At 55.4% G+C, this 107,474-nt stretch overlaps 22 protein-coding genes across 22 annotated transcripts; 11 read left to right on the top strand and 11 right to left on the bottom strand.

Annotated features, from left to right (window-relative positions):
• Window positions 1-7,934: 7,934 nt before the first annotated feature.
• Window positions 7,935-10,645, bottom strand: COL26b_011907 (uncharacterized protein; the record flags this gene model as incomplete). Its single annotated transcript, XM_053184560.1, has 2 exons — window positions 7,935-9,565; window positions 9,625-10,645. 2 exons carry the CDS (start codon window positions 10,643-10,645, stop codon window positions 7,935-7,937), a joined length of 2,652 nt encoding a protein of 883 aa, XP_053031516.1.
• A 1,411-nt stretch (window positions 10,646-12,056) lies between these two features.
• Window positions 12,057-13,578, top strand: COL26b_011906 (uncharacterized protein; the record flags this gene model as incomplete). The annotated part of the gene is made up of 3 exons (XM_053184559.1): window positions 12,057-12,252; window positions 12,332-13,391; window positions 13,449-13,578. The coding sequence occupies 3 exons, from the start codon at window positions 12,057-12,059 to the stop codon at window positions 13,576-13,578; spliced, it is 1,386 nt and encodes a 461-aa protein (XP_053031515.1).
• A 3,126-nt stretch (window positions 13,579-16,704) lies between these two features.
• COL26b_011905 (uncharacterized protein) lies at window positions 16,705-18,801 on the top strand (the record flags this gene model as incomplete). The annotated part of the gene is made up of 1 exon (XM_053184558.1): window positions 16,705-18,801. One exon carries the CDS (start codon window positions 16,705-16,707, stop codon window positions 18,799-18,801), a length of 2,097 nt encoding a protein of 698 aa, XP_053031514.1.
• A 3,837-nt stretch (window positions 18,802-22,638) lies between these two features.
• Window positions 22,639-24,098, bottom strand: COL26b_011904 (uncharacterized protein; the record flags this gene model as incomplete). The annotated part of the gene is made up of 2 exons (XM_053184557.1): window positions 22,639-22,931; window positions 22,982-24,098. The coding sequence occupies 2 exons, from the start codon at window positions 24,096-24,098 to the stop codon at window positions 22,639-22,641; spliced, it is 1,410 nt and encodes a 469-aa protein (XP_053031513.1).
• A 5,003-nt stretch (window positions 24,099-29,101) lies between these two features.
• COL26b_011903 (uncharacterized protein) lies at window positions 29,102-30,131 on the bottom strand (the record flags this gene model as incomplete). The annotated part of the gene is made up of 2 exons (XM_053184556.1): window positions 29,102-29,903; window positions 29,971-30,131. The coding sequence occupies 2 exons, from the start codon at window positions 30,129-30,131 to the stop codon at window positions 29,102-29,104; spliced, it is 963 nt and encodes a 320-aa protein (XP_053031512.1).
• Window positions 30,132-30,564: 433 nt separating this feature from the next.
• COL26b_011902 (uncharacterized protein) lies at window positions 30,565-32,387 on the bottom strand (the record flags this gene model as incomplete). Its single annotated transcript, XM_053184555.1, has 4 exons — window positions 30,565-31,651; window positions 31,706-31,776; window positions 31,848-31,959; window positions 32,194-32,387. The coding sequence occupies 4 exons, from the start codon at window positions 32,385-32,387 to the stop codon at window positions 30,565-30,567; spliced, it is 1,464 nt and encodes a 487-aa protein (XP_053031511.1).
• Window positions 32,388-35,356: 2,969 nt separating this feature from the next.
• Window positions 35,357-35,696, bottom strand: COL26b_011901 (uncharacterized protein; the record flags this gene model as incomplete). The annotated part of the gene is made up of 2 exons (XM_053184554.1): window positions 35,357-35,415; window positions 35,474-35,696. 2 exons carry the CDS (start codon window positions 35,694-35,696, stop codon window positions 35,357-35,359), a joined length of 282 nt encoding a protein of 93 aa, XP_053031510.1.
• Window positions 35,697-38,379: 2,683 nt separating this feature from the next.
• On the bottom strand, window positions 38,380-38,990 carry COL26b_011900 (uncharacterized protein; the record flags this gene model as incomplete). Its single annotated transcript, XM_053184553.1, has 2 exons — window positions 38,380-38,404; window positions 38,539-38,990. 2 exons carry the CDS (start codon window positions 38,988-38,990, stop codon window positions 38,380-38,382), a joined length of 477 nt encoding a protein of 158 aa, XP_053031509.1.
• Window positions 38,991-39,794: 804 nt separating this feature from the next.
• Window positions 39,795-40,445, bottom strand: COL26b_011899 (uncharacterized protein; the record flags this gene model as incomplete). Its single annotated transcript, XM_053184552.1, has 3 exons — window positions 39,795-39,808; window positions 39,885-40,178; window positions 40,241-40,445. 3 exons carry the CDS (start codon window positions 40,443-40,445, stop codon window positions 39,795-39,797), a joined length of 513 nt encoding a protein of 170 aa, XP_053031508.1.
• Window positions 40,446-41,640: 1,195 nt separating this feature from the next.
• Window positions 41,641-42,200, top strand: COL26b_011898 (uncharacterized protein; the record flags this gene model as incomplete). Its single annotated transcript, XM_053184551.1, has 2 exons — window positions 41,641-41,689; window positions 41,743-42,200. 2 exons carry the CDS (start codon window positions 41,641-41,643, stop codon window positions 42,198-42,200), a joined length of 507 nt encoding a protein of 168 aa, XP_053031507.1.
• Window positions 42,201-42,227: 27 nt separating this feature from the next.
• Window positions 42,228-43,397, bottom strand: COL26b_011897 (uncharacterized protein; the record flags this gene model as incomplete). The annotated part of the gene is made up of 2 exons (XM_053184550.1): window positions 42,228-43,073; window positions 43,320-43,397. The coding sequence occupies 2 exons, from the start codon at window positions 43,395-43,397 to the stop codon at window positions 42,228-42,230; spliced, it is 924 nt and encodes a 307-aa protein (XP_053031506.1).
• An 888-nt stretch (window positions 43,398-44,285) lies between these two features.
• Window positions 44,286-45,802, top strand: COL26b_011896 (uncharacterized protein; the record flags this gene model as incomplete). Its single annotated transcript, XM_053184549.1, has 4 exons — window positions 44,286-44,381; window positions 44,434-44,890; window positions 44,952-45,490; window positions 45,566-45,802. The coding sequence occupies 4 exons, from the start codon at window positions 44,286-44,288 to the stop codon at window positions 45,800-45,802; spliced, it is 1,329 nt and encodes a 442-aa protein (XP_053031505.1).
• A 4,232-nt stretch (window positions 45,803-50,034) lies between these two features.
• COL26b_011895 (uncharacterized protein) lies at window positions 50,035-51,584 on the top strand (the record flags this gene model as incomplete). The annotated part of the gene is made up of 3 exons (XM_053184548.1): window positions 50,035-50,300; window positions 50,363-50,791; window positions 50,861-51,584. 3 exons carry the CDS (start codon window positions 50,035-50,037, stop codon window positions 51,582-51,584), a joined length of 1,419 nt encoding a protein of 472 aa, XP_053031504.1.
• A 7,372-nt stretch (window positions 51,585-58,956) lies between these two features.
• Window positions 58,957-59,985, bottom strand: COL26b_011894 (uncharacterized protein; the record flags this gene model as incomplete). The annotated part of the gene is made up of 1 exon (XM_053184547.1): window positions 58,957-59,985. One exon carries the CDS (start codon window positions 59,983-59,985, stop codon window positions 58,957-58,959), a length of 1,029 nt encoding a protein of 342 aa, XP_053031503.1.
• Window positions 59,986-60,538: 553 nt separating this feature from the next.
• Window positions 60,539-60,978, bottom strand: COL26b_011893 (uncharacterized protein; the record flags this gene model as incomplete). The annotated part of the gene is made up of 4 exons (XM_053184546.1): window positions 60,539-60,585; window positions 60,639-60,702; window positions 60,754-60,785; window positions 60,837-60,978. 4 exons carry the CDS (start codon window positions 60,976-60,978, stop codon window positions 60,539-60,541), a joined length of 285 nt encoding a protein of 94 aa, XP_053031502.1.
• Window positions 60,979-62,209: 1,231 nt separating this feature from the next.
• COL26b_011892 (uncharacterized protein) lies at window positions 62,210-63,278 on the top strand (the record flags this gene model as incomplete). The annotated part of the gene is made up of 2 exons (XM_053184545.1): window positions 62,210-63,171; window positions 63,224-63,278. 2 exons carry the CDS (start codon window positions 62,210-62,212, stop codon window positions 63,276-63,278), a joined length of 1,017 nt encoding a protein of 338 aa, XP_053031501.1.
• A 915-nt stretch (window positions 63,279-64,193) lies between these two features.
• RPS2 (40S ribosomal protein) lies at window positions 64,194-65,341 on the top strand (the record flags this gene model as incomplete). Its single annotated transcript, XM_053184544.1, has 3 exons — window positions 64,194-64,457; window positions 64,734-64,991; window positions 65,084-65,341. 3 exons carry the CDS (start codon window positions 64,194-64,196, stop codon window positions 65,339-65,341), a joined length of 780 nt encoding a protein of 259 aa, XP_053031500.1.
• Window positions 65,342-66,374: 1,033 nt separating this feature from the next.
• On the bottom strand, window positions 66,375-70,682 carry COL26b_011890 (uncharacterized protein; the record flags this gene model as incomplete). Its single annotated transcript, XM_053184543.1, has 5 exons — window positions 66,375-66,446; window positions 66,520-67,480; window positions 67,530-69,631; window positions 69,709-70,595; window positions 70,664-70,682. The coding sequence occupies 5 exons, from the start codon at window positions 70,680-70,682 to the stop codon at window positions 66,375-66,377; spliced, it is 4,041 nt and encodes a 1,346-aa protein (XP_053031499.1).
• Window positions 70,683-71,593: 911 nt separating this feature from the next.
• Window positions 71,594-73,576, top strand: COL26b_011889 (uncharacterized protein; the record flags this gene model as incomplete). The annotated part of the gene is made up of 1 exon (XM_053184542.1): window positions 71,594-73,576. The coding sequence occupies one exon, from the start codon at window positions 71,594-71,596 to the stop codon at window positions 73,574-73,576; it is 1,983 nt and encodes a 660-aa protein (XP_053031498.1).
• Window positions 73,577-74,128: 552 nt separating this feature from the next.
• Window positions 74,129-75,549, top strand: COL26b_011888 (uncharacterized protein; the record flags this gene model as incomplete). Its single annotated transcript, XM_053184541.1, has 2 exons — window positions 74,129-74,194; window positions 74,257-75,549. The coding sequence occupies 2 exons, from the start codon at window positions 74,129-74,131 to the stop codon at window positions 75,547-75,549; spliced, it is 1,359 nt and encodes a 452-aa protein (XP_053031497.1).
• Window positions 75,550-76,884: 1,335 nt separating this feature from the next.
• Window positions 76,885-79,269, top strand: COL26b_011887 (uncharacterized protein; the record flags this gene model as incomplete). Its single annotated transcript, XM_053184540.1, has 5 exons — window positions 76,885-76,970; window positions 77,117-77,183; window positions 77,238-77,869; window positions 77,931-78,220; window positions 78,284-79,269. The coding sequence occupies 5 exons, from the start codon at window positions 76,885-76,887 to the stop codon at window positions 79,267-79,269; spliced, it is 2,061 nt and encodes a 686-aa protein (XP_053031496.1).
• A 25,252-nt stretch (window positions 79,270-104,521) lies between these two features.
• On the top strand, window positions 104,522-105,785 carry COL26b_011886 (uncharacterized protein; the record flags this gene model as incomplete). Its single annotated transcript, XM_053184539.1, has 2 exons — window positions 104,522-104,728; window positions 104,781-105,785. The coding sequence occupies 2 exons, from the start codon at window positions 104,522-104,524 to the stop codon at window positions 105,783-105,785; spliced, it is 1,212 nt and encodes a 403-aa protein (XP_053031495.1).
• Between the last annotated feature and the right edge of the window lie 1,689 nt (window positions 105,786-107,474).

Genomic DNA, 107,474 nt, shown 5'->3' with positions numbered 1-107,474 from the left:
GGGGGGGCCGGACGGAGTCGTGGACATGGGGGAAGGACGACGACGACACTGAAAGCCTCGACGGGAGAGATGGTGGACGGGGGGGAGGGGGGTGGGAGGGCCAGCGGGAGGAGTGCGAAGCGTAAGGTCGCATACGCACGCTGCTCTCTGGCTGGCTCCTCATGGGCGGTTTACGCGTAAGCTGTGTGGCACTGGCCAATGACAGACGCCAGACTGCTGGTGAGTGGGGTCCGCTCAATCCGCCCCGGCACGTACCACGACCCGAGTGCCCCCCCAAGTAGAGGCAAGCGTGCCGGGGAAGGAGGTATCTGCGTACAGGTACTTGCCCCCAGCACCCGTGCCTTCCCTGCAACTTTTGGAGGTGCCCGTAGGGAAGGAGCAGCGCCTTCCATTCTGACTGAGGAGACGACTGCCTGCCAACTCGAGATGTGGTGGACAGCGGGCAACGACACAGAGTCAGACACACGCAGCAGAAAGAAAGCCCACGATCTGCCTCCCGAGGTGGTGAATATCCAGACAGAAGACAGCCAAATTGGACAGGGTCATGAAGAGCAACCCACAGTCGACAATCCACCGTCCACCACAGCCCGCAGTCCACTTCTCGCAGGGCTGGCTGGTGATGCCGGGCATCAGAGTGTACTGCGTAGTACATACGAGGTTCAGTTCGCAGGCATGTATTCCATCCCATCCCATCCCATCCCGAGCAAACCAACCGACGGACGGCTTACGGATGCGCCAAGTGACGAATGCTCTTATCGATAAATCCCGTCGCCTCCCACTTACCAGACGCGCCAGGCCGAGAAGAGACGTTTGGAGGGGCCCCAGGTAATGAGGCAGTCCTTTTTTCTTGCGCAGCCGCCCACAGGAGCAACGCAATCTTGGCAGAGCCCAGGCAACGGCAACGCAATCCTCCCGGTGACGAGGCCGGGACGGACACTACCTTACGGATACACTCTGAGGTGTTTCTGCTCCAGTGCTCCTCCTGCTGAGCTGATGGTATTGTCGCCGACTCGCCGCCGCTGGAGGAGATCCGCGCAACGCAGACGCAAGACGCAGGCAGCATGTGCGTGCGGATGCTGAATCGAAATGAGATTGCGACTCTGTCTTCCCCATACAAGACGAATCACTTGCGAGACCGAACGAGGCTGAGAATTGCGACGACGATGGCAATATCGATTTTGGCCTTGGCATCGTGTCTTTGTCGTGATACATGATCAGCTGTTCTGTTCCAGGAACGGGTTGTGGGCAGTTTGATGAGGACGCATTCTCATGATGAGCAGCAGCAGCAGCAGTGCCAGCAACAAACATCACCAACACCAGCAAACAAGCACCATCACCAACAACACCAGCACCACCAAACATCTTCAACACTGTACCTACTGTGTGTTCAGTGCACCCACGCCATATGGGAGCAACAGCATGTACCGGTACCTCGACCATGTACCTAATTAAAGGCGCTGTCACTGGCCAGAGCAAGATCCCCCTCCTCCCCTCACACACTTTTCCCGCTGGAGTCGCCGTGTGTATGGAAAATAAGGGCGATGACGAGGCGTGGCTGAGGCCTATTTCGTCTATTTCCAGCGGCAGCCCAGGCCACCTGCAGCGGTTTTAGCCTTTTGGATTGGCTCCATCCGTCCCAGATCTGTGGCTCAGCTGGCCCTGGCGCCTCACCTCAGCCCTCACCCGTCCTCCCTCCCTGGTCTACCGCAGTACTGCTTGAGGTACCTAGTCACAGAGTGTCGTCCCGTACGAACTGAGCGCGGGAGACGGTGTTGGTGTGCTGGGTGCTGGGCGTGCTGGGTGTGCTGGGGGAGCTTCCCATCCATTCTGTAACTGGGTCGAGAACCTTGGGGAGGGAAGAGGCCTACGGATAAGCCCAGCTCCGGCACCAGGCGCCTGCCGGCCGTGACCGATTACGACAGCACCGGCTGCCACTGTCCGTTTTGCAGTGCAGCAGTTGTCATGCAGCAGCAGCAGCAGCAGCAGCAGCAGCAGCTCCTTCCTGCTGCTGTTGACGTTGCTGCTGCCGCACCTCTTGGCATTGGATTGCTCTTACCTCCTGCTCCTGCTCTGGCTGTCTTTGTTTCGCACCTGCCCTTTCCCATCTTTTGCATTTGTGGCAACATCAAGCGAGGCAGAAACAGAAACAGCAGCAGCGACGGACACCTGACACTAACAATTTCTCTCTACGCAGTACGTACGGTACTACCTACCAGAGGTAGACAGACGATGGGTTTTTTCCATTTCCACTCTAGCCTCCCTCCTGAGGCTCGCCTAGGCTCCTTTTCGCCGCTGCACATCATTGCCGTTTATCCCAGCATTACTGTCCGCAATCTGCGCAAATACGCAACCACAACCATCCCAACCGCGGTGCCCACGGCACCGTTGTCCGCTCCGCCAACGAGCCCCATCAGATCAAGCCACAGCTGGCTTTCCCGCTGTGCCTCTTGTGCCTCTTTCGCACCCTCACGGACCACACGGCCTCTTGAGATCGTCGAGTGTCAGCAGCTATGCGTACGGCGACGGTACCTATCGCTAGAACGGATGCTTGTGGCCAGCACGACATCGCAAGCGCAAGCGCCCACGAGGATCGCCGTGTGAGACCAACCGCTCATCAAACTAGCAGCCACTCCAGATCCCCTCCAAAAACGGTCCAAAATGCTTCTCTTAGCATTCCGTGATAAGGGACGTTTTGCTCCTTCCGCCCCCTTAGTGGCTGTCGCTGCGACTGCATCTCTTCCAATACCACCACTACCACACCACCTCGCTTTTTTCGCGTCTCGTCGGCCTTTGGACCCCTAAAACTCTGTCCCTGGTCTAACAACTCCTGCGCAATCTTGGGACTCTCTGCTGCCCTGCATTCGCCTGTGGCTAGTGTCCTCCGGAAACCGCCAGGCCGCCAGCTCCGGCACCGCGGCCACACAGCAGAGGACATCCAAGGAGAGACACGACGACGACGACTCAATTCAGTCCCTCCCACCAAAACTTACGTGACCACATCCCATTGTACAAAAAAAGCTTACACGTAGTGCGACACCTCTATTTCACACTCTCTTTTGCTTGCGCCATCTCCCATTGGCCATCCGTTCTCATCGGCAAAGGCGCGGCAGGGGCTTGACGGCCATCTGCACTCAACTTCAGTCAGGTACACACTCAAAAACGAGTCAAAGTACTCAGGTACTCCCAGTCTTCGAAACCCCCCGGACTCAAGGTCCTGCCTCTTTCGCCTCCCACTCAGCCTCGTTTTCCCCTTCCCGGTCCTGGTCTCTTCCGGTCCGCCCACGCTCATCCAACAGTTCCATTTTAGCTGCACTCGTTTCCCCGATCCCCGCATCGCGCGCTGCGATAATCGCCAGATACCCTTGGCCACTCGACTGCCAGTTCGTCAAAGTCGCGGCTGGCGAGGCACAGTCCGCGAAAGTTGGCCCAGCTGGCAGCTTGGTAGCCTCATCCGCCAAAGCTTGAGACTGTCCCCGGCCCATCCATGGGACAAACTGGCACTCAGTAATAATGTTCGAATACAACACACACCGACAAGCACCTCTGGAGCTTCTTCTGCGGGCCATTTCTTCCCGAAATCTTCTAGCGGTCGCCCTGAACCATGAGTGATAAGCTCTCCAATCCAAAGAGATCCTCACCCGATCGAGGTCTGATCGCACGTCAAGCCTTGTGTTACGTTACGTGGACTTGCGTCAACGGTGGGCTCGTCAAATCGTTCTCGCAAAGTCAAATGCCCGTCGCGTCTGCCCTTACTTACACTGCTCTGATGCCTGAGTCTGCGCACTCTCAACCTCAGGCTCGCGGCTGTACGCCAGTCGGAGTGATTGGGTTTGATGAGATGAACCGAGCAGTTGGTTTTTCTCAGACGGTCTCTGACGAGGGCAATAATCCTCCGGCACCATGATGACGAGTCAGCGGCCGAAAACTAGAGCACGAGTCCAAGTCGGCTCAAGAGGGCCTGGCCGCGCGCCGTAGCCACTGGCGCTATCAACCGCCATTCTAACACAATCTGGCCGCCGTCAACCCATCACCAGTTGTTGGCAATCTTACAACTCGACATGTTGAATCCATCACGAACGACAAGGGTCTCTCTTGCAGGCCGGTTCCTGGCGATTTGAGATCTCAATACAGTTCCTGGGACTCTTCTCCAGGACTCCCCACAGCCTGGAACAGAGGCCCTGATCGACGACCACGATGCTTTTCGCGGGCGACCCAAATTGGGTGCAGGCTGGATGTGTCAACACCCCTGGTGTGGGCCTTAGCGGCTCAGTGACGCGTCATCCACCTTGTCTCACGTCGGTTCTCCCAATGGTGGCTTGCGTGTTGTTCCAAACCCGTTGCCACCCCACTTCAGACCGCACTCCTTCTCGTCTCGAACTGCCACAAAGGCGTAGCGAGCGACTTGTCGAATCTCCATTCTCGCCTTATTCACGAATTAGAGAGCAAAGGTGTTGCTTGATTGGCCAGGGGCCAGAAATGCCCAAGCTTCCCGCTGCTCAGAAACCTCTCATTCCATCAGTCCACGTCGGCTGTCGGCAGACTTGCCAAGGGGCCCTGCATCGAACCGGCCAATAGTGCCTCTCCCACCTCCCGTCTGCAGAGGGCGGCATCTTCGACTTCCAATTGTGTTGAAAGGAACAATAGCAGGATGCAGTTGGTGACGAGGGCTGTATGGTGGAAACGAAACAGCAGAGTGGTGGGAACGACAAGTGAGGGTTGGTGTTGGGTGGTCTGAAGGTGGCCCACGATGGGACGAACGACCCAAAACCACCTCACTCCCGTCCACCATGGTCCCCCAACCCTACGGAGATGCAGGCATTGCATGGAAAGACACCTAGTCCGTCCAGGTCGGCATAGCCCGATTGATCCAGGTACAGATTGCGCTCTCTTTCACTTCCCTGGGAATCACGAGCCGGACTCCGAGTTACGCGAACTTCTAAATGAGAAGGACGTCAATTTCTGTCCGTCGCCTGGATGCGGTCTTGTCGCGAGTGCCAAGACGCCGACTCATGTCCATAAAGACGTGTCGTCTATCCAGAACCTCAGGATGTCAGCCAGATTGGACTCCGCCCCGGGCTGCGTATTCTATTGACTTCTTGGCCCCCATTTCGCCCCTTCTTCTCATCTGTGAAACCGGGAGGTCACGATTCAAACATCGAGATGACGAACGCTCATCCCAACTTCTCCTTCCGTTCTTTGTTTTCACGATGTTGTCACAAACCGCCCACAAAGGAGTACCCGCCCCCAAGTTTCCGGGCTCGCTTTGGTGTTGGATGGTACGGTAACCGCGCTGGCGTCTCACAGCCTTTCGGTCTGCCACCAGTCACGGGATCATGTCTAGCGACATTGCCCATTCTACCTACCGAGGGGGAAAAAGGAAACGGCGAAACCTTGCGGCCGTCGATCTCGTTGTCCTCGGCCCCAGCCTATCGGGGCTGGCTTGCGTGGTCTTACCCGGCCGGTTCGTTTGTCGTCGGTTTGTGTGCGAAGGAGGACGGAAGGGAGGGGGGTGCTCCAGAGAAAGCCCGAGGCGGGACGCGCGTACCCTAGACCCTTCCCTTCCTATCCATCCTTGCCGATCAGACATTGGACCACAGCGAGAGAGACACAACAGTCTGCTAGTCGTTGACTACCTTGCTCTATCCGTGTTAGCCTCGTCGATACCCGCTCCCGGCGGTCTTTTCTTCGCTTCGCTCGTTGGCGAGAATGTTAAGGTATCGGTTCACAAGGGAAGATGGTCTTTCGAGGACAAGCCAGCATGGCAACATGGGCAAAAGACTTGACTCCCTGCCCATGTCCCTGGCTCCCCTTCGTCTGGTTCTTCAGATATCTGGTCTTCTCAAAGCGTGACTAAGCTGGTCATCTTCTTTGAACGGATACATCCCGGTGGGAGGACGCGGCGGTGCCGGTGCCTCGGACTCGCTACGTACTAAGTACAGGCAGACGTACGGGTTGAGTACGACCCCCACACTGGCCGCGACGCCAAGCGGATATTTGATTCCGTTTTCTGAGTACGCTCGTCCGTATAGTGAAAGACTGATCGTCGGATTATGGATTTCACCGCGTAGACGGCAGCATGGGCACCTGACTCTCTACCCGTCTGTCGTCTGTATCCAACGGCGTGAACTTTTTGAGATGACGGATGACGCAGCAACAGAGACCGGAATCGTGGGGGAGGGGGAAAGCGGATTTTGTTTCCTCGCTACGGACGGCAATGACGATGTTCAGACCAATGTATCGAGATCCCGGCACAACACGGGGTTCCCGGGCGTTGCAAGCCTTGTTTAACTCAAGCTGTCAGAGTGTCGAATGTGGATGACAAGGTGCCGGGAAGAGGAAGCTTGTCAACATCGACAAGGACGCGGCGTCAAGGTTGGAGAAAGGCGAGGTTGAAGCTTAAACTCGTAAGCTCCCCTTGATAGTCCGTATGGATTGCGCCGCCTCCGGGGCCCATGGCCTACGTGTTGGTCCTTGGCCGGAGCCAGACATGGGATGATTATCTTTTCGACTGCCCACGCTCATCACAGTGAACACGAGTCTCGCCATCTACGGCGGGATCTCGTGCCGATTTTAGCGGGATGGACACACCGAGGCAGGCGCCGTACGCGCGAGCAGCTTGTCAGCCTGGCTCTTTTCCCGCGGCCAATGCCTGGAGACGACTTGTCATCGAGCTTCGCCCGGGGGAGATGGGGACAAGCCCGGGTGATGGGGGTTTACGCAGGACTTGGCCTCCTCCCCCTCTGTCCCATCTGTTTGTGGACGCCGGGACGGCGAGACAAGCTTTTGCTCTCGTTGCGTTCGCCGCGGGGCGGTCAGGCTTAGGCGAGCGTCACTGGTGTCTTACGGAAGGGTTTGTGCAGTAGGTTCGTGGCCAACGTTGGATTCCGAATCAGACATCTCTCCCACTTGGAGTTTTGTCGTCCGTCTGCGCCCATCTTCCGGACGGGAAACGGCACGCATCTCACGAGAACTTCGCACTCGGTCTCAGCGGCCTGAACACGAGGAGACGGACAATCTTGTTGAGAATGTTTCAAAATAAGGGAACTTTTCTCTAATGCCATTACCCTGATATCTATGAGAACGACTAACAGACGCACATGAGATCATACGGGGGGGTTGGTCGGGCCACCCACACAGCAAGCAGGCTGATGGAGCCAAGCACACAAATCCTTCTGGCCCTGCACCCCTTTCACCGCCAAGACCGCAAGACTACGCGGCCTCCTTTTAGGATTTTCCATGCCTCGTACTCTGTACCTCTTTTTCTCTTACATCTCCCACTCTTTTTCTTTTCTTGCATATTTACTCCCAAAGTGAGGAAAAACTCCCTTGTCCATGATGACTAACCAATTTTGACGACATTTGTAGCTGTGTGTCTCTCGGTCTACAGAAGGATATTGGTAGACACCGTATGATACAGCAACGAGACGAACTAGATACGTAAAAGTAAACGAAGAAACATGAGTAATTGTAACGGTGACCCTTTATCTTTCCCTCCTGTTTTCCTATGCCTGATTTTCCTTTCTTTTCTTTTTCACGTTCGCCCATTGGCGGTGAGGAGAGAGGCATAGCCCAGCCCATCGAGGCGGGTGTGTGAGAGATAGACAAACACGCACCAAAGGAGGAGGACAGGGTAGCGCCGAAGTTGACCGAGATTTTGTGTGGGCTTCGATCTGGCCATTCATCCTGCGCGACTGACCTGACCTGACCTGCCTTGCTGCGTCTACAGCCTTGGGGGCTCGTCCTCGTTCGGCAACCCGAACTAAGGCCCCCCGCTCTCCCTCCATCCTCTCCCTCCTCCTCGGAGGTCCTGTCTTCCCAGCTGTGCCTATGACGCTGCCCGGGAAATGAGCGCCCCGCTGAGATGCGTGCCCCCGAGGGGGGGTTTGGTTGGTTGGCCAGAGGGGCAGGGCAGAGCGTGTTAGCCACAAACTCCCTCACCTCTCCCATTCGTCGGCGCCAAAGTACCTCTCGGGCAGGTCCACCTCCCACAGCGGCCGCTCGACGAGGACGGCCTCGAGCGCCGCGGCGCCGGTGCCGGAGAGCGGCGCTATGCCCAGGATCGGACGGTACTTGTACGTGTGCCACCAGCGGGTCTTGCCGGCGCCATCCTCGGCCTGGGTCTCCTCCTGCCGGCCGCGGAGCGTGGCGAGGCCGGACTCGGGCTCTTCCGAGTCAGAACCCGCGGCGGCAGCGTCGTCGGCGGAGTCCGCGTCGGAGTCGACGTCCATCGCGTCCGCGGGGGCGCGGGACTCGATGTCGTCTTGCCACTCCTTGGTGCCCTTGGCCGCGACGAAGCGGTCGACCTGCGCGGGGACGATGGCGCCGATGGACATTTTGGAGCCGGCGCCGGAGTCGGGGCCCTTGCGCTTGCGCTTGGTGCCCGCGGCGTGCGCGTGGACGACGACGGCGGTGTCCGGGTCGGCGACGGCGACGGGGGCGGAGAGGTCCTGGGAGAGGTCGAGCATGAAGAGGAAGTTGATGCCGTAGATCCAGACGCGCGGGCCCTGCCAAAGGGCGCCCTTGGCGAGGTCGCGGGTCTCGCGGATGGTCGCGGGCAGGCGCGAGACGGGGTTGCGGCGCGACCAGGCGTTGAGAGAGCCGGCGGCCGGGTTGAAGATGAGGATGTGCCAGGCGGTTGTGACGGCGGCGAGGGTGTACTCTGGGGTGTTGCTGGCGGTGGTTGTGAGGTCTGGAGAGAAGGAGAGGACGACGGGGGTGGCGGGGAGTTTGGGGAGGAGGGAGGCGGTTGGGTTGCGGATCCAGCGCTCCGTGGCGTCGGCGGAGGCGGCCTCGTCGGAGTCGCTGTCGGAGGCGGAATCTTCCTCGTCGTCTTCAGCGCGGGGGGACGGGGTGCCGAAGACCCAGGTATCGATGTAGCCGGCCAGGTCGGCGGCAGCGAGCATGCGGCTGTCGGGGGAGAAGGCGAGGTGCGCGACGGTCCTCTCGTAGCTGCCGAGGCCGCCGTGGGACTGGTGCTTGGGGACGTTGCGGCGGAGGCGGGCGACGGCGCGGGGCTTCTCGATGGCCACGGCGCCGGAGTCGGCGTCGCGGGTTATGCGCGCGACGAGGACCTTGGAGCCGTCCTGGACTGCGGCGAGCCAGGCGCCGTCCGGGGAGAGGATGACCTTGCTGGCGCCGTTGGAGGCGAAGGAGGCCGGGACGGGGATGGTGGAGACGGCGACGTCGGAGGGCTTGGTGGGGTTGCCGTCGTGGCGGAGGTGGAAGGCCTTGAGGGCGGTCGGGGTGGCGACGGCGCAGAGGGAGCCGTCGGGGGTGATGGCGGCGGAGGAGATGGAGGAGTCGCCGTTGACGAGGATGGTTTTGAGGAGCTTGCGGTTGGCGTCAAGGTCCTTGTCCTTGTCGGCGGGGGCGACGCCGTCGCCGAAGAGGCCGTCGAAGGAGTTTTGGAGCTTCCAGACCTCGACCTGGTTGTCCCACCAGTTGATGAGCAGGCGGGCGTCGGGCGCACTGGCGAGGGGGGGCGTCTGGGGGAGGTGGGGGAGGGTTCTGTGGTTCTCGCGGCCGAGTTCCTTGAGCGGGAGGACGACGGGGGAGGCGTCAGGGCCTTTGGGGGTTTAGTTAGTAATTTTGGTTGAGATGTATGATGGGAATGTGGAAGCTTACCTCCTGTGACGACGATGCTCACGCTCCTGCTCTCAAACGAGGCCATGGCCTTGACGTCGTGCTCGTGGTATTTCCTGCTCCAGACCTTGCCCCATCTGGCGCCGTTGCCGGAGGTCTTCTTGTAGAGTACGGTGCGGCGGTCCATGCCGCCGCTCATGATGGCGGAGCCGTCGGCGCTGGTGGCCAGGCTGAGGGCGTCCTGGCGGTGGCCCTGGATGCGCTGCGCCTGGGTGTACGTCTTGCCGTCCCAGATGCAGACCTGGCCAGCCGAATCAGCCGACACGATGTCGCCCGAGGGCAGCGTCTTGACGCTCCAGACGATGATGTCGGCGCGCTCCCTGGCGCCGGCGTCCTTGCGGTCCTTCTCGGGGCCGATGGTCATCTTGCTGAGGCAGGAGCCGCGCTTGATGTCGTAGACGCGGAGGGTGGAGTCGGAGCAGCCGACGACGAAGGTGTGGCGCGACTGGAAGGCGATGCTGACCATCTGGACCTTCTTGGTGGGGGACTTGACGAGGATGCGCTGGAAGCGCAGCTCGCCGTCCTCGACGGAGTAGAGGGCGAGGACGCCGTCGATGGTGCCGGCGACGAGGCGGGTGACGGGGTCGGAGGGCGAGGCCGGGGGCTGGGCGGCGAGGCACCAGATGTCGCCGTGCTGGCCGGAGGCGTGGCGCAGGGGCCGGCCGGTCTCGAGGTTCCATTCGGTGACGGCGGAGGTGTAGCCGATGCTGAAGAGGCGCGCGCGGCCTGGGATGGTGGCAGCGCCCGGGGCGGAGGGGGTGTCGTCGGGGTCGGTCACCCAGACGAGGCCGTCGACGGAGCGGTCGGCGCCGGAGCGGAGGACGGTCTCCTGGAGCCAGGCGCCGTTCAGGGGGTTCCAGATCTCGATGTCGCCATTCGCGCGGCCGACGGCGAGGCGGGAGAGGGCGGAGTGCTGCTTCGTGCGGGCGGAGGGGTGGGAGAAGGCGAGGGCGTTGATGGCGGAGGGAGGGTAGGCGATGAAGCGGCAGCGGTGGAGGTCCATCGTGGTGTGTGGTTTGGCCTCCGGGCCGGGGCGACGAGAATGAAAGAGGGTATCAATTGAGCTCGATCGAGGCGATGGGTTGCCCGTAGAGAGTGAGGCAGCGGTTCGTCGTCGTCGTGGGGGGTTGTGAGGCTGGCGATGTTTTTTCGGGTTCGCAGCTCTGCCTCGTCGCTGGTCTGGGGAAAAAAGAAATAAAAAAAATTACGGCTGCCAAAATTTTGTCGGCGTTCGGAGCGACGAAAAATAATTAAGGTGTGGTCTGTGCACAGGGTGCCCCTCCACCCCGCCGGCGGGAGGCCATCTGAGAGGATGAGACCGTGAGAGGGCCAAGTAAGGCCAAGCAGGGACTTGGCTGATTCTCTCTGTACCTTGGTGATTGCGTGCATGGCTGCGGCTGTTCTTCGTTCAAACGGACGCTGTTTTAGTGGTGGGCTCCGTCGGGTGTTTCTGTTTGTTGGTTTAAGTCTTATCAGCAACGGGACTGAGCATGGTAGCATACGGCGCATAGTGTTCTCTCTATTTGCAAACACAAAAGGTGACAGTGCCGCGCGTCATTGGGCTTCCACCAGTTGACGGTTGCCAATTGGACCCCTTCTGCAGCGGCCACCAACTTAGGTCATTATGTAAGTTACCTTGGTTCTGGATGCGAGCTGCGGGCTGACTGTGTCAATGACTGGAATGCAGGTGGTGGAAAGCGTCGAACTTGTCATTGAATGCGGCCATCTCCGCGATTTGAATGATCAGTTGTCATAATGCAGAAGTACCTCTTTGTTTTATCTCTCTTCACAGACTTGCCTCACCGAAACTGTAGACTCTCAAGGTAAGTGGTAAAGAAAGGTTTACTGAAAGCATTCAAAACAATGAGCTTCAGAATTACATCAGCGTGTCTCCATACCTTACAACTCTCAAAACCAACCACAAAAAAAAGGGCGATTCATGCCCCCGTCCGCCCCTCATTCCGCTGTCTGAATCTCAACTGCGACACCTAAAAGTCGCATTGAAACTTCACAACCCCTGCCAACCCGCCCGCCGCCTTATCAATCAGCAAGCTTAGCTAGGGATAACTGCCTTGGCTAGCTTCTCTCGCGGTTGCAGCTTTCCCAGCTCAGGCTTGCCGAGTCCCGCCGATTCGTCATCCTCTCCCGCCAAACCAAACACTGAACCGTCGGTGCAGCGTGTGCTACCCCTCCCCCTCTTCACCACCCCTCCACCCTCCACCCCCTCCGAGCTTTGTCACGATCGCGCGCCGCTCGTCACACCCGGAGTCCGACCTCGCCTGCAGATTCTTCTCCGATTGCACAGCGCGTAGACTCCAACTTTTTCCCTCGTCGCATCTCCTCTGCGACGACGAATTGACCAACGATAATTCTGCACGCCAAACCCGCGCCACGTCTGTGAACAACCAGCGACCATGGATTTCAACAGCTCCTCGCCCTTCCCCGAGGGCGTCATATCCTTCCTGGATACCGACCTGTACAAGCTGACGATGCAATGCGCCGTCTTCAAGTACTTCAGAGACGTTCCCGTCACCTACGCCTTCACAAACCGCACACCCGAGAAGAAGCTGTCGAGAACCGCCTTCAACTGGCTGCAGGAGCAAATCCGAAGTGAGTAACCCCTCGCTCCCCCCCCCCCTCCTTCATGATGCGCGATTCAACATTTGACTCACCATACGCGCAACACCAGAACTCGGCAACATCTCCCTCTCGGACGAAGAGTACCGCTTCCTCAAGACCCACTGCACCTACCTGACCGACGAGTACGTCAACTTCCTCAAGGAGTTCCGCCTGCACCCGAGCAAGCAGGCCATCGCGACCTTCCACCCCGTCGGCGAGGACACCGGCGCCGACTCCGACATTGGCGACCTGCACGTCGAGATCAAGGGCGCGTGGCTCGAGACGATCCTCTACGAGATCCCCCTGCTGGCCCTCACCTCCGAGGCCTACTTCCGCTTCATGGACACCGACTGGAGCTACGAGGGCCAGGAGGAGCAGGCCTTCGACAAGGGCATGCGCCTGCTCGAGGCCGGCTGCACCTTTTCCGAGTTTGGCACCCGCCGCCGCCGCGACTACCACACCCAGGCCCTCGTCTTCCGCGGCCTCGTCAAGGCGAGCAAGGAGGGCGAGAAGAAGGGCTTGCCGGGCAAGCTGACGGGCACGAGCAACGTCCACCTGGCGATGCGCTTCGGCATCCCGCCCGTCGGCACCGTCGCGCACGAGTGGTTCATGGGCATCGCCGCCATCCACGACGACTACCGCGCCGCGACGGAGCTGGCGCTGCGCTACTGGGTCGGGTGCTTCGGCGGCAAGCTTGGCATCGCGCTTACGGACACGTTCGGCACGCAGGAGTTCCTGCGCTCCTTCAGCCAGCCGGTGCACGCGCTGGACGGGGAGGACGACAGCCAGTTCAAGAAGGCGGACGGCACGCTGCAGACGTACGCGGAGCTGTTCCAGGGCGTCAGGCAGGACTCGGGCGACCCGGCGGACTACGTCAAGATGCTGCGGCAGTACTACGACAGCCAGGGCATCACGGAGAAGAAGATGATGGTGTTTTCCGACTCGTTGGACATTGACAAGTGTCTGCAGTATAAGGCCATTTCCGAGGCGGCGGGCTTCACGCCGACGTTTGGCGTGGGCACGTTCCTTACTAATGACTTTAAGCACCTCAAGACGGGCACCAAGTCTGTGCCGTTGAATATTGTGATTAAGCTGAGCTCTGCGAATGGGAAGCCGGCCATCAAGATTAGGTAAGTATCCCCGGGAAGGAGGGTGGGAGTTGCGGTTGGTGCTAATGAGTCTCGCAGTGATAACATCGGAAAGAACACCGGCGACAAGGACACCGTGCAAAAGGTCAAGAGCCAGATTGGCTACGTCGAGAAGGACTGGCAGGGCGGCGACGAGACGCAGAGATGGGGCAAGGAAGAGAAGGCATAGACGTCGCGGAAGGTGCTGTTTTCTTTTCGGGGGTAGAGCGCGTCTGGCGACAGATCTGGGGAAGCCGAGACAGACATCGAAAGATGAGAGAGAGACCGCGCTGGAGAGACTTTATCAAGACTATGGGAGGCATCCAATGTTGGCATTGGCGAAGCATCGATTATAACGACAGTTCGGATAGACGGTGAGAATTCTAAGAAATTTTGGACAAGGCATCGGTTGAGTATGAATTGTTACTCAATGAGTGTCGATAATCGTGCTGCCTTATACGATTCCAAGGCTGGTATGAATTCTGTGAGTGACCTTAAATTTCATCATCTACAGAGCCGGCTGAAGAGATACAGTTATTAGCAGGCGGCGGGGATGAGGGCTTGCAACACCACGCAGTCATAGACTTCATTCCGGCGGTTCGAGTCAATAAACAGGGCAACATCAAACGAGGCATTACTGCTGCTGACGAATGCAAAGAATGGGAAGTGTGCGGAGGAATTGCTTCCCCAGTAGCCATTTGGATGACATCAAGCAGGTGCAAATGCACGCTTACCTACCTCCTGCTTCACAGCATTAGGTACAGCCTCCGTCTCCTTCCCTTGGTTGCAATACCTCCTTCCCTCCCCCAACCATCCCAGGAAAGAGAGCAGCGGCCCCTTCCCATCATGTCACGGACAGCTCCCCTGACTCTATGACGCCTTCCTGGAATCGTTCTTACCTCCCTTGATGGGAAGCTACCAGGTTCGATCATGGCAGAGTATATCATCCATCTGCCTCTCCATCCCCCAACGTCTCCTCTTCTTCTCCCACCAACATCACCACACGACCTCCTCATCCCACTCTCGCTACAATTTTGGCTCGTTTTCTTGGAACCCGGTTTTGGAACCTTCATTCCCACTGGCAGTCCTCATCAGAACAAATCTCGTCATTTCACTCATTCCATTCGTGCTTTAATAGCCCCAATAGCCCATCATGTGGCCCACCTGTCCTTCGGGACCAACGCCTCGACAGAGGCAGACGACAGTCGTCATCAGTCTGGTCGTCCTGGCCCTCCTCACAGCCTTTGCCGTTACCCAGGCAGTCCAGCCAATTCTGGAGGAAGACCACTCCAACCTTGTCGCCAAAAGCAATCCAGATCTTGAACGCAGACAATTCTTCGGCATCGACTCCCTGCCAGGCAGCATCTTTCGTCCATCTGCTCCAGCTCCCAACCAAGACCAGTCAGCCATCACCACTCCTCTTCCTGCAGTTGGCAACAATCAACCACAAGGCCCTTTCGGTGCTCTTGGTGGCGTCGTGGACGGCGCTTTGAGCCATATCACAAGCCACGCTGGTGGGATCATCGCAACCCTGACTGCTAGGCGCGCAGGAGGCGGTGCAGCTACCGCAGCTTCAACAGTCAACATTGGCGATGTTGTTGGCACCTTCATCGATGGAACACCAGTCCAGAGTCTGGTGAATGCAGCTGCCAGCGTTGGCGGCAGTGTAGCTTCAGTCGTGCCGTCAATTCTGTCGGGCGTTACAGGAGCATCTAATCCTGCCGCACCCTCAACTGGTGGTCAACTGCCAGTCCCCATTCCTGGCGTAACCGAGGCTGTTGGCAATGGCAATCTTCCCACCATTATGGCCACGCTTACACAACCGGTCGGTGCCGCGACATCTCTCCTGAACAACCCACCTACCTCGCTGCCATCGGCTGTCGCTGCTGTGACAGATTCTGGGAACATCATGACTTCTATGGTCCCTGTCGGCAGCTCCGATCCCCTCACCAACCCCGTCATCCCGGATTTAAGCAGCAACTTAGGTGCGGCCACAGTCATCCTACCTGAGTCTTCGACACTTCCTACGGGTCTCGGTGGGCTCAATGCGCCACAGCTTCCTGACGACTCAACCGCGTTATCAAGTGTTTTAGCTTCCGTCTCTGAAGCTGTCAGCGAGGCCACCACTGCGATCCCAATTGTGGGAGATGCTCCAAGCCCGGTCACTACTCTGGGAGATGCAACAGAGTCCGAGCTGTGCACTGTCGTCAACATCGCCAAGGGTATTCCAACATTTCTTGCCGTCCCTTGCTCTGCTGTTCCTTCGAGGTCGTCAAGAGTTCCTGCGTCGGACGCGACACCGGCAAGTGGAAGTGCTGTTGTTTCATCCACATCAGTCCCGTCTGCGCCACCTGCCTCTCAGCCAGCGAATGGAAACACAGGCAGTGCTTCTCCGTCATCTCCAGCTGTCGGAGCTACCTCTCAAGGTTCCTCAATGACAGCAAGTGCTGCTGGCGGACAACAATCATCTGCTGCACCGTCTGCTGCCTCGTCTGCTGCCCCATCTGCTGCCCCATCTGCTGCTCCGTCTTCCGGTGGTCAGTCCTCACCCATCTCTCCATCAGCTGGCAATGGCCAGTCTTCGCCGGCTTCTCCGTCCTCTGCCGGAGGTGGAAGTCCTGTACCCACGGCATCAGCATCTCGACCTGAGACTTCAAGCCCGAACAACGGCCAACCGCAGAACACCGATCGAGGAGGTCAATTACCCGCACCATCGGGCAGTCCGGCGACACCGCCTGCACCTGGTAAGTTGTCATCACGCGGAGGTGACTAACGAAGCTAACATGATTTCCTAGCCAATTCTGCTTCTGCGAACCCTGGCCAGTCGGATGGAGCTGCTCCTGCTCCTGCTCCTGCGTCTCCTTCAGCACCTGCAGCGAGCCCTTCAATCACCGCCACCCCAGAAACTTCGCCAGCCGCTTCACAAGCCCCTTCGCAAGCCCCTTCGCAGGCTCCTGCTGGAACGCCAGGTGGAGGCAACAAATCTGGAGCATCTCCAACAAGTCAATCCGGCGGCATCTTTTCTGTTGAAGAACCAGAAGCCCCTGCACCATCGGGAAACGTTCCGCCATCCACCCCGGTCATCCCCATTTCCGACTGCCCTGCAGTGGTTCAATGTCCAGCATGCCCAGCGTCTCCCTCCAAGCCACCCTCTGGTTCTTGTCCCTGTCCGGGAAGGGGATATTCATGCTCGGAATGCCTCGACGGCTGGTTCTGCCCCCCTCAGGAGACGCCAATGGTACCTGCTCCGTGCGGGATGGGCTGGCCTTGTTATCACTGCAAAGGTGGCTGGTACTGTGCCCCTTCGGACGTAGGCATGGGATCTGGAGGCGCCAACGGGCCGGCCAATGTAGTCATCACCACCGTGACTGCTTTCGTTCTTCCTGGACCTACCGCAACTCCCGGAGATGGCGGCAACGGTTCTGGCAACGGCTCCAACAATGGTAGCGGCAACGGAGATGGCAATGGGAATGGGAACGGCAACGGCAACGGTTCTGGAAGCGGTGCCGGTAACGGTTCCAATGGCGATGGGGCTTCATCAACTTCCTGCTCCACGGCAAAAGATTCTCAGCAGACGGACACCTCTGGAAATGGAGATGGCAACAGTAGCCCAGCAAGCAACCCCAATGATGGCTCTGCCAACGGCAATGGAAGTCCCAATAATGGCGACCCAGGCAACGGGAAGCCTCCCGGCGACGGTTCCGGCAACGGCAATGGCGCTGCTTCGACACCCTGCTCTACGGCAAACGGAGGTCAGCCAACGGGCAATGGATCTGGAAATGGCGCAGGTACGGGCAATCCACCAGCCAAGGATCCCAACAATGGTTCTGGCAATGGCTCGGGTGACGAAAATGGAGGCTCTGGTAACGGAGATCCCGCTGCTACGCCCGCGAATGCTGGTCCTGCCAACGCCGCAACGACGCCGTGCACAACTTCCAATGGTGGCCAACCTACCGGCGGTGTTGGGGCTGGAGCACCTCCGAGTAGCGCACCTCCTACTGATCCCAACAACGATTCCGGCGCGGGTAATGGCTCAGGGAATGGCTCTGGCAACGGCTCGCCTGACACTTCTGGCAATGCTGCACCGGCCAACTCCCCTGATGGAAATGGAGCGTCTCCTGCACAATCTCCTCCCAATCCCAACACCAGCTCTGGAGGCAACGCTGGCAATGGTGGCTCTCCTGCAGATGGTTCCGGCAACGACAAAGGAGACTCTGGTGACGGAAAACCTTTGTCTGATTACGGCGCCTCGCCGGCAAACCCTGCCAACGGTAACCCCAGCAATGGAGCAGGCGCAGGTTCTGGTTCAGAAGTACCGACTGGCAATGGAACACCAACCAACACTGGTCCTGCTTCACCGGCATCAACTGGCAACGGAGGTGCGGGTGCGGGTGCTGGAGATCCCAACGCAGGTTCGGGCAACGCCGCTCCCAACGATGCTGCACCCAAAGCTGCCTCGGACTGCTCTGGTTGGAAGCTTCTTGGCTGTTTCAAGGATTCAAACATCCGAACACTTGACGGCGACCCATCAGACTACTTTGCTGGTAGCATGTCCAACGAGAAGTGCATTGAGCACTGCGCTTCCATGGGCTTCAAGCTTGCTGGTACAGAGTACGGAACGGAGTGCTGGTGTGGAAACATGTTCCAAATCGCAGAGCGTCTTCCGAGAGAGCAGTGCAACAAGCCTTGCGACGGTCTGTCTACAGACATTTGCGGAGGTGACTGGGCCGCCACCGTGTACAGTGCCGATGGTCAAGCGCTGAGCATGCCATCTGATGACGATGCTGGCAACGGCTCCGACGGCAATGGTTCTGGAGGCGATGGTGGCGCTGGCGACCCGAATGCCGGGAATCCTTCATCTCCACCTCAAGGCAACCCACCCGCGGGGACTCCTGCAAATACAGCGGCACCCGCGAACACTCCCGCGCCCGCGAGCAACCCCGCGCCTGCAGCCACATCTCCTCCCCAGAGTCAACCAGCACCAGCTCCCGCAGGTAACCCACCAGCTGCAGTGACACCTCCACCAACGCCCACTCCCCCTGGATTATCACAGGCAGAATTGGAGGCTCTGCTTCAGAGCATCATCAACTCCTTGCCAAAAGGAAGCCCCGATGGTGGATACGGCAGCGGTCTAGGAGCAAGGGACTCTGGGGCTGGTGGCAACAACGCGCCCGCAGGTACTGACAACGGCTACGGTGATGGCGGTCTTCCCGATCTTGGACCGCTCATGGGGCCTGGCCCGGTCGTTCCTCCTGAGGGGCTCACTGGATATGGCTCTGCGAAGAAGAGCGCGGCCAACCGGTACATGAAGCGCAGCAGGATCATAGGACGCCGTGCGGTCGCGGATCATGATGCTGATTGTAATGACGAGGTCGATGGACACAACGGAGGCTGCGCTGGTGCGAAGGCCTAGAGTCTTATGTCATCACGACGTTACTGATATGTATGAATTATGGGCATTGAAGGGGTGCTTTTTTGGCAAGAGAGCAGCACAGAGTTTATGGGATCAGGACGAAACATACCATACCGCTTGAGCTCAGATAGTGTAATTGATTGTTGCTTCAGTCTCATTCATTCGTCTTTGTCCTGCCAGTGTTCCATGATTACCAGCTCAGTGAATGTTTGAGGAAACCAACTCAGTGGAGATTTTCTATCCTGTCCAACCAAGTTTAATCAATGTCAGAGCTGAACGTATCATGCATCCATATCCTAAATTTGTCGCAAGTCAATGCATTTCACGAGGGGAAGGTTAAGGATGAGTGCAGGCATTCAGATCACAGCGGCCTTTTAACTTGTGACCTCTCCACCCTCGGAGTGAAAGCTTTGCAGATCTTGACGTGTTCACCGCTGGTTTCATGTATTCTATGGTATCTCTTGATTTTCCTTTCATACAGATGCTTGAGTGTGTTTACAATACCCAAAGTACGGGGCTGAACGACGGCAGGAGTATCTCTTGATGGATGGTGAGCGAGAAGCGCTGGGGTAGCTGACATGCATCGCCTAAATCATGTGGATTAGACTGTGATTGTGCTTTTAAACAGTCCACCGATGAGACACATATTCCAATCTCTGTCAGATTGAAGTGGCGGTTGGAAAGACGATGATGGCTTTTATAGTGACAGTGATAGATAGATACTCGTTTTGGTTATTACAATGTGCCCAGCCTCCTCTGTGTTCAGTGGTTGCCGGGACGTCCTCGACTTCATCCTCTCGGGGGGGGTTTAAATTGCAGTGAAATGCGTCTTATTGGATCGGCCGCGCACGATGGACAGGGGTCCATGGATGCGTTCATTCTTACCCTTTTATGCCTTTAGAGGCTATAAGGGGCTAATAGATAGGTCTTACTGTAATCCTATTCAACGCTCTTAATGCTAACGCCTTTCTCAATCACCCTGCCGTGACTGTAGCACGTACACTTTAGAGGCATAACGTCTTTCAAATTGCAAAGGCAACCTGGCGAGGTACGAGACGAGGACAGGGGTCCTATTGGCTGAGTACCTAGGTAGGAGACGACACGCCGATTAGTTCAATCTGCATACCGTCATATGTTGGCTTGCTCAATGTTGGAAGGCCAACGGAAGGCGTACGAGCCTGGTACGAGTCAGACATCAGACTTAAGTTCTTGAGATCAAGAGTCCCAATCAATGCCACTGGCTTTTACTCAAATTGAAACTGAGTTTTGCTGTATGGTAACAGGAAGCCCGAGAGAGACACTTGAATGTTGTCTGAACCGACCACTATCCCGCGAACCATTCGATACTTTGATGCCAAACCCTGATTTGATGCCCATTGAATGACGTCGATGACCATTTTGGAGCTCAGGTTCGTGTCTCGCAGCCTTGGTCCATAACGCCAATTTGGCTCCTCATTGTTAGCATATGATGGTGAACGTCAGGTCTATTATATCCACACCTTCGAAGCAGATGCTCTCCCATGATGGCATCACGTTTTCCAGGTCATGTCGTCTTCTCAGCATAGGTACTCATCAATATCAGAAGCAGCATCTTACTTGAGCGGCATGACTCCAACCAACCCTCATCCATAAACCAAACTCCGCCAAAGCTGGAGGTATGTAATAAGAATCCTATCTGTAGTTAAGAGGCAAGCAAATGGACGGACTCCATCGCCAAGCCGCACGCAATGAGCTGGGAATATACTTGGCCGACTTAGGAGGATGCATTAACGAATGCCGTTGCGCCTAGATAAGAGGGGATGCTTCTAGAGGGCCTTTGAGGTTGGACTCTTCCATTCATCATGTTGAGGATGCTGCTGGTAAATACGATGATAGGGATAAGTACCGCGCGCGATGTGAAACACCACACCAGGTCTTTCAGAGGCCAAATGAGATTCTCCCCTTCAAGCTTTTCGCGCACTCTCATCACCAACACTTCTGCCAAGACGACTTACACAATCACCTACCTGTCGCAGCCTGGCTGAATGCGTGATAACATGCTTCTCAGCCTCCAGAGACCCCTCAAATAGATCCCCCACACCTCTTCGCCTTAGACGTCAACCACATCAGGCAGAGACGACCCCTCTATAAGAGTATTTCTTGCCCAGAGTCTCTCCCCTCTTCAACTGGCGTTGAGAGGTCGCCTGTTACGATTCTTGAATAATTGCATATGAAACTTTAAGAGTGCTCAGAGACCGCAGTAACTTCATCACACTAAGATTTCGTAAAGGACTGCCTCGACAGAATAATCCCAGTGAATAGCCTCGCAGAGATGAGCACCGCGCGGGACCAAAGACAATAATAGTCTTTAGCCCGTCCAGCTATCCAGTAATAGCTACAAGCAAGACCAGATCGACTCCCATCCAGACTTCTCCCACATTTCATCACCAAGAACCCCCAACCCCAAGAAGGGCATCTCATCACAGGTCCCCAGCGGTCATTATGCCCGCACACACTCATAGCCCAGCCCTATGGCTCCCCTTAAATAGATCTTTCACGCAGGCCTCAGGACACACTACGTACGTAGCACGCGTTAAACACTTTAAAAAGAACATCATCCTAACGAGGAAGAACCTCTTTCTTTTCAAGCAGCAAACCAATCGCCCAGCCACAGGCCTGGAGTTGCAATCCTCAAATATACTAGAAACGCCATAAACCACTCCCACCACCTCCAGCGAAACTCCCCCCCTCCTAAAACTACACTTCGCACGTATCCATCCACATACCCGCAAACCTACAACCCCGCGTGACGACTAGAACTCTATCACAATCCTGCTACCTTACAGCTGCCTCACCCTCATGTCCCACTCATAAGCCCCATTCACTGCGCCAAAACACGACAACGGACCATCCATAACCATGGTAACGGGACGTCATTGTGAAGATTGGCTCGGGGAGGTTCACAGTCAGCGAACCAACCAACATTCTGGAACTCCGCGTCCTTTATAAAGAAGTCTTCCACCCCAAAGACCCCAGAACTACCCCCAGAACCTTGCTGTGGCTACTTTGAGGGCCATCACAAAGGCCTCGCTTCCCAGGCGCAATCCCTTTTGATATGCCTCTTATACACCACTCACCCACAGACACACCAAATCCTGGCCTCTCAAGATTGACATCTCATCACTTCACTTTAAAGCAAAGACTCTTCCATCATATTAATAATGTCAATTCGGAACCAGACTATATTTACTCAACATGCCAACGCCCAGAATGCAACAAAATAAAGAATTTTCGCGCCAAAAACAACTACCATGCCCCTCTCATTCATAAAAGGGATACATGTTGAATCCAAAGACGCAACGCACTTTCACAGACAGCAAGAAAAAATCCAACATGGCAAACAGTAAAAGAAAGTCTGGTTACGGGTGGGTATACAAAGAAACACCCTATACGAAATGATCCTTCTTTTGTTTTGCTTCCTCACACAGGGAAAATATCAAAATCCCCAAGGCCTGGGTTTCCCGGGATCCTTTTCCCCCTCATCATCTGCTCTCTTCCCTTTCCTTGGTTTTGTTATTCCACCCAAACCGGAAGAGAGATGTGTGTGTGTGTGTGTGTGTGTGTGTGTACTGCTGCAGAAGTAAAAAAAAGAAGTTTTTGCCTTCCCTTTAATCCAGTCCGTCTATAAAAAGGCGAGTAACTCTTATGGTGGTAAACGGTTATGAGAAATCGATCCAGACGTCAAGTCGGAGGGACGGGTTATACGGGATAAGGAGACATGGCGGCCCCGCGGGGCGGCCGGTTAAAGGTGGTATGGAGGTATATTTTGTACAGTGTCGGAGAGGTAGGGTGTGACATCTAGTTGCGGACGGCGGGCATGTCCCACTTTCCACCAACGCGGGCGACGACAGCGGCGTCTTGTACGGCGTCGGGGCTCCACGTGGCGCCCGGTGTGACAATTCGGCGCATGATACGGCTGATCTTTTGCGGGTGGACGGAGCTGACATCGACGGGTACACTGTTGGAGAAGGCGGGGAGGGAGCCGAGCTCGAGTGAACGCTTGCCAGCAGCGGGTGCGGCAGCGGTCTGGCCGGGCTTGATGACGGCGAAGTAGATGGCGACGACAGCGGCGACAATGGCGATGATGAGGACTGGGCTGAGTTAGTGGCAAATTGGAACATAGCCTCGCTGGAGAACTTACCGCAGATACCCAGGCACCACCACTTCTTCTTGCGGGTCTTGCGTGCGGTGTTGACGGCCACACCAATCTCCTGGTTACCCTTGTCGAGGTTCTCGACGACCTCCTCGCCCTTCTGCTCGATCTGCGTAACGGCGGCCTCCTGCTGTACGACGAGGACATCCATGTCCTGGAAGAGCTGAGCCAGCTCGACCATCTGCTGCTCAATCTTTTGCAGGGCAGCCTGGCGGTCCTGGACGGCAGACAGCACGGCATTGGCCTGCTGTTGGCGACCGGACTGCATGACGGCCTGCTGGAAAATCTGGGCACCGGCGCCGGCATCCTCCACAGCCTCACGGACCTCGCGCTCGTCGGCGTCGGGGCGCACAATGCGGTACTGACGGGCCATCTGGTCCTGGGTGCGCTTGCGGAACTGGGACTCGACCTGCTGGTACTGCTGGATGGCGCCCTTCAGGCGGCGGTCGACGCGGCCGACCTGCGGCGAGTTCTTGGGCGTCTGGCCTTCGGGGGTGGACTTGACCTGGCGGACGCGGTCTGTGAGGGAGCGGTACTGGGTCATCGTCTCGGAGGAGAGGGCATCGAGCTGGCGGGCGGTGGCGGAGTTCGCGGAGGTGTCTGCGTCGGTGAGTGTGCGCTCTTGCAGCATGCGGAGCTGATTGAGGTTCTGCTCGATCTGGTCGATGCCTTGGTCGATGGATCGGCACTCGTTCAGGATCGCGTTAGGGTCGGACGACTGGCCGAAGCCACCGGCGTTTTGGGCGAGGGATTCCATTTCGACGTTCGTTCCTGTGAAGGACGCGTGTGAGCGATGCGAGCGAGGACGACCGTCGCGGCCTTGGAGCATACCGTATTGGTCCCTACCCATTTGTGGTCCGTTGTTATATCTGGATCCTCCGTAGGGAGACGGCCCTGAGCCGAAGGACTGCTGGGGAGGGCCTCTCATGGGGGCGCCGTAGCCTCCGCCTCCTGAAGGGGAGTCATCGCGCTGGTCAAAGGGGTTTTGACGACCACCGTATCTGTCATTGGTTGAGTCTGTTAGTCTACCGCGGGAGAGGTCGTATTCGTCGTCGTGGGCGCCGTCGGCTCCTGAAGACAGAGAAACATACCCGTACTGTGCCATGATGTTAGTTTCGGCTTCGGACACCGGTGGAGGACTGGATTAGGAGAGGTAGGGAGGTGAGGTCGAGAGAAACGCGATAGAGTGGTAAAAAGCAAGCAACACCATACAAATGCAACGCAACCAGGCTGAAGCAAGAATGAATGATGTGCAGAAAAAGGTTGGTGATCGATCCAAAGTCAAAATGATTGTGCTTGGGGGGGTTTGGGTTGGGTTGCGATTGCGGAAAAGGGAGCGACCGGGTGGAGGACATTCGACTTCGAGAAGGGGGGAAGAAAGGCCAGAACATGTGCCTTGTGGCTCTGGGGGGTTTGACACAGCGCGACACACAGAGAGTCAGGCCAATGGCAGAGAAAGGCACGACGCAATGCAACGTCGGTAGGGTAGGGCAGTGGGTGCAATGGGTGCAAAGGGACTGGGAGAGAACAGGAACAGGGCGGCGGTCGAAACGCCGGAAGTGCGAGGGTTGGGGTGAAACACTGACACTCATGGCTGCTTCTGCGAAGCGCGTAGGCTTCTTCCTTGCGCGACGACGGGGCGATTTTTCAAAGAGGATTGATTTCTCGCAGTCGAGGTGTCGTCGGTCGCGCGACGCAAAGGAGAGAAGCTGGATCGATCAATGCCTTTTTGTCTTTTTGTTTTATTTCTTTGGTAGGTAGGTCGGTTGGCAGGCAGGCAGTGTATCGATGAGGTAGGTGGTAGAAGCAATTGAGTACGGGCAGAATGGGCTGTTTCCAAGGAGGGAGATGAGACGGATTTTGTCGACAGATGGAATGTTGCAGTGTCCAAGAGTGACAGCGTAACGGCAGCGACAGCGATGAGAAGACGAAGAAAGGTCTTGGTGTCTCTTTTTGGTGGTGGATGTGGATAAAAAAGAGAGGAACCAGGAGACAGGGAAAGCGACGCTGGGCCGGGGGTGGCTCTCTTTCTCTCTGTCTGGGTGGATTGTTCAGGGGACGAAGCGAGACGAGGCGAGGAGGTGCGAATGGGCCGGGCCACCTTTGGTTTAGATTCCACGTTGGATTGATTGATTGACTGATGGTAGTGCACTGCTGCTGCTCTTGCTGCTGGGTTCAGTGCTGGTGCGCGGGAGGTGTGGCTTGAGGCGCTTCTTTGTAGCAGAAATTCGAATTGTCTGTGAGCAGCTGGGAAGGGGGGCCCTGGCTGCGGAATGATCGCCGTTTAGGTAGCGAGAGATGATGGAGGGTCCGTGTTGATTATGAGAGGCAGCCGTTGCAGAGGGCTGGTTTATTTTTGTTCGTATTTCGTCGTCGTCCTTTTCTGACTGATGGCCGTCGTCGTGAGTAAGACTGCTGCGGTATGCTGTAGTCTGTCGTATGTTGTGTTGTCCTGAGTATGTACTTATTCGTGGTCGAGTATGACTTTCGATGGTTCGAGATACTTGGCACCTACTAAGGTCCAAAGTGGTGACAGTGACAGGGGCAATGCAACACACGCAAGGGAAAGGGGCGCGGATGCGTGCTGCTTGCTGCGAGCTGCGTGCGGCGTGCAGGAACTCCTCCCAAGAACGAGGACGGTCCCAGACTCCCAGTGGGTGGTGTCTCGACTCAGGGCACTTGCAGCGCCTCTGATTGGTCCGCGGGCGGGGCGATGAATGGACCCTGAAGCTTGGACTCCCCTACTTGGGCTACGCAAGTTGTTACTTCGTCGACTCGCTGCTCTTTTTCGGGTGTGGTGTAACACGCCCGAGGCGAATAAACTTGAGGCGCCGCGCGGGAGATGCGAGGACGAGGGCCCGATCAGTTAATGCGCCAGCTCCAAAAAGGCGATTATTGGTGACGTCGGGCGACGGTTGCTGACTGAATTTCCCCCTCCTTTTCTCTGTTAATGAATGAGGTGAGGCCTGAGCGACTTTTGGCTTTTGGTGCTCCGTTATGCCTAAGCTGCTTGCTTTTCTGGCTGGCTGTATTGCTCGCTGACTGACCGTTCGTGCCAAGTCAAGTGTGCAAAACCCAGATACTCCAGAAGGCTAACGCTGCTGAGGTGCTGATTGAACCAACCTATGCACAGCCTGCCAAAGGTTGCTGAACTTGCGGCTTCAAGCGGTCTCGTGACGACACTGCGCCGGCAAAGTATCAATGGGGGGGAGGAGGCAACTTTGAGCTTGCTGCTGCAGGGATGTCGTCGACGGCCCAAGTCGTCAGCGAATCGAATCGCGTCCCGTCTGGGCGGCTTTCTGCGTCTTGCTTCGGTCGCAGCGTCTTTTTTTACCGGCCAACGAAAGGCCGCTGCTGAGGGTGCTGTTGAAACCCGAGCACGCAGATTGGTGTCCAATCAAATTTGCTGGTAGTACTGGCTCGTTTCGCTGGATTCTCTTTTGTTTCTTTCGGTACTGGCGTGCGGATGGTGGTGCACTGCGTGTTCGTGTTGGCCCGCAGTGGTGATGCCTGGCTTCAATGCCTTCGGTGGTGTGTGTGTGTGTGTGTGGACGGGTCGGGTCGATCAATGCCCACGACGGTCGTTGTGAGCGAGTCGAATCAACCACCTTCACCTATCTCTGAGACGTTGACTTTTTTGCTTTTCCAATGTATTGATTGGGTTCTTTTTCCTTTTCCAATGACAGTCGAGTGGTGGTGGTGACTGTGTGTTTCGAGCGGTGGGCGGGCCCCAGAAAACAAGCAACACCAAGAAACCGGGGGTGGTGGTGATGCTGCTGAAGCTGGAGACTGGGTGATCGAGAAACACTTCGAGGGAAAAATTGGGAAAAGGATTAAAAACCAAGAAGACCCCGTCAGCAATCCAGAAAATGGGAACGCCGCCTCTTAAACCATCCACACACACCATCTCATCTACAGCTCCTCCTCCCCCCCAAAGAAGGAAAAGGAAAAATCAGGCTGGGCCAGAACGGAACAAAAAGACCAACCCAAATTAACACAATCCAGTCAAGAGAATCCTTCCGGCCACTGTGCTGCAGCAGCCCAGACAGCTGCAGCTTCCTACACCTACCATCACACCCACCACACCCCGCTCTTCAGCTTACGGTCTCGGAAAACCACCAAAAGAGCTAAGTCTACACGAGAAAAAGAGGCTTGCCATCTGCATGAGTTGTCTCCCCCCTTCGATTCACCTCACCCCTCCAGCGCCAAAGTTCCGTCCGTCTCCGTGGACATGTGTCTGTCTGTACGGCTGAGCTTAGCCTCACCTTCACTCAAGACTTCAAGCCAAGCTGGCCATCAGCTTCTCCGAAAAAAGGTGCGGTAAACTCTGGTGTTTCCCCATCATCCGGTATCCAATGTTTCTTCCGCCCGGGAAGCAATGATGATGTAGCCAGCTTCCAAGAAGAAACCCCGACGTCAGGAACACCACAGAAAAAACACCCCCGGTCGCTCACCATCCTTCGCCTACTTTTAGACTCGGTCTGCTGCAAGCCGTAAGCCCATGGGTTCCCATCGTCAGCAGGCTGGGCGGGTTCGAACTTGCCCGCGAACGGCTAAAGCCCACCCGACCAGTTAGTTCTCAGCCCCGTCGCCGATGAACTTGATCCCCGCCATTCCGGGTGTGTATCCGTACGTGCAAAATGCAGGTGCCTAACAGCTTTGCTTACTATGGAGCTTTCCATCAAATCCACAGCCGCACGAAGAGGCGCGGGTTATCAAGCTCAGCTCGCTAAGGACATCAATACAAAGTCCTACGGAGTTTTTCCCACCCAACGGACACAGCCTTCCACACCGTCCCATTTACATCGACCACCCGGCTACCAATCCCGCCTCACACCTGCGCCTTCCGCCGGGACGAAGCACTTCCTACTAGGTGCTCCCTTGGAAAGTGCACCACTGAACCCGCTGCAGTCCGGCCACAAGCGGCGGTCCAGATCCTTGGCCCGAAGAACTTTGAATTGTGCCCCCTTCAGAGGACTGGGAATATCCCATCTGGACACTCGTTGCGCCAAAGTCAATGCTGAATTCTTCTCAGAAAAGGAAAAAAAAAAAGAAGAAATCTTGTTCGCTGTCGGCGTTGGCATCGCCACGACGCGCGGGGTACGCTGGTATCTCCGAGGAGGGAAAGCAAGTCTGCCATCGCACCCCCTCAACTTCCTCGATGAAGCTTTTGATCACGCATTCCAGTTCTTCGCCTTCCCACAAAGCATCCCGAGTAAAACCAAGACAAAGCCCGCAATGCGCAGCCCTGCCAATTACCCAAGACCGCTGCTGACTACACCACATCCACCTCCATCCCTTATCGCAGGGAGGAAAGCGAGAACAATCCCATAGGGCTGTGCTGCATTCTCACCAGGACCTCCCCTCTCACACCCGTGAAAAGATCTGAGTTGCTTCGTCATCCCGAACGGGACAGCCAACGGCCCTTCCCCCTCCCCCGGCTGCATAGTACGGAACATCGGCTTGAACAAGATCAGACCCGAGCGGCGCCGTCGCGTTCATGCGAGCCGGGCGGCGGCCGTTTTACTTATACCACCCCAGATCTGGCCTTTCGTCTCGGCCGTGTGCGACGGTTGTGGTGTCTTTGACCTCTGTGGTGACTTGGGACGAAATGTCGTCAGTGGTTTTGGTCGTGGGATTGTTGGCCCACGTGCCTACGAAGTTGTGAAGTATGTCTTTGGTATGGAAAGCTGAGGCTGCTGCGGTGGTCTGACGCTATCGTGCTCTCAGAACTGGTTTGCGCTCACGAACTTAGCTGAAGAGTTTTGGCGAACCCAAGTTGCCGAACATGAGAAGGTATATGAACGATTCAACATGCGTCTGAAGAAACTCTCTCAATCTCTCTTGTCTGTTCTGAAAGAACTAGATGCTGCATAGGCACACAAACCCCACCATCGCATTACACAAGGACAAAAAGCTTGTCTCTTCAATTCCTCTGCGTGTCATGCTCTCCCTGCCATATCGTCGGTTTGAAACCCGCGTCTAAGCCACCTCAGAAAACTCCTTCATGCCACACATGCCTGAACCATCCCCTCCCCAACCCGTTAAACACCAAAACCAGAAAACACCCCATTACTCAGCAAGCCTCCTCGCGATGCTCCCTACCTCTCATACCACAGCATACGCCGACACATAACTCACGCTCGAGTCGCTCGGCTCAGTCACCATGCTGCTTCGCTGGTACTGCACAAACCTGAACACCGGGTGCCCCTCGCCGAGCTCTTCCAGCGCGGCCATCGTCACCCCGATCGGGTGCCGCCCGCAGACCGTGTTCTTCGTCTGCTTCAAGTTATCGTAGAAATTACTATGCTTCCCCGTCTTGATCGCCTCGATGGCGAGGTCGTCCACCATCTTGATCGTCTCGTGGATCGGCGGCCCATCCGGCGCGCTGTACCCGCGCAGCCGCTTCATCTCCTCCACCGTGCCGTCGGGCGAGTACACCGTGTAATCAAAATGGCTGCCCCAATGACAAAAGTCCGAGCTGACAATGAACGCGTTCTCGGGGTCCTTGAGGTACGGCGCGAGCCACTTCCCAACCTCCTTCTCTTCCGATTTGTTGTTGTCGCCGACGAGGATCGGGACGACGGGCGGGAAGTTGTCGGGCGAGCCGAAGGTCTGCTCGAGGCGCAGCCAGAGGTAGGGCAGGTGCATCTCGAGCGAGTGCTCCTTGTCGTCATTGTTGCCGGGGATAGGCGGGACGTCGTGCGCGCCGCTGATCTCGGCGATGATGGCCTCGTCGACTTTGAGCTTGCCCCAGGGCGTGCCGTAGTTCTGGTACTCGGTGACGGCGCAGCCGCGGAGGTAGAAGGTGTGCGAGGGCCCGAGGAGGAAGACGCGCTTCGCCTTGGAGAGGTCGAGGGCCTTGTAGGCCCAGGCTGCTGTCGGGCCTGAGTAGTCGTAGCCAGCGTGTCTGTGGATGGGAGATTGCCGTTAGCAATGAAGGTTACCTTGGTGGATAGTGACTAGACGAAGCTTACGGTGCGATGATGACTCTGGCGCCTGGAATAGGCAGGCCGTTGCCGTCAATCTGGTCCGGGACGCGGGCGAGGTACTCTTCGAGCTGTGACCTGAGGACCGTCGGGTCTCCGGCGTACCACGAGCCTGCCTTTCCGGGTCGGCGTGTGTCTCTCGGCGCCATGATGTAATGCTCTGTGAAGGTGGGATGGGTCGTGTTTCTTGACAGTCGTCGATTAGTAGGAGCTGTTGAGAAAAGGGAGAGCGTAGAATGACGAAAGACAGAATGATGTACGCAAGCAAGTCTGGAGCTTCCTGGCGTGATAGGTAGGGGTCCCCTCTGCCCCGCACTCTGCTGCTGCTGTGCTTGGAAGCTTCCCGCGGGCGGGAGCTCCTGAGGGGCCGGCGAGGGGTAATATGCCCCACCCCAACCACACGATCCCGGGAATGCCCCTTAGCGCCGAACAGGTGCTCCACACGGCCGGGGCCGAGATGAGCCTTTGATGCGTTGGTGACATTCTCTTCATGCAAGCGCCTGGTTTGCTGATTGAAGACCATGTGTCGTGGATGTGTCGAGGGACAAAGGCCTCAAAAGTTGACTCTCGTGAAGCCCATCCTCACGAGTCAACCCAGGACCCAGGCATGACCTCCCTTGGCCGCTCCACACCCGCCCAGAACTCGGCGGCAAACACCTCAAACTCAGGCGCCCACCACAGCCGCCACTGCCTCAGCTGCGGGCCGTAATCGAGGCCGACGATGCGGACCGGCAGCCAATACAAGTCGCTCCTCGGATGGTCGAGGTCCACCCCTTGCATCCAGGCCTCCCGCATCCTCAGCTGGGCGCGGACACGTCTTCGCGAGGCGAGGATGGCATCGGCGTCGAAGGCGCCTTTCACCTGCGGCGCGGTGAACTTGAGTTTAAGTGCTTCGCTTCTGCCGTATTGTAGCAGGTCGATGCCGGCGCTCTCAAGATCTCGCAGCCATTGCCGCAGGATGCAGTGGAAGATGGTGTCCCACCTTGGGTAGGATATGTCTGGCGAGATACGGCAGAGAGCGCCGCCGATGAGGGAGATTAGAGGTGTTCCAGTCCAGACGGGCACGCGGTACCAGTCCCATGGTACGATAGTCTCTATGCTGTGAAGGTCCTTTACTCCCGTGGCTTTGATCGTGTCAAAAACGGCGTGGCTCCAGCTGGCATGGTATGACTTCATCCGAATCATGGAAGGCATCCTCCTCGAAGAGTCCTCATCATCTGAGGATTCGTCTTCATCCAGATCCCGGCTCAGCCGCGGGTCGAATTGCATCTCATCAGCAAACCGCTTCCCAAGTGCCAGAGCAGCGGAATGCACAAGCGAGAACCCTGCTTCAGTGGACTCTCGCACATCTTCTTGTACAAACCGCCCATCTTCTCGGATCAGAGCCCGGTAGACCTTGACATCTTGCGTCGTGAACGCCCCAAGACGAAGCGCCTCAGCCCGCTCTCGCAGCGGCATGTCGTAGTAGCCTGGCAAGAAGTGGCGCCGGAAGACGCGGAGCCAGTCGTCGCCGTAGGAACACTCCGTCTCGAACTCGAACATGCGCTCGATGCCGAGGGTCTCGATCTTGTCGCTGCGAGACTGGAATAGAGAGACTAGGGCTCGGTGCTTGGGGTCGTCTTGCGGCGCGAGGTTTTTGCGGGACATGACGAGGGTGCTCAAGGGACTCCTTGGGATGTGTCAGATGCTGTGCTTCTATGAATGACAGCGGGGTGTGGCTTACTCTGAAGTAGCGTCTTTATCGTCTATGAAGTTCTCGAGGCCCAAGTCAAGCAAGGCCTTGCAAGTCTCGACCTGCTCGGAAGACGTTGCATACTTCGGATGGTGAGCTGGACCGGCCGGAAACAGACATGCCGTTGACTTACGTATAACAGCGACGCGCCCTGCTCATCTCTATCAAGCGGCGATGCTTCTCCCTTACTAAACATGCCCATCATGGTATTCACATCGCCCTTGTTGACGATAGTAAAGATGGCACTTTGCTGCGACCGTACGCTAAACGTTCGCAGACTTTGCTGCCACCCTCCTGCGATGCTCCAACAGAGTTGGACCTCCCACACGGCTCGGGATATCCAGGCCGGCAGTTGCACGGCGACATTCCACTCATTTCGTTCTTTGGCTGCTTTGGTCGCTAGCTTTCCTGTCGCCGTGGGCCTGTACGACGACAGTCTGACCCCCTTCCAAGTAGACTCGGATCTAACGATGACACACTCTGTTGTCGGTCGCTTGTTCGTCTGCTGATCTTCCAGTGTCGAAAGCTGTCTGGTGATGCTCGCAAGCTGAGTTGACACGTCAAAGGAGATTCTCCGTGCTATCCTGTCTTCCGAGAGTTGGTGTAGCACTTTCTGCTCACGGACGACTTTCGCGGCCGTCTTCTCGGCGATCCGCTCCTGTGAAGCTTGCATTATCGCCCTAGTTGCGTGAGCAAGACAAGCATCCGGGTTTGCATGATGTGAAACTTACCTGTCATAACACCCAACGCACATCAGAACCATCCCAATCGCCGAGTCAAGCCTCCTCTCAAGCTTCTCCAGATCATCGCTCCGCAACGCAGCCCACGCCAACCCCATCTTCCTACGCGCTCTACTCTTACGACTACCCGTCGTCTTTCCATGTTGTTCTATACTTGCTTCGAGATTTTTGATGAGCCCTGCGAGAGCGTCATGAGCTTTCTTCGCGTACGTGATGCAGGACCTCGCATGCTGTGCTGAGAGGAGGTCCATGTCGGGGTCGTCTTCACAGCGACGAAGGAGGTCTTGGAGGACGGGCCCGAGGGCTTCGAGTCGGTCGACTATGTCTTGGAGATTGGACGGGATGTCTTCGATTTCGTGCCATAGGCGGACGGCTTTGACGACGCCTAGGCAGAGTTGGCCGAGGGCGATGCCGCTTGCTGCGGCACCGATGGCTTCCATGCTGAACTTGATAAGGATTCAAAGGCTTTTCGTGGAAGTTTGACTACAGTATTTCATGAAGACATGTTCGATGTTGGGTGTGCAGGATTGATGGTCACACATAAGAAATCTGAACCCCATGAGCGGGAGGCCGTCGCTCTGATCGATCAGAGAACCATCTGCGGCCGCCGATGACCGTATGTCTCGAAGATCAAGGATTCATCTCGTACAGCCCCGATATAGCCACATCACACCATTGCATTGGGGGCGGGACGGGCCTGTCCCGCGGGCGGCAAAGATGCAGCTTTTGACAGGGGTCTGTCGCCAGTCCTGGTGAACGCGTTGAGTTGAGCCACGGGCGCGACCCAACCAACATTATTTTGCAGTACTTTTCTTTGAAACTTAGCACTGAATTTTGTTATATCAAGTAATACAAAGTCTGAAGGTGGAAAATCTCAGGGTTGTTCGGATTCAGTCTCGTCGAAAAGCCTTCGGGTGGATGAAGACTGTTTCTGTAGTACGACGTGCAAGCTTTCAAAATGTTTTTCATGAGCAGTCTATGCCATGACGCCTGAACATCTCGGGGTACAGGCCTAACAGGGAGGCCTGTTTCTTCGATACTCTGACCAGACAATCCAGTCACCTCTCTCATCATCATCCCAAGGGACGTCTTTGATGCCAAGGGGATCATCTTCATGAGAATCGAAATCGTCCACCCAACTCCCAGGAATACTGGAAGCCGAACTTTCGACCATGCGCCAAAATTCCCCGGCATATTCGTAGTCGTAGATAGACCACCATATCTTCCACTGTTCAGGCAATGCGCCGTAAGTAATGCCAAGAACTTTAACATAGCTACACCGACGCACTTCGCCCTTCGTCCAGCACGGGATTCTCGCCTCTCGATGACACGTCTCGGATAATCTTTCTCGGCATCCGTAATCCAAAAGATTGACCCCGTTAGCGTGCAGGATACTTGCCCAAGATTTAATTGCCGATTGCAAGACCCTGTCGAAGATTTGAGGAGAATGCGTTTCACATCGATTGAACATCATCTCAACCATTAAAATTAATGGTGTCTTTCTCGTGTTCCACACAACCAGCGACAGATCACTCGGGCTTGACCTTGCAATATCACCGATCATGCTGCCATAACTGCCTTTTTCCAATGGCTGTGGTAGCTCGCCGTGCGATTCCAGAAGCTCCCAGCTTACTCCCACCGCCATCAGATACGACAGAGGAAACCACTCCTCGGACATGGAGTGGAAAGATATAACCAACTCGACGCTGAATGCTCTCATTTCTGGTAAGAGGCACATGATCTCGTCAAGATTCCAGTGCGCCTTATGCAGCCCGTTCACGCAATGCCAAAGCCTTGCGTCGAACGGAGCTAAAAGCAACGCAGGGTTCATGACTCGTTGAATCTCACGATACTGTTCAAAGGTCCTGCCCTTCATGGCTAATTGCCATATGTCACCCTCGTCTTCAACACTGTCCGGTGCATAGGCTGTGAAAGCCCTTAAGATCTCAACACTGCGGTTAATACCTTCTTCTGAATTTCCGGGAGACATGAGCAGCTGTACAAGCGGTGTTCTTCACATTTATCAGCTTATACATCTCAGCAGTCACGGTGGATCATGAGCTATTGACCTTGAGTAAAATGTCGTTCGTCCCTTCCTCGGGTGTGTTTCTGAATATTCACTAAAGGACCCCGGATTAAGACCGACGCTCAAAAGCCACTTCGATGTCTCAACAGCACTATACAATGCCGCGTACTTGCAGGCGAGTATTAGCGAGCGGAAAGGTTATAGCAGGTTCTGGCGGAAGAGAGGCACGGCAAGTTTTACGACATACTTACAAATAGTAGGCTGTATCCGTAATTGTTGTACGCGTACGGTGTCAAGCTCAGTTGACAAAGACTCTTCTGCAAGTTGATAACGTCGTCACGCCACATGACATCTTTGATGCTCTCTGGGAATGAATCTATCACTGCGTGAGATGATATGTTCAGCTGCCAACCTGACATGCCCCTTTGGACCATTAAAGAGTGAACAGAATTGCCAAGCCATCTCGGGGTTCGGAACGAGATGTGGGAGCTTTGAAAGCTGACGCTAAATGCAAGCCTGCCTAGTAAAGTCGTGCCTCTAGCCATTGCCGCAACATCTGTGTGAGATGATTTTGCGAGATGTGATTTTTCGAGTCTGGGAATCTCATGAGGAAAGTCGTTTGATCTAACGAGATGGTGCGATTCAGTATTGTGCGTATCGGGATCTTCCAGTGACTTAGGAAGTCGTTCGACGATAATCGAGGCGCACATCCTGCCAAACACCTATCAATATGTGTCATAGGCGAGACATGTATACGGAAAGGATAGCCTTGCATGTAATACTGATTCTGTGCCATTCTGAAGAGACGCAGAGCACGATCCAGTTTCCGTTCCATTGCCTCAAGACTGCTCTTCTGAAAGACTATCTTTGCGGCCGCTAGTTTCTGTCTTCGTCGTCGTTTGTCCGCGAGACTGGCGATATGGATATCCAGAGTCCTTTGAAAGTCGTCCATGGCGGCGCGCGCTCTGCCAATGGCATTCTGCATAATCGTACCATTCCACACTGAGTTCGGCAAGGGGTTATTGGCGGCATTGCTCTCGGCGTCGCGTAGGAAGTCGTCGAGGTCCTGGAGCTCCTCGGCTTTCTCTAACAGAGTTTCTGGCAGGTCTTTGACTTCATCCCACAGGGACTTGAGTTTGAAGGATACGGTGACGGCTTTGCCAGCCAGGTCGACGACAGCGATGACGCTGGCCACAGTGCCTAGAGCTTCTGCCATGTCGACGGCCGGATGCTGGTAGTGTGCATGCCTTGATTGAGGATGAATTCGACTCGGAGAGGATGAAGAGGGAGAATTTGCTGGGTTCCGCCAGTTTCATGCGGTTTTCAAAGTATGCCTACAGCCTGATCTGCCACACCTCCATGCTGGGCAGGGCTGCGGGTCAGCATGAGCAGGATTGGATGAGGGACATCGCTCCCATGGTCACCTGGAATTCATGCATATGCATGTAGACTGCGCCGCAAGATAATGCATGTTGGGGGAGGCATCTTCTGTCACTGGCTTTTTGTGGTTGCATAGCCGCCCGGTTGGTGTTGCGGAGCATAACCAGTCACCCCATCTGTGAGGTACAGCTAGCAGAGCTTACAAGGAAGCTTGACATCTGTTCGTGGTGAATAATCATCTCTCATGCTCGCAAAATTTCATCAAGAATTCGTCTTGTGGCGGAGTTCAACTTCCGAGAGCTCGGCAGGCCCTGAATGCGCGATCGCTGACAGGACGCCTGACAGACTTGTCCTTTTGAAGCCTACCGCATTGCCAATGGTAGCCGATCATGACTCAAGTTCTGAAAACACCTCATGATTCTTGGGGTCAGGCACATGATATTCAAAATGATGTCTTGCTGCTTTCAACACGTCTTCTGGACCAGACGTCTTTCCAACACCCTCATTCTTGAGCGCATTTACCAAGTTAATTAGACGAGGACTCACATATTCCCCTAATCTCGGCATTCAATCATCGCTTGAACTACTTGAAACTTGTCGATGAATGGCGCTGTAGTCACTGTCCGCTACGAGAGAATTTTGCTCTCCGGGCGGATGCTAGTGGTCCGCGCGACTACCTGAAAGTACGAGATGCCGGCGGAACAAGCTCGTGGCTTCGACAAGACGGCGGACGAAACGAGAGAAGGCTTATTTAGAACCACAAAGGTAAGAAACAAATACTAGGTTGCTATTTTAGAGAAGCATGTACTTCTTCGGGGACGAATGAGAAGTCCCAGCCCACCCTAGATCGGATTCTTGGACTGTTCGCCTTACCGCACATGCACGTAAAGCTCGACCTCAAGACTAGACTGTTCCACAGACGTCGAGATATAAACAGAAATGGGCAAATTCAAATTGGAGGTCTGATCTTGCGATATTCCGACCAAACGAACGGGACTTTCTCATCATCTTCATCGTCATTCTCGTCAAAGTCATCCGTCCAACCTCCCGGGACGTTGAAATCAGAGGGAGTTAAACCTGGATTTTCCACCATATTCCAAAAGTCTGCTGCGTAATCGTTGATATACGGAACCCACCACAGCCTCCATTGTGTGGGCAATGCGCCGTAGGTGATGCCAAGAAGGGAGTAGGTGTATTCGATCCCCGTGTGGACACCTTCTGAGTTGGAACGCCAAGCGGTCTGTTCCGACACGCACCTGCCAAACTTTTGGTATATGTCTCTCATCTTACGACCATAATGCAAGATATCAACACCGCTGTCGTAGAGAATAGTCGCCCAATGTGTGATTGATGACTGGAGCATCTGGTCAAAGGCTTCGGGCGACTTCCAACCCGGGAGGAGTTGCTGGAGAAATAGGTATATTGGTGTGACTCCAATCTGGTCAAAATAAACGCCTTCGTAACAAAACGTGATGTCCTCAGGGTCTATCCTGGCGATATCGCCTAGAGCCTTATAGAAGCTGTAGTTCACTGGCAAAATCGACTGACTGTGGTGTAGTCTCTCGAGATCTATCGCAAGACCCAAAGCTGATAATGATGAAAGTGCCCAGACGAACCAAGAATTTCTGCAGATTTCGGTTACGTCTGTGGTGAGTGTCTCGATTTCATGTAAAACTTTCTTGACTTCTTGCCAACTCCAACCGCTGAATTTAACGCCACTGACGGCATGCCGCAATCTTATGGATAGATCGAAGACGGGGTAGCGAGGTTCTATCACCATTTGGATTGCTGTGAAATCCTCAAAGGACCCTTTGAAAACCATTGTACCCCAAATCAGATGATTTGACTCAACCGTGTCAGGCATATAATCCTGGCAAATTTTGAGGATCTCAACTTGATGGCTTTGTTTCTTTGAATTGAAACTTGCGATGTAAACCTCGACCGGGTACCTGTCAGTGAAATTACCGCAATATTCCACGACGAGGAAAATAATAGTTCATGTTCTTCACGTACCTTGCGTCTGATAGATCGAACAAAGCCCTGCATTCATCGAAGGAGCCCGGATACACACCACAGTTCAAGAGCCACTTCATAGTTTCGAGGGACTCAAGCAATACCGCGCTCTGTCATAAAATTCTCAACATGGAGTCTTCTAATGGTGAAGTAGACTACGGAAAGAAATGTTTATACTTACGTGAAGCAAGTTCCTCCCTGCTTTGTTATGGACAAGAGGTGTTAGGTTGTTTTCATGAAGATACTTTTGTAAAGAATGAATGTTATCTTCACGTATTATATCTTCGAATCGATTTGCGAGATCATCCACGATGGGATATACCGAAAGAAAGGATTGCCAGCCTGTTATGCTCCTTTGGACCATGGAAGAGTAAACTTTCCCTCCCAACCAGTCTGGGATTCTCATAGAGAAGCTGTAGGTTTGGTCATGGTAGCCGAAGCACAGTCGACCCAGTGCTGAAGGACCCTCGAAAATTGTGTCCTTCGTTGGCTTGGCGGCCTTGATTTCAACCATATGGCTTGAAATATAGCCTGCGGAGTCTCCTGACTCAATGATAGGGCTCTGGTTTGATGTTGAGATGACCATGGCACTCGTAGACTCAGCAACCTGTTTGTAGATCAATCTGCTGTAGTGGCTAATAGAGTAATATTAGCCTCTGACTCACAGGAAGCATCTGCACGAGTAGTTATACCCGTAAGTGACATCATTAGCAAGCTTGTAGAGTTCTAAGGCCTTGTCAAGCTTATGCTCTACTGCTTTCAAATTGTCTTTCTGGATGACGATCTTGGCAGCGGCGATTCTGCGCCTAAACCGCTGCCCGTTGGCGAGCTCTTCTGTATATGCGTCGATCGTATTCTGGACATCGTTCCTGGCGGCGCGAGCTCTGTTGATGGGATTCCAAATAGCCGTTGGGGTCGCATCTTCTGCGGCATCTTGTTCTGCTAGGTAAAGAAGCTCTTCGAGGTGCTGGAGATACTCCGCCTTTTCAAGGAGGGTGACCGGAACATCTTTCACCTCGTCCCAGAGGGCCTTAAGCTTGACCGAGAGAGAAATCGTCTTCCCAGCGAGGTCGGCAACAGCTATGATGCTGGATGCAAGACCCAAGGCCTCCGCCATGGCGCTGAAGAGACCAGGTTGACGATGGAGAGAGGAAGAAATACGCAGGTTCGGATCTCGGGGAAGTATTGAGGGAAAAGGTGCGCAGCCTGATCTCATGTTGAGGTGGGTTGGGCGGGGACGTGCAGGGTATCAGCACAGCTGAGATTGGCCCGGCGGCAGGGAAGTTCTGGTCGTCGAACAGTTGCGCATATGCTGATTGTCTATTGGTTCAGGCTGCATGTTGGTTCTGTGAAGCCACTGCACGAAGTCGTATCCGCTCAGAGAGGCCCACGTAGTCAAAGCAAACCCATTCTCCTGGATCGGGATCGAGACACTACTAAAGCAGTAAGCGACCTGGACTGGATATGGAAAACCTCGGTATGGCGGAAATGAAAAGCAATTTCACAGTCTGGAGAGACGGATGCTCACCCATTCGGGACTCGGAACGAGGCTTGATTTTCTGAGCAGGGTTGGTCTTGGCAATAGAAGGCAGTGCCTTGCGCTCCATGTCGGCGGCTGCACAAGGCTACCTGCATGGCTTTCTTGTGCGCTCCTTGCATTTCGCGGTCACTGGGCTTGCCGAGTGGTGGCCAAGCTCTTTTGCGAGCCGTCTCGCCGAGCCAGAGGTTGAACGCAATGCGTCTTGTATTTCTTCAATCGTGGTATCCCCCGGTATCATATGATGTATATGCTAAACGCCGAATCAAGAGCAGCCTCCCATCCAGAACGCCATGCCTTGCAAAGTAGCCCATTCTCGAATCCAAGAAACAACCGCTCAAAACATTCGCATCGATGGTGTGGCCCAAGCAGGCGTGCTCCCTGTCACCCACGACTTGCTGCCAGAACAGTGTAAACACCTTCTCTGCTCTCCAAGGTTCGTGATAGAGCATTGTGAGCAGACATGCTTCCCACACGCGCCGCAGGCGTTGTCCCTTTCGCATCCGTTGATGTCCATGCCATCAGCATCCGCTGAGCCAAGGTCGGCACCGCAATCCTCGCAGCTCGTGAGGCTTAACGCTCTCTGGTGGACCGGCGGGCTGGCCATCCTTGACACGGGAGGTTGCGCGGACTTGATGTTCCAGAAGCTGTGGAGAGACTTTTGTGTGTTGCGTGCGACGGCAGGAGCAGGGGCAGGTGACGATGAAAGCTCGGTTTCCATGCTTTGATCTTGTTGTTGGGCGGAGTATAGCATCTGGAGTGTGCGTTCTGTGTTGCGATCGATCGTTAGCGCATGATTTGGTGATAACAATATCATTGACTCTACTCACGATGAACCTCCTCCTGCGAAGGGCGGTTATCGCGGAACCGTTTCCTGGTTCGGCTGTCAAGATGTGATGGCGTCGCGATTCCGTGGGGAAAGGCCAGGCTGGGAGAAATCGGGAAGTCGAAGGACTCGACGCTGGAGTCGGAGCGGGCGGGTGAGTTGAAGAGCGTGACGAGCTCGGAGGCGGAGCGCTTGCGCTTGAGAGCCATTGTGTCGATTTCGGGAGAGTTGGAAGATGGAGATGTTCGTGTGATGTTGGCAAGAGCGGCGGAATCGGTCAACACTGCGGCGCAATTACTGTGAAGATGATTTGACGATGTTTGTGTCTATCGGCTGTGGGAATGTTTGGGATGGACAGGGTGGGTGAGATTCACGGCGCTAAGAAATGGAATGCGCATTGGATGGTCTAGTGCGACAGGCCTGGCGCGGCGCGTCCTGCTTTCGCGTTGCGGTCGCGACAGGACCCGCTGGGTGTTTAATGGGCCCACAGTGGCTTCCTCAACCAGGGCTGAAAGGGCTGAAGTCGCGCTGGAATTAAATGCACACCATCACGAACGCCACTTTTTTTTAGTCTTGGATGTTTCTTGTTTCACACACGGTGGAATCTGAGGGGCAATGGCTCGATCTTGATCATCTTGATCGCTTGTATCTGACCGCCGGCGTCAATAACCCCGCCGGGTCCGGACCCGACATGTCTCCACTCGCCCGCCGGCCCCGGGATCGCTCGGACCAGGGTCGCTGTCTTGGATTATTCTGTGCCAGTCTTACGAAATCAAACCACCCAAGAAATTCAGGAACGATCAATAGTCATCATCGTTAAGTTGATTATGACTTATTTGAATACAACAGCGGTACGCTCTCACCCTTTTCCGACGAACAGCAGCGACGGAGTGCCGTTGTCAGTTGAATCATCGATCGCCGGGACTTGAGCGCACCCAAAGTCCGTTAGAACAGACTACATGAGGTATTGTGGTTCAGTAAAATCCAGGAACAAAATGGATTAAGTTACGCCAAGAGCACAAAGGATCTGATGAGATGAACGGCCCAGATGGCGGAGGACTTGATTCGTAAAACTGGCCGGCGGGATGAACTAGTTCGGCTCTCAATGCTTGGATTCGCCGTCAAATGGGGCACTCTGTGGAATGACCCATAGCGATCGCTGGGAACTCATTCACGTCAAGGGTTGCATTGGAGGTTCGGACAAATCGCTTTGTCCTTCGGCCGTTGACAAATGGATCATCGGCGCCTGGAGTGTAACTCGGCGCCGACAGTCGATGTCGTCTACTATCATAGACACTTCAAAGGGGTATAAGAGGTGAATACTTGAGGCCATAGATGTGGTTTGAGATCACCAGAAGTAAGTTCACAGACAACGAACTTTCGCTCACCAGCCAACAACATAAGATGAAGTTCACCTCTCTCACCGCTGTTCCCTTTGCGCTCCTCTGCGGAGGTAGGTCTTCTCTGCATAGGCAGTCATCCAGACTCATTTACTAACAGTCTTAGCTGTCTCGGCATCTCCCCTGGCCCCTCGCAATGAATCCAAGATCTTCGTTGGGCAGGTCACCGACACCTTCAACGCCTCCGTCGGAACCATTTGGGGAATCTACTCAGCTTTCGGAGCCGCCCAGCTGTACATGAAGAACGTCACCTTCAACGAGCTCACTGGCTTCGGACCTGGAGCTGTCCGAGACATCACTCTGGCCGGCCAGTTCGCTCAGGAGCGGTTGGATTGGGTTGATGCTGACAAACACTCCCTGGCTTATACGCTCTACGAAGCCCCTGGCTTGCCTGCGGTCAACATCCAGGGCACGATTGAGTTGAGTGACATCGGTAACAACAACACCGAGATTGTTTGGACAGCGAGAGCGGACTCAATTACTGCTGGAGCGGAGGATGGTATTAAAGCTAGGGTGCTGGACATCTATACCAGCTCTATCGCTATTGTGAAAGGACTTGTCTAGATGGGTGTCAGGGCAGTAAAGCGGGGATCAGTCCTTCACTTTAATCAGTAGCCTACCAAGGCCACCTTTCCCTGTATCGACCTTGGCGCATTCTTCCCGGATAGACTCGATGTCGGATAGATCCACCGTACGGAACACTGCTTTTACCTTCCCCGTAGCAATCATCTCACCAGCTCTCTCTAAATCCTCTCTGATCTCTGGGTTGCCCGACACGAATTCGTGTTGGATGTTCGTTCCTCTAAACTTGAAAGCGTACCACCACTGAACCAGGTCCAACATCCAAGCCAGCCAGAGCGGGACCATGCCAGGCCCCATGATCTCTCTCACTAAAGGTGATGGGGGAATTGAGGCGATGGACATGATGACGCCTGTCTTGGGGTTCAGAAGGGGTATCGCTGTGTTCATGCTGTCCCATTGCGTGTTGAACATGAAATCCACACTGCCCTTGGGAACGGCGTCCGTCAAGCTCGTTGTCTTGTAGTCGATAAGTTGGTCCACCATCCCGGGAAGATACTCCTCAACCAGCTTCAACTTTGGTGTTGAGACTGTTGAGATGATTTTCGCTGCACCGAACACGTTTTTGGCCACTTGGATCCCGCTGAAGCCCCCTCCGCTCAAGGCAGCCGGGACGTACACGGTCTTTCCCTCCAGGCTCTCCCAACCGGCTAATTCAAGACCGCGCTTGATGGTTTGGTACGCCGTCACGGTGTACCCAGGAAGTGCGGCAGCTTCTTCAAAGCTTATCTGCGGCGGTTTTGGGAGAAGCAGCCTCTCCTGTGTGATTCCATATTCGGAGCAGAAACCTGGATCCGGATTGCTGAAGGCAGGGCGGACGACGCCATGTCCGTAGACTGCATCGCCGACCTTGAAGCGCTTGACTTCTGTTCCAATTGCAACGATGATGCCAGCGCCTTCACATCCGAGTTTTACAGGGAATCTAGAGGATGCTTAGTTATTCCTTGATCAAAATGATTCGCAGTGGGTAGGTGGCACAAACGTCTCTTTCCGCGATGCAACGATCCGAGACCCCACAGCCCGTTGGCAATCGCCCTTCATAATTGCTCCGGCATGCACCCGAATTATTACCTCCGTAGGATTCGTTATTGTCGGGAGGGGCACTTCGGCCACCTCGAAGCCGGCGGGGGTGCAATGCTGCAGCGCCACTAGGGAGCGCATCGTTTGGGGAAGGTCGCTCATGGTTGTCATGCTACAGAAAATACTGAGACAAGGAGGGAGGAAAAGCTAAGTGCAGCCGGGAACTCTGTGGCTTTTAATGCGCACATCCGGCCCGGCTGTTTGGAAAGTTCGGTCGGCGGTTCGGTGGGGCTGTTCGGCGGTTTCGGTGGCATGGCCCCACCAACGACGCCGAACCCACGGCCGGTTGACTTACAATTCACTCCAAATGATTGCGGTTTGTAAAGGCTCATATTGCTTACACCAACTGCATTCAATTACAAGATTCTTGAAATTCTCCTGGTAAACTGCCAACGCGTCGATCCTGAAGACACCAACCTCCCGAAGAGATGTCGCCCTTTAGTCGGCTTTCGTGGCGGGCTGAGTCAAGGGGCCTTTCTCGCCCTGGGAAAACCGGAGGAGGGGCACGCTGGTCGGAACAGTCGAGTTGGCAGAGCCGTCGTCTCAGACCCAGAATCTTGGAAACTGCTAGTTTTAGCTGGTCGAGGGAGAAGTATTTCTGCAGCATTTCTTTTCTCAGGTTGCGCCGCCAATGCCAGGACCGCAGGAGAAGGTGCAGTCGCGATGGAGGGGTGCTCTTTCCTCTCGGCAAGTGCGGCGGGAGCGCGACTTCCATTTGGTATTTAGAGAAAGAGGGACCGACTGGAGAGGAAGGCGGAGCTGGAGAAAGATTTCATCATCGAGCCTTCTTTCTTCTTCCTTCCTCCTCTCGGCTACTTTTCTTTGGTGTCACTGAGGGGTCGGACGCTTCGATTTCTTCAAATTTCTGCTATTTGACGAGCATTTCTCCGATATCTTCTGACCCCGGCCGGTCTGTGGGATCGTCAAATGCGATCTTCGTCACATTTCTCTGCTAGTTGCTCTCCGGCGCCACGCAAACCGCAGTTCGCAATGCGTTTCCTTCTCTTCCTCACGTTCCTAAGCGGCGTGGTCTCGCGATGCTCTGGCTTCGACCCGAATTCGAAAAATAACGTTGTTGTCTACTACGTATGTCTCTTCACTCCATATTGAGTGAACTATCAAGCTGACTCCCATACAGGGGCAAGGACCTAATCAGGGCGACCTGATAGAGCAGTGCCAGCAGCCTGAGATTGATGTTATCGTTCTGTCTTTCGTCCACCTCTTCCCGGCGCAAGCAAACGGTTACCCGGGTACGAACTTTGGCAACCGGTGCGGTGGGGAGGTCTACCCAGGTCCCGGATGGAATGGTGTGAACGACCCCTCGAAGGATCAGTTGCAGTCCAACTGCCCGACACTGAACGCCCAGATCCCCGTGTGCCAGCAGCAATACGGCAAGAAGATCATCCTCTCTTTGGGAGGTGGCGTAACGAACTATCAACTCACGGGCAGAAACGAGGGCGAAGTCCTGGCGACATACCTCTGGAAGATGTTCGGTCCCCAGAGCGCTGATTGGACAGGTCCCCGTCCGTTCGACAATGCCGGGCAGGCAGTTGAAGTGGATGGCTTTGACATGGACATTGAGTGGCCATCAACTGGTAAGTATCGCCTTTTCCCGTATTTGTCCCTACAGAGTGCAGGCTGACAGTCGACCCATAGACAACTCAGAGGGCTACATTGCGATGCTCACCCTTTTGCGTTCCTTCTTCCCGACGGCATCGAAACCGTACTATCTCACCGGTGCACCTCAGTGCATTGTCCCCGATGCCAACATGGGTGACATGATCACTGCTATTCCGTTCGACATGATTTTTGTCCAATTTTACAACACTCCGGCGTGCTCGGCGGCAACTTGGACGGCTAGCAACCCGTCGTACACTCCTGGCCAGGCCACACAACAGGCGGGATTCACCTACGACACTTGGGCTCAGTGGCTGTCGACTACAGCCAGTAGCGCTGCCAAGTTGTACATCACCCTGCCAGCTTCACCGGATGCTGCTAGTGAGGGCAACTACATTACACACGAGCAGGCTAGAAACCTGATCGATGCGTACTACTGCCGGGCATCCTTTGGAGGTGTTGCTGTCTGGGAAGCAACTAGAGGCGACGCAAACCCCTACAACGGCAAATCTTTCCAAGCGACTATGAAAGACTGGCTGGTGGAGGCCGCCGTGAACCCGTCATTGACAACTTGCGATGTAAGTGTTCGAGCCAAGAAAAAATTGCCAGTTGATAACTGATAATGCAGACAAACCCGGCACCAACTAACCCAGAGAGTCCAACGCTGCCGAACCCTGGCACGGGAGGATGCGGAGCCGGGATTGGATCCTGCGGCACTGGATATTGCTGTAGCCAGTACGGATACTGCGGGACATCGACGGACCACTGCGGAACGGGATGCCAGTCTGACTTCGGCACATGTGGAACCGGCAGCACTCCTAATCCCGCTCCGGCGCCCGCGCCGGATCCGCCCACCACCCCATCACCCGGAGGCGGAGCTTGCGGAGTAAACGTGGGATCATGCGGAGCCGGCAACTGCTGCAGCATGTACGGATATTGCGGATCTGGCCTAGATTATTGCGGAACTGGCTGTCAGTCAGAATTCGGCACTTGTGGTACTGGCAATGTCGGCACCGATAGCGTGTCGGGACTGCCCGTATCTACCGATGGTTCTTGCGGTGCGGGAGGATCGACCTGCAGAGGCAACGGTGACTACCAATGCTGCAGCCAATGGGGATTCTGCGGCAAATCGGCGTTGCACTGCGGCGAAGGCTGCCAATCTGGCTATGGTATTTGCAGCTGATCATCTTGACTGGACGCTGATGTACATAGGCATGTGTTTTGAAGCTCGTCGTACGTAATGTGGGAGATAGGCCATACGGCATAATTTGAGGGAGTCATCTGTTCGAAGCTAGCATCCGAGGACGTGATGGGATGGAACATGAGCGTCAAAGCCCAACTGAGCTGATGTGCACTCCGAAGCACCGCCGAGTGTTCTGGCGGCGGAGAAGAGTTGAAAGTGACGACGGAACGTCGCGTTTGGCGCGACTCCGGTCACGTGACGTCGCTGTCGCTTCGCTGCAGCAATACCACATGTTCCTTTGAGCCAATCTCATCTCCATTCGTGTCATCCAACGACATGCGTGCATCGACATCTGTATCTGCGTTGCAATCTCTCGCAGTTTCTCCGGAAATAACGGATGTGCAGGGAAGACATACGCAGCAACCGCACTAACTTGAGATTTGGCATTGCTGCTATTGATCTAGGCACATACTTCTGGGGCCGACTGCGGGCAGAATACTCAAAATCACCAGCATGGGTTCCCGCGGGATTTGGACCTTCGCGGTTCGGAACGCACCCCGACAAGCTCTCCCAAGGGGATGGCGCAGCAGTCGCCGCGGTCGCCGAGGTCTATCAGAGATTTCGAAGCCCTGAAAACCTTCTGGACATCGCGTCCGTCTGATCTAGACTGTTGAGCTGCTAAACGCTATGTCCTGGGCAGTCTAGTGGTGAGTTCGGTCAAATGACTCGTTCTGTGCAGATGCTGAGGGATGGCCTGCAGCATGCCGACAGCAAGACGCTACAAGCTTTCGAAGCTTCCTCTGGATTGGAAGGTTTGCGAGGAATGTTGGGCAGAAGAAATGTCAACGCCGGCGGGAGGAGGGGGGACAAAGCTCACCACCCTCTCGACCAGCAGACACCGAAGTATCGCCCGATATCCGTCTTCTCCACATCGAAGCTTGATCGAAAGATGGTCTTGGACGCGCTACTATTGCCACACACCAAGAACCCGGCATTCTACTGCACGCTGCACCTATGAGAATTCACCCACGTCTCGCTGCAAACTCCGCCTGTCTAAGCCTGTCAACGGAAATTTTCTGCTCACCTCAGCTGCGTTCGGACCCGAAGCGCGGCGGCACGTCCTGGGCCAAAAGGGCGCGATGTAGAGCTAGCCATCATCGTGAAACCTGGTGCTCGAGAAAGAGTTGCGGGCCGCCCGTACTGGTCAGGGGCAATCTGTTCGCGGGTGGCTGCCGGCGAAAGCGCCGTCGGTAAAGCCTCAACACTCAGCATTCCCATGTTTCTGAGCCGAGGCTTCTTCAAGAACTAGCCGCGCTCGATTGCCGCATCGTCAACCGGCCGTCGTTGGAACACGCTCGCTCGTTCCGGAAAGTCGATGACTCAAGCGGTTGTTCACATCGTCAAACCGATAGATCTCCAGCTGCAGGCTGTGGGATATCGCGGCGCGCGACTCATACGGCTTCACTGACGAAAGCAGCAAGCGGCTCGCTTGCCAGGCATGAAGATTACTTACGAAGAACGCTTGATGTATCACTAATTCCACCGAGTATTCTGCACCTCTGGTCAGGGAGAGGTTGTTCCTGAGCTACGTATCTAGATGGAACGCTTCCAGAACACGCTTACGTTACGACGTCAACATATCGGCACCCTAGGACCTCAGCAAGGCACGAGGTGACTGCCGAGGAAACGCGCGTTTGATCACATATTCGCTTGTGTGCTATCCGTCGGAAAGTGCTGCCCAAAGAGCTTGCTGCAGGCAACAAAGAAGCGCCATCCGATCTGCCTGTCGCGAGCAAAACTGCATACCCACGACTCGAAGGGACTGACACAAGGAGTCGGCGTCTACTGTGAGCGCACGGATTCCGTGGCCTAGACTCGGGCTGAGCCAGCCACGCATCTCAAAGTTGTCCTGAAAATAGGCATTTCCTTACGCACCAATGCTTCGTATGTGAGATGAGGCGCACCACACTGCGGTTTCGCGACGATCTGGCAAGCGATTGATCGCCATCTAGTTCACGAACGCAGATCTGACAAAGGTGTAGCACACAGTTTGCTCTTTTCCTCCGGGAAAGTCGTTTTTCAGATCGATGAAGATAGACAATTCATCAGGGACGGTCCGTCGACCCCATTCTTGGCCGACGTTTCACACGAAGCTTATGGATACCATGCAATTAAGATCTCGGAATATAGCCGGAAGGACTCCCACTCACCTCCGCCATCCCCAGGCTTCTTCCAAGCAGCAGATCTAGACTTGTGTCTCTGCAAATTACTGCGGACCTCTCTCCCACCCTCTTGGACGCACGTGCCACGTGCTCACGAAACTCTGTTGGCTGCGGACTATGTTCCGGGAGGGGCCGGCTTGGGGCGATCCCGGAGTGACTGACTGTTGTCTTCTCGCCTCTTTCCAAAGTGCGATATACCGAGTCGCTGGTAATATTACATATCCTCTCCGGGGTTAGATGGGGGACAACAACCAAGTTGGTTGCCAAGGTATTCTCTCTCTTGCCCTGGCTACGTCGATTGGTGTCATTGGAAGGGGGGAAGTCCCCGAGCGGCGCGATTCTAGTCTGGGATTAGACGCCAAGCCTTTCTGCCCAAGACCATTTCCTACGAATCCGAAGTCTTCATGGCCGAAAAAGCTTATTGGGGAATTGCCCTAATGCCGCATACGAGAGACTTTTGGCGGGCGTTGACACATTGCCAGCCTGGGCGCTGCGCACATCGCTCTCCCCCGCGGCACCCTCACCGCTTCCCACCACACGGCCGATCTTGCCGGGGTATGTCTGTTTTCCTCTCTCCTCTTCTTCCATGTCGTTCAATCTTTGCCTTTTGGATACCCTCAGGGAAAAGAATCGGCAGAGTTCTGCTCCTCCACGTTGTGCACCATCAAGCATGGGCCATCTTGCTATGAATGAAGAAAAGGGGCACCCTGGATTATTTTGGCACCAATTTCTCACATGCCTCGCTTTATTGTCGTTGTTAGGGGGAATACCCTGAGGCTAAAAAGGAGAGACGTATCTTTGTGTCGCTCCTCTAGGCCAAACGGTCAAACCTTCCTCTCATCTTCATCTCCCGTCGGGCTAGCCGGAGCTACAGGACAAGCACGCATCGTTGGCATCGCCTAACCCGTCCTGGCCTCGCTGCAGTAAGGATGAAGCCGCCGTTTGCTTCCAGTGTGGAGTTGGAACTTGCGGCAGAAGGCTGGAAATTCCTTCTGCGCGAAGAAAAGAAACCAGGTTTTCCAAGACTAGCGCGGCGCTACGCTGCAGCTGCTGGAATGGCGGGCTGGATTAGAGCCACCACCAGCAGAACGGCGAACGCCATCCGCACCGTTCGAATGGTGTGTGTGTGTGCTGTGTGTGTGACTGAGAGTGTGTGCCCGTGCCATGACTCGTTCTATGAAACGCGACGTTCGAAAGGTCCAACCGCCGCAACGCTAATCCTCTCTAGCCAAGAGTCTACCTCAAAAGCACCTGCGAGTCCTGCCTGCGCATCAGGCACTCTGTTACCCCGTCCCTTCTCCCGTGCTCGCGCTTCCTGCGTTCTCGGATTTCGATTTGTGTGCCCCCCAATCGCAATTTTTTTTTCTCTTTGCCCATAGAGATCGGAAGACCCGAGGCATTTTGTCCAGGTCGGGTCTTGCGGATGACGTCGTGGACCATGCCACTTGTAAGTAAATGGTCTGGTGTGTGTGTTCGCCTCACTCTTTTCTCACTTAACCCCTTTCCACACAACAACAACAACAACAACAAAACATCATAGTCTTTCCTCCGAAGACAATTTCTTTCGTTTTGCTGATAATTCTCAAGTTTGCTAACTTTGATTCGTTGTTGTTTGGAATGAAGCATCTTCATCTCATGGATTAAGGAAACCCCCCATATATCAATTCAATTGTTGGATGTTCAGGCACACCTGCTATGATGTCCTGGCTGGTTCATCATGAGCAATCTCCTCTCCCCGCAGTTCAAGCTCGAAGAGGTCACCGAAGATGACATGGTCATCGCCTCGCTGGCCTGGGGCTTCACCCTCGGGTTCGGCTGGCTCACGACGTGGACGGCGGTCCGGCAGACTACGGCGATGTACAGGCGGCAGGGCGACCGCATCCTGCGCAATCCGTACATTTGGATGATTTGGCTAGAGATCCTGGTGTGCTCGATATTCAGCGTCATCTGCTGGTTGCATCTCAAGGGCATCATTCCTCCAAGGTAGGCCAACTTTTGAACATGCCCGCCCGGCGCAGCAGATACTAAACATGGCGCGTCTCTAGCTTTGCGTTCTACTTCACCATCTTGACAACATGGGCACTGCAAGTCCAGTTCTTACTTCAAATCATCATCAACCGCTGCGCAATTCTCCTCACCAATAGGAAATTGGCATGGCGCGTCAAGGTCGGCGTGGCGGTCCTCATCACCGCGATCAACATCTCCGTCTACAACATCTGGATCCCGGCCCGCCTGCAGGTCTCGGATCGCTATGTCGAGATCAACGACTGGTGGGACCGCTGCGAGAAGGTCATCTACCTCATCGTCGACGGCGCGCTCAACATCTACTTCGTCCGCATCGTGCAGAAGAACTTGGTCATGCACGGCTTGACCAAGTATAAGCGTTTGACCAGGTTCAACATGTTCATTATCGGGTTCTCGCTGAGCATGGATGTGCTCATCATTGCCATGATGAGTCTGAACAACACCTTCGTGTAAGTGCATTCAGTCACCGGCGTCTGACTGCCATTCTTTCGTGCTTTCATGATCCTAATATCACCCAGCTACATGCAATTCCACCCCTTGGCCTACATGGTCAAACTCAAAATCGAAATGTCAATGGCCGAACTCATTGGCAAGGTCGCCCGCAAACGTGACATGGGCATTCTCTCCGCCGCAGACTGGAACGGCGACCGCAACTCATGGCACCCTTCAGAGTACTCCCTCCAACTACCAAACTACAACCGCAACACACCAGCTGGTCGCCCAGCAAATCCCATCGAACTCAATTCCAACCTAACCCGCGGCACCAACACCGCAGCAGTCAGCACCGCCCCCGGCTCCCGGCGAGAATCCATCGGAACTGCCGACCTGGAAGGCGGCCAACAGCCTAAGATGGCAATCTATAGGACTCGAGAGGTCGTGGTGGAGATCGAGCGCGTGCCCCCGGGCGGCAGCACCGCCAACCCGACCGTCCCCGCAGCGACGAGCAGCTCCCAGCAGCCGCCGCCAGACCTGGAAATCTTCAACTCCCAGATCCTGATAGACGACTCCGATGACGACGAAGATGACGACTCCTCGCAGAAGGGCTTCTCGCACCCCGGCAAGCCCCTTGCGCTGCCCGACATCTCGGCGCCCTGGGCAGGCGGCTTCAGCACGCGCATTTGGGACGGGACGAACTGCGAACAGGACCCGACTCTGCCGGCATCGGTAGCGAAGATCGGGTCGGGGTGGCAACAGGACGACGTGTTGCAGGCGAGCGGGTTTCCCGATTTGGGCACCAAGTGAACGGACAATCACGCGAATGTCAGAACCGCACGGAGGGGCTGACAGGGACAGCAAACACATACAAAAAAGAATCACGGACTCCGATCGCTGCACGTATAACGTGATGTGTGGATCCTGACGATTCGAACGACGGCGTTGCGTTGCGCGCTCGAGCTGATGGACCCCGGCGACGGTCGGACGCGGGGTTGAGGCTTTTCGGATGAGACGACGGGCGGACGTGTCGATGTGCGACGAACGCCACGCCACGCCCCCGCCCGCCCCCTCGGCCACGCGCGCGGAAATTCTCGCTGGGCTTGCGGTGGCTTGGGAGGAATACGCGGATCTCTTTGGGGTCTGCTACAGGGCTTGGATGAAGCCATTATCATCTGCCTCAACCGCCCAGCCGGAAAACGCATTGCTATTTGCATGTCCGTCCGGCCCTCACCACCCACGAGACCCCATTTCCGAGGATATACAGAGTCCTCGGCATCCGGTGGGATGACCCACGGATATATATCAGCACATTACACAAACCAAAAAAAGTTTTGATATTTGCGCTACGCTAGAGCACGATACACGAAGCAGATCATTGGATACCCTGCTTTCTCAGAAGAGGCATGCATGGAGTTAGAGGAGCCTTACTACTTTACTATGAACAACTGAGCACGGCGTTCGAGGGCCGGGGACTATGTCAGGGCTTACAAGGCAGGACAGCCTTAGGGTTTTGAGTACCGGTTACGAGGTCTTGGGAATGTCGGCTCTTAATATTCAGGAAATACCCCGAGTCAGGAAAATGAAATGATATCAATCGATGTGAATACTTGGTGTCTCATCCTGCTAATATTGGTTTCTGGCCTGTGACATGATCGTCAATTGGCCGGCTTCGATGTCAGAACAGAGTCAGGTTCTTGGCATATCGTTCGCTAAAGAACATCGGCTTTCCAATATAACGATACCAACGAGGCTTTTCCTGTCTGCAGCCCAAGATAAAAGGCCCAAAGTCCCACCGATACAGTGATCCTCCAGCAAGGCGAAAATGTGCCACGACTGCACGATGCTTCTGGCACCAGCAGAGATCCGACGGGCCTCGACAAGAGTATTTGGGATAAGCTGGGTAATGGATGATGACTAGTCACCCGACGTCAAAACTTGACGTCCGTCTTCCTCGCCGGTCAAAGATTAATCAGAGGCTAATCATCAAAAACCAAAGACGCAGGTGTCGACAGAATGTGTTTGTGTCCTTGGAATTCCACTCTGATCTGGCTGGAGACGGGTTTTATCAGGCCACATCTCCCAAACCCAGGATACAGGTACATTCTTCCTTGTTTTGAATCAGTGCGTCAGCATTATCTCGTCCTTTCTTATATAGCCAGGACTTTACGACATCTGTTAGCATATGGTGGGGTGGTGGATGTCTGTTAGGTCAGTTTGGATGATTGGAACACAAAAGTTAGTTGGAGGTATATACAGAAGTAGATGAAACTGAAGCAGATGCACTTCTTTGAATAGTAATAAAAGCCCTGCTCATGATTTTCTCTTTCATTATAGAGTCATAGTACAAGCATTACTCTCTGTGGTGAACGTAATCCCTTGACGTAGATCAGAATGCTCAACTAAAGGCTTGAGCTGGTACATCTCCTGTTGTCCGTCTTGCGCGATGTTATGCAGTTTTATGCCCATACTCAAAGAAGAATACGCAGAAATCAGCTGCATGGCACATTCGGGCTTGATGAACGGTTCTTGGATGAAGGATCTCATTGTAGTGCAGTGGCTTTGAGGATAGCAGAATCTAGTCTACCGCCGGAGAGCTCCTCATTTAGCACATGCAGGCAGTAGCATTCAGCATCAGAAGCTTTATAAATGGGCCGTCAATGCTGCACTGTTATCAAAGAAGCTGGTTACTTCAAGGATCACATACCTTATGCAGACGGCTGGTGTCACTACAGGCAATACTCGTTAGCCCGCTCCTCTACATTCATGCCTTTACTACACCGATTGGCACCTTCAGGTAGTGTCTGGGTTTTAAGGCAGCAAGTTGTTCTGGATCTTCACCGTCCGTCCCCTAAGGAGTTGGAGTATCCTTTCTTATTCATTGTGTCCTTAGTTTGATGGAGCTCCATGAACTGAACCGTGTCTGGATATGGAGGGTAACTTGTCTTGCCTTAGGAGATTGCTTGAATCTCTCTGTTTCTCAGAGACCAGTGACACGCTGGGTAACAGCAAATTTTCTTATAGAGGAGTCTCTAGATGCAGAAACGTGTTGATATATATAATCTCAGGGCATGTTCAAGTCTACACTCTTTTTCTGGGGTCATGCTACACAAATTTTATTTCTTTGTACCGGTTGAGCGAAATAGTGTATGAGCTCACATCATTACACCAACACATTTGCCAACATGAGAAGATTAGCTTTGACTCTATCTACTTGCAGCTGCTCCGTCTGCCGCAGCGCCACCTCAGCCTGTTGAGTCAGGATCGGGTCTGATGAATATAAACTGGTCACTTGAGCGCTGACAACGGATTTCGTTTCCACAGCAAATGTCCTTGAGGGTATGATGTGTCTGCTGTGAGCTTGAGGATTCTTACCTCATCCCATAACATTACGTACATTTCGAGCCGAGGCGGTAGCAAGCTCACGCGGGAAACGGCAAGCACGCTTGTTTCTTCAAGCTGATTCGCAAATAACAACTCTCAGATGACCGACGGAAAAAAGCAAGCGCAGACATCCTATGTTAGTGTATCGTGTGTTGTTGGGTGTCTGGGCATAGAATCCTGATTACTCCAAAGAACTTGTAGGTCTCTCTCACGGAACGGATGGACCCAACCTCCTCGTTCATACCGCCAAAGTCTATGCGGATACTTGGAATACTAATCACCAAGTACCTCTCTAGAACTGTTTGGTCTTCTCAGGCGGTTTATACGCAGAAATTGAGGAAGTCTAAGGCCTCAAGTCTCGCCCTTGACGGCGCCACTATTCGTTCCATCCTCTGAGGACTTTAGTGTAGAACACGCAGTCAGCTTTTACTTGACGTGCTGTTGTAAATCCTTCTCGCCTTGAAGACAGGCAGGCGTTAACGTCAAATGAAGTCTACTTCATTACTTCTCAGTGCCATCCATCGCTAAATTAGATTTCTTCGACGCGTTGCCTCGTCCATAACATACTGACCAACGATAAAAGGCACATCATACTAGTTCTCTTCTCGCGGTGGAGAGAGGCACACACCAATGACATGTCTGAATGTGTTGATGCTTCTCGCTTCTGCTGGTGAATAAACCATAGAGTTGCCACAGGGCCCTTGATGCCGTACAGAATTCCCGAAAACAGTTGTTGGTTTCAGGGGAAGGATTGTCAGTGGATTTTCAATGTCTGCCTATTCATACAACTAGACTCTGATGAATCGACGAGGGACACAGGACGATGATGAACTGGCGTCGCCCGTGTCACATCATAATCCTTCCATGGATATGTTGACGGAGCGCCTCAGCCAGAGCTTCCACATGGTTCCACATGGCAGAAACCTAACTGTGGGATTTCAAGCACATCGCGCGCCCATTGTGGTGGCTGCAATCATCTGGTACGACCTCATCTTTGCTCTATTTCAAGGTGAGCCTGAAGTTCGTGGTCGTAACACAGGCCAACACGAATTGGTAGGTTCCTTGCACGTCGCAAGTCCGGTAGCTATCTTTGCCCGGCTTAGGTACCTATAGAAAGAGTTCTATACGCTGAATGGTCAGATTTTACGCCACACCAATTGAAGCTTTCGCCACCTTTGACTTGCATTGATGATTACTTCTATCTAACGCAGAAGAAAAGAGGCATCAATGGGAGTGATCTGGTTGGGAAACCGACCCTTGAAACCATCATTTATCTCTCTCCTTCATCTTCTATGGTCTCGGGCTAATTGTACCCAATTGTCATTTAGGATAGTCAAAACAATATGGCATGCTATCAAAATACTTGAATCCGTCTGAGAGTGGGTTTACATGAATCATGGGACTGTGTTTGAGACTCATTGTTGAGGAAGGACGCGAAGCAGACGCAAAGCAGCTGGTTTTTATATACGGGGCCGGTGGGTTTTCTAGATAAGTGAACGATTCACAGCTCAATGAAGCTTCCATCAGACAAACATTCAGCCTTAAGCTCCACAAATCCCAGTGCTGTTCAATCACGCTTTCATATTTAGGTAATCTACATATATCTATGGAAATGATTAACGAGAAGTTTCGCACCGCAGATATTTCGCACCACAACAGTCTAGCTTCCCAGTTGTCTGCAAGCTCTCAAGGGATTTCGAACGTCTCGCCGTAAGCCCGAGGTTGCATACTTAATTATGTCAAGGGCGTTTCATATCTAGTCCACCTTGTCATCGACCTCAGATTCATATATGAATACCCCCAAAGAAAGGATGGATAACATCAACCAGTGTTCCTCGGCAGCTCGAAGTCCCAAGCCGCCAATCCCAATGGTATTACAAATCGTAAATGTACCAGTCATCAGAACGGCTCTATAGCTCAGAGAGCAGAGAAGTCTACACTGGCGTTGATGGGTAGACGTGCTGACGAAGCTTGGCTTTATACGGGAAGGCATCACATCAAACTCTGCCGGCAATTCTCAAGATATATACATTCGCTGTTGTCCATATGGTCTCACAGATGTTAGAGAACGAAGAATTTCTTCCAAAGGGGCGAGACGTATGATTCCTGCCTCATTCTCAGGTCTGCCTGCGTCGTCGGGTCCAGTCTGAGAACTTCGGTCGCCAAGGCGAAACAGAGCTATCAACCTCTTATTTCCTCTTCGTGTTCCTGTTTTGGCCTGTCATCGGGCAGCTATTCACGATAGAATTCCTGAGACTGGTTCCAGACGTCCCTTGAAACACACCACAGCGTAGCTTTCGTTTCTACAAGTTCCGACGAATCGAACAAGCTGACTGGTCATTCGTAGAGGCTGACACCAGACCCCAATTTGTGGCAACTGCTGGTAACGAAAAGTTTCTTGTTTTTAAACCAATCTCGGCCCAGCCTGTCATGCGCGCCAACCCATCACTTGCCCGGACAAAACGTGCTGGCGCATGTCAACCTGAACGCAAGAGCTCTGTGGAGTAGACGGCTCTATAAATTATTGTCATTCCCGAATGATAAAGCTTCCTCCAGGGTGAACAAGCAATTCTTTGCGACGACCACATGATCAATACCGTCGACACACGCAGATGGCGAGGTTTAGCTTGAGCACAACATAGCGCTTGGAAACGGTGAACACTTCTTCTGTCCTCAATCACCTCTCTCGTACAGATCGTATTTACGAAGAATACTCTGACAAGACGGTTCAAATTCAGTATGCTGCGAGCGCGGCAGTTGTCAGACTTCTTGTGGCTCGTTTAAGCTGATGGGAACCTCCATACAGGCTCGTCGTATTGACCATTTGAGTACCTTACCTAGCACTTTCTATCAACACCACAACTGATTGGGTTGCATGCTTATTACTCGCTAGATCCTGACAATTGATTTTATATGCAGACGAACCTCAGCATGTTGAGCATTCTTGAACCGTTGCTCGTCTTTCTCAGATTCAGTGAATCTAATCTCAATTCAAACACAGACGAGCGATTTACTATAAGAAAGCGCCTTGACTATCATCTCAGTTGACCTGATCAAAAATGTAATGGTGATCAAAGTTCATCCATCCCGCATTGTAAGGGAATGCTGTGGGCGGAGCTGCTCCCTGTGGGAACTCAGCGCCGTCCCTTTGGGAAAAGTCTCATCCGCAGAGAAGACGAGAAGTCGTACTGATAAGGTAATACATGACGAAAGACAGCAGGTAGAACCAGAGATAGCGTGCATACTACTGCTCGGTATTGCGACGATACCTTCTAATCACTTGAGAGGCACAAACTCTTAATTTTTCATTGCCCAGACACTGGCTGCAGAACCTCCAAGCGAAAGTCTCATCTAGCCGCCTTTATGTCTGCGAAAAGAGAACAGGGAATATATAAATATATGTATAGCTGAGATCCGTCTCGCCTCCTCTTGTTCAGACGTGTGATGAGACCACAAAGTGTAAGTCTGGATATGAAGCACAGATATCCCCTTACGGCAACAGCTGCGATTACGGAAACATAATTATATAATGGAAGTTTGCCATTTTGTTTTCGTTCTCCCGCAGACGGCAAATATGGGCTGAGTTTGGAGAACGCAGATATATAGTTTGGTGAGCTTGTGTAAATGGAAAAGCTGAGTGGAATTGCCCGTCTTGGCATCACAGCTGTCGTCATGCCCACACGTCGTCTTCTATATTTGTCATCCTTATGATATTCCCATCGTAATAATGACAAGTGTTGGTCTGCAATGCTACAAAAGAACCCATATAATGCAACAGCATGGACATCTCATAGTGACTCTTTAACTTCATCATCAAAGAGAAACATCACCATTCCATCTATCAGAACCACTGTTTGTGGTGTTATGGCTTACGCTACATGCTACACCTTGTGCTTTTATAACTTTAAGGTATCAATGTGAGTGAATCTAAAGTGCCGCACCTATACTTAAAGCGAAAGAAGCTTCTTTGAGGCAGAGTTCCATCCGCGCAAACAACCGATTGCATGGGATTCGCTTCTGGCCACCACACAACATCGCTTTTCACCACAACTCTCAGAAAGCTGCAAAGCCACGGTGCTGAGAAAGAGATAATTATGAGTTTTCCACTCAAACATCACTTGACATCTTTCAATTTCTGCCCGTTGTTTATTCTGCTTCGGATGGAGATGTTAATGAAGGACGGCGCCGAAACAGGTACGGAAAGCAGGCACGAACTCGAAGGCAAGGATAACCAGCCATTGGACCTGAAGAAAGCTTCCTCTTTTACCTGAAAAGTCTGGGACAGCCTCAATGAGTGTGATCTTGATTTCTCTTTACTTAGGTAAATAGAGGATGTCCTCTCTCATGTCTCGATGACGATACATTAGTCGGGCACGTGATACTCTAGTTGCTCAAGAGGCGCCGTGGGAAGACATTAATTCGGGAGACGAAGCCGGCCAATACCCAATCATCGATGACACCAGCGTACTGTCAAAAATTGTTCTATTCTTCCAACCCGAGCCGAAAACTGGACCGCGAAGTCCTTTCTACTGATTAGGATAACACCAAGCCATCCGCCTGGCCGTGTAGTAGCGTCTATAATGCCTTGTCCCAGTCGTAATTCATGATTCGTTACTCATACACATGCAGCATCACGGACACATTTGTCGTCAAAACACGTCTGCGAAGCTGTCAGTAACCGTCAGAATACCGCCTCAGGGAGTAACCTACCTCGTCACAAACTGCGCGATCCTCAGCCCTGTCCAAAAGGCGCTTCCAATAAACATAACAACGCAAACCCAAAACCTCACTGCAGCCTTCACTCCTGCTCATCCCCCTTCCCCTCCTCGCCCGCACCCCTCGTCTCCCTCGCCTTCTCGGCCCTCCCCTCCCCAGCCTTAACAACCTTCCTCAACACACTCATCTTCCTCTCGAAATCCTCCAACAAAGGCCCGTATTCCTCCCCGCTAGACTTAGCCACCGCACTATTCGAACTCGGCAAACTCTCCGCCTTGTCCGCACCCCCAGCACCGCCACTCCCCTCGCCCTCGACACCATCAATCTTCAACACCATCCCGCCCCCCTCCTTCTCCCCCTCCTGCCTCTCAATACTCGCCTGCGTCACCGCAAAATCGGCGCTCAAACTCGCCGCCGAAGCCACCGTCCACCGCCCATCCTTACCAGGGACGACATCCAACAAAATCGCGCGGTTGTTCGTCGGTGCTCCCGCCGCTGCTGCCGAGGAGGAGGATGAAGAGGCCTGGTTCGCGGCGTGCTGCGCCGCGAGCGCGGAGGTGAGCACGTCCGGGTCGTCGTCGGCGAAGATGTACCGCACGGTCGGGTGGTGCGTCGTGTTCGTGCTGGCGTTGGAGACGAGGGTGAAGAAGCCGGCCGGGTCGAGCTTCGGGGTCGCGGGGGCGTCGGAGGGTTGGTGGTTTTCTGCGGGCTGCTGCTGCTGCTGCTGCGGGTCGGCGTCGGTGTCTGTGACGACGGTTTCTACCGCGGGCGCAGGTTTGGCGTCGGCTGTCTTTTGCGTCTGTGATGATGATAGGGAGGCAGCGCCGGGAGCGCCGGGAGCTGGGTGTTGTTGGTCGGCGACCACGGGGCTCGGGACGTCGGCCATCATGAGACGGTGCAGGTCTACTGATGTCGCGTAGGATTTGGTCTTGTGTGTGGTGTTGTTGTTGCTGTTGTGTCGGCAGCGGCGGTCGCGGGGATTCTCTGGTGCGTCGTCGGGTTGGGGCGCGATGCGCCGGTTGGCATCTTTTCCCTTGTCAAGGTGGAGGGGGCAGGACTCGGCGATGGGGTCCAGGGAGGGACGGAAGTTGGAGTTGCTGTAAGGCGGCATGGTGGAGTGAGGTCGATCTGGGGTAGCGTATCACATCGCTTATCACCACGTGACTGCGAGTAGGGGTCGTGATCCTGCATGTGATGCAGCCAACGACGACCTCCCTCTGAGCTTGGAGATGGGAGGAAGTGTCAACGAATTTAGAAAAAAATTGGGAATATTGTTGGGGACGAAGAGAATTTGATTCAATTACTTCATGGCTGTGAACCTTGAAAAGTTGAAATCTTGTGGTCATGTTGTTGTCGAAGCTAAAGTATTCCTCAGTCTCATCAAGGCTGGGCACAGAGGTAAAGGAACAAGACCATAAGGTTGATGAACGAAGAGGGACAATCAACACTCTGTGGCAGTTTCGATTTCAATCAATACTTTTGTCCTCGCTCACTCGTTGATTACCAAAACCAGGTAATCTGACAGGGTTTTCTTCTATGCTATTGCTTCATACCGAAGTCTTCCTGTTGATGCAAAACGACCCTCTTTGTCGCCAGACTTGGGTATCTCTACTTTCTCTCGCAAAACGAAACGCCAAAACTCCAGGGAGAAATCAATACGGAGACTATCGCTCGACTCCAACCTCGGGGACCTGGTTCTCCCACTCGAATTCTGGAGCATGTCAGCAGTGCACGCCCATCCGGGAAGGTTGGCGAAGGACTTACTCTGACGACACATGGGACATTGGCCCTTGGCTGAGTCTTGCTTGATCCACTCCATGATACAGTGCTGTGGTTTGTGTTAGAAAGACGGGACGGTATGGCTGATGAGAAAGCATACCATGTGGAAGTTGTGGCCGCACTTGCCAGACACTGGATGTGGTCAGTAATAGAAACAAGTCGACAAGAGAATGGCCATCTCACAAAGGCTGCAGTCATCGCCAGGGTATTTGCATGTTGGGCATGTGCCGTCAAAGTGGACTTGGCAGATGCCGCAGACGTCGTCCTCGGGGATATCCCACCGCCACGTCGCGACGGTGTTCCAGCGGGTAATCTTGACCTTCATGATGTTGGTGTTTCATGCAAGATGGGTTATGGTTGTTTTTTTTGTTCTTTGTGTTTGCAAGAGGTTGGCATCAGCATTGACACACAAGTTGGCGGATGTTAGGTAAGTCAAGCTGAAGCAGCTTGTCTTGCTGACATGCAACGGCTCTTGTTTGTTGAAGTTGCGACGCGGGACACTCGTACGGGACGCAGCGTCTGCGGGGCAACAGCAGGGCACCCCCCAAAGCCAGTCAATCACGTCGAAAAAAGATGGCGACATGGCCCAAGCTCCCCGCATTGAGCGTTCGCGTGCCCATGAACACCACACAGCAGCGACTGATTGCTGGTGGACCGTTGGCGTGCTACCTTACCTTCCAGGTTATTAGTCTGCTCCACTGACCAAGCAAAAAGCGTGGGCAGTCTGGCAGTGGCCATTGTCAGCCAACGACGGACGCTCAAGGCGCCGGCCAGTCACCGAAGCGGACCCCGACCACCTTCCGCTTATCTCTTGAGAAGTTCAGAGGGCAGGCGCAGCCAGGGAACATGCCCTGGGCTGTCCACGTCGTGTAAAGTCCCATTGATGGGTTCCCATTGACGCTGAACTGGATTGGACCCGCCCAATGATTGCCCGCGGAGGAGGCGCGATGGAAACTGGAACCAACCAGTTGGCGCTACCTTTGTAGGTGGTGGTCACTCAGATTTTACCGGACAGTCGCTGTCTCCCGCTTTCCATTGCGACTCCCATCTTTGTTGCCAACTGGTCGACGTTCATAACGACACCAGCCGCCGGTCGCCCTTCTCCAAAAAACTTGCCCACCACCGGTCACCGGCCTCCCGCTCAAACAACACCACCATCACCCACCACCGCAAATTCCTCCACTTACGTCTTTCACTACTGCCAACCGCCTTAGAAAAAAAAGGTCAAGCCTCATTCGTAGCTTCCCCTCTCCGAACCCCGCACGCAAACCAACCACATGCAATGCCTCTGCGGCTTTGGCCTTCGTGATTTTTCTTCCCTCTCTCCTGCCACCCTCTGAGGGCCCTGCGTTCCGGGCTGCCCGCCCTGCTGCCGTTGTCATCGACCGATAAACGACCCGATCCCCCGTCCGCCGCCGCAGTCATCGTCGTCGTCCGTCCCGTCCTCTCCCGACCGACCTCCATCTGACATCGCTCACCACCCAACCCAGGTGATTCAGAACTCCTTAGAGCAGGAAAACCACCACACACCACACACACACACACACACACACACGATGGCCATCGTCGCCATCTTCCGGTCGTCGCGCACCGCCGCGAAGCTGCCGCAATGGCAATGCGCCCGCCCCCTCGCCGCCTTCGCCCTGCGCCGCTCCTTCTCCTCCTATCTCGTCACACCCAAGGAGCTCGACGAGGCCCTCAAGAAGAACCCGCCCTCCAAGATTAGCCCGGAGCCCCGCGTCATCCCCCTCTGCGCCTCCTGGTTCCTGCCCAATGACGGCCGCACCGGCATCGAGGTCTTCCGCCAGCAGCGCATCCCCAAGGCGCGCTTCTTCGACCTCGACAAGGTCATCGACCGCCGCAGCCCCTACCCCCACATGCTGCCCTCCGCAAAGGACTTTGCCGCCGCCATGAGCGAGCTCGGCATCCGCAAGGAGGACACCGTCGTCGTCTACGACAGCAAGGAGCTCGGCATCTTCAGCGCCCCGCGCGTCGGCTGGACCCTCAAGATCTTCGGCCACCCCAAGGTCCACCTCCTCAACAACTTCAAGCTGTGGGTTGACCAGGAGCTGCCCACCGAGTCCGGCGAGCTGTACAGCGTCGAGTGCTGTCCCTACCCGATCCCCAAGCTGGACGAGAGCAAGGTCGCCGAGTTCGAGGAGGTGCGCGAGATTGCGCTGGATCACAACAAGGAGGGCGCCGAGGGCGTGCAGGTTATCGATGCGCGGTCGCCGGGGCGTTTCACCGGAAAGGACCCCGAGCCGCGAGAGGGACTGTCGTCAGGCCACATGCCCGGCTCGATCAACATCCCCTTCAACGCCGTCCTGGATCCCGAGACCAAGGCCTTCTACCCGGCCGAGAAGCTGAAGCAGATCTTCAAGGAGAAGGGCGTCAACCCTGAGAAGCCCATCGTCTCGAGCTGCGGCACCGGCGTGACTGCCTGTGTCATTGAGACTGCCATGGAGGAGGCCGGATGGGGTTCCCCTGAGAAGCGCAGAGTATACGACGGAAGCTGGACGTGAGTTTATTCACCATCAGAGAAATCGTCTCACCAACTAACATATGCATAGCGAATGGGCGCAACGGGTCAAGCCCTCCGACTCGCTCATCCGGAAGGACGAGTAAAAGAATGGGAGAGAACCGCACTGCTAATAAGTCCATATTCAAACCCTCAACTCCACATCTACGAGTATATCATACGACTATTTCAGCTTAAACAAATAACTCTACCCCCGCACACACACCTGGTGGCTTTGCAGCGCAAGTTGCTTCTAGTTGCGATACCCTCCCAACCCCACTTCTGGTTTTTCTAGTTTTTCTCATGTACGATATCCGGCTCACAGCTCATGGAGTTTGCATTGCGCATGGGGGAGGTTCGTAAGCCCAAATTTTTCGTCGTTTGGAAGAGAGCACAAGCAATGAAGGCGGGGATCGGCGGTGACAAAGGCTGGTGTACATAGGCGGCCCACGATAATGATGACAACCCTGGGACATTGCATTTGGGAGCTTTTGCGCCGCGACGACGACTGCAACATGAACTGGACAGTGACTCACATGAAATTGCGACTGCGCGGGGTTCGGTTTGGGTCACGGTTTGTTTACCCAAGGCATTGATCGACCCTGGTTTATCAGTGGAGTGTGGTTGGAGCGCATTGAGTCTGCGACTTTGGGGAATTTCACCCACCATGCGCCAATAGTGGAGCCGGATGATATGATTTCGGTCTGTCTCGGTGAGCTATCCCGCGGAACCCAGAACCCCCACTTTGCTCACCGAGCACCTCGAAAAGTCTGCCTCGGAGCTCAGGCCACCTCTTTCCTCCTCAGGTCCGTTAGGGCTCGCCAAAGCCCGCCTTCCGAAAAAGGCCGGTGCACAACTGCAAAAATAATGTCCTAGTCCGGCCCTGACAGCCACCACAGACCCCCGCAAAAAAAGTCGTGGGTGAACGAATCTCGAAATAACTTCCCCCCCATCAACCACCACTAACCGCAGCAGCAACTTCTTTTCCTCTGCAACCCTCCCCTCACCTCACATCGACAATTATGGCTGACCGTGGTGCAAGCGCCCCCCGTGGCGGTGGTTTCGGATCCCGCGGTGGTGACCGTGGCCGTGGACGTGGTCGTGGTCGCGGCCGCCGCGGCGGAAAGAGCGAGGAGAAGGAGTGGCAGCCCGTCACCAAGCTCGGCCGTCTCGTGAAGGCCGGCAAGATCAACAGCATGGAGGAGATCTACCTGCACTCCCTGCCCATCAAGGAGTACCAGATTGTCGACTTCTTCCTGCCCAAGCTCAAGGATGAGGTCATGAAGGTGCGCGCACACAACACCACGCAACAAAATTGCTACAACAACAACAACATCCCGAAGACCGAAAGACCTACGACGAATTACTTCCAAACCCCCGAGATCGAAAATTATCGCAAACCGACTATTTGCCCGACAATGCGCAATTGGAGATCTTGGGGAAGGGGTTGCAATTCGTCATAGGTTTACGGATACGATGGGGTTGTTCTTGTTGCAATTGAGTTGAGAAAGGGAAACAGAGGGACAATATGCTAACCTGTGGTTTCTTTTCCCCAATTGCAGATTAAGCCCGTCCAGAAGCAGACCCGTGCCGGTCAGCGCACGCGCTTCAAGGCCATCGTCCTTATCGGTGACTCCGAGGGCCACGTCGGTCTCGGCATCAAGACCTCCAAGGAAGTCGCTACCGCCATCCGTGCCGCCATCATCATCGCCAAGCTGAGCGTCATCCCCGTCCGTCGCGGATACTGGGGTACCAACCTCGGTCTGCCCCACTCCCTGCCCACCAAGGAGTCTGGCAAGTGCGGTTCCGTCACCGTCCGTGTATGTATATCCCGCTCGCTGCGTCGTGGTTTTCGGTGGAAGACGGAAAAGAAGGAAAATCAGAAGTTGGTTACTAATGCGCGCACCCACAGCTCATCCCCGCCCCCCGCGGTACCGGCCTCGTCGCCTCCCCCGCCGTCAAGCGTCTCCTCCAGCTTGCTGGTGTCGAGGACGCCTACACCTCCTCCGCCGGTTCCACCAAGACCCTCGAGAACACCCTCAAGGCCACCTTCGTCGCCGTCTCCAACACCTACGGCTTCCTCACCCCCAACCTGTGGAAGGAGACCAAGCTCATCAGATCCCCGCTCGAGGAGTACGCCGACACTCTGCGCGAGGGCAAGCGCTACTAGATTTTTCCCACCGAGAAGTCTGGTAATGATGAGGTGAAAGCGGGAGGAAGAAAACAGATTTGAGGCGCCGGCAGGGAAAGGATATCATGTTACGAAAACCCTGTGGTGGCTTCTGGGAAAATTCTCTCTCAAATGGAGTTGCGCGTTGCCGTTATACTGCATCGTTGGGTTGGCCAGGGCATGATGAACATTAAGGCTTTATGGGCAAGCTAGCTCGGATCTGAAAATAAAGATCAAAACTTCGACTGCAGACGGTGGTCTTTTTTTCGGGTTGTTTGTTTTCACGTTAATATTATGGGCATGGAACTCAACGGCTTGGAATCGTGGTGATGCGGTATTGAGATGCTGATACGTAGGACGACCGACGCAGGACTGGACTGAGCCTATGCCAAGCCGACGACGAGGAGCCCAGGCAAGCAAAACCCCCTCGATGGATGGTTCGATTGACTCGGATATGGACAAGACTCCTTGCCTGCAACGCCATTTGCAGCCCGCTCTTCGAGTGAAGGGCGGATGAGAATGGGTTGTGTCTAGGGGAATGCTGCCAGTTTCAAAATTTCCCGCCTATGAGCTCGAGTGAGCGGGCAAAATGGAGCCTCACGAACAGAAGATCAATGGCATCCCCCATGTGCTACAAGTCAACACCACATTCAACAGGTATTGAAGAAGAACACCAGATCATTCACTCAGAAGCCTCATCACAGACTTCGGTCCATGCTGGTACGAGAACATCTCTTGTCTAAAGCAAATTCCACAAAAATTACCAATGCCTGCCCAGACTAACGCCGAATCCCCTTCACTTTCCCTGCTCGACCCTCATCCTCGAAATGCACCCGCCGCTGAACCTCTTCCGGCTCGCCGTCATGCGAATACACCAGTGAGGCGGTATCGCTCATCCGCTCAGTATCCTGAGCGGCGGGCTCGGTCCGCGCCTGCGGCACTGTACTTCCAAACGGATTCCAGCCCCTCGCCAGGAAACAAGGCACGCTGTGCGGTACGTCTGGCGAGTTAACCTCCGGCAAGCTGATCCTGCTCAAGGACGCAATTCCCGAGCCTTGCTGGGCTTGTACGCGAGGCGCTCTTCCATCATTCGGACCCATCTCCTCTGCATAACCCATCAGCATCCAAGCATGTCACCGACGTAACGAAGCAGACTTACCGGCAATCAACCCCCTCACATGCGCCTCCACAGCCCTCCTCTGCAACCGCGTGTCGCCGCCCCAGTACTCCGCCGAGGGGAAGAACTCCGTGCGGTCGTCTCCCTCGTGGTACGGCACACAGAGCATCCTGTCAATCTCCCGCTGCCGCAGCTCCGCCTCCGTCGGCCGGCTCTCCTTCTCGAGCCTCGCTAACCTCTCCCTGATGGCATCCTGCTCCTTCTCCCGCGCCCTCTCCGCCTCCTCCTTGCTGTTCCTGATCTTCTCCTGCGTCCTCTCGCTCTGCCAATGTACCGGCCACCGGTTCACCGAGAAAAACCGCCCCTTCCGCCCCGCGACCTCGGGCGCCGCCCAGTCCCACACCCGGTCCCTGTGCAGCGTCGCGACCTCCACCTCCTTTTCCACCTTTAACTTCTTCGAGAACCGCGGACGCGACGGCCACAGCGTGCTCTTCCCCTCGGACAACTCATCAATAATCCCCCTCCGCACGACCTCATACGCCTCCGGCTCCGTCATGCCCGGCTCCCACTTTGCCGGGTCGCCCGCCCGCACCACGCTAACATACGACACCGGCGGGCCCAGCCCGTCCTCCTCCACCCTCCCGTGCCGCTCAAAGTGGTTGCGCCACTGGCCCGCAACGTCCTGCAGCCCAACCGTGCGGCGGTCCCACGCCGCGGCGTCGCGCAGCTGGTCGCGGACCTGGCGCAGGTCGCGCACGAGGCCGTCGAGCTCGACGCCGACGCGGTACGCGAGCGCCCAGAGCATGGTCTTGGTCACGCGCCGGGTTGCGTCGACGAGCTTGATATTGTCGAAGGCGGTTTGCCAGCTCCAGCGGGCGTTGGGGTCCGGCAGGTTGGTCCGGTGGAAGACGTTGTTCTGCGGGTCCCAGGGGTCGGAGCCCGTGGGCCAGTAGACGCGGTGCTCCGGGTGCCAGTCGCAGTGCGGCCGAGAGATGGTGACGATTCCGTTGTCGGCTTCGTATCTGCGGGGTGTCAGTGATGAGGTGATGATATCAAGGGGGGGAGACTCACCCAAGGCGTCCATGCTCGGAAAGCACCTTGCAAAACCTCCCAACAACATCCTCCTTCAACTCATAATCGCCCTCCCTCAAGCCCACATTCAACGCCTCCGTCACGCGTCCCACGTCGACCTTGTCCTCCGCCTTCGCAAGCAGACTCCCCATGTCCATATCCCCAAGCAACCCCTCCATCCTCTCCACAAACACCTCAAACTCCCTCCCCAGCGCCGGCAGCCCCCCGCCCCGCTGCGCCCTCACGTTCGTCGACGGCTCGCACATCCACTCCATCCAGAACAGCTCCGCGCCGTTCAGCCGGAGATACTTGCCGTGCCTCTGTCTATGCTCGCGCAGCTCGTCCCGGACGTCCCACGACTCGCCCCCGGCGAACCCGAACTCAATATTCTTCAGCACCCCCTGCAGCATCTCCCGCGGCGCCCGGTTGTACGCCCGCTGCAGGTTATCCCGCAGCCCGTTCAGCATCTTCATCCTCTCGAGCTTCTCCGTTTCCCCCTCGGTGAGGTAGCTCATCCCCGTCAGCGGGCCGAGGTAGTTCCGCGGCGGGAGCACGATATCATCCCCCTCCCCGCCGGCGCCAATCTCCCGCAGAAACCGCCGGTGCGCCTCCTCCGTCTGGTCCCGCGTCGCCCTCGCTCTCGTGTAGTGGCTCTCCCGCATCTTCTGGTGCCAGAACGTCAGCCCCAGCGGGTCGACCTTGGCCCCCTCAGGCGGCGCCTCGAGCGCGTGCGGCTTGTACACGATCCCCTCGCCCGCGGCCTCCCTTGCCGCCGCCTTCTGCCGCTTCGTGAGCGGCATCACGAGCTTGCGGAACGGCCCCTGGATCGCCACGTTCTCGACGCCGTCAAAGTGCGTCAGGCACAGCTGCAGCGCCGCGCGCTTCGCGCCGCGGTACCGCGCGAAGCGCTGCTGCGTCTCGCCCTCGGGGAACAGCGGGGTGACTTTATGCGTGGTGCCGTTGACGGTCACCTCCTCCACCTCGCCAGGCACATGCTCGTCAGACAGGATGTAAAAGTTCGCCTCACCGCGGAGACTCGCGGCCGTCGTCTCCGCGCCGCCGGCGAGGCACTTCCCGAACCACGCGTCCTCGGTCAGCGCCATGTTGAAGTCGGGCTCGTACCCGAACCTCTTCCCGCGGTCCCCGGAGCCGGGGTTGCCGTTGCCGGTGCTCATCCACACCAGGTTGCCGTCCTCGCGGAACCACGTCAGGAACGTGTTGCGCAGCAGCGGCGCGGGGATCTGGTAATCCACATCATGCAACGACTCAGGCACGCGGTGGAGGAGATAGCGCGGGCGCACCGGCTCCTGCGGGGGTTCCTCGACGACGACGCCTCGCCCGCCCTGGACCTGCGGCAATCGCGTGCTGGCGGCGCTCATCTCGGGGAAGTCAACGACGAGCCGCTGCGCGCCGTAGTGGTGCTGCTCGAAGAGCTGGTGCGTGTGCGCCATCTTGATGGCCTCGCGGAGGTCGTCCCACCAGCTCTTGTGTGCTGCGTCGGGCAGGCGCATGCAGTGCTGCAGGAAGAGGACGACCTCGGCGAACTTGGCGGCCCAGCCGATGGTGCGGTCGACGTCCTCGTCGGCGAGGAAGTTCTTGATGCGGATGAGCTGGATGCGCGGGGAGTGGATGCGCCAGCCGCGGTAGGTCATCATCTCGAGGTCGGAGGCGGGCACGCCGGGCTCGGCGCGGAGGAAGTCCTCGAGCCAGGTTGTGGAGGCTGGGTCGATGGAGGAGACGATGGAGACGGCGTCGGAGTCGGAGTCAGCCATTTCGACCTCCTCGGCGGGGGACGGGAGCTCGTCTTCTGGGATGGGGGAAGGGGGAAGTTCCTGGCGCCAAGGGGTGTGGATGCGTGGTGTTTCTGGTAGAGGGGCCTCGGTCTGCTCTGTGGTGGTTGATATGCGTCCGAAGAGGGGCACGGTGTGGCCTGTGGAGGATGTGTCGGTGACGACGATGGACGGGTGCGTCACCGGCTGGGATGTCTGCGGGTTATCTGTTCTGGTGCTGATGGTGAAGCCCGGTATAAGTGGCCTCGCTGGCGACGACGGGACGGTGTGTCCGCCGAAGAGCTGGATGTTACCCACGTCGCCGGTGTTAGTCTGCGTGCCACTCCTTGGAGGTTGCCCCTGAGACCTGGTCAGCATCATCACAAACACCACCGAAGAGTTGCACATACCGGAAGGGGCAAATTCTGCGTCACGGTCGAAGAATCCCCCCTCCTCAGCTTCGTAAAAGTCGTGACACCCGCCTGCGCCGCCATCGCTTCGGGATCCTCCTCCCCAGCCATCTCCTCGTCCTCATCCTGCACCGGCATCTTCGGATGCTCGTACTTCTTCGACCGCCGGATGAACTGGTTGCTGGTATACAACGGATCAAACGTCTCCGGAAACTTCTCCCCGCCCGGCGTCGCCCTCGGCACCCACTCTGTCGTGAACGGGTTCCGCGGCGCCTCCCCGCCATCGCCAGGCGCCCTCGGCACGCCCACATGCGCAACCCTCTCCTCCTCCTCCGCGCGCACCCACGTCTCCGGGCCATACTCGCCCCCGAGCCCGTCAATACACGCGCTGACCTCCACACCCCTAGCGACTCTTACCTCGCCCCTCCCGAAGGCAGGCCCTTCCGTGCCGTTCCCGCGGATCTCCTGTTCAGAAAACACAGCATCCTCGAGCCCGAGCACCCGCCGCCAGCGCTCCACATCCCCGCCCTCTCTAATCTTGCGCAGCAACAGCGCCCTCCTCGCCGCGGCCTGGTCATGCGTCTGCGTCTGCGCCTGCACCTCGGCCGCGGCGCTGCGGGCCGTGAACTCGCCGTACTCATCCCAGCGCGCCTGGCCGAGATCCGCGTCGCGCAGCCAGGGGTGCCGTGGGCCGTAGAAATCGGCCGCGAGGCGGTGGAAGGCGGCGTCGGAGCGCAGGACGTGGTCGACGGCGCGCGTGGCGATGAGGTCCTCGACGTGCGCGAAGAGGTGGTGCGGCGGGTGGTGGTCGAGCAGGGTGCGGGTGCGCTCCCACGTCTCGGAGGGGAAGCGGTAGTAGATTTTGCGGATGAGCTCGGTCAGCTCGGCTGTTGTCTGCCAGTCAGAGATTTGGTTCTCAGTTTCGGGAGGGGTGTCGCGGTTTGAGAAGACATACGCATCCTTTCTTGAGCCATGACGGCGGTGTGTTGCGGCGCTCGCTGCGGCACTCTGCCAACTCTCCAAGAGCAAAGATGTCAAGTGACAGGTCCGATGTGACGGGCCGGGAGGAAAGGGGGAAGCTCAGGCCGCGGCGGAAAGGTGATATCAATAAGAGGACCAAGTGGCTCAGAACCAGAATCATCTCTCTGGGGATGAAACACACAGAGAGTACGGAAAAGCAACTCAACGCCTTTCTTTCACAAAAGAGAACTGAGGAGAGTGAAAGACAAAGATGAAGGAGAAATTCTCACAATCGTCTTTCCGAGATGCGAGACATGGCCGTTTTGAAAAGACCTTCATGGCGGCCGAAAGAAGACCAAGGAAGATAACCATCCCAAAGGAGCCCGAAAGAATAAGACTGAGATTTTCATTGAGACATTCATACTGAGGTGTCACACATATCCGAAGAAAGCTTCACCACGGGCATTTACGACATGGGTTGTGACAAAGGGTCCAATGGGAGAGGCTGAGAAAAGGGATAAACGGCCAATGCGGACAATGTGTTTGCCGGGGCAAAGCAGGGCAAGCTGATTGCCGCTTTCGGGATAGTCTTTGAGCTTTGAGCTCCGAGCTTCTAATTTCGGTGCGTCTCTTTGTCGAAGCCGTTTACATTGAGCGCAACGGTTGTGCTTTGTTGTCGCGGATGGAGGGAGGTGGTTTGGAGCTGGATTCTGCGATGGGTGGCGGTCGCAGCTTTGCGGTTGAGCTCTTGCAGTCTTATCTGCGATGGATCGCGATTCAAGATACAAAGGCGGTTTAGACCTCTTAGAACAGATACATCTACGGATAAGGATGACTCCAGAAGAAAGGTGTTCGGCTTGCTGATGCACCTTTGCCATCTAGGCTTCAGACATTGACATCGTGCGAGAACCATAACGGCGGAGCGATGCCTGTCGACGACTCAGAGAGCGAGCGCAGTGCTCGTTTCGAGGATCCGAATGAGACCCATGACTTGCTTCAGCACTCAAGTCAAGAAGCTGAAGCTGATGTCGCAGGTCGAACACAAGACGACGACGACAGTTCTGCCAGCGATGGCAATTCTCCAACGCTGGACTACGATGCGGCCAAAGAGAACGAGCTCCAACTCATAGAGCAAGCCCGCATCGAGCAAGAAACGCAGGACATCGAAGCCAGTTGGCGCCGACGCCTCCGGACGTCAACTTCGACCCCATCTGATGCGCCATCCCTCGTCATCGGCGCGCCCCTAGGCAAGAATCTCACGGCGATCGAAGCGGCATCACGTCTGGTCACTCAATGGGAAGCAATCTACAGCCAAACCCTCTCGTCAACCCCTGCCGGCGCGCCCTCCGTCCTCGAATCCCTAACTCAAGCCCGCACCCAACTCGCCGCACTCCAGTCCTCCGTCACTGAGGACGTGGAAACGCCCCTCAAATCCCTCCAAGACCACAAACAGACCACCATCGCATCTCGCATCCAGACCCTCGAGGCCGCCTTGGAAGAGTCTACCTTTCCCCCCGAACATGCCAACATATCAGCGGCAATCTCCCTCTACCGCACCTCCCGCATCCCCTACTCCTCCAACTGGGCCATCATCTACGCCGGCCACCTCGTCGACTTCGCTCCGACATATACCTCCTTCACCGCCGACCGCGCCGAGCGCCTCGACCGCTACGCGCGCATGCACGGCGAGGGCTGGCTCTGGTTCGAACCGCCCCTCGCCCGCGCCGCTGCCCCTCTCTTCTCCGCCAGCCGCGGCACCTGGGTTCCCGAGACGGACACTACATACGACATGGGCCACTACAGCGTGACCATGTCCTTCCGCCGCATGCGCAACCTCGTCTACCACCCCGGCCCTCCCTCCCGCAAGCGGCGGCGCGGCCAGTCTCAAGAGGTGAGATGGCCCGTCCCCACGTCCCCCGTCGAGAAAGAGGAAAGCCCCCTCGACCCCGCCAACCCTCTCCCCCGGCAAAAGCCCAATCCAAACCCGCTCCCTCCATCAACCCTCCGCCGGTGCCGGCCCTCGCGGCACCCGCACATGACGCCCGACCCCGCAGAGGCGACGCTGCACTTCCGCATGCTCCTCGACACCGGCGCCACGCTGCCGATGCTGCACACCCGCGACGCCGCCGCCCTCGGCATCGAGCGCAAGTCCTACGCCGCCGTCTCCTGCATCAGCGTCGAGACCGCCGGGCCCGACCTGCTGCGCACCTGGCTTTACGAGATGCAGGTCTCCGTCGCGGACACACTCACCTGCGAGCCGCTCGTCTCCGCCACATCCCCCGTCTGGCCTGCCGAAGAGAAAGCGCTCGGCGGCATCGTGCCCGTCATGGTGAAGCCCGCGAGCACGAGCAGCACCAAGTTCTCCGCGCCGCGGGGCCCGCAGGACGCGTGCGCGGTAACCATGGACGGGGAGACGACGTGGCTGCAGAGCGCGACGGCCATCATCGACGAGGCCGAGGGCAGGGACTACGGCCGGCTGTCGGGGTTACTGCCGGTGAAGTGCTGCTACGTGCAGGCGACGCCGAGCCTCAGGGCGCTGTGGCTGGGCGAGGACCGGCGCGACGTGCTGGGCGCGCACCGCATGCCGGGCCAGATGCGCTGGGCGCCGGGGTCGAACCGGGTGTGCGATCCGGGGCAGCCGAGGGGGTTGTGGGAGGATGTTTTTGGGCAGGAGGATGGCGGAAGGCCTGCGTTGTTGAGGATGGCGCATGAGGGTGACGAGGGGATGTTGCGCATGGTTGATGTGGAGGAGAAAGGGTGGAAGGGGAAGAGCGAGGTCATGGTCGTGGACGGGGATGGGGTTCGGACGAAGCATGTTATTGAGCCCAGGGGGTCGACGAGTCAGCGGGTGAAGCGGGTGAAGCTGTCTGACGAGGTGGATCGTGTGGCCTCTAGTGAGGAGTTGTAGATTTTGTGATTAGCGCTCGGTTATCACGGCCGTGGTTGGCAAAGTTTGATTTTTGAGTATTCCCCCTGATTGTGTCGAAGTGCGAGAGTCTTGGAGGGATCGGCGAAGCCGGAGAATAGCGAAATCGCCGACGGCGAAACGACACCTGCCAGATGGCCCCACCCCCACTAAGCTCCGACCGGCCGGCCGCGGAAGTGGGTCCAAGGGCCCGATCACTCGCCGTGCCCATCCCGTCTCATGCTGCGAATGCGAGGGAGGCCTTGTTGGGGCTTTGGATGAGTGAAGAAGTAATGTCGGTGTAGGTGACAAGTTGGATGCCGTGCCGATTCCACCGGCGACGCGGACCGCCGACCTACTCGGTGAGACGGTGGCTTGGGCGGGAGTGGAAGTTGCCTCTTTGAGACGCCGACACGCCGTGTAAGCGGCGGTTCAGATGGCCGATTTCACACATCACGAGGCCTCTTGTTTCGAAGATGATGCTATAAGATGTACCTTTGCGACCTCCAGCAAGAGATTCCCTTTCAAGACAAGTAGCATCCCCAACAAAGACAAATGTCAAGCAAGATCATTTTCAATCCCTCAATCAGACAAGCCCTTGCGATGGAGTCTATCAAAAAGGTATGCAGGCATATCTCAACCCACAAGCCATACTTCAGAGTTGCTTATCACGTCACTTCCAGGTTACCATCATCGGCGCCGGCCCAGCAGGCCTCGCAACAGCCCTCCTCCTCCAACGAGACCACCATATCAAATGCACAGTCTACGAAATCCGCCCACAGCCAAGCACCCTCGGCGGCGCAATCGGCATCCCCTCCAACGGCCTCCGCCTGCTCGACCGCCTCGGTCTCTACGACCAGGTGGCAGCAAAGGGCGCCGAGACCGCCAGCACCTTCCTCCACTCCTCCAAAGGCGGCGTCCTCGGCAAGATGGACATGGTCTCGTGGAGCCAGGAGCGCACCGGCTTCAGCTACCTCCGCGTCCGCCGAACCGACATCATGGACGTCTTCCTCAAAGCCGCAGACGCCGCAGGCATCCAGGTCCACTACAGCAAGTACCTGACCAGGATCCAGGAGCACGACCAGCGCGTGACGGCCTCCTTCGACGACGGCACCTCAGACACGTCGGACTTCCTCATCGGCTGCGACGGCATCCACTCCAGCGTGCGCAAGCTCTACGTCGACCCGGAGTGCACGCCCGAGTACACCGGCATCTCCAACGTCTTCTCCCTCCTCCCGACCGCCTCCCTCTCCCCCGCCGCGGCCTCCATGACGGACCTCAACGCCACGCTCACCTCAGACGGCCTCCTCGCCATCACGCCCACGACGTCCGCGCGCGACGTGCTGTACTGGTTCTTCTCGCGCGAGGTGCCGCTCCCCTCGTTCGGCGACGTGCGCGACGGCTGGGAGACACGCGGCAAGAAGGAGGTCGAGGGGTTCAAGGCGACGCTGCTCGGGCTGCTGGGCGACTCCGACGCCGAGTGGCCACGGACGGTGCGCGACATCATCCGCAAGACGGAGGTGGTCAAGTTCTACCCGATCTACAAGGTGCCCACGGGCCGGCCGTGGTCGCGCGGGCGGTGCCTGATCATCGGGGACGCGGCGCACGCGATGCCGCCGCACGCGAGCCAGGGCGTGTCCATGGCGCTGGAGGACATTTTCCTGTTCTCCAAGATGCTGGGCAGCTGTCCGGGTACGTTGATCGAGGATGGGCTGCGGCAGTTTGAGCAGAAGAGGAAAGTGCGGACGGAGCAGATGCTCAAGACGACGGAGAGCAGGGGCCAGATCCGCAAGAAGAAGGAGCCGTGGCGGTTGAGGTTGAACGAGATGGTTCTGTCGGGCGGGTTATGGGTGTATAATACGGCTGGGTTAAGCAAGTTGGGCATGGGGCAGAAGATGTTGACTTATGATGTTGGTGATGAGGTTTTTGAGGGGCAGGGTGTACAAGTTCCAATTCAGAAGGAGCTTCGAATTTGAGTTGGACCCGGTTTCATAATTGTATAGTTCTCTGCATAGGCACTTTCTAAATCATAGACAGGCAACAGTAACATTGGTTATATTTTATTTGCAGCTCTCATGTTCATTAGCTACTTTGGTCTGAGGAGTGTAGACTAGGTTATTAAACTATACAGATAGAGCGTCCGTCAACTTCGAATCCTTTACTAAAACCAACAAGAACCCGACTAATGAATCTTTATGAATCTATTTCTCTCATTCACTTAGCATTGAACCAAACTATTGTCACGAGGAAAGATGAATGACACTGGAAGACGCGTGGCAGGCTTCAAGTAGATGTCAGCCCGGACGGCCGGTAGGAGCGCCGGCATGAACGCCGGGATCGTGTGGGGCGGCCACCGGAGGCGACGGACTCAGAGGGGCGATGCATTGAAGGCAACAGAGTCAAGGCCAAATTTAAGCTGGCGGGAACAGCGTTGATTCGTTTGTTCTTTGTGTCCATCTAATGCTCGAGTATGAAATTGGGTCGACAGGTATCCGTTTTTACCGTGTTAGCGTTCCAGCAGCCAAGTGCAAGCATCAGCTCAGCGTGCCGCCCGCAAGGGCCCCAATCGGCAGCCAGCGATCGGGGCGGAGAATTACAGTAAACTCCGGACAACCGCCCACCCGCAGCGGGCTGGTTACTAACCAAGACTCAAGATCCATGAATCCAAACTCAACAATGCCTCTTATCCTGACGAGTCCCCATTAACGACTTACCTTCTTTTGTGTTTTAGAGTTTCAGTAACGTCTAGGGATCTTCAGTAGGGTCATCATATTCGAGGAGGGGGCAAACGTGCCCTTCTTTATGAAAGACAATGCTGAGGCGTAGGTTTGAAGACAGCTACCTACTGCTGCTGCTCTCTCCGTGCTCGGACCTTTGTAAAGCCCTGTATATAAACGCCGGCCCGCCTTTCCTTTTTCATGATCGACAGGCAACTTTGTAAACGCCGCTCCTGCCCGCCGTTCGCAAGCAAAGCAAAGCAACCCCGATCCACTGCAAACCAAGATTGTAGCTCAGGAGGAAGGAACCTGGTTTAGTTCTCGAGAGAAAGAGCCAAAAACCCCTCATTTTCATTTGCGCACCACGGTAGCAATGTCGTTGTCTTGGACAACGCCTACAAACGCCGTGCCGCCGCCGCCATCCATCAGCCGCCCTCACCGTCCCGAGCCCCCTGCAAAATGGGGTGCGGCGTGTGCCCAGTGTGCGGTAGCCAAAGCAAAGTGCCTCCGCCCGGCTGGCTCGACGGATCCCAAGTGTGAGAGGTACGTCATGTTGTGCATCCTACTTTGTTGTTTTTGTGTACATGGCTCAATATGTCGGTTCAAAGGTGTCGAAGGCTGGGTAAGGAGTGCACTGAGAAGATACGGGGACCGCGCAAGAGGAGAGAGAATAAGCCATCGTGAGTACACCCCCTTGTCTTCCCTGTCCATCTTCTTCATGTTTTTTATATCAATCTTGAGTTGCATCAAGATATTATCATGGTCTGAAGGCTCGGCTAACATCGGTCACAAGAAAAACGGCACAACTAGAAGAACGTCTAAACAGTCTCATCAGAGCATTGCAGGGGTCCAACGACATCACCGCAACAACCAATCGACTGTCTATCGATGAAGTAAGTCACCCACTCTTCAACAATCAACCAAATCATCCAACTAACACACAACAGACCTCGCCAGCATCACAAGCCACCACATCAGGAAGGTCCCCAGAAACGTACGCAAGCACCCCATCCAGGAGCACCTACATCACCATCCCCCCCTCCTACAACTCCTTCGGGCCTTCAACATGCATCTGTCGCCCGCCGCCCGGCCAGGTCCCGGGCCCGCTCGACTCGGACGCGACCCTCCTCTCCATCTACCAAGACTCCCTTACCCCGGCGTACCCCTTCGTCGTGATCCCCCACGGCACTGCCCCGGCCGACCTGGCCGCGACCCGGCCCTTCACTATGTCCTGCATCCGCATGGTCGCCTCCTTCCGCAGCCTGCGCTCCATGCAGGGCCAGATGTACCGGCTCAAGGCCCACGTCGCCGACGCCATGATCCTCCGCTCCGAGCGCTCGCTCGACCTCCTCGCCGGGCTCGTCGTCATGCTCGGCTGGCATCACCACCACTGCTTCGTCCACGCCCAGATGCAGAACCTCGTCGCGCTCGCCGTCACGCAGGCGGCTGAGCTGGGGCTCACGCGCAGCCCGGGGTACCAGGAGCGCACAAAGCTGCTGGTCGAGAACCTCGGGGAGGTGAGGGAGAGGACAAGCGAGCAGAAGAGGTTGCTGCTTGCGGTGTGGTACTTGAGCTCCACGTAAGTCTACGACCCCCTGGTCTTCTGTTCGTTTTATCGTGTGTTGCTGACCTGTCTGCAGGATATCCATCGGCATGGTGCAGATTGAGGCTATGAAGTTCACGCCATACATGCGGCGATGTCTACGCGAGCTCGAGATGACACAGGAATACGACTCGGACACGTATCTAGCCTACCTCATCAGGATACAGATCCTCTCCAGCAAGATCATAAGCCTATCCCAACGCGACGACGAAGATGAAGAGGAACCTGAAATAGTACACAGAGCCCCCTTTGCGGCATACGCCTCCGCCTTTGATGCAGAGCTAAACAACCTCATCAAGAGCATGCCGCTAAGATTACAAGAAGACAGTACGTTCCATCCCGCAGCCCCTTGAAGTGTGCCTTTCTCAACTTCTCTAACGAAACAAACAGAACTCATGCGTCTGACCATAAACACCGTCCGCCTCCGCATCCACGAGCCCCCAAAACTGGACGCCGCCCTCCTCTCCTCCCTCTCCAAGTCCTCCATCGCCGCGGGCACGCCCTCCCCGCTCGACTCCTTCTACCAATCCAACGCCGCCCTCCGCGCCTGGTTCGATGAGTGGCTCAGCCAGCCCATCCCCTCCTACCCCTACATCACCCTCCCCGTCTCCCTCAACGTCATCCACGCCATCACCATCCTCGGCCGCTGGGCCAAGCTCCTCCTCATCGGCGACCTGCGCCGCCCGCGCGCCTCCGCATCCGCCCCTGCCCCGGACCCGCCCCAGGACCCGTCGGGCAACTACAACAACCCCTCGCCGCTCGACTCCGCCACCACGCCGGGCACCACGAGCTCGACGCTGACGGGCACCTCCTCGCTGTCCTCAGCGGCCTCCACGGAGAGCCAGCTCGCCCAGGCCATCGCCACCCTCAAGATCCAGCTCGCGACGCAGCCCGCGCTCAGCCTTGACGTGCCCGGCATCCTCGGCCAGATGGGCAGCGCCATGGAGCAGGCGGCCGCGTCGCTCGCGGTGCACAGCGAGGATCCGCCCGGGGTGGGACATAACATCTGGTCCCTCACGGCCGCAAAGTTGCGCATCGCGCAGTTGAAGATTGAGCAGTGGGCGGCGATGGTGGCCGAGGAGGAGGACGACGACGAGTCGGGCGGGGAAGAGGAGGAGGAGGAAGAAGGGGTGTATGAAGGTGTCGCGGCTGAGGTGGGCCAGGATGATATGCAAGGCGTCATTGACGGTGCGGCTGTTGAGAAGACTGCTGTGCCGTTTGTGGGGTCTGAGAGGGACCTGGGTATCTTTGAAGACAGCTGGGGCGGCGGGAATCCCATGGCGGGTGCCTTTGACAATCTGGGCCCCTTTTCTTGGATGGACGGCGTTGGGGATTGGGGCGCCGCCATGATGGGCTCGGCACATCAGAACGGATAGAGGTGGTCGTTTCAATCTTGTCATGCCGTAAGATTATGTGACGTCTGCTGTTTGTTACGGCGTACACCATCGGAGTTGTCCTTGACGGGCGGGCATGTCAGGTTTTGCATTGTTCATGATTTGCTTTTCTAAACACAACTAGATTTCTCGCTCTATAGCCCAGATGTATATGTATCCGCATAACCGTTTTACCAGGAATTCGCTATTACGAGAGAGAAATGGGATGCTCCGTAAGAGAGTAAATACGCTGAAATTCATCAGCAGTACGGTTCGACGTCCCTCGTCGCATTGGCTCCCAGGCGCCAAGAGCCCACTAATCATTCGTCTTAGGGGCGTTGTCTGCAACAACTCAGACGATGGTGAGCTCTTCATCTTAGATCATACCGCTGTTACTACCGAAACATGTATTTAAAATAAGCTGCCACTATCTCATGATGGAGGAACCAAATGCTGGGCGCTGTTCTTAGATTTTCAGGCGAGAGGGCAAGCTCATCTTGGGTCCAGTGGTTACATAACTCTCTTGGGTTCCTTTCCTTTATCCTATTCCTCGTCGCTGCTTCGTCCCTCTTCAATACTTTGATAAACACAAGAAGACCTGACGCAGAATAAATAGTAGACAGTGAGAAGGATCAAGCGAAGGTGGTATAGTAAACAGCTCCCTTGCTGTCTCCGTCTCAGTCTAGCGAGCTTGAAACTGGCCCCAGGGGTTGCGGTAAGAAACGAGAGCGTCATTTGTTCAAAGAATATCATGCAAACAGTGCATTTTTTTGCGCTGATGGAACTCTCCATCGAAGAAAGATACCTCTGGTTTAAGTACATTTGTGACCAGGGGCGCATTGCGTCTGTGCACAAAGTCTGGGACTGTTCTACATTAGCATTACCTCTACCTCAAGGCTATAAATGCAAGGCTATGTAAGAGGAGTTGTTGGTAACATACACAATCATGTCTTCTCCCATGCCTTGAGTTAATACGCTATGGAACAAAGCATTTGGAAAGTTCACTGGAAAGTTTCGACGCTACTCCCCTTTTTTTGCAATTCCTCAACAACATCATCTCATCGCCTGCGTTTTTTCCAGCGCGAATAATATGAGGACGACAACCACTCCAGTCAGCGCTTAGACATGAGGAGATATGATGGTTCGAGATAGGGGCTCGTCTGGGGTTTCCTCTCAGGAACTCACGCAGGTTGACACCAACAAGTCATTGTGTTTTTCTTCGACAAATATGGAGACAACCCTCCACTTGTTCACGGAATAATTCTTCTGTGGTATGGGCTAACTTCTAACACTTACGGGGGCAGCTGTGTCCACATGGTTTCAACAATCAGCAGGTAGGGGAGCAACAGGATATGAGTACGAGTCGCCAAAGCCCATCTTGAGCCAGCTTCGAGAGTGCATTTCCTTCTCTAGCTGATGCAGCTGCAGGTTCGAGAGGCCTGACAGTGCGGTCACAATGGGCCTCTGCTACTAGCCAAGTTCAGACCTAGACCTTTATTTCAACTCGGCGCAGAGCCGTCTCTGCAAAGGGTGGCATAAGCCTTTTTCTGCTTTGACGAGACAATTGTGTACGCCTCTGTTTAAGGAAACCCTTCCCAGACCACCTATTTCTCAACCACCACCCAAAAATTCCGTTGTTGGTGGTGATATCCAAAGCTTTTAGCTGAAACCACATCTTCTGGGCAGGAGCTGGGTGGTGCCATCCGAACGGGGACCCAATGTCCAGAATGCCTCGCCGCAAAGCCTATGCTGACAGTGAAACCCTATCGTTAGTCATGTCTGCTACCTCTCATCCTCTTATTCCTTCCTCGCAGATGTGATTCCCGACGGTAACTACCTGCGCAGTATTGGCTTGAGAGAGCGTGTTAAACTCCAACAAGAGACATCTCCCGCGACATTGCTTCAAAATCCAGACCAAAAAGACATTGAAGAATCGATCATTGCGTACCGAGTAATGCTAGGTGACAAGCTCTGATATTTAAAGCGGCATCAATGGCTAGAGTCTCTGTACGTAATTCTACCAAGTGTCAGGGAAAACACAGGACGAAAACTGAAACGACACCTGACAGGAGCAGAGGGCCCCGATCAGTATATATATCTATGTTTCAAGTTCCTCGATAAAGCAAACGAGGCAGCCAATTAATTGTTTGAGTATCAATTAGGAAGATGTGCAAGAGACACGAGGCGTCTGCCAAACTTCCGCCAGCGTACTGCGGTCAGTACACACAGTCTCTCTCAACCGCCGCGTCCACAGCATGCCAGCGTCCACAGTTCTCATCAGACTATTCTTCATGAATACCGCACGTACACTAACGGCGGTGTTTCAATACGGTAAAGCAGACTTGTCTATGGTTGGATAACATTACGTTGCGCGACAGGCTCAACTTCTCCATCTAAGGGATCATGATCGCTATGGTTACCGTGCCTGTTGATTGTTCTGCCGTGGGAACACATCGTCATTCCACGACGACGCACTTATATGAGATATTGCGTAATTCTTAGAGCTCGCCTATCCATGTTGGCTTGCACTGGTACATTGTATTCGCGCAAGGTGACTCAGTTGGGCTTGCATAGTTGGGGAGGGGTCTCCAGGTTAAGAGTAAGAGCGTCTTTCTCTCCCATCAATAGTTACGAGAATCAGGTCTTGTGTCTTATACCCGTATCAAATAAGCAGAGTCTCTTACAAGTGGTAGCTGACAGCGGATACGCGGCGCTGGTTTCGCGTACTTAAAGAGTCATCGGATCCTACTCGTCTGATGATTCAATGCCAAGGCCATGACATAGGCCAGCATATTCTCAGCCGTGATTTTCAAAACATCAAAGTCTCTCGTGCTCAATGTGCCCATATGAACAGAAAACTCGAAGAGAACATAAGGAAAAGACCCCATTGCCGCTTTCCTCCCCCATCGTCGTTGACATATGAGTAGAGAATACATGAACACCAAATAAACAACCCCCTTCTACCAGCGTGGTATACCGCACGACACAATTTCCATCCTTCACATCACATGAATGAGCCCCTTCCAAGTCCAAGTCCTAAATCTTCACAGCTCCCATTGCCCTCTCAGCATTGTCTTCTATCATATGGACATCTTTAAACCTCTCTCAAGTCGGACCAGAACCCAGAGCCCCCCTTTACCAGTTTCCCAAAGACCTATATAACCAATGTACCTGGTATCAGATCTCGAGGCAAGAGGCAGACAAGAATGCTTGTCCACTCCCGGCGTCAACGACCTCTTAACCTCAGCTGTATGATAATCGAGGCAGGGGGGGAGGAGTGCTGTGTACATGAACATACCACTAACAAATCAACGACCTTATTGCCTTTGGAAAGTTCAAATACACGAGCAGCGACAGAGATGACCGATAACGAGGTTGCGAGAGATATGACAAGAAGGCAACGAGGGACGGAGGCAGCTTCCTGAGAAGAGCAGAAGACAATCCGGAGGAGAAGAGCTCTGAAGAACTCCTTTGTGAGCATTGTCCGGCAAAGCAGTCATTTGGCCTTCCCAGCACCAAAATCCATCGGTCTCGCCATATATCACCATTTCGGTCACTATATTATCATACATGCTTTCGAGTGACGGCATCGTGCTCAGCTCGCCATCATCGCACAACTCTTGCCATCAGCGCAATTCCGAGCACCAGCTACCGAGTCAAGCAACCTCACCACCCAACCTCATACATCACACAACTCGTCAACTCTCTCAGTGTACCAATCCTAAATCAATACATCAACTTTCCCCCTCAGACCGCATCTCCAAACATTCAAAGCGTGATGTGTCCTACCCAACCCACCGCCCCGGACCATTCCAACCCCCTGGGACCTCGCACATGCAAATCTCGGCAGCATCCGCTCTTTCCCTTCCCAGGGGTGTCCCCAAATAGGCATTCCGTCATCTCGCCTATCCTCCAGACCGACATGGCATTTGACGTGGTGAAATTGTTTAAAAAGGCCAGCCAGCCAGCCCCGGAGCAAAGCACAGGCGGTGGGACGGCAACACGAGTCGGACATCGCGACGATGCGTTGCAATCCGGTCCCAATCCGGTCCCAATCCAGCCAGCGCAGAGAGCATTCTAGCCCGTTTGCCCCCCTCTAATGCATGTCAGGAGATAAAACCACAAAATTCAAAAGGCCTTGACATATTAAACCTGGTCCCCGTTCCCCTTACGTTATTATTCGCAGCCCAGCGAGAACAGTAGAATGATGATGTGCAAACGTCAACCCCGACCTTGGAAGAGTGCCGGATTACCCGCCTCAGTACAGAGTAAGGGGGAATGGGAAGGCGGGAGAAAAATAGACGTTGCGCCTCGCAACGACGCAAGAAAAAATTCGAGAAGCAACATTGCTTTTTCTTGAATACCTCTAATCCTCCCAAGGCAGAACCAGCCTGTTGCCGGCGCGCCGTGTGCCCAGATGCGTGGCACCCGCGGAAGCCTTTCCTGGGATTTTAGAGCGACTCAGAAGTAGGCGGGAGCGGAGATGAAAACCCGATTTGACCGCCGATGCAATCGCTGCCGAGACCACCCCAAAAAAAGCAGAGGGCTGGGGGCGTCTTCGGCTGGCCATGGCGACTGTGACCTTTAATGCACCTGTTCATGCCCATCGTGATCTACCGGGGAGGAAAGCAACGGCCGAGTCGTTGAAAGAGGCGAAAAGCCCACTTGCGCTCTTTCGCTGTTGGCTGGAGTGTTGAATACGAAGGTTTCGGTCTTTTGATCACACGTTCTGCTCCTGAGTCGTTGCAGCAGACGCCCCTGGTGATAAGGCTATCAATGGCCTCTTTCACAACGTCCAATCCACTCTGTCACTCCGCTTCAATCTCAATCGCCCCCGTCCCATGCGCCTTGGGTGTCAGGCACAGCGCCGAAATAGCGACAGATGTTCCCCCTTGTTCGACGGCCGTAAGGCATCGCGCAATCGGAGAATTAGGGCGGAGAGCTGCCTCGTGGTTTGCAGGAGATTGAGACGGCCACGCGCGATTGCGACGGGCCCCAGGGAGCCAATGGGCCCACGAGTTTCCAAGGTCTTGACACAAGAGGTGGAGGACTACTCGCATTTACCTGCTTGAAATGGGCCGTATCTCGCAACGAGAGGAGGCAAGCTGTTCGCGCGCGAAATCTTGTTTTGCGTGCAGGTGCAGGCTTACGGTGGGGGAAACCGGGCGTGCGTCTGTGGCTTGCAGATGCGAGAGTGCAAATCTGCCCAATCCAGCCGCAGAGGCCACCGGTGCTGACCGGTTTTGGGGGCAGCCGTGTCTGTCGCGTGGAGGAAACGAGGTAACGCGTAAAGTGGTTTTATTATTCGTTGGATTTGCACGCTTGTTGGTGCTTTGGTAGCATCATGCTTCGTTCGCCCTCGTCGAAGACGTCCTTTTAGTGGCTGCGGTTGGGTTGGCGTGCAACTCAATTGAGGAATGTATTGTGGTGGTTGTTCAACTAGTTCCAGTTTCCATCCGAGATCTCGAGGGGAGACCCCTGGCAATATTGGACAACTGGCAGACATGACAATCAAACCTGTCTGCTTGCAGCAGAAGCATGTGCTTGTGTGTCTCTCGGTTGTTGATGTTGCGATGTTTGCGACGCAGCGTCGAGTTGATGTTAGGACGAACGGACGCAACGCACGTCCAGGACGCGATATGTCGGTCAGCTATTATCAACACGTCTGATGGGATGTTCATGTCTCGGTCGGCGCTGCTGCGCTGATATCACCAATCTCGACGACACCTGCGGAACCCCAACCAACCAGCCCCCTAAGAGTAGCCTGCTTCAGCAAACATGCCCGAGCCATGTTCCATCATCCATGTCTGTGCGGGATGGCATCAGGATGTCTTGCTTCCAGACGCTGGGACGTCGGCCGTCCGGTGAGCGACTGGTGGGTGAAGTGATTGACCTGGCACGGATGGGGACGATGATAGGACCCCTCGCCAGCGCCGTCATGTTTGTATTTCGAAACACGCCGTTATTCCAGCAATGATCTAGAAATAACGCGTGCAAGACGCGATCTGCTGGCTGGCGTCAGCGTCGCAACCCGTGCTCTAGAGCCGATCCTGGCTGGAGGCGACGAACTCCTGCGCATCTTGTGCCCTTTTGAGGCATTCAGCTGCAATCCCAAGTGCCGCAAATGCACACTTGCCCTGCTGATTGCTCCGTCGCAGCCGCCGAGGCAAATTCGCCCAGGCGCTGGCCCCGGCAAAAGACTGCGCAATGGTGTTACGGGCCCGGCTGACACCCTCTACGAGGACCCGGAATAGGCAGGCCGGTCGGCGCATCCGGTGTCCCGTCTGTGGGGGATGTGTCGGGGTGCGGTGGGTCGTCCGCTGCTGCAGGATTCGGGCCCTGGGGAAACAATCATGAAGACATGGAGCCAACAGGCAAGATTCCTTAATCATGTTTCCGATGGGCAGGCGAGGGCTTTGGATCTCCAAATGAGCCTCAAATCGATGCCCAGAACAATACCGCAAGCCGAGGAAATCCGAGAAGCCGGTTGCTGAGGGCATTCGGTGGATGCTCAGGCCAGTTCGTGATAGCTTCTGTGGGGAGCGTAGGGACCGGGGCAGCAGATTTCTCGACCCTTAAGTCATGATGACGAGCATAGGGGTTCCTTTTTCCTGCGCTGACCCGTAGCGAGTGGCACGGCGCTGACGAACTTGTGCTGGAATCCGAGACGGCGCCCGTATCCACGATTGAAGCGCCCTCGAATGTTTCTGCCAGATTGGCAAAATCTCCTCTGTTCCACAAGAATCCACTGCCGTATATCTCTAGGACGGCAGCATGTGTCTGTTGCTCGGGCGTTCGCAGTGACGATCCGTTTCCTGGGTTCTTTAATGACGGCATGTTTGTCGCCAGACTGGGACATTGAGAAAAGCATCGGCCAGGTGTCAAGAATTGATGATGGCTATCAAGCCCGCGGACATCCGCCCGTCAAAAAGTGAGGTGGCTGGACGCTCAAGGCTGAAATCGAGCGAGGCGCCGATCGTTTGCCCGTTCGGTAACCGTAGATGGGACGACGTGAGCACGGTGCAGACCTCATCTACCGTTTCCGTGGTGAATGAGAAGCCGCGATAGATGGCCTTCCCCAACATCGGCCTGGAATTATAGTACGGAACGCCACGCCACGGCTGACAATGGCAACGGCGCCGGTTGAGAACATCGTTCGTTCGACCAGGAATCGGAAGCGCACCTCGCCTGCTGAGCAGTAGGCGCAGCTCTCCTAAGGAAAGCCTCGATGCACCCTGATCCTGGGGAATAGCTCCAAGAAGCTCCGAAAAAGCTCCAATGAAATCCCATGCTTGGCTGGTCCATCAATTGCGTTCGGTCGGCATGGCGTTTCCACGACCGAGCTGTTCTCCCCGACGACAAGCCGCAGGTTCTCCACTGCCATTCCTATCCTTGGAATAAAACCAATAGGTAGACGGCCGGCTGCGTGAACCGCTCAGGTTCGCTTGGCGTGGCTTCTTCAGAACTTCGGAAGCTAGGCAAGACGTGGGCTGAAGGTATGCAGCTTCGCGTCATGACACGAACTTCGCGGCCAGGCTTCTGCAGCTCGCCAAAGGCAACGCTTCCGCGCAGCCAATCTGTGATATCCGCGGCCCGAGCTGGGGTAAGATCCAGGGCTCCGAGACCTTGAAAGCTGCAGTTCCTGTGTGGCCAAGATGATATGGCGCGGTTCGTCAGCAATCACGAATTTGAATGTCGCAACATTGACTGATCATCCATCGGCGATGGGATGCTGCGGTTGATGTTGCTAGGGTCGATTGGCTAGTGACAGGCGAGGGGATACAGGCCTAACCCGTCCAAAAAGTTACTTTGATAGGTGTCCGAGCGGCTGACGGCGTGTCTGATTCGGGGCATTTGGAGAACCACCAGGGGTTGCCTTTGGGCCGCGATCTGGGCCTCTAGCAGTTGTGTAGCGCGTTGTTTGTGCCTGGAGTAGAGTTGGTGATTGATGATCATCGCAGATGCCACGCGACGGTGCTACCAGATTTGCATCACTTGGAATATCCGTTGCTGTATCGTAATCACGTTGCCGTGCCCTGTCTTAGACAATATGATGTGGCCTTCTTAGCTTCGTTTGAAATCCAGCCCTGCTCGACAGCCAGGTTGAAGTTCTAGAGTGCAACGAGTGTTTAACAGCCCATTCTTCAGAGCTCAGACAGAGCGCGTCGAAACATACGGCGATGGTTCAAGTGGCAGGTCTTCATAGATCGCGGCGGCTGTTGACGCGAACCCACCGACGAGACGCTTTCAGCTTCCCCGCGAGCACGAATCGGGCGTAGATACGACGTTGTGTAGCTGCGCAGTTGCAGCGGCGAAATCGTTTCCTGGAAAAGGCCAGTCATGAAACACAGACAATGCATGGAAGAGTTGCATTGGCGAGTGCGACGGTTGCCGTTGGAACCAACTGGCAGGCGAATTGAGTTTACACGGCCTCACACCATAGGCTCGCGTGAGTGAGAGCGGTGCTACGGCATGATTCGATATAGAGTGCCTGATGGTCCGGTTTCGCGCTGCTCTTCCCATTTTTGGCGGAATTGCAGACACCGTGAGCCCCGAACGAAATGTGTGCTTTGGCAGCGGACGCTCTGTCAATTGGCAATTGGGCGACAGACGCCGCTGAGGAAATGATGGGATGGCAGGTGGTCTGTGTGCGGCTATTCCCTCGGTTCCGTCAACGGCGGCCCAACGCTTTGGACGTTGTCTGCTCCTGTCGACGGCCATTGCCGATATAGCCTTTGCCTGAGGTTCAACGGCAGCGGGCGTGCAATATATGGCGTTCCAACGCAACGCCAACAGATGACCTCTGTGCCGTTATTCAGGGTTCAATTGGCTTAATTGGAAGCACAATCAAACCCCTAATGCGGATACCGGAGCTCTGTGTTCGCGGACAGCACTCCAGGCCCACCCGGGTCGATGGTCCGTCGGGCGGCGTATTCGCAGGTGTGATGTGATGGTAATGGCAGTAATAGCGGCCATCTTAAGAGTTCGGGGGCCCGAGCTGGAGGTTTCGTTCTCGGAAAATCTTTCTTTTTCGCAGGGCCAGGCCATGTGCTGGACGTGAACCCTTGCAGAGACGGCTGGGCGTGATATTGTGACAGACGGTGCAGCGGCAAGGGGAAAAGATTGAGGTGCAAAAATCTCTTCGTAACGGGCCAACCCGATTTGTTGCGGACGGGGTTGCAAAAAGGGTCCGGAAGTGAGGGAAAAGCTGCTTGGCTGGCACTGGGGAGAACATCGTCGTCAGAGCTCCAGAAGAGGAGGCGTTTTGCTGGGACAGGGTCTGCAGCAGTGCAAAGGGGTTGGGGCGACTGGCGACAGGAGACAGAAACCGTCAGTGTGTTGGGATGAACTGCAGGGAGCCCATTCCACCGTACGAGTTCCGACCCGACGTGATGGCAGCTTCCGCGTCTTGAGAAAGACAGACGTCCGTGTGCTGGAAGGTGGCCAGTTGCTTGCAGTGGGTTGTAGGGAAGTTGCCTGTTGCTGGTAGAAAGCTCTTCAACCGGAGCTTCCCAACTGACGATGTCTTCTCCGGTGCACCTTCAGTTTTCACAACGAAAGAGACACGCGAGACACTGTACCAATGCAGAGGATAAGGTTTGCATTACTAAGGCGGAACATGCTAGGATCGCGCATGGCAAGCACACGGTGTGCACAAGATCTGGCGCTAATCCCGGTCGGGACAAGGGGGGCTCGGCCGATTGGGTGGAACTGGAGACGGGATCGGAATTTTCAACCCTCCTTAGCGTCATCAGCCTCGTGTCTTTTGTGCGGGTTGTTCTGGTTGTGCAGCTCGGTGGGGCTTCTTTCCGTGCCGGGGCGCCGGCCTGTGGCTGAAGATGCACCGTGTCGGGACGGTGGTGGAGCACCCGATCACAGTCATGTGGGGTCGTCCCGTTTGGCAGCTGCGACCACTTGCAACTTGCAAGCATCTCTCTTGCCTTCCAAAAACCTTCTAGACGACTCCACGAGGGCCCTCATCCCCCTGCATTCATTCAGAATCTGCCAATTCCTCGTTTCGTACGCCTCGCCGTCCCCGAGACGCCATCTCCGAGCTCCTCTGTGGGTGCTCAACCGGAGCAAAAGGTCACTCCAAAAAAAACCATCGAGCCAACCCAGTCACGTCTATTTGTGAAGCGAAGCTCCAAATTTGCCCTGCCTATTGAGACTATTGATTTCCTACCATGCCATGTGCGACGACATCTGGCAACGCCCCCTCAAGAATGTCAGCGATCCCTTTCCTCTCGGGTGGAATGGCCCGTCAGGGTCTGAGACAAGGCAAGCACCTAGGCAAGCCCGCCGTCCTCCCCCGGCCGAGAATTTGCGCGCCAATGGACGCTTGCCGACTGACCGCTGGAAAATCGGTTGTTGGGAGAAGCAAAACCGCAATTCCGGCCTGCTGAGCCGTGCCGCCACCAAATGTTCGCCTTGCGGCAACCAAGCCGTGTCTCTGCTTCGCCGCTCGGTACCGCTGGCGACAAGAGCGGTCAAATGCTCGCAACGACGCCTAAGGTGCCAATCCAACCACTTATCAAGGGACATATCGACAATTTGATGCACCTGCTGGGTTTGGCTAAGCCAACTGTCTATCAGGGGGTTCAATGCAGTCCGCCAAACGTCATGGGGTTGCACTTTGGCCTAGACAGCGGCTGGCATTGACTCAACCCAGGCGACATCCGCATGCCTTAGTCAGACACCGAGTGACGTCCGCAAACACCAACCATCGCCACCATTCTCCCCGCAGACCCTGCAGTGCACAGGCAAACCGCCTCACGCATACCGCTGCATCAATGGTTTGTCGGTGCGAGTCCCCACGGACAGACCGCTACGTTCCAGCCATCAGAGTCTTTTGATGCTCAACGGCTGAGTGGACAACGTTGCGGCGACATTTGGGTCCGGGGGGTTGGGGAGGATCTCACGGAGGAGCCTCGGGCCCCCAACGGCAGTCACAACGGCGGTCAAAACACTGCAGATGCGGTAAGAGAGGGGAAGAGAAAAAACCACAGTCTTGGCATTAAGGGACTTGGTGCGGAGGCTCTGCAAAAAAAATCTGCACGCGTTGCCGTTGAGACGAATTACCTGATGGGTCGAGGGAGAGGAGCAAGAGTAAAGAAAATTTTTGATATTGGAGCTTCACGATGCACTTGAGCCGCAGCTGCCGCGGGCCGTCAAAGCCATTGACAAATCACATCGAGGCAGATGGCGAGCAAGAAAAAAGCTAAATGGTGTCACGAAGCGGCAGACCGGGTACGAAATCGCGGGGCCGACAAGGGTTTCTCGACGACGGGGACGGGCTGTGGTTCCCAATTTTTGGCGTCGTGCAGATAGCTGCAGTAGCAGCACCAGCAGCAAGCTGTGTGGTCCATTCTGGCCACCTCCGAAGCTTCGGGTCACGACGCACGCGCTCGCGTGAGGTCATTCCAACGAGTCATCTTGGCCAAGCCCCGCGCCGTTACTTGCAGCAGCTTCTGGGCCAACGTCTGACTTTGGTTGATCGAGGCCGGGAACTGCTTGCTGGCGCCGTGATCATCGCCGAGGCTTGCGGATACAACCCGTCAGAGGGGGAGAAATCGTGCGGCATACGGCTCTCATGAGAGGGGCTGGAGGGGTGGCTGAAAAAACGGAGTCGTGATCAGATTCTTTCTGCGGTCGCCGACGAGGTGCAGGCGGACAGCGACTGGCGGTGATGGCAATATCGACGACAAATGGCTTCGACGGCCTGCATGAGGAAAATTCTGAATGCATTGTCGCCTAGGAGCCGACGTCTCTGTGATGCCACGTCCTCCAAGCCAAGCATTATCTCTGCGGCAAGGCATGTGTGGCTGAAGTCGAAGGTTCAATATACAATTTTAACGCCACAGCTGCTATATAGTTACTACCTCGGATTAACGACCAACGTACAAGACATTTGGTGCTTCAAACAGACAACAATGAGACCACTACCCAAGCTTCGAGGGGGGCTTCCTGAATTCAGGGTCCAGGCCTTCGCAAACGGGTCCAACGCCCCGGTTTGAGGCTTCAAAAACTTGCAGTTCATGATGGATATCGAACAGTCTCCACTGCGGGGGGAGCTTTAGAGGAAACGCTCCCGGACAAGCGTCGCTGGTGTGGCAGAACGCGTTGAAATCTCCAACACGCTCCACAGTTGCACGAGGGCGTGGAGTGCGAAAAGACAGACGTACGTTGGTTGGCAAAACGTCACCGCCATCGAGGACGAGACGCATGCAACCACTTTGGTCCTACATGTACCTACATCCTGCATGCAGAAATGGAGAGAATCCAGCCCCGGTCACGCGAAAGAGAGAAAAAAAAAAATTGGGCGACGCGAATGGAGTCAAGTTGAGAGGTTTATGCGAGGTCGAATTTTTCTTTCAACCTCTCGCCTTCTGGGGCTGGGGAACACGGTCTGTTCCGCCGAGCCACGTCGACGGTTCGAAACCAATGTCGGTGCGAGTCTTCGGACACACGCAACGCGCTCTTGCATGCTGCAGATCATGGCTTGGACCAACTCCGGCCGTTGGACCAAAGATAACGGCACCTGCTGATCAATGATGATACGCCCGGCGGTTCGATTGCGTGCCTTGACGCTCTTTCGCACATCTCCAGTTGGCCTAATCTAGCTGAAGACGTGCAGGAGGCATATTGCTTGATTTACCGTTGCCCAATTGGTCCCTCCAGATAGATGATTGGCAGCACGACAGCGTCACCATCTTGGGGAGGTGAGGGGTCGAGGTTCCACGGACCCGGCGCTCCGGTCGTCGTGCCGAGGATCGCCGCCCGTCGCCCGTCGCGTGTGAGAGAGAGGGGCGTCGCTGAAGAGTCGCCAGTCGCGTATCGTGCGCGCGCGTCGTCGTCGGGTTCTCCAATCTGGGGATGCAGATGCGGGGACCCATCGAAACCTCGAACGAGCCGGCGCACACCCCCCAGGAGAAGGGCGTCGAGTGTAGAAAGAAAATGATGCCGACATCTGGCGCCAAAATCCACAATCAACACCACCACATCTCCCCCTCCTGCCTTGCTTTAGCCGCATGCGACGAGGTGTACGGGCTCACGACTGCCTATCTACTATCTACGCAAACCCGGGCTCGCTGGAATCTCCGGACAAGGGCCTTCCCGGGCTACCGAATGGCGCGAGGGGAAGGGCATGGAGGGGGATGAGAATTGGTGTAGGGTGGGGGAACGGCAGAGCATGGCCGGACGCAGCTGGACCAGCGTATCTTGACACTTCTTTTTTCGCGGTTCGCAAGCGAGTGGGATTCTTAGAATGCGGTCTACGAGCAATATGGAGGTTCGTGGTCCAATTGACGCTTCGCTGGGCTTATCAGTTGCGCGGGCGTGGTACTGGTGGTTGGGTGCTACCTTGCCAGTTGGCAGCTGGCTCGGGGAAATAATTGCATGTTCCTTGATTTTTGGGGAGGCTTTTGGTTTTCAGTTTGGGCCGTCTGGGATGGTGGTGTACGGAGGCCGGCGCTGGTTCGCGACGTTCCTGAGCTGAAGGCGGGGGGTAGGGGGCCGGCCATACTTTGAGTAGCGCTGCTAACTTACTTAGTAGAGGTGGTAGCCATCTGCCAGGGTTATCTGAAGGTGTGGTAAAGGTGGTGGACGATGTCGATTTTCGTATGACAGCGAACGAGGTGAGGGGTAGCTGAGTGGTACTAAGTAAAAGCACGCAAGCCTTCAAGGATGAGGTATCTGGGGGATTTGGAGTAGGCGCGCTTCTTACTCGTCCAACCTCCCTGCAACCCGCGCCACCGACCAAGGTTTGTGTTGAGCCTGCTTTGGCTCCTGCAACTTTCACTGCAACTGCAGCTGCTGCGTTGTCAGAAGGTAGGCAGCAAAGCAGGTTCACAGCGAGACGGGGTTTCGAAAGCTTGGTGGGTGTGACGGCTCCATTGGCGGTCGAAGCAAGCTTGAAGCCTCCACGGTCAAAGGGCCGAGGCCAGGACGGCAGCGACCGCTTTTGGAGGCCGTGGGATGGATGCCACCGGGTGGGGCCCGATCCGGGGAAGGGCGAGGGAGAGGCATGGTGAGGCTTAACGATGGCGAGCCTTCGATATTTGCCGCTGTGGCGATGGCACAGGGTATCTTGAGGTTGTGGACGGACATGACTCCGGAGAGGCTTTGCACTCGAGATGGACTGAGTAGGGGCAGGGGCAAATCCGGGGAGTATTGTGTCTGTTCCCAACATTTGATGACAATTACAGAAACGTCTATCTAGGACGGCGCGACCGCGTTGAGGGGTTCATAAAGAACACCGACCGCGTAAAGTGGCCGAGACGGGACTACCTCATTCTCCAACGCAAGCGCCTCTTCCAATTAATTGGACCAAGAATGGAAATCCAATCCTTTCAGCGTCCTTTTTTTGTCCGTGGGAAGGTCATGTGGGCTGGAGCACTGACCTTTGTTCGTCTGATGTATCAGGTGGGAAAGGGGTTTCTTTCATTTGACAAGCGCTCTAGCCAAGGACAAAGCGGGAAGGAAGGTAGTGTTAGTGTTTCTCGAAACGCTTTGAATCAGAGTTGTCCAACCGACTACGTCAACCCGACTAATCAAGCAGTTGCTTGAGTCGTTGAAGAGAGATTTGAGATTCGAGTGTGAGTTGTTCCATTCAAAGAATAAACGTGGTCTGAGTCGGGAGAGGCGCAGATGTGCAAATGAACTTCCCACCCCGGTGCCCCCCGCCCCTCCTTTTTTTTCCCAGTTTGTCGGCGCCGGTGGGACGGAACCGCGGGTCAGGGGTGTGGGTTTGCCGTGTTGGTTTGGGCGAGCCTCCGGACAGGGGTCATTTCCCAGAGAATGTCTCGATGATTGCCGTTGCATTCATTACCGATGGCATCGATACAATACATGGGAATCTCGGACCGTTTGATGGCGATGTTGATGCGGCATTGGTAACTGGGGGTTTGCGGTGGGAATGAATCTATTTTCTTTCCTTTGGTGGTCGAGAGAAGACTGCCCGGAGCACGTCCCCTCGCCCCCTTCTGGGTACGGTCTGTAACCGTTTTAGGCTGGTGGTTTTGCTCCCGCTGGGGTGCAAGACGATCGATTACCGCCGCCTCCTTTTAGCTGGGACGGAGTATATACCCGCACTCGGAGGCGATACTCTCTACCTTTGATCATCGCATGATTGTGTGAGGGAGCAATGCTTCAGCGTAGTTTTGACAAGCGCCGCCGTGTCTTTACTCCTTAGACAGCATGTTCTCAGGAGAGAGAGGTACGAGGGCGAGGATTGGGAATGAGAAGGCCTCGATTCTACGGCATGTTACGCATGGGTTCATGAGGGACCATAAACGCGGCAATGGCGTTTGATGCGGTTGCTTGCTTAGACGCCTGCAATCTCAATGTCTCGTCTGTAGCCGCCGTCGTAGGTTAGGCGGCAGCGAAGGTTAGGCGGCAGCGATGTTTGAGAGTGTCAATTGGATTTTTTAGGTAAGATGGGATGACGGGATATGCATGCGCGGAGCCGAACGGGGCGTTTAAATCGGATGACCGAGGCGGTCTTTGCAGTGTTGCACTTTTCTCTTGTGAGACATGCAATACATGATACGCGCCAGCGCATGATGGTAACCCTTTCTTTTTTCTTCCTGCCGTCGATGAGATTTCGAATCTCGATGGGACATCATGCCCCAAAAATGGATCGTGCTGCCGATGCGCGGGCTGCAGAAAGCAAAGAAGGCAGGCAGGTCTCAGCTCTGAGACTTGGAGCGGTGACCGGGGTGTGGTGGTGTCCGTAAGGCGACGACGCAGATCCCGCGCGCGTGGTCATTGGGAGAAAAGCAAAGGTTACAGGGGTCATTGGGCATTCTGGTGCGTTTGTAGGGGACGTTTCTTTTCTTTTTTCTTCATTGGGTATTGTAGGCTTTTGGAGCTATGAGCGGTTTGTGTCTTGCGCGGCTACGGGAAGATGGTCACTACTGCAGAGGAGTTTGACGGTGGTGATGCACGGCGCAGGGTGCGGTGGCGGAACGGGTAGAGGGAGGGACAGATATTGGAGCCAGTCTTACAGCGTCCCCCACGCGGGACACGGTGTGCAAGGCAGCAGCTAAATGGATCAGGCTAGGTGATTTCAAGTAGTCGAACTAGGTGGAAAGGACGGACGGAAGCTATGGGATTAGTCTGCGGTGGCTTTTCCCGCTGCTTGTTCCTGGCGGATGATGTGCGTATGTATTTTTGGGGGAGGAGGATTTTCTGGTTCGCGATGATAGATGTGGCTTGCTTCAGGCTTCAGGGGGAGCGCGAGCCCGTTAGGTTTTGGGTACACTAGAAGGGAGGGAAGGGGCCGTTTTGGCGCGTCTGACGTGCGGAATGGCCTGCTTCTAATGGAACGGACACGCGCGTGAAAGGGGAGGGAGCGAGCCAACCGATCGCGATCTTCTTTTTCCTCCTGGCGCTTGTGTGCCGCGGCGGCGGATCGATGAGGGCGTGTGCAAGTATGTGTGTGTGTATGTGTGTGTGTGTGCCTGACGATGCGTGCCGGATATCCAGGCGATTGAAAACGGCATAGGCAGGTGGCGTTGGGGTTACTGTCGGTTGGGCCGGGGCGGGGCGGACTATCGTCGTTCGAGTGAGCTGAGCCATGCGGCTATGAAGAGGTTCACTTTACTTGCGCGTCTTGGCGGCGATGGGGCAGTTGGGGAGTTTGGGTTAGAAGGAGGGACAGGAGGGTTTGATGGGTTGAGGTGACGTTTGTGTAGAAGTACGCATATGCGGTTGAATGAGTAGTTTTGTAGCATCGTGTTACCCGTAACTTGACCCCCCTCAGGTGGTGTAAGAAAACACACTCCCGCGATCTTGACGCGGAGATCTGGGATACGATGCAGGCCAAGTGGGCTTCTTTGCAGTTGTGTGAAAATTACTTGGTTTTTTGCCTGCTTCCCTCGGGGAATGGATCGATCGGCTTGGCGCTAAGGAGGCACGTATGGAACACGGGGGAATTTCAGAGACTTGGATTGCGTCGTTGTTGTCTGGTGAATGAACGCCTCTTTTTTTTTTTTTTTCTTGGGTGGGCGGCGAGGAGAGGGATCCTCAATTACATGCGCATTTTTGCATCACTTCACTCTTTTCTTTTTCCGGTGATGCTGGGCCAGGTAGGGTTGGCTCGAGCTGTTGCAGTGCAGTTCCATCTCGCTTGAAGCAGGCACTGGCACCGGCCTCCGGGTCTGAACGTTTAAGGGGAAAGGGGGGGACAGGATAGGCACAATTGGCGATTGGGATTGGGATTGGGACTGGATTGGATCTGCATGACGGGATTTCCGTGGTATTGCGAATATTACATACGAATGCGTTTACAAGAAGTGAGGTTAAACAGAAAGGAGACATGCGCACATACACGAATAGGCAATGTCGTGTGTGGGAAGTGGTTCCTCCTTTCCTTTTTAATGAACGCCGCGGTTTGGGGGGGGATTACTCTGCAATTCAACTTCGTGTTGGTGTCTCGTGATTGGTCCCGTCGCGCGTCCGTGGGAAACGGCGTTCCGGGTTCGGTTCGGTCGCCCTCGTGCTCGGGACCGGGATGTCGGAGATGGTCGAGCGTTCAGGCATTAGGGGGCCAATGATTGGACGAGGGAGGGTGGGCAGATTGACGACCGTTCGCGGCTGGCTCCTGGAACTTTGGGGGTGATGAGCATCTTGGATTCAGTGAAGGCTGACTGGGATGTTATTTGACGGGATGAGAGACTCCTCATTGTGGACTTGTGGATGGTGCCGGGAGAGAGATACGATTTGCCAAAAGGAATGGCTGACGACCGTTTGGCGTTTTCATGCTGGGGGGTTCTCTCCTTCGGTTGGGAAAAATTGTCTTTGCACTATGGAGTTGCAAGCATTTGGGTGTGCTATTTTGATATTCCCGCTGGAATTGGTTCTCGCTTGAGCCGCTGCCCCCTAACGTGCCAGCATTGAACAAACTCATCTTGGAGACATGAGAGAAGGGATCGCGATCTGGGCTTCCGCATATCTTAATTGCCTGACCTTTGATTCAAAAGCAGCTGGAATCGTTCATCACCGATGGGAAAGGGGACAGACACAGAAAAAGGAGAAGGTACCCGAAAAGTACCTAGCGCGGGTGGACACCGGCCCAAGTCATGCCTTGCGAGGTCATGCGAGGTACTTGGATGGCTACCTTTGGGAAGGGCATTGTCGATTGCAATTGGGGACCGGTGGACGATGGAATCCACTCCGACGTAAGCGGCCCAGCCGGTCGCGATTCTTATGTACGGACCGGGGATAGGGTTGCCGACTGGGCAAGCTGGCTGGCTGGCTGGTGGTCCATGTCCTCATTTTTTTCTCTTGGGAGGAGGAGTTGCGGCTTTGGAGATTCCTTGTCCAATGCGAGATGGTTTCCTGTTGCTTGCATTGCATACGCAAGTACTGTGCATGTGAGGAGAAGGGAAACGAGCCAGCCAGGTTTGGGGAAATTTTAGTTGGTTCCTGGGTGTTGCGTGCTTTCTTGTTTCGCGAGGCGCGATGGGGGACGATGATCTGGCGTAGGTCTTGCAGGGCCAATTTACTCAAGATGGCCCAATTGACTTTCGAATACGGGTTGAAGAGGACACGCCAGGACTTGCGCAAGTCAGATTTCGCTTAACCATTGAATGTTCAGGTATTCGGGACGCCTTACAGATGGGAACTATTGAGAGTCTTTCCGGCACCTGGCATGACAATCGACTCCACACAACCCTGCGAATCCTCGAAATCCTCAATCCTCGAATGCCAATGCCAATGCCAATGCCACACAATCCCCTTTCCGATGCGTCCGGCTTGGAGGGGCTGAAGTTACAGACAAGTACGGATGATATTGAAGAGGCGAACTAATACGACTGCACTCGACTCAATTGGGTTTCAACGCGACCTCAACGCGGTCGCCGAAACTGGAAAATCGAACGGCTCACATTTTCTTTTGACAGGCCGTGCGTTTGCCGGAAAGATCTGATGTTCGTCGGGCTGTTTGATGATGATGAGATGATGATCCATAGCGATGATACCGGACACTTGGCCCCGCCAAGCCTGCGCCAGTCGCTGGTATCTGAAGCAGGATTTCCCTAGGCTCCAGCAATTGCAACTTCAGAAAAAGAGCCGTTCACTGTTCAATCTGAAGCCGAGCCGGTGTGGCGGTGGTGGTGATGGTGGTACGGTCGACCCTGCGCCGCCTGGCCTGCGCCTGCGGTAAGTGTGGGCGGCGCACGGAAGGTACCATTTTTACCATATGCGCAGGAGAACACGCATGACCCTCCACCCCATTTACGACGGGCTCGTTTGGTAAAGGTGTCCGAGGGACGTGTGGTTTTCGCGTTTGCGTGTGTGATGTTGAGTTTCTGGAAGTTTTGATGGACGCATGCAGTATTGGCACGCAAGTTAGTAAAGCCAACCTAGTAGCATGGGGACGGGGGCCCGGTTGCAGGTCACGGGCGTTGGGCTCTTGACTCTTGCCCCTGCGCGAGTGACGATCCCGTCATTTTGCGTTTGTAGGCTGTTTTTTATTTTATTTGATGATGAAAGTGACGGACGAAGCTTGTCCTCAGGTTCAATCCTCAGGCTCCACGAGGTGCAGATGGTCGGTCTTCTTTGTGGGCGGCCTCGATGGAGACGTGCATCTCGCATTTTTCATGCAAGAAACAAGCTTGCACAGGTATTGGATAGCTGCACAACTGCTTGTCTGGTTGGCGACGAGGCATCTGTCGTTGAAGCACGCTCAATGGCCCGAGGGCCGCAAGGGGTGGGGGCCCGCCCACCGTTTGCTCTCCCAGTGCTCTCTGCCAGTGGAAGAGCACCCTGTGGCTTGTGCAGGGGACGCTGGAGCTTCTAGAAGGACGGCCGCTGAATGGATGACGGTCGGTGCGCCGCTGCTGACGGGACGCGACACCTGCAGACGGTCGGCCCAATTGCAGCTCTCGGATTTGCGTCCTGGGTGGAGGCCCGTCCCGGAGAGGCCCGGACGGCATCGACCTTTTTTTCTTATGCCCCAAGACGCTCACTGACGGATGGGATAACAACAAACAAACACACAAGACCTACGGGCGAGATTCGAAATTGCGAATAACAAATAACAATAATACGGGCCTCCTCGACCACGACCGCCTGCCTGCCTGCCCGCCCGCCCTTCTCGATGGCGATGCTATCAGACAGTGGTGAATTGCGATGACGGTCTACGCATATATCAATCGGTGGAGGGCGCCGTGGGAAGAATCAGGCCAAGGAGACGGGAAATGCATCCAATGTCGCTCGCCGTTGAATACTGAGCACACTCTCCACCGTCATATCCGTCTGCTTATGTCATTTCATTGGGATATTCTCTGCATGCCCCCCCAATATCCAAGCCACAGTTACATGACTGTGTGTCGTCCCTCCCGCTCTGCTCTGCAGATTCTCCACGATTAAACGCACGCCCACGGAGAGGAGGAGGCACCTCGTACGGAGACCAAATCTGCATCATCGTCATCCATCACTTAATGTCGCCAAACTGCCCCAAGATCCACGTCCACGGTCCCCCGATATCCACTACAGAGGAACCTCACGCTTCTTCCAGAAGGACAAGGCGCACACACACACACCAAGAGCCATCCCCTGCACCGCGTCGTGGCCAATCCCAGTCGGCGTCTGGCTTCCCGTCAATCCCTGCTCCAGACTCCGAACACCACCCAAACCGCGACCACCACACGCACACGCTCACGCTCACGCTTCTTATTACACCTTCCTCCAACCTTGCACACAAACACGACCATTACACGCAAAACCGGCCGCCCTGGACCTTGACCACTCTCACCACCACCACCACCACCACCCAGGACGCAGAATCTCCACCATTGCTCAAATCCACACAGCATATGCGCCCTTTTGCACACTACTACCACCAGCTCGGGAGCATCTTACATATTCTGTACAAGCATTCCCTGAAGCAAGCATAAGCCGCCTGCCTGCCTTTGTTCATCAGATCAGTCAGCATATATCGGACAGGCATCCCGCCAATCATTACTCGCCAGTGTGACTCTCCGGCCGCGTCCCCTGCCTTGGCCAAGTCCTGACAGCCAACCAACCAGAAGGCCGCAGAGCCCCTGGGCAAAAAGAACGAACGAACGAACCGTCTCGTCGACGAACCGCTAAAACCATCCGCGACAAAGGGCAATCAAGCAACCATCGGCAACATCAGTTAGAGCCGGGGGTCGGAAAGGAAACGCTCAGCCCAGCCACCATCGTTTTTCTTTCACACACTTTCGACGACCGGCTCCAGGCTTCGTCGTCGCCGCCGTCGTCGACGCTGACAGCAGCACTTTTGCAGGCTGTTGGCGCATCGGGTTCCGCTGGAGGTGTCGTCGTTGGGCCACTCTCAGCAGTCTCTCTTACCCCCCGCTCCACGCCGGTGATCCCGTTAGACGTCTCGCCTCGTGTCTCGTCATTCTTTCTCGCAGCCGGCCCGCCGTTTAGCCACAGAGTCTGACGCCTCCGTGGACCGCTAAATCGGACGCCATCTAGGGGATTTTTCTTACTTCTGAAGCTCTACGTACCATAGGTATCCCGTCTTCCTTTTCCTTTTGACCCTGGCGGTGGAACACGCTACTGCCAGTGATACACACAAAGACATTTATCAATCTGCGAGTCCTGCCGACGTAGGTAGCTACACGGGTGGCATCATCTGCGGCGTGGCATATCGAGGCTAGGCACAGATACAATTCCAACAGGTATAACGGTATTTCGAATAGTGCAGTACGGAGACCTATCCAATAACAAGGCACTGTGTCGGGCTGCTGCACAAAAGCGGTCATTGTGTCGTAAGAGCTGTTGCAGTCAGTCTCCTCAGGCGTCTTGGGGGGGTGCATCTGCTGGCTCCTGCTCCTGCTCCTGCCTTGTCCTGTCTGCCTCCGGCGTCAGGTCCACGGTGCCAAACGGTTCCGTACCTCCTAACGTACTTGCGCAGTAGCACTTCACCAGCCGCAGCCAATCGACGGCCGGCTCGCGTCTGCTGTAAGGTCCCACCCTGCAAGTCCGCCATCCACTCTCGGCGCGCGCTCGACAGGCATTATCTTAGCTGCTGCTTTCGCACTCATACTGGACACTGGACGGCGACAGCTGGAAACCGACATTTCGCTAGCTAGGGCAGACAATCAATTGTGTGTGTGCGTGAGTACTGATACTGAGAAGTGCTTGCCTGCTGCTGGCCGCGGAGTCTGCTCACTGCCTGTCTGCCTCGTTCGCTGGCATCCGAAGACTGCAGAACAATCCCACTGGAAGAAGTTCTCGAGGAAAAAAAGAGGGCGAAACTGCGAATCTCCCGTCCATCTCACTCGCATCACATCGCTCACTCAGCCTGCTTCTGTCGCTCCTGCTGCACTTGCAGGGCACATCTGCAAGGAAAAGAGGGCCGGCTCTGCATGTAAAGTGCGGCAGCAGCTTGGCCGTCCACTCAGCGCACTCACTGAAGCTGCAGCACTGTTAGCAGCTGCTTCAGCACATCTGGTACGTACCCTTTTCCTCTACAGGTTCTCAAGCACCCTGGCACCCTGGGTCGCGTCCGCGTCGCCGGCCGCCCAATTGCCAGCTGCCAGTCCCCAGCAGCATTGCTCCAAGCCCCATCCCCCATGCCGCCCGGCTCAAGCCTGGTTCGAGCTTGTCCCTTGTCCCTGCCCTGCCCTTGCCTGTCCTGTCCTTCCTGTCCACCATCCATCCACCTTGCACCAGCACCTGCACTTGCACTTGCACTTGCCAGCCCAGCCCAGGAAAGCACCACACGGTACACCCCCTCCCCTCCCCTTCCCCCCCTCTCTCTCTCCTTCCACTCTTTCCCACGCAAGTCACAGAAAAGGTACCTCTCCAGGTCGCTCCTTCCCACTCTCTCCTAGACCAAAAAGGCCAAAGCTGCAAGTACCTTTTTATTGGAACCGAGGAAGGGGGGGACCTTGCCTTACACTGGAGACTGCAGACTGGGAACTGAACTGGGACTGGGGGGACAGACTCGTCCCTCTCTCTCTCTCTCTCTTACCGGCGGGCTCTCTCTCTCTCACACACACACACCCGTACCCACGTAGTAAGGTACTCCACGTCCTCCTCCTCGCTGAGCGTCGGTGGTGCGGTGCTTGGTTAAAACACCTTCGTTCTCTTCCAATCCTTTTTCATCTCCTCCTCCGCTCTCCAACCCTTTACCTACCCTCTCCTCCCCCCTTCCTTCCTCCCCTTCGACTCTCCCCATCCATTCATTCCCTCTCCGAAGCCAACCCTTCCTGGCCTCTTTACTCGCCGAAAACGACTAAAGGGTCTTTCCATTCTCTAACTCAATCCCCCCCTCCCAGAGAATAGGAAAAAAGAGGAAGGAAGGAGAGACTTAATCTGGCGACTGTCCTCCCTCCAAAAAGAAGGTTCGACATCACCAAATCAACCTCTCCCTTCAACACCACCAATCGAGTGCTTCTTCTCCGACGAGAACAAGTACCTCAACCCAACCAACCAGCAGTTAGGACGACCAGCTTCTCCTACACGCAATCCCCCCCATCCCGCCTCCGCTCTCCTCCGCCAAGGTCATTCAAAAGGGTTCACTTGACGACCAACCGCTTGGAGCTGCAATTCTGCAAAGAAGTCCGCAAGACGAATCGCAAGAGCAAGAGACCGGATTGAAAGACAGAAAGAGAATTCAATAGTGCAGAAGGCCTTGACTGGTATTTTCTACACTTCTTTTTTTGCATCCCAATCCACCGACGTCCCTCCCGTTCCGCCCCTTCGCCTCGCCCTTCACTCGACACCAGTCCCACGCCCATCTGCGCTGCGACCAGACACCCCCTGAAGAATTCCTCGCTCTCGACCCAAGGAACTCGACTCAGTCCCGACAACGACACGACTCTCATCGGCCCTCCGACGACTGCTCCCTCTCGTTCCGCCGGCCTCCCCATCCGCCCTCATTCCGTCTCCGATCCCCTGCGATCAAGGAATTGAAGGTCCCCAAGCTCCGCAGAAGCTGCCAGATACGATTCGCTTCGTCACCTGGCCCAATCGTCGCTCACGGAAAACACACCACACCTCTCACGAGTTGTCGACAGTCAACGAAAGTCATCATACATGATCCCGTCAGGATTATAGGAGACGATTTCTCTTTTTGTCCCTTGGGCATCATTTGTGAAGGTACGTTTTGGTGAATGCTGCAATTTCGCGACTTGACATGAATGCAATGTGGACTCTGGATGAACGACTCGACGACGACTCCGGCCTGGTCTGATGACGGGATGAACTCTCGTCTCCATCTCCAAAACCCTGCCCAAGCTTCTTCCCACCTAGCACCGAGCACCCTTTCCTTTCTCCGATGAGTCGGACGAACCGGTTCTGAACTCTACTTACCCTTCTGCCTCTCCCTTACCGCTACTATCCCATTTTTTGACCCACGGAGAAAGCTCCCCACATTCATACACCAACCTTCCGAGGAGAGGATCGCTCGTGGGACACGTTCGCTCGTAGCTCCCCCGTCCAACCCTCAGGAATTGTCTCATTTCCTCTTGTCTCGACAACCTCCATCTTCCCACTGTGGCGGTAAGCCTCGCCATCACACTGAGCACCTGTTTCCCCCCCAGTTCCTCAACCTGCCCTCTCGTCACCCCCTTCCTCCCCTTCAATCCTCTCCCGCCTAGCCCCAGACAAAACTCGCCAATCTGGTCGATGCCTCCATCTCCCGTCGTGCCAACCCGTCTCCACCACGCAATTGTCGAATCAGCGCTCGCGGGCTTTTGGCCGAGATCTGCCCTTTGGATCGCCAGCTGCGAATTTAACAGCCCGCAACCGCCTGGACTGCGCCCGTCACCAGTCAACGATAGCTGCCTGTCTCACAACGTCCGCTGCTCTAGGCTCTCTTGAGCGCCTGAAATCGTCAAAAGGAACCACCGGGCTAACCAAGAATTACCTGTTTTCTAGAGCCCTCCAGTCGACCTCTTCTTTAAACGGCCAGTCACCCGGCCACTTTTCCGTCCGTCATCCCGTACGCAGGAACTCGGTCTCGCATCATTTCGGCTTCACTTCCAGCCACAGTCACTCTTTTGCCGGACCCTGTTCATCTTCACCACGCTCCTTCTAATACTAATATTCTAATCCTTCGGTCGCATCATTCCACACTCTTTCCCTGCGCAGCCGACTTTTGAGTTTTTTCTTTTTTTTTTGCTCGTTTCCGTATCTCCGACCACCAAAAAAGCTTCCTGGAGAACTTAATAGTCACTCTTTCCCAAATCGGAACTTCGACCCCGTCATCCTCCAACCCCCTTACAACCGCCCTCGACTCACTTCTCGATTCATAATGGCGTACTACCAGCAACAACAACAGCAGGCCGATCCCACCTACTTCACAGAGGGCAACGAGCAACCCGAAAGGCCACGGATGGGAACCCGCGATGCTGCCAAGATGATTGCCAGGCAACGGCAGGAGATTATCGCCAGCGAGCTTTCCCGCATTGCCGGTGATGAGTACTTGGAGGACATCATGAAGCACATGAGGCACATGGAGGTAAGACGAGTCGGACCTTAGTCAATGGGTTCTGTTGCTGACAATGTCCCAGGATGAGACGATGCCCGACGCCAACCTCATCGACATGCAGCGTGAGATTCAATGGTACATGAGACCCTACCTCATCGACTTCCTCATCGAGGCTCATGCCGCCTTCGCCCTCCTTCCCGAGACTCTCTTCCTCACCGTCAACCTGCTCGACCGCTACTGCTCCAAGCGTGTGGTGTACAAGCAACATTACCAACTTGTTGGATGTGCTGCTCTGTTGATCGCTGCCAAGTACGGAGATAAGAAGGACCGTGTGCCCCAGATCCACGAACTTAACAACATGTGCTGCGGCCTCTACGATGCTGGCATGTTCACCCAGATGGAGATGCACGTCCTCAACACCCTCGAGTGGACCATCGGCCACCCCACCGTTGACTTCTTCACCCAGCTCATCGTCGCCGAGGAGCACGACAAGGTTGAGGTCGAGCACATGGCTGCCTACATCTGCGAGATCGCCCTGTACCACCGCGACTTCGTGTCCACCAAGCCCTCTATCATGGCTCGTTCCTCTCTGGCTCTGGCGAGAGCGATCCTTGGCGAGCCCGAGGTCAACGACGGAGAGTGGGACCACGTTGAGAACGTCACCCTCCTGACTCTGTCTCAGCACCTCCACAGCCCCTCCGTCGCTCTGGCAAGAAAGTACTCCTCGCCTCACCTCTCCGGCGTCTCCAAGAAGCTGGCGTCCTTCATGGCTCACCAGGCCAACATCGCCCGCGCCCAGTCCGGCCCTCCGAGTCCGCCTTCTGAGTCAACAAAACAGGCCAGCATCTACAGCACCCCGCACAAAGGCCATGGAGCCGTCCAAGGAGTCGCCGACGGCTACATGACCCCGCCCATCACTCCTGACGGCGCCGCCTACGCAGCTGTCCAGAAGGACGCCTACGCGATGCCTCCTAGGTGCCCGGTCACCCCCACCCCTCAACCGAATACGGCGGCATTTGCCCAACAACAAGTACAACAGCAATACGCCCCGTTTATTCAAAACACAACAGGTCACAACATGGCCTAAACCGATTTCGAGTTTGATCGGGACTTGTGCTTGCACCAGTCCCAAGCGGATACCCACCAGCGTCCAACGCTACGATACGGGCAATCGAAGCTTTCCCCTCATTACACCCGTGGCAGGGCATTTAAGCGTGTCCAGGAAGTGAAAAAGGAAAAAAAGATTGTTTGCATGCGGCATTCAGAATGGTTTTTTCTTTCATCAGCACGTCATGGCATCGAGCGATTTTTTTTTTTTTTCTTTTTTGCAACAAAGTCGATTTTTCACTCAGCAGAAGTGTCCCAAAAAAAGGAATACGGATCATACCCAACCCCCGAAGAAGTTTTTTTTTTTTCCAGCATTCAGCGGATTTTTTATTACACAACACCCGAAGAGTTTTACGTTCGCGAGAAGGTCACCCCAGGAAGGGTGAAGGATTGGGAAGCAGCAGTCTCCGTTTGCAGTTGGAGGTAGTCTTGGGAGACGAGAGATTCGACACCCGACCTTCAATGATGCGAAAGGATGGTCAAGAATGAAGGTCAGATTGCAGAGGTCTCGGGAAGAGACTCGACCGAAAGAAACTTCTCGACGGGAGCAAAAAAAGTGAGGTGGTTTTTATTTTCGACGGAACGCGAGGCCTTGGGCGACTTTTTCGACCGCATTGGAGAGAAGGGCGTCTTTGGCCCGGTTCAAAGATGGGACGATACACACACGAACCTCTTGGCCGGTACTTTTCGCGACTGGGGGAACACCATTTCCGAGATGTTGGATCGGTCTGCCTCGCGCTCTTTACTCCGTTGGAGGCCAGATATCCCCTAATTGGGCCGCCAATGGATACGAGTTTTCAGGGGCGGATTAGGTTCACTTGTTTTTCTGGAGAGAGGCTGGGACAGTTTCTCCATCTCATCGCAGGAGGAAGAATTTCTGGATGAATTGGGGACGGATTGGGACGACAGTGATTACGCCGTCCTGGGACCAGCCGGGGTGAGAGCCCTCGAGACTTTCGTATACCCGCATTTGCACTCCCTCCCTGTGTAAGGTAGTTGTACAAAGGCACAAAAAAAGAGTAAAAATTCTCTGCACCGACTCAAACATGTATTTTCTCCTCCGTGATTCCTTGTCTCACCGTGATTTACGTGATGACTTTTCGTCTGCGGGCCATTGGCTTCTGGCGGTGTCGGTGTCGTGCGCACAAGGGAAGTGATCGTCTTGGTGGCCCAAAAGTCCACATGGGAAATGACGGTCGAGGGTTACGCGAGCATGGGGTCCTGGTCCTGGGCCTGGTGTCTAATCATAGGCTGTGGTTGCATTGCCGCGGGCCGGGGGGGGACGGATGGGTGCAGCAGATGGGACCGATTGGGGAATGATGGAGTCTTGATGCAGTCTGCGATTTGTGGTATGTCACGCGCGGATTAGATCCAAACTACAGATTTTTGGTATTGATGAATTTGATCTTTCGTCCTTGAATTTTGGCAGATGGGATTGTGGACGGGTGAGGGATTGATCCTTACGGCGGTTTTTCGTCCGAGCTTGTGAGAGGGATGGGAAAGCTGGGATGCGATGGGATGATGGTGGGGTAAGTTGCAAGGGTGGGGGGGGTAACCTAGACGGGATTGGGATTAGGGGGGAATGGGATGACTGGGGTGTGGTGTTGGTGGGGCTGGACTGGGCTGGGCTGGGCTGGGGGAGGGATGGGAGAGTGCTGGTTTATGCGGC

This window comes from Colletotrichum chrysophilum (genome assembly GCF_026319265.1).
Source record: "Colletotrichum chrysophilum strain AFK26 chromosome Unknown scaffold_155, whole genome shotgun sequence".
NCBI lineage: Eukaryota > Fungi > Ascomycota > Sordariomycetes > Glomerellales > Glomerellaceae > Colletotrichum > Colletotrichum chrysophilum.
The sequence above is the reverse complement of the archived record's forward strand: the minus strand, read 5'-3'. Positions and strand labels throughout refer to the sequence as shown.